This window comes from Sturnira hondurensis, unplaced genomic scaffold (assembly GCF_014824575.4).
Source record: "Sturnira hondurensis isolate 20B ecotype Veracruz unplaced genomic scaffold, ASM1482457v3 Scaffold0014302, whole genome shotgun sequence".
NCBI classification, from domain to species: Eukaryota; Metazoa; Chordata; class Mammalia; order Chiroptera; family Phyllostomidae; genus Sturnira; species Sturnira hondurensis.
This window is the reverse complement of record NW_028086933.1, coordinates 7,066,765-7,210,943: the sequence shown is the minus strand read 5'-3', so window position 1 is coordinate 7,210,943 and position 144,179 is coordinate 7,066,765. Positions and strand designations below refer to the sequence as shown.

Genomic DNA, 144,179 nt, shown 5'->3' with positions numbered 1-144,179 from the left:
TAAGGAAGGAGAACACGCAGGAGGAGGAGGAGGGAGGAGGTATCTGGAGCCACCACAAGGGTTTCCACATGAAGGCTGGCAATTATTTTGTGGATCTGAAGCTCCTTTCAGCACAACTCAGTAGTGTTTGCAAGAGAATGATTCATCATCACTTTGAAATCATTTTGGAAAAATGAAAATTGGTATCCCATGACAACAAACTATCTTTTTTTTCTAAATGGAGGGGGCATTATAAAACATTGCCAACCCTTTTTTCAGTGGAAATATGATGTTCAAAGTTGCACAGCTGGAACACATCAATGGACTGAGAAGGTCCCCGCTTCCCTGACAACTGTTAACAACAATGAGTCAGACAGAAAACAGATAGATCTGTCTCTCTCTCCAGCTGGAACACACTCATTAAATAATAGATGAGAAGAACAATAATAGACTTCCTTTAATATAAGCCTTAAAGTAAAATAATAAAAAAATTATTATTGCATATTGCAATCAGATTTATTGAGCAGTATTATTGAGCAGTGAGCAAATTGGTCTCTATTATAAAAATGCAAATGAATACATTACTTTCATTATTTGCAGCATTCTAAAGTTAATTCATTAGCTGAATTATTATGCTGCAGTTCAGATCAGCCCGGAAGGCTGGCCACGATTTGTACCCTGACCACATGCAATTCCTTAATGACAGGAGAGGAAGGAGCTATAGGGCTCACTGTAGGGCTGGATGAGCCTATGGCGTTACAGCTGGCTCTGAGGGGGCATCTGTGCCACGCCCTGGGGTATGCCCGGCTGTGGACTGTTGTGTTCCATCACCACACGTGCTACCTGATTGCAGCAAGCCCTTGAAATATTTACTTCTTAGTGTTGTTGCTAATAATGAACAGTATTTTCATGTTTCATTCTGACAGGGCCTTCCTCTGGGTTCTGTCTGTTGGTTCAGACTGCCACACCATTGCAAAAAGCACGAAAATCTCTTCTAAAAACAAAGCTGCCAGGGCCATCAGGTGAATTTGTGCAATGAGTTCACTGGCTTTCACACTTAAATAAAGAGGTCCTTTGGGTGCTGATGCTACCCATGTGGCATGATTTCTATATTTTCATCTCTTAGCTCTAACGAGTCGAATCTCACTCTTGGGATATGCCTGTGTAAGTAATGGCAGACGGCACTGCTGGTAATAGAACCCACACACCTGAGCGAGCCCCGGGTGAACTGCACATCATCCCCTGCCTTGTGTACCCAACCGCCTCTCGGGCAAGGTTTTCGACCTCTCTGGTGCCGTAAAATAAAGGGATTATACTAAATGTTCTCTGAGATCCTTTCTGACTCTAAAACTTTCTTCCTTTAATTCAACTAAAACTGGCCTCTATAGAGCTCAATTAATTCTGTTACTTATTAAGAGACAAAATTATTATTATATGAGAAATTAGCTCTTGGTTACCCACTGGAGGAAAATCATCAGAATTTGTAGCAAGTGGCATTTGATTTATCTTTTTGCATTCAGGATTTTGGCTTTAATTTGAGAATCATTTCCCGAAATGCAAAATGAAAGAATCTAAAAACAAGAAGGAGCCAGAAAGATTCCTAGCCAAGTGATTGCCTCAGCATGATCTTGATTTCTCAAGTCACTTTGTAGATTTTACCCTGCAATTGTGTTCTGGCAGCTCTGATCCAATCGATGTATTTTATAGCCAGACTATGTGCTCTGGCTTCATCTATCATCTCTTCTAGAAAAAAGAATTAAGTCAGTAAAAAGAAGTTGTGGGAGGTTTTACTGCAGAGAATGAGTCCTTTTCACTACAAACATTGACCCTACTGGAAAAGTTTGAATGAGCACTTTCAGAAATCGAAGTCATCTTATCCATCAGCATAATACGTTGTGGCCCTGGGCCATGAGAATTGGTCTAGGGAAGAGTCTACCAATAAAATCTCTTTCTCCCTGAGCCGCGCGTAACCTCAGACTACAATAGGAAATATCTCCTTTAGATCAGGAAGCATCTTACTTGAAAATGTACATTTTTGTTAGGATGTCAGGGAGGAAAATGAGAGCAGGTGGAAGTGCAGGACATTGCAGGGAATGGTGACGCTGTGGCAATGGGCAGCAGGGATGCTCCCCCAGGGTCACCAAAGATCAGGAAAGAAAGTAAGTCCTGAGACAAACCTCTCCCCTTTGGGTTTCATTTCTTTCTCAACAACCTTGACATGTGTTTTTATATCCGGCCATCTCCTATACTTCTGGGAAGCAGGCAGGCAACATATAAAACAGAACTCTGGACCAAGGATTGGTACTGGCTGAAGCACAAAGACAGCTGCTCTTTTTTAATGATGAAATGAGAAGCCTTCACATTTCCTTGTTCGATACGGCTCTGTAGCTACAAAGGCTTGTAAAGGCCAGAACTTTGAAGAGAATTTCTTCTCCACCCTTCCTAGCAGACGTGCCTCAAATCAAGCCGGGACAACAGTTCTTTTTTAAGTGAAGGTACCATCTGTCCACATTCCGCCTCGGGAAGACCTAGAAGGTAAGCAGTCACAGCAGGAGGCTCAGTCCTTCAAGTGTAGGCGCCGTGTGAGCACCATACAGCTTCAGGCCCTGTTCTGGGCACAGAAGCGCGCCCATTACCCTGGGGGTCCTGTGGGATGAGGAACCATCGCAGCACCATGGTTTTCTCCCCATTCAGATGTGCTTCTTTGGGGGAAGTCGTTGCTCGAGCCCTTTCAACAGGCAGACAGAAACCTTAGCTGTGCTGTAACCAGCCACTGTTACTCAGCCCTGTGCTCCACAGGGTCAGCGGTCACCTGCCTCCCACTCTCCTGCAGGAATAGCCGTGCCTCACTGAAGGGCACCTTTGGTTTGGAGGAGAGGTCAGAGTGTGAGATGACCGGTACGGATGGAGTCAACCACAGCACAGCCTCGTCTCCGAGCTTCCAAGCCTGAAGTCTCTGTGGATGCTCTGAGCTTTCGGTATCAGGCAGCATCTAGTACAGGACCCTGTGTGCGAAGCTTGCTTTATGTTCAGATCCACTCACCTCCTCCATGAAGCCCTCATCTGACCTCTGAAATATATATTAATTTTAACATGACCACCTTCCTTCAACTTCTTAGACTTGGGGTGTACATCCTACCTACGGGTTCCAGCTGTTTAGTGTGGCTCTTAGAGGGCGGAGTGGAAGAACATCCTGAGCCAGTGCTGGCCTTAGTAAGACAGAGTGGCATGGCTGAGTGGCGCACTGTGCACCCTGAGCCCAGGAAGTGAGAGTTATATTCCTACCACATTTCCAGACAATATGTTGCTTACATTCTTGTTTACCTCCCTTTCCGGTGGGACTATGAGGTCCTTCAGGCCAGACCATGTATTCCGCTTCTCCTGAATTACCACCCCCCAACTTCCAGCACAGTACTAGATACATTAAGTTACTCCACTGAAACTCGCATCACAAATTCCCAGCAGTTCTAGAAGCAGTGGGGCAGAGTCTGCAGGGCCATCATATAAATTCACTGCACAATCTCTACAATCTCAGAACCTCCAAATCCATGAACCCTCTGTCTCTTCCCCTCTTGCTCACTGTCTGTGTTAGTGCAGATAAAATGATCATTACCATACACATCACAGAACATTACCACACGGTGTATAATCAAGTACAAGATCACGTGGCACAAATTGCAGGAATTCAGAGACAACGAACATGAAACATGTAGACATAGCCGGTTTGTGAGTGGATTCTCTTACTCCACAAGTATGTATTTATGAGCCAGGTACAGTGGCAATCGCTGGAAAATGATGGTGAGACAAACTGGCACAGTCCCTGTCTTTGTGGCTTTCCCGGGTCCTTCCACTCCCAGCCAGATCACTGGGGGCAAACACAAGGCCCGTGGGCCGAATCTGGCCCTCCACCTTGTGTTATCCGGTGCAGCACCTTGCTCCTAAACAGCAGCAGCACCAAGCTCCTTGCCCCTAGTTACAAAGTAGTTTCTTTTTATACAGTCCTAAAATTACCTTCAAAGGTCGGCCCTTGGAAGGCAACCACGAGGCTGACGTGGCCCCTGGGGAAAATGAGTTTGACACCCCTGACCTGGATGGTTACCCAGTGTGCAAGCAGCAGGTCCTGGAACCATGACCGGCTCCCAGAACCACCAAGGTCAAGAACCTCGACATCCACTTCCAAACAGAGCACCCAGTGTTTTGGCCTTTTTTCCCACCAGACATTAGTTTTTCCCACTCTAGAATTTTATGTGTATGGAGCCATGTAGTACGTACTCTCCAGTGTGAAGCTTCTTTAACTCAGTTCAAGGCATTTGGGTTCCGAACACACCTCAGCATGTCGCAGCAGTGTGTTCCTTTGCATGGCTGCGTGGTGTTCCATTATGTGGCTGCACCAGGACCTGCTTCCCCACGCTGCCCTTTGTGGACATCTGGGCTGTTGCCCCTGCCTTCTGCCTGCCTAGATAGGCCTCTTCCCATGACTAAGAGATTGGTCACTGGAGTCACACTGGTGAGGGTTAGCTACTTGCTGAGTGACATTGGGTAAATCACTCAGCTTCCCTGACTCTCAGTTTGCTCCTGCAAGGGTAACAGTGATAATACCCTAGACAAGAAAACAGCTTTAAGAGCAGGACTTGAAACACAGCCAGTTCTTAATAACAGGAGCATTTTTATAACTATGCAGTGTTTTCTAAGGCTACTGCCTCAAAGTACCGCAAACATGGTGGCTTAAAACAGAAATGTATTTGCTCCCAGTTCTGGAGGATACAAGTTTGAAATCAAGGTGTCAAAATAGCTATGACCTCTGAAGGCTCCAGAGGCAGAATCTGTTCCATACCTTTGTCTCAGTTTCTGGTGTTGCAGGTAAACCCTGGGATTTCTTGGCTTGTAGACACATTACTCTAGTTTATGCCTCCATCTTCACACGACATTCTTCCCTTTTCTTATAAGGACACCAATCATATTGGATTCAAGATCCACTCTGCTCCAGTATGATCTCATCTTAACTGATCACATCTGCAACCATCACACTTCCAACTAAAGTCACATTCTGAGGTTCTAGGAGGAACCTGAATCTGGGGAGGGGATGCTATCCAACCCACTACAATTATATCCCCAACTTAATTTAAAATTTTTTTATTTAAAGATTCGTGTCTTACACAATATAGCTCTGTATCCCTCGATTACCCCCTCAGTGGTCAAGAACTGTTTGACAAAGCAAAAACTGATCATAATAATGCAGTTAGCCTATATTCTGAGGATAAGTTTTTTAAAAAGGATCCAACACCAGAATGTAGGATAGATTTTTAGCCTCACTTCCAATGGGTTTCACTGCATCTTTTTGAGGTCTTTGACCTCCGAAAACGAATACAGTTCCATAAGAAATTAGCATTTTATATAGCTAATCAGAAGTCCCCGTTGCTCCATCCAGATTTGATTGACAGTTAGAAAAAGATTACAAGTGATTTTCAGATTCTATTCCAGCTATAGTAACACATCTCTTTGATACTTGTTCTCAGATACACCAGTGCCATGACATTCTACGAGACCTGGCAGATTTTTTCTAGGAGGCAGAAACTGCTAAAAAATGCAAACACTTTACCACATAATCATTGCCTTCTCAGTTCTTTAGTTAACGAGGAAGAAACATTAAATTCAAATTCCTTGTTTACAGGACAGATATAAATAGAGACCACATCTATTTAATTTCCCTTGTATCTTCTCTGTTGTTTATGTAATTTTTCTTTCATGGCTTTAAAGTCCATGGGAATACAGTGTGTCAGGCATCAGAATCACAATTAGCTATGTTAGCTAATAAAGGCTCAGTGTTACTGCTTATGATATACACGGTAGGATATCATGAGGCCTGCCTGGTTACTTCTTAGGGTCCTTAATCACTTTTTAGGATGAATGGATTAAAAAAAAAAACCAATGGTGCTAAATCCCAAAGATGCTAAAATGTTAAGATTTGAGAGGATCAAAAAGTAACTATTTTCTCAAATCTTCTGTCACAGATAGCAGTGTGTAAACCGTGCTGCGAATACACAGAGGTGAAACCACTCTGCTAGTCCATGTTCACTCAGTGGAGTTCCCACTTGGGAAGTAGTTTTGATATCATCCCATCAAGCTCTCTTTCTCACCTCGGTTGGCTTGGTTCACCTTTGCACCCATGAAGGAAGGTCGCATCTTTTAACTACAGATTCCTCTAAGATGGTGAAAGCCTAGAGGTAGGAGTGCCTCTACATCCACTTTTATCAATTTTCAGTGAATGAAACTGCCAATATAATCTTTATAGGTTTATAATCTTTATAGGGTTCAACTTAAAACTTCCATTTTTTAAGAAAACTTCTGGAGACACTTAGGCTCTGCTATTTGGACTTCTTTCCATTTTCAATTTTTCTGCTTTATCTGTAACTTGAAAAAGCCAGTTAGTTCTAATGTGGGACTCAGGATTTGAGCATATATTTTCTAAATAAAGATAATTCTTTTCTCATACTTAAGCACTAGCTCAAATCTCTCTCAACATAAAAAAACACAAGACAGGGGACTTCCGCCAAGATGGAGACATAGATGGAAACAATGTGCCTTCTCCCACAACCAAGTTTGAATACAACAAAGGTTTAGTAAACAAAGACGCAGCCAAAGAACAGAAAATTGAACTATAGGGAAGTCCGACAACCACGAACCATTCAACCCAACCGGTAAGAGGGGCAGAGCCAGGAGCAGAGCAGGGTCGGGCAGGGTCGGAAGGATCCCCCGATCCCAGGCGCCCAGGCAGCTGTGGACGGATCCCAGGCATAGGGTAGCAACGGGCAAACCCAGTGAATGTGCAAGGCAGCAGGCTTACCGAGGTCACACATTTGTGTGCAGTGAGACAGACCGCACAGGCCCCAGCCACGGGAAGCAGCAGAGGAGACTGCCATTGCTCCCCTTTGACCCCGCCCCCACATATAGCGTCACAACCCAGCGACTGAGTTGCCCCACCCTGGTGAACACCTAGGGCTCTACTCTTCATACGTAACATGCATGAACAGACAAAAATATGGCTCAAGAACTCAGAGCCCCAAAGCCGATAACTCTTAAGCGAAAAAGAAATACCGAACCTCTAAGATGCACAGTTCAAAATACTGGTGATCAGGATGCTCATAGAACTGGTTGATTATAGTCACAAATTAGAGGAATATATGAAGGCTCAACTGATTGAAATGAAGGGAAATGCACAGGAAACCAATAGTGATGGAAAGGAGACTAGGCCTCAAATCAAGGGAGTGGAGCAGAAGGAAGGAAGAAATGACCAAACAGAAAAATGTGAAGTAGCAAGAATTCAAAAAAAATGAGGAGAGGCTTAGGAACTTCCAGGACATTTTTAAATGTTCCAACATCTGAATTATAGGGGTACCAGAAGGGGAAAAGAAACAGCCATGAGTGGAAAACTTATTTGAACAAATAATAAAGGAGAATTTCCCCAGTCTGGCAAAGGAAATAGACTTCCAGGAAATCCAGGAAGCTCAGAGAGTCCCAAAGAAGTTGAACCCAAGAAGGAACACACCAAGGCACATCATCATTACATTACCCGAGATTAAAATGAAGGAGAGAATCCTAGAAGCAGCAAGAGATAAGGGGATAGTCACCTACAAAGGAGTTCCCATCAGACTGTCAGTGGATCTCTCAAAAGAGACCTTACAGGCAAGAAGGGGCTAGAAAGAAGTATTCCAAGTCATGAAATCCAAAGACCTACATCCAAGATTGCTCTATCCAGCAAAGCTTTCATTTAGAATCGAAGGACGGATAAAGTGCTTCTCAGATAAGGTCAAATTTAAGGAGTTCATCATCACCAAGCCATTATTATATGAAATGTTAAAGGGACTTATATAAGAAAAAGAAGATGAAAAATATGAACAGTGAAAGGACAGCAAACTCACAGTTATTAACAACCACACCTAAAACAAAAGCAAACCAAGAGGACAGCTAGATCAGGAGCAGAACCATACAAATGAAGAACACATGGAGGGTTAGCAACAGGGGAGTGGGAGGAGGAGAAGGAGGGAGAAGGTACAGAAAATAAGTAGCATAGACAGTAGCTAGAAAACAGATAGGGGGGAGGGCAAGAAAAGAACTCGAGACACGTGGTCATAAACTAAATGGGGGAATGGTGGGGGAGGGGTGTTCAGGGTGGAGGGGAATGAAGGGGAGAATAGAACAACTGTAATGGTATAATCAATAAAATATATTTAAAAAATAAGTACATAAAAAGGGAAAAATAAAAAATAAAAACACAAGACAGCTATTTTTTTTAAAATGTGGTCGCTTGTAATTAGCTTTTTTTAAAAAGATTTTATTTATTTATTTATTTATCTCTAGAGGGGAAGGAGAGAGGGAGAGAAACATCAATGTATGGTTGCCTTTTATGCGTCCCCTGCTGGGAGTTGGCCTGCAGGGAACCCGCCTGCAACCCAGGCATGTGCCCTGACTGGGAATCAAACCGTGATTCTCTGGTTTGCAGGCCCGCACTCAATCCACTGAGCTACACCAGCCAGGGCTAGACAGCTATTTTTATATTAGAGGAAGTAACCAGTGTGTAAAGTAACAGCAACCTCTGTAAGGCATACAATTTGAAGAATGCATAGACAATATTGAATATCTACTCAGTCACAGCTCAATTTTACCTGGTCCTGAAAATGTTTAATAATGATATTTAACCAATAAAAACATAGGATCACACAAGAAAATTAGTGCAGCATGTGTTGTATATATTTACACATACAACAAAGAGTGAATTTATTTCCTGGCTCTGCCCACAGAGAGGGCCTACAAAATTGTCATTCTGAGAGCAATGTACCTACATCATGGTTTCCAAATATTATTACCTAAAAGAAAGAACCAGAAACAGTTGACTCCAGGGCTAGATCAGGACAATGTAAAAATGAGCCTGTGACACTTTGTGACACCAGCAAGTAAGAAAGTGTTCACAAAACTGGATGAGAATATAATGAAAAGCACAGGAGCCGCCACTTAGCAAAGCTTGTATAATTTGAACAAAATAAATAATAGTATTAGAACACAAATAATGAAAATTCATTGTTCATACTAATATCAATAACTAAAAACTAAATAAATAAATAAGTGAGGGAATGACTGTTCCTAGTAAAAATCCAATGAAAATATAGGAAATAGGAAAAAATGGGATATTACAATTACAATAGCACAGTCATAATTGCTGCAGGCGCAATCCACCAGCTGATATTTTAATCAGTGAGCAAAAGTTTAAAAATAAGCAGGGTATTTGCATAGTCTCTATGGATCTCCTTCAAAATAAACACTTATTAATTACAAAAGAAAATAGCAGCTCTACAGTGGAGAAATCTAGCAGGTGCCACCTGAGCCAGGAGTCAAGGTCACCATCACTGGCAACAAGATGTATTGACATCATGTGCCCTTTTGGGAGATGATGCACTGAGAAGAGCACATCACCTGTGTGGTATCCTTCCCAAGGCAAAAACCTCAACCTAATCAAGAGAAAACACACATAATTCCAAACTGAGAGACTTCCTACAAAACATCTGATCAGAATTCTACAAAACTGTTAAGGTCATGAAAGAATAGAAAAAATGGAAAAATAGTCCCAGATTTGAGAAGAGACAATTAAAACCAGTGTGGATGCTGAGTAAGATCCAGGACCACGAAAAAAAAAAAGGACACCAGTGAAAAAACGGATTAGATACAACAAAATTCTAAAATGTTTTCAATGGTGTTATATAAATGTATACTTCTTAGCTCTGATCATTGTTATAGGATTATAAAAGATGTTAACATTCAGAAAAGTTGCATGAAAGGCATATGAGAATTATGTACTATATTTTCAAATCTTCTACAAGTCTAAAATTATGTCAAATTTAAGACAAAACACAATTTAAAATAAAAGAAATGCATAATATTGTGGAACAAACTCTACAAAAGATGTCCCCAGACTTGCATTCAAGTCTGAGTAGTATCAGTATTTTGCTGTGAGCCTTTTGACAAGTGATTGCCCTTCTTTGGGTTTTGGTTTCCTCTCTTACAATGAAGGGAAGAGACTAGTTAGTCTTTAAGATTCTACAATCAGTTCTGAGTCTTGTTCATTGTTGTAGGGTATGAGAACATTGCCAGTGCTCTCTACCCACCAGGTAATAACTTTAATTGATTTTCTTTTTTAAAAATTATTTTTAATTATATTTTATTGATCATGCTATTACAGTTGATCTCATTTTTTCTCCCTTTGTCCCTTCAAACCAGCACCCACCATTCCCTCAGGCAACCCCACATCATTGTTCATGTCCATGAATCATGCATATAAGTTCTTTAGCTACTCCATTTTCTATACTGTACTTTACACCCCATGGCTATTCTGTAATTACCTATATGTACTTCTTAATCCCCTCAGTGGCAACCATCCAAACACTCCCCATATCCATGATTCTGTTGTTTTTGTTCACTTAGCTTGTTTTTTTAGATTCAACTGTTGATAGATACATATTTATTGCCACTTCATTGTTCATAGTTTCGAACTTCTTTTTCTTAAATAAGTCCCTTTAATATTTCATATAATAATGGTTTGGTGATGATGATCTCCTTTAGATATTTCTTGTCTGGGAAACTCTTTATCTACCCTCTGATTCTAAATGATAGCTTTGCTGGGCAGAGCAATCTTGATTGTAGGTCCCTGCTTTTTTATAACTTTGAATATTTCTTGCCAATCCCTTCTAGCCTACAAAGTTTCTTTTGAGAAATCAGCTGACAGTCTTATTGGAACTCCCTGTAGGTAACTAACTTCTTTTCTCTTGCTGCTTTTAAGTTTCTCTCTTTATATTTAATCTTTGGCATTTTAATTATAATGTGTCTTGGAGCAGATCTCTTTGCATACATCTTGTTTAGGACTCTCTATCCTTCCTGGACTTACATGTCTTTTTCCTTCACCAAAGTGGGGAAGTTTTCTTTTATTATTATTTCAAATAGATTTCCAATTTCTTGTTCTCTCTTCTACTTCTGGCACCCTCTGTGATGCAAATGTTGGAACTCCTGAAGTTATCCCAGAGGCTGCTTGCACTATCCTCATTTTTTTATTCATTTTTCTTCTTGTTCTCATTGATTGTTTTTGCTTCTTTATGTTCCAAATCAATAATTTAATTCTTGGCTTCATCTACTTTACTGCTGTTTCTGTGTAAATTGTTCTTTATTTCAATTGGTGTATCCTTTATTTTTGACTGAATTTTTATGCTGCTGAGATCCTCACTAAGTTCCTTGAGTATCGTTATAACCAGTAGTTTGAACTCTGCAACTCATAGACTGCTAATCTCCATTTTGTTTAGTTCTTTTTCTGGAGTTTTGATCTGTTCTTTCATTTGGACTATGTGTCTCTGTCTGCCCATTTTGGCAGCCTTCCTGTGTTTGTTTTTATGTATTTGGTAGAGCTGCAATGACTCCCTGTCTTGGTAGTGTTGCCTAATGTAGTAGGTGTCCTGTACGGCCTAGTGGCACAGCTTCTCCTATCACGCAAACTGCATACTCGAGGAGTGTCCTTTGTGTGGGCTGAGTACACCTTCCTCTTATAGTTGAGGCTGGTTGCTGTTGGCAGGTCAATGAGAGAGATTTACCCCTGTCAGTCAGCTTGCAAGGACTGACTGTGACCAATGACCATCAAACCCCACCCTTCCTGGAGGATCAGCTGTGCAGGGGCAGGGTAGTGGTGCTCCAACATGGTCTGTAGCTGTCCACTGGGTGCACAGGCTCTGGGGTTTCCTGAGTGGTGCAGGCCAAGGTCAGTCCCCACCTCTGTTCTGCTCAGGGCCATCCTGCCCGAACTGTAGAGCAATCTGAGATGGCTGCCACTTGTGCTGGGTGTGGAGATTCCCAGGCAAAGCCAAGCTGTGAATCTAGGATGGCTGCTGCTAGTGCCAGACCTGGGTCTCTTAGCAAGAGGTATGAGGGCTGGATACTCACTGTAGCTGGCTGCTACTTATTTGATAGGATTCAGGAAGTTGAGAAGCATGAGCCAAGACCAGCCATTCACATGGAAAAGTCACAGTGAACAGTTTGGGTGGGCCCCTAAGTTGGGTGGGATGGAGTCTCAGGGGATCTCTAGGTCAGGGGATCTCTAAGGCAAGGTAAATGGTGTTAGCCAGGTTGATGGAATCTCAGATGTGGCATCTGTCTGTCAGCTTTTTGGCTCTGTGAGGGGAAGATTCAGTAAAGGGAAAAGGGCCTATGCCCACCTTTTTGTCTGATAGAAAGCTGTCTCCCCACTCCCACCTTGATGCCAGACACATTAGTTCCCCTCTGAATGATTTTGCCATTGAAGACACAGCTTGGTACCTTTCAAGCTGATACCCCAGTGCTCGATTTCAGAGGGAGTGAGTCTGAGTAAGTCTATGTGTGGGTTCTTTAAGGAGAACTGTATAGGACTCCAGAAGTTTCTTCCACTCAGTCAAGCCCCACTGGATTTTGTAGTCAGAAATTATGGGGACTTATCATCCTGGCACTGAAATCCTGGGCTGGGACTCCTTGCTCCCAAGCTATCCCTCCTGAATTTTTATCTACCACATGTGGATGTGGGACCAGCCCATCCTGCATCTCACCCCTCCTACCAGTCTGGATGGATGTGATTTCTTTAATTCCACAGTTGTTAGACTTCCATTCTACTCAATTTGTGATGGTTCTGAATGATGGTTTTCTATATTTTAGTTGTAATTTTGATGTGGTTGTGTGAGAAGGCAAGCCATGTTTACCTATACTGCCATCTTGACCATAAGTCTTTAACTGATTTTTTATTACAAAGAAACATGTGGTTATTATAGAGAATCTGGAAAATTCAGACAATCAAATCACTACTACTATTTTGTAATATATTCTTTATGAATGCATGTGTGTGTGGTGTTATATTTATGAAAATGAGATAACAGAATACATATTTTTTCTTCTTCTAAAAGCTTTCCTGAGCTTTACTGAAATGTAAATGACATAAAACTGCATATTTATAGTGTACTATTTGATAAGTTTTGACATATTTTTACACCAATAAAACCATAACTACAATCAATCCAATGAACACATCCATCATCCCAAAGAGTTTCCTTGCATCTCCTTATAGTCCCTTCCTACTGGCCCTCAATGCCTTTCCTTTCACCCACCCCTCCATTCCTTTCTGAGGTAACCAGGGATCTGTATCTATTGCTATCAATTTCTTGGCATTTTCCAGTATTTTACATGAATGGAAACATAAACTATGTACTTCTTTAGCCTGGTTTCTTCACTTAGCTTACGTATTTTGACATTTGTTCATGTTGCTAAGTATATCAAGAGTTCATTCCTTGTCGCTGCTGAGCAGTATTCTATTATGTGACTGGAAGACATTTTGCTCATCCATTTCACCTGTTGAAGGACATTTGGGTGGTTTTCCGTTTGGGGCTGTTGTAATGAGAGCTGATATGAATATTCAAGTACAAGTCTTTGGACATATACTTTCCTTTCTCTTCGGTGGCATGGCCAAGTCATATCATAGGTGTATATTTAACTTGTAAACTGCTATACAAGTTTATAATCAATTTTGAGTTCATTCTTATATATTCATCAAAGTTCTCTTTTTGGCATATGAATATCTAATTATTTCTGTTCCATTTCTTGTATCATTCTTTTCTCAATTTCATTGTCATGGAACCATTAGAAAAAGTCAGTTTTTATATATAAATTATTTCTGTACTCTGTTTTATTCCATTGACCAATTTGTTTTTCTTAACACAATACCATACTGTGTTCATTATCGTAGTTATAGAGTAAGTCTTGAAATTAGGTAGTGTTAGCCATTCAATATTGTTCTTATTTGTAATTTGACTATTTGAGGACTTTTGCATCTCTACATAAGTTTTAAAATCAGTTTGTCCACATCTACAAAAATCCCTCTGAGATTTGAGTTTTAGTATTGAATCTACAGGTCATTTTGGAGAGAACTGACACATTAACAATTCTGAGTCTTTCAATATAAGACTATTCTTTCCTCCAACTAATGAGGTCTTCTGTAATTTCTCTCAGAAATGTTTTGCAGTTTTTATTGTGCAGGTCTTGCTCATCTTTTATCAAATTTATTCCTAATTATTTTTTGCTTTTGATATTTTTGCTTTTGATAGTATGTTTTAACTTTTACTTTTTTATTGCTAATATACAGGAATATGATTAACTTTTAAATATTAGCCTCAGAGTGAAAAAGATTGAACTAAATACTCTTTTTTTAAGATTTTATTTATTTATTTATCTTTAGAGGGGAAGGAGAGAGGGATAGAAACATCAATGTATGGTTGCCTTTTGTGAGTCCCCTGCTGGTAGTTAGCCTGCAAGGAACCGGCCTGCAACCCAGGTATGTGCCCTGACTGGGAATTGAACCACGATCGTCTGATTCACAGGCCCACACTCAATCCACTGAGCTACACCAGCCAGGNATTCTGAGTCTTTCAATATAAGACTATTCTTTCCTCCAACTAATGAGGTCTTCTGTAATTTCTCTCAGAAATGTTTTGCAGTTTTTATTGTGCAGGTCTTGCTCATCTTTTATCAAATTTATTCCTAATTATTTTTTGCTTTTGATATTTTTGCTTTTGATAGTATGTTTTAACTTTTACTTTTTTATTGCTAATATACAGGAATATGATTAACTTTTATATATTAGCCTCAGAGTGAAAAAGATTGAACTAAATACTCTTTGATCCTCATAGCTCCACTGTTTTTGCTTTTCCAAAGTGGCCAATTCCTGTTTTTATCTTGCTTCTAAATATTTGGGATTTATCTGAAAAAGAATAATTGATTTTTTCTTCAAATACCCCATGCCTGTGCATGGCTATTAACTTCTGTATATGCTGCTCCCTCGCCTAGAATGCATCTTTCTCACTTTCCACCTGAAAAAATACCTCCTCATCCTTTAAGATCAGCTTCTGCAACCTTGACAAACTAATTAATTATAGCAGCTTCTTGGTAGATTCCATAGACTTGTCTACATGACACATCACCTGCCAATATAAAGCAGTTTTACTTCTTCATTTCCATTGTGTTTGCTTTTACTTTCTGAGCATCTTTTCAAGCAACACAGCCAACCAGTTAAATAAGAGACTTGTCCTCTTTCTCCTTCCTCCCTGTTTCAAAGTGATGTAGGGTTTAAAGCTCAGAAGCAGAACAGGAGGCCAAATGAGTTCATTTTGTCCCCCAATATGAGTGATGCAGAATAAAAGGTCAAGGGATATCCCCATCTCCTTACATACACACATACATGGTACAGTTACTATGATATGGAACTATGAAGAGGGGGAATTTTGAATAAGATATATGACTGGAATTTCAAAGAAGTCATACTTCTAATAACCAGTGACCAGGAAATGATTTATTTTTCTAAGATGCCATTAAGGGATCTGCTATCCAGGATAGAAGGGAGATTTAATGTAAGGCAATGGGGAATGTAACAACAAAACCTTAAGACAGCTCTCAGTGAATCAGGTGTGTCTGGTTTAATGATGTATCTATTAAATTAGTTGAAGTATAAATAATAAATGTATCTAGATAAAACCTGTTAAAAGACCTTCCTATTTGATGTTAGAACATCAGAAGTGTTCTAGCAGATCCCATGATCTGGGGTGCTTTGAACTGAGTGGCTGGAAGCACCTACAAGCTCTCCAAGCAAGTGGTCCTACAGAATGAACAGATTAATTTAAAATGCACTTGTTGGGCTTCCATCTCCTTGATGGTAGAGTGAAAAAGACTGGACTAAATACTCTTTGATCCACATAGCTCTACTGTTTTTGCTCTTCCAAAATGGCCAATTCATATTTTCCTCTTGCTTCTAGATATTTGGGATTTATCTGAAAAAGAATGATTTATCTATTCCTCAAATACCCAATGCCTGTGTGTTACTATGAACTGTTACTTCTTCAGCCTAGAATGTGTCTTTCTCACTTTCCACCTGGAAGATGCCTCCTCATTCTTTAAGAGCAGCTTCTGTGAATATCTGTGTCTCACTCCCCAGATGGAAAGGGCCGCCCGGCCTTCTGTGACTTGCACTGCACTCAGTTTATGCTTCCATAGCAAAGATTTAGAAAAGACTGAGTTGTGTCTGCTATGTTCTCCCTAACCCATCTCTCCTTTAGAGAGAAAACACACCTTCCGGCCAATCTCCAATTAAGTCTTCTTCATATAAAACTTGGGTAACAAGAACAAGAGAAATAAAAACAATCAGAGAGGCTACGACAATCCATCTAATACAGAGATGAGCCTGAGGGACTGAACAGCAACAGGAAGACTGCATGGGATAAGTTCATGAGAGAGTTTAGGGGAGCTGGCAGTGAAAGAGGAGAGATCTCTCAACACACGATGCTACAATAATGCAAAAACGGTACCTCTGTGCCATTTTTAAAGCTACTGCAGGTGCGAGTTATATGAGGAGGGAAGGGGGCAGATGTTTTGTTATGGTGTATAAATGGGATTGCCTTTGGCATTCTTAAAGAACCTTCCAGAGAGTTTAAATTGCTCTTCAGTCATTCTACATTGACACTAATGTTTCTTGAACATGACCATGTAGTGAGACCAGGGCTTTAATGCTAATGACATCTGTCTTGAAAGTCTTAGCAATTTGTACTTATATTTTCATGTCTGTTTTTCCTGTCACTCATGCCCCTCACCCCACCTCCAAACTCTCCTTGAGAGCAAGAACTGTGCCTTATACATGTGTTTCCTCTGCTTCTATAAATGAATGATTCACTTAAACTAGGATTTTTTCTTGACACCCCTGCACAAAGTCCCCAGGTGGGTTCTGGAGCTATACAAATGGATACTTATGAAAGGGTAAAAAGATCTGGGGAACAGATCTGGATTTTAGCCCCAGCTCTGCCCCTCACTTGCTACGGAACCTTTCGCTCCTTAAATCAGAGCCCTCAACTGTGAAATGATGAACAACACTGTACCTGCTCCATAGATTGTTAGGAGGATTAAGTGAGATTATGGGTGTTAAATGACAAGTAGCACCCAATACAAACAGATATTATATGAGGAGACCCCAAAGATGGAATTTGTTTTAAAAAATTGTGTGTTTATTCTTACATGTTTAAACTTCAGTCCCTTTCAAAGTACTCTCCATTTGATGTGATACGCCCATTGAGATGTTTTTGCCATTCTGAAACCAGTTTTTTAATTCATCAATTTTGATGTCTTGCAGTGGCTTCTGCTGTTTTTTTGTTTCACCTCTTCCACATAGGCAAAATGTTTTCCTTTGAGGACTTTTTTCATCAGGGAAACAAAAAAGAAAACTCACTTAGGGCAAGATGGTGCAAAAAGGGAGGGTGGGGCACAGGGGTCATGCTGTTTGGGGTCAAAAACTGCTGAACACTCAGTGCAGTGTGGGCAGGTGCACTTAAAAATACCCATCATGAAATGGGCAAATGCGTTGAAAGTGTCTACAAAAAATATTCACTGAAGCCAAATGCAGCCTCTCACTACAACACCAACTGGTACAATGATACAGATGGGTTCCTAGAACACTCACTCAGAGGGGGAAGCCTGTACTAAGGGGTCAGCCCTCCAGAAGATAAGTCTGGTTTTGGGGGTCCCCCCTTGTGTATAGGTAAACATAGCATATCTAAACATGTCCAAACATACAACCATAGTATCCACCTTCCATCCTGAACCTTCCCTTAGAAATATCCTATGTCTTTGATATACTTATATTAAATCTGGCATATTCTAAAAAGGCAGAAACATATCAACAGTAACACTCTCACAATTATTAATGAGTATATTGAATTGACTGAAAGAGAGCACTGGGCTCATGAAAACTGAATGTATACATCACTTTAGACTATCAATTTAACTCATTTTGCATCATACATGTATCTGTCAAGCAAAGGTTAATAGAGAGTTTATGATATTCTGAATGCAATTAAGTCTCATAGGAATCACAGTTGGAGGCCATGCCAGTTTCTATGGCAACCAGAGGGCTCAGGCAAGCAGTAGGGGGAAGGGGATTTAATTTAAAGGCAAGATAAGCACATAAATATAGCTTTTGTCTACCTTTTCTTCTGAGCTCCAAAACAAGCAATCTGTGCTGCATTTAAATTAATATACAAAAGAAAGTATAAATCAGATTGGATTTTCACTTCCTAGAACTAAATACATTTTTGTAAAATGCTTAAAAGTGGTCCCAGTTTTTCAAAAATGTGTCACTTCTCTGGATATGTAATTCAAGAGGTATGGCAGGTATGAGTGTCAAATTCTTCAGGAAAAATAGAAGAGGAGATTACAGAAACAGACCAAGATGCCCAGGATGATTCGGGTAGCCTGTGAATAACCTTATCTTCACCAGCTAATTGGGTTTTATTTATGATCTCAGAAATTGCAGTCGGACCACAGGGAGAAAATGTGGTCACAAGCAGATTTGGTTTTCCCGTCACAAATTTCACATCATTGACCTAAATGACATTTTAGTGATCACCTTGTTGATAAAAACCTTAATTTTATCACCAGAAATACCTATCTTGAGAAATGAACGTAGCTCCCTAATTTAGGTGAGGAAGCTAAATGCCAGCACAGCCATGGCCTTAGCAGTAGATTCAGCCATAGCTGCCAAAATTCAAGAGCATTGTCTTCCTATCCATTTACAGAGAGAAAAAGCAAGTGGCAAAAAAACAAAACAAAACAAAAGAAATAAAGGTTTCAAATGGGAGATGGAAGAGCTGAATCCATGATTGTGGGAAAGCTGTTCACCACAAGAAGCCGTCTGCTTCTGAGGAGAAACATCCCAAGTCAATTTGAACTTCAGGTCTCCAGCTTGTGGGCAGTTCCAAATGTCTGGGTGAGCCCTTTCTCAGTGGGGGATGCATTCCCCAAGGTTCAAGTCCCTGAAGGCTGCTGTCTGAGTAGTGAGGAGGGCCTGGTATGGACCCTTCCAAGGAGGCGCAAGGGTCATCTTAGTCTTCATGATTCCGAATCAGAAGAGTGGGGGGAAAACTGGAAATGTTAGTTTGGAGAGCTGTAGCAAAATATTTGAAGAAATTAGAAGAATCCAGGATTGAGTTCAGTTTACAAATCTATGACGAAACATCAAAGACATTGAACAGGATAAGAATCCGATATCCACAGGGTTGTATTATAATTTTCCCCTGAAAAAAATTTTTCTTCTAAAATCACCCTGATTCCTATCAGACAATCACAGTAAGACTAATTTGTTTGCAAAATAAATCTAGTCTATTTAAACCTGGCCTGATTATTTATGTATGTGCAGCAAGGATAGGCATTGACCATACAGGCTTTTTAAAAATCTGCTTTGTTGGAACTTTTTGTAAGGAATCATAGGTTGGACTTTTAAAAGTCTCTCTAGGCTGGGAAACTAAGCCAAGAACTTGCCATCAGATTTCACCTAGAACATCTATAGATTTTAGTGAATTCCTTTCTTCTGGAGGTCCCCAAGATACCCTGGGGTTCCTGGGTCTGCCAGGAAGTGACCTTCCTCACTCACCTGGTAAAGCTGCCTAAAACCTGTACATGAGGCACCAGTTTTTTTCAGAGGGCTTTTGTTAGTTCCATGAAATCAATCTTAGTTCCTTTAAACTGTTTCATCCTATCGGCTGGTACCCATATTCTCAAATATGACATATCAGTCAAAGCCTTGGTAATATAACCAATGTTTCCAATTGTGTCCTTTTATAAGGAGAACAGATTCTTATTGAACTTATGCAAATAACTATATTGCCCTAAAAACAGGTTAGGTGGTAAAAGTGTTACGTGGACTCTGAACTCTGCCTAGAGCCACCTTTCTGTTCTAGTAAAGACTAAATTTGTAAGACAGTACTTTTGCTTATAATTCCTCAAAGAAGGGAATTGAAACCTGAATTTATCAAGAGGCTGTTCTGCAGAATCAACTACGTTATCTTCAACTTGTTTTTTGATATTAGGGAGAAAATCTTCAACTAAGATCAAAACCAAAAGATCCCTAGGTTCTCGATTCAGAGTCGTGTTTCTTCAGAATGCTTTGGTAAATCTTTCCACGATGGCTTCAGAATAATCTTCCCTTCCTCTGGGCACATAGTTTAATTTTGGCTTAGTGTTAAAGGCCTAAAAGGAAGTTCCTATCAGGCTCCGAATATCAGTTTCCAACTGGCCAACGTCTATCCATAGAGCTACTTTACAAAAAAAAAAAAAATCCTTACAAATATCTTGTCAGGTTCCGACTGCGATGAACAGTAAATATTCCTGGCAGTATTGAATATTGAACAGCCACATGGGCACAAGAGGCATCCACGAATAGGGCACAAAATGCACCACCCTCTCAAAGTCCAGAACCACTCCCAAAGACAACAGAAAAAAAGAACGATGCAGCCCATTCTCCTGAGAGCTGGCACCACTCAGTAGGACCCAAGCTGTGTACAGACTGCATCCCACATTTCTGGCCAGCCACACCTAGCTGCAAATAAGGCACCATCAATATTTCCATCTGGCCATATTTCAGGGGCCACCAACTTGCTGGTTGCCAAGCCAAGTCCTCAGGGCACAAAATGAGACGAAGAAGGCAGTAGCTATCTCTGGGAAAGAAAAGATAGACAACCAATGTTTTTCCCTGATAACCTGAATATAGAAAGGAAGGGTCAATGTTAAATTTACCTTCCTCCCTCAACCAGGCACCACAGCTAGAGAGATCTTGGAGAATTAACTTTGGTAGGAATTTTTACCATTTGCCAGCATCTGCCAGTTTTCCCAGGATGCCATCTGCAGTTCTCTGGAGAGATGAGGTGTCCCTGAGGTGTCTCATTCTAGTCACCGGAAACTGTAGGGGAGGGAAAATAAGATTCCCTCTACCCTTTATGGAGAGTGCCCAGCTGAAAGCCCTTTTTCTCTAGTGTACCTCATAAATGGATGAGCTCATCTACGATGCTTTCAAACTCTCCACTGAGGCCACTGTAATTCAAAATTATCTTTGGTGAGGTTACCTGCATCTTCAGCTTCAAAATATAACTTTATCCACCCAAGGCCTCACATTAGACCTAGTCTGACCCTGGACCCAGTCTGGTTTCTAAGTCAGAATCAGTCCAATCTAGACAGTTTGCTCACCCCAGTCCAGAAAAAAAAAATATGTCCAACTAGTCTGAAAGCTCATAATGCAAAAGCAGCTGACCCAGGACCCCAGATTCAGAAGGACTTGCCCACAGCCTCCAGAGGCAGTGAGAAAGCAGTCGGCTCAAGGGACCCCACAGGTACCTATGTCTGGTTAATCATTGCTCCTGGCCATCAGGGGCCTTCTTCAGTTCCCTCTTCTGACATCACAACTGATAAAAGATAACCTGAGGCATATCAACATTTCTAAGAGTTGCTCTGAGGAAAAATTGATTCAAATCAGGCAGGGCCAAACTAGAAGCAGTTCAGAACACTCCTCAACATAGAGTCTTAAACCTACTACTTTACATGAGTCAACTTGAGTGGGTCTCTGCAACCAAAGAGTCTTAGGAGTGCTTGTTGGTTAGCCTTCCCCCTTGACCTAGGAAAAAAAAGAGTACTCAAGTGTTGCAGTAACGTTTGATTTGACCGCCAAGACTTGTGTGAGTTCGTTCTCCCTTACAAGCAACACACACACACACACACACACACACACACACACACCCTATACTATTGTCTAGAGTTTTCAGTACTAATATGTCTTATGCTGAACAGGGCATTTTCCCCCATTTGAGAAGTTAACACACTGATTGGCTAATCCATTAGAAGGGATTTGCTCATGTGATCAGACCTTTTCCTGTCTATTTAAACAAAGGGTACACAGAATAGTAAGTATCTGTGGCTCACAGTGGAGGAATGGCTCAGAGAGGTGAAAGGAAGTTTCCAGAGCAGAGGGACAGCCGACAACCAATTGAAGGTCCTAATACAGCAAGAGTCTGGTTTTTATTTGTGGGTCAGCAAATCCTACAATTCACAAAAAAAGTCACAGAGAAGGCACTGTAGAATGTTCAAACCAGAAGAGACCTCTGAAGTCATCTGCTGCACCCCAGCCATGGTTCTGAAACCAGGCACCACCAGCAGGTCCCATGCCTTGTCTAAGACACGCTGTTGTAAGGAAAAGACTTATATGCAGAACTCAGGTCCATCTGCTTCCCTGGCTGAGCGCCTCCCCACCACACCAACATCCCTTCTCAAAACCCAGCTCCCTTTTGCTATCTCATTTGGCCATGGACAAAATTGTATCGAGATCCCAAAGACTGACACTTCAGAAATAAGGATGGCAGAAATAACTGGGAGGGTCTCTGTGGTATTTCAGAAGTAGAACCATGCTGCTTGAGACACGTATCAGGACTCACAGAGCTTCTATAATACCACGCTTCCCAGCCCGACCTTATACTGCCAGGGACGCCATCCAGGGTTACCTGCAGGGGCTGACTTCTGTTTACCTTGAGATAAAGGATAATGAACAAATTCAGTAATTTATTTGCTAGTGTCTCTACTTCTCTAGTGGCTTCTATTGTACCTTATTTTAATTTGAGAGAAAAGAAGATAATGACCATGAACTTCTTGATTGTCTGACTTGACTGTCCCTCTCAGTCTCTGCTGATACACTGATAGTTCTTGGCTGTTTCGTTTTCTCTCTCCTTCCCTTACTCACAGGATGGTGACTCTCTCCCACAGTTGCTTCCATTTTCCTGCATTCTCTGTCTCACTCCCACAACCTACAGAGAGACGCTCACTGTCACTTGGCTCTGCAGTCACACGTTTTCCAGCACTTGGGTCCCTAAAAAAGTTTTGAGTATTTCAGGATACTTCCCAGATGACTCTGTGTGACTCATACTGTTAAGTATTTAACATTTTTAATTGTTCCAAGCTTCACTACAGAAAGACTTTTGAGAATAATTTTCCGAACCCTGGGTAGTAACAGCAGCATGAAGCCAATATGATAAACTATGAGATTTCCAAAGTGAATTCCTTCAATGAGTCCTTAATATCATTTAATGATATTTTTCAAGTCTTCTGAAAAACTTCAGGTGACTTCGCACAGTTATGCAATAACTATGCAAAAGCATGGAAATATTAAAAGGTATTTTGGCTGACCACGTTGCATTGGATAAACTTGTGCTGGGTATGCTTCTTTGCAGTCTGTCTCTGCGGAAGCTGGTACTTGATGGAATGCAAAGTCTCAGTGAACTAAAGTGTTCAGTCTTTGTGAGGAGCACCAGACCAAGGGCATGGGAACTAGGCTGCTGGTGCCAGCTTTGGGAACCAAGTAGCTGTGTAACCAGGGGCAAGACACTTAATTGCTCTGGATCTCAATTTTGCCATCTTCCAAATCATGGGAAATTATAAGCATCTCTGAAGTTTCTTCGACCTCTATAAATCTATCATCATGGGATTCAGAGAGGATGTTAGGGTCATATAATGCAGAAGAATCATCATTATTCATTTAATAAATATTTACTAAGAAACTTCTAAGGCAGGATATTAGGGGAAAACCTATGAGAGAACAGAAAGCAAAAACAGGGCATAATCCCCACCCCCCAGTTTTCCTCACTCTAGTGGGAAGGAGGGTTATGTAGGAATCACCGGCCATAATGCTCTGTGTCTCCACTCAAAACAGCATCACAGGGAAGAGGCACTGGCCCATGTAAGTGTCAGGCTGATGCCTCGTCCACTGCACTTCAACCTGACCTCCAACTTCAATCAACTGTTCCAAGGTTGCTCTAGACTCTGGATCCTTTACATCTCCATTACTTTTAGGATGTGAGATTTTCCTGAGACTTTGAATAGACTTGTATTCACTCTATACAGCTCAGTTGTCTAATATGGTAGACATGAGCCCCGTGGGGTCACTGAGGTCTTGAGTCTTACTGATCCAGACTGAGATGTGTTGTAAGGATTACAAAGACTCAGTACAAAAAAAAGGTGGTATTTTTTATAGATTAGACTGTAAATAATATTTTATATGCTTTGGATTAAAACAAACTGCGGTAAAACTAAGACATAGAAAGATAGCATCATTACTACTCTTATGGCCCCTTTCTAGAAATTCAGTTGCGGGGAAAAAGAACATAAGAATTACTAGCCAAAATGTTCTGTGGTCAGTGGAATGGGCATTGCTTTTCCTATAGCCACTCTAGCAGTTCTCGATAGTCTCACTGGGTTCATAAACACCCTTTGTTGAACATTTGACATTTTTTTCCTGTAAAAAATTAGACCAAATCAATTCTGTTTCCATTTTTAATCCACATTCATTTGGCTCTTCCTTTCCATCGGTTATTGATTACATCAAGCAGTGGACACGTTTTTATGGGGGAGAGAGAGAGTGGGACTGCTCGTGAATTCTTTGGAACACTGTCCCTCCTCCAATTTTAACTCACGTGGTAAGGGTCAGACCCCTGGGTAGACCAGCACCTCCTTCATCACCAGGAAAGAGGAACTCACAACCTGGGATTCCTTATTGTGGAGCTACCGTTTAGAGATGAACAAAATAAATGAATGATATGGATTTTTTAAGACTAAAATATTTATGAGTTATTTGGGCTACTGCTAGGAGAGGGTCTACCTCAATATCTGAGAATCATGGCAAGAAGTGGAGAGGGAGGGAGGGAGCAAGGGAGGGAAAGAGAAATTGGTTTAATTTCGTCAGTTAAACCCCAGGACCTTCCTATGCCTTAAGCAAAATGTACCCTCACTTCCTAATTATGTCAGTTAGGTGAGCCAAAAACATTTTCTCCTTTGCTTAAATTAATTTGAATTTCCTTTCTGTCACTAACAAACAAAAGATTTCTGACTACTACACATCAGCTCAAAATAAGAAAACTGGCAAGAAAAGAGGAACATGATTTTTGTGGCACTACGATGATGTTTTTACACCTCATTCTCTTTAAGTTCAACAGAGAGTACGGTGAAAATGGAAGGAGATAATTCCCAAAAGGGCCTATGCAAAAACAAGGCAACTGTGACTCAGCATGGCTGCAAGTACACACTGGAGGTCCCTGTAACCACGGGAAAACACTCTTGTCTGGTACTCATTGCAGATGGTCGGTATTCATCACAATGTGGTGTCGAATGTAGATCACCCCAGAAATACCAAGGCCACTGAGGAGTGACAATCACAAAGGCCTCGCTGACAATGCATCGTCACAGTTCTCAGAATTCTCAGGGGAAACACATATTTCCTGCAGCAGCTGAGAGGGGAGATGTTAAAGGGAGGGAGGAGTGCTGAGACGGCAGCATAAAAAACCAAGGCTGGTTATCAAAAAGGCATCACATTTCCCACATAAAGAAAAAGAAGTGCTTGCACTGATCCGTTCCCAAATGTGAGGAGTAAACGATGCTACTGTTCTTCCCGCAGTGACCTGGGCCTTGGGTCAGTGCTGACCGTGCCCCCGCCAGGGCCTGGGGGTCCACAGCAAGTTCTGAGGGCACCGAAGACTTCTCCTGGATGCTGCTGACTTATCCACAGCCCTACCTCCCGGCCCTGTTCCTTGAAGCCAGACTAACTTGTTCAGCTCCACAGACCTCCCCCCCCCCCGCCTCGGATCCTGCAGTAATCACTCCAGTGATCCCTCGGGTGCCACTGTCACCCTAGGCCACCAGCTCCTCTGGCCTCTTAGTGACGAAGCCGCCTCCTACATCAGCTCTCCGCTGGCACTCCTTACACCCTGGCAGTCTATTCCCCAAGCCACAACTGGAGTGATTTCATCTGTAATTTTGATATAACATCACACTCAAAGTTGCAAGAACAATACAAAGAACTTACATATACCCTTTATCAGACACACCAATTATTTGCACTTTCCCCTTCTTGTTCAGCCTCATTTTCTCTCTCTCTCACACACACACATGCACACACACGTGTACATTGTTTTTCAAAACGATTGAAAGATAAATTGCATATCCTGTCCCATTACCTCTAAAGACTTCAGTGTGTGTTTTATAAGACATAGACCTTCTCTCACATAACCGCAGCACGATCATATAATGATCATTCAAAAAGGCAAATCTGCTCATGTCATTTTCGTTCTACCTTCTGCTCCTAAGATGAAGACCAACATCCTGAACCTGGCCTGCAAGATGGGCATGACCTGGACCAATTCTTTCTTTAGCTTGTGCCACTTGCCATTTGGTTTTTGCCGCAGCCACGCTGGCTGTCCTTTGGTGCCTGGATGGCCATGTTCCTTCCCCCGGCAGGATGGGCCTGTGTTTTTCTCTCTACACAGGCACACATCCACGCACTTGCACTTGGCCAGTCTCTTCTCACTGCTCAGGTTTTGGTTTTCTCTTCTGCTCACTAAAGTGTCCGATCACTTTCTAAATTGTCTTTGCCATCAAATCATGGGCTCCTTAGGACAGAGACTCCACCTTCTGTGTTTGTCCTTGTATCCCCAGATCCATGGCTTTCCTCAAATAATCTCCCTAGGTGAGACAGTGAGAACCTGCTTCTAGGTTAATGAGCACTGACTATTTATTTATTGTCAGTCCCCTGTGAAATGCAAGCTCCTTGTGACACAGAGGTGATTTTTTCATTCTATTTCTTATATCCAGTGCTTAACATATATTCTGTGACATGATGGACAGTCAATGAATATTTGTTGAGTGAGTGATTAATGAACATGTATTTATTAAATGCTTTGTATGTACCCAGGCCATACTAGGCATAATGACAGGTACTGTATTTATGACCCCTGGAAAATTTGAAATCTTGCATCTTTATATTTAATGTTTTTTGAGAATTCAGTAAGTTTATAAATAATATTTCCTTCTTGTTTCAATTTATAATTTTCTCATTGATGACTGGAACCAAAAGCTGTACCAGTCCAAGGACTTCGCAGATATATACAAATTTTATTTCCATAACTTAGTACCTATATGACTTGATTTTGATTAGAGTAATAAGGTATCTTGTTTGCAAATGAAAAAACTGTAACTACTTCAGGCAAAAGGAGAAATTATCAAACACCTTTGGTTATCTGACATAAAACTAACTGCAGAATTTTTCAGAGCTGAAGTGCATTGAGAATCCTTACTGAGAACATTAATTATAAACTTCCCCATCTTATTTGACCATGAAATTTGTATTTTGTGGTTGGTATTTTCCCTGAATACCTATTAACATCTTGTAAAATACTGGGATTTCAAAGAACACACTCTAGAAAAATGTTGGGTTGGAAAAAGACCTCTTTATCATCTCTCAGCATCCCCCCAGCTGAAGGCCATTGGTATGTGCTTGGACTGTCTCAACTACTAAAGCTCACACACCAGATGTGTGGGTAGATGCTGCTGCCCCAGCCTGCGTGAGGGCCACGAACCAAGAATCAGACTTGGAGAACATGGAGTCTGGTGCCACCCGACTGGACAGCAGGACAGAGTGAACCTTTTTGTTCACTTTGTTTTGTTTTACTATGCTTTGTTTTAGATCATAATAAAAGGGCCTCTATGCCCCACCTTTGAGCAATTTATGTATTAGTAACAAATCAATCTCCTTTGATAAAGAAGGGTTTTAGAACCCATGAACAAAATCTATTTTAGTTCGGTGCTGCAATGGTCCGAATTAGCAATTTCCAACCAATATGTACAAGAATTTTTTTAAGCAGGCAATACTTGATTATTTAGTCAGGGGCACTGACCTCTTTTCCCTTTGATTGTCAAATGAAAAAAAAAATAGCAACAGCCAATACAACAATGCTGTTTGGTGTGAATAACTCAAAATTGTATCTGTTTTTGTTAGAATAGCAAAAGACATATTTTTCGGTGTGCTGCAGAGTTTTATGAATTTTGGTGCGTGCCATGGGATGAAAAAGGCTCGGAGTCACTGAATGTTTGTCTGAATGATTTACAGCCCTCTAAATATTCAAACACTAAATAGTCTAAGAGTGTTCCCCCTCCTCCCCTGCAAATCCATGAACCCCAATCCCCCCACATGATGATATCAGAGTGGGGACCTTTGGGTGAGTAAGTCATGAGGGCAGAGCCCTCGTGAATGAGATCAGCCTCCTTGTGAAAGAAACCCCAGAGACTCCCTAACTCCTGCTGTCGTGTGAAGCTACAGCTAGAAGGCGCCATCTACGAACCAGAAGGAGGGCCCAAACCAGACACTGGATCTGCCAAGGCTGTGTTCTAGGAATTGCAGCCTCCAGAGCCATGAGAAATAAATTTCTGCTATTTATAAGCTACCCAGTCTGTGGTATTTTATTACAGCCACTATACTAGACTCACACACATATGCTGTAACTCTTCAAAGGGATCGGCCTTTCGAGGACTTAGGATACAACAGGGACAGAACTCACCTTCTTTTATGAAACAACTTTTAAAAATGTACAAAAGATAAGAAGGGATGGTTCTCAAGACATTCAAGATTAGGCAACAAAATACAGTGATACCAATTCTCCCAGTTTACTACCTCGGAAAAATTCTCAGGCCACAGAGCAGGGAGAAAAGACTCTGGTAGGGCCCAGCAATAACTATAGGTTGGGAAGACCAAGGCAGCTACGACTTGCAAGCCACGGTACCAGACAGAGCAGAGATACACACAGAGAGAACACGAAATAAGTTGAAGAATGTTCCCCTCAAGTATCCATTGAGTACTGATCAGCACATGCATGTAGAAAATTATCCGATTCAGGTAATTTAGTCCACGTGGGTTTACTTGACACTGCCAAGAAATAAACTGGAAGCATTCAAGAAATACTTAAGTTTAAACAGGCTTAAGCCTCCACAGAAATGTTTAGAGTTTAAGGAACAGACCTTCTTGGCCAGCTGCCTTATCTCTTCAAAGAAAATTTAACTCCCTGAACTAGTGATCTTCAAACCCTAAGGTGCACAAAAGTCACCTGAATAGTTTGTTTTTATTTATTTCAGGAATGTTCATAAATACTTACTGAAGCATTTTTAAGATGTTTCAGATAAAATATCAGATAATTCCAACATCCATGTCTTCTCCATATTGGCATCTGTTGATTTTCCTCTCTTGCTCAAGCTGAGATTTTCCTGGTTCTTGGCATGATGAGTGATCATTTTGTGTGTGTTCTGGACATGTTTTAAGGGTGTTTTAAGACTCTGGATCTCATTTAAATTTTTGTTTAGCTAGCCTATGCTAAAACTGGGCCAGGAGTGGAAAGAACACCCTAACGCTCTTCCTCTTTACCCCCACTGACACCACCAGGGTAGGGAGGAGGGAAGCCACTCATTACCCCCAGATGGAGGTGGAAATGAGGTGCGGGAAGGGGTACCTCACCACCACAGGATGGGGATGGAAAACCAGGCTCCCTATTGGCTTCCTCGAGCACAGCCTGATCATGGAGTAAGAAGAGCACGTCATTATCACCTCCAGTCTGAGGAGGAAGTGTAGGTCCCCACCTGGACTTACTGAGCTTTGGACAGTGTAGGGGGTGACATGGTTTCTTCTCTCTGGTGTTTTGCTCGGAGAGGTCATGTATTGTCAGAAATTTCCCATCTTGCCAGGTAGCACCTTTCCCAGTCTTTTGACAAGAAAGAACAGGCTTTTCTTAGGGCTTTGTTGGCTTCCATTGAAGTTTCTGGGTTGCGGGCTTCTCCCAGGTTATATAGGAAGCAAAAAGAAAACCCAGAGTATTCACTGTCATGTCATTCCTTGAATCCTGGGGTCCTTTGCCAGTCTACCTTCATCTCCCCATCTTTCGGAGATCTTTTATGTTTGTCCTACCTGTAATGATTGTAGCTGCACTAAGTGACAACTAGGGAGGAATGGATTTACCATATTTTGCCATGTAAAATGGGCACCCACATTTTTGTGCATATTACACATGGGATTATTATACCCGTGGTATGTAATCATTACACCCGTGTGTAATGTGCATCTTTATTTTTTCCCTCAAAAAACATAGGTGAAAAGTGCACACTATACACAGCAAAATACGGTATTCCATTTGCTCACAACTGGAAGCCCTATGGTTTATTTATAAAAACGCAGATTTCTGCCCTGCACCCATCAGCTTAAAGCTCCAAACACTGAAGTCATCAAAATTCATAAACAAGGAAGAAGACACTGTTTAAGCTCCATAAATACAATAAAACTGGGTGATACATTTATAAAAATGACCATAGTAATAAAAATCTGTGAAGCACAGTCTGCTTTCAAATGACTGTCACATCCTATGACCTTTGGCCCTTAGCACTATTTACAAAAGAAAATCCCAAGCTCATTACCTGTCCAAAGTCATATCAGTAATCAATCAAATGGAGGGAAGTAGAAACCAGTTTTTCTGATTTCTGGCTCATCTTTAGCCTGTTTTTAACTCTGGAAATCTTCTGAATGTACAGTAACTCCAGCACTCCATGTTTTCCTTTAGGTCAGTGGTTCTCGATCTAGGCACACACTGAAGTTACCTAAAGAGCTTTTAAAAAGGCTTATGCCCCAGTTTTTTTCTCCTCCCAGATTTCCATCTCTGTTCTAGGTTATGGCCTGGGTGATCTTCTCTGTCCATCTTAAAGTGCACACAGCTAAGGAAGACAATGAATGCTTTGTTTTGTTTCATTGTTTTCTTCTACTGCAAACATGTAATTTCGATCTACCTGCTCTAAAGGAAAACCCAGTGGGTTTTGCTAATAGCAACAAGGAGAAACAACAGGAGATAAAATGCTGCTTTCTAGGCCCTGTTTATGCTAAGCCTTTGTCACCCTTGTGTGATGCTAAGCTGTCACAGCATGTCCTGTCTCTAAAGCCTAAGGATAAAAAGATACAGAGGTGATATTAAAAGAAGATGCCAACACAAAGGAGTTAAAATCCTTGGCCACCAAGTTTGCTACAAAGTGGCTTTGCACCTGGCAGTCCAGGGGGTGGTCCTCTTTTGTTACTGTATGGATGCTTCCGCTGAGTACCAAATTAACATTTTTTAAGTTACAAAAGCTGGACCACAGCAGCAATCAGGAACACAATACTGACCCCAAGTGGAACGAAACCTAAATGGCACTTTAATGTCCCAGAAGCAAGAGAGCCTCAGGTGCCTCTGGAAAAGATGGACAGCATTCAGGACAAAGCTGCTCTGCTTTGAAGAGGATTGGAGGAGATAAGAGTGTTGAGTTATTTCTCTGTAATAAGTTTTGATACAAAAGATAGTGGTGATTCATGAGAGAATATTAACTTTCAGGCAAATGTCCCCCAAGGTCATCGTGCACATAAATTTCCAACTGGCAGTGTATATAGGTAAGGTTAATAATGCTAAGTTTAGGTTATGATCTGAATGTTTTTCTGAAAAACTGATAACAAATTCTGAGGAAATTTTCAATAATGTGCTCTAAATGAAAATAAACTAATTTCTACCTGAATATTTAAAAGACATTTTTGTCACATGGTTTCTCAAAATGTTGAAACTCAGCTCTGGGTTCATTGTTTAGGAGTAGAGGCCAAAGAGCAGAAAATACATGTGCTCTGAAGGGGAAGGTGAGTCTGGGTCCTCCTACGGCAAGTCCTGGATGACACCAGGCCACCTGGGTATGCTCCTCCCTCCCCTTCATCTATCACTCAGACATGTTCACTTGACCCACATGTCCTCAGGGGGGAATGCAAATCATGGGAAACTTAGAAAGGGATTGTATGAGCTTTTAAAATCACTCTGAGCAGCTGTCTTTCTGAATCAAAATTAGCCCAGCCTGGACTTCCGGCCAAAATGGAGGAGTAGGTGGAAATACTGTGCCTCCTTTCACAACTAAGTTTAAAGACAATGAAGTTTTAGTAACAAAAAGGCAGCCAAAACACAGAAAACTGAACTGTACAGAAGTCCGACAACAACGAACCATTCAGCCAGACCCGTAAGAGGGGCGGAGTCAGCAGCGGATCAGGGGTCGGGCAGGACAGATCTTTTGGTCCGACTGACCCAGGAGCGTAGGCGGCGGTGGTTGGCAGATCCCAGGAGGAGTAGCGATGGGCGGACCCAGTGAGAGCGCAGGGCGGCTGGCTGACCACGGTCACACATCCACACTCAGATAAACCAGGCCAAGGAGCAAGCAGTGAGAGACCGTGCAGGCTAGGGCCCCAGCGATGGGAATTAGAGCCTTAAAGCACCAACTGGAAAGACTTTCTCGGGGTTGAGGGGCCGGGAGAGGCTCCCAGGCTCACAGAGAGTTCGTTGGAGAGACCCACAGGGTCCTGGAGGGTACACAAGGCCACACACCCGGGAACCAGCCCCAGAAGGGCCTAATTTGCTTCTGGGAAGCCACAGAGGGGACAGAAATCTGAGAGAGAGCAGAGCAAGCGGAGCAAAGCGCCATTTTTTCCCTCTCTGACCCCGCCCCCACAAACAGCGTCACAATCCAGCGACTGGGTCGCCCAGCCCTGACAAACACCTAAGGCTCCACCCCTCAAACATAATAGGTTCAAATAGACTAAACATTATGACTCAAGAACAGCTCAAAGCCCCAGAGCCTATAATTCTAAGTGACCAAGAAATAGCCAGCCTTTCAGATGCACAGTTCAAAACACTGGTGATCAGGATGCTCACAGAATTGGTTGATTTTAGTCACAAATTAGAGGAATATATGAAGGCTCAACTAATTGAAATGAAGGGAAATGCACAGGAAACCAATAGTGATGGAAAGGAAACTGAGACTCAGATCAAGGGAGTGGACCAGAAGGAAGAAAAAAATGACCAAACAGAAAAGAAAGAAGAAACAAGAATTTGAAAAAGTGAGGAGAGGCTTAGGAACCTCCAGGACATCTTTAAACATTCCAACATCTGAATTATAGGGGTGCCAAAAGGGGAAGAGGAACAGCCACGAGTAGAAAATTTATTTGAACAAATAATAAAGGAGAACTTTCCCAGTCTGGCAAAGGAAATAAACTTCCAGGAAATACAGGAAGCTCAGAGAGTCCCAAAGAAGTTGGACCCAAGAAGGAACACACCAAGGCACATCATCATTACATTACCCGAGATTAAAATGAAGGAGAGAATTCTAGAAGCAGCAAGAGATAAGGGGACAGTCACCTGCAAAGGAGTTCCCATCAGACTGTGAGTGGATTTCTCAAAAGAGACCTTACAGGCAAGAAAAGGCTGGAAAGAAGTATTTCAAGTCATGAAATCCAAAGACCTACAGCCAAGATTACTCTGTCCAGCAAAGCTTTCATTTAGAATGGAAGGGCAGATAAAATGCTTCTCAGATAAGGTCAAATTCAAGGAGTTATCATCACCAAGCCCTTATTATATGAAATGTTAAAGGGACTCATCTAAGAAAAAGAAGGTAAAAAATATGAATAGTGAGAGGACAGCAAACTCACAGTTATTAACAACCACACCTAAAACAAAAGCAAACTAAGAGGACAGCTAGATTGAGAGCAGAACCATAGAAATGGAGATCACATGGAGGGTTAGCAACAGGGGAGTGGGAGGAGGAGAAGGGAGGAGAAGGTACAGAGAATAAGTAGCATAGGTGGTGGGTAGAAAATAGACAGAGGAGAGGGCAGGAATACTATGGGAAATACAGAATCTAAAGAACTTGTGACACATGGACATAAACTAAAGTGGGGGAGGGGTGTGGAGGGAAATGAAGGGGGGGAATAGGACAACTGTAATGGCATAATCAATAAAATATATTTCAAAAATGTAAAAAAAATTTCTATATTTTCTGCAATAAATATGTATTATAATCAAGAAAAAAATTAGCCCAGCCTATTTCTTTCTGTCCATTTCTTGGGGAATACTCTATGGTCAATAAACTCTCCCACAATATTTTTTATTAAAAGTCCTCCTTCATTTGTTATCCCAGGGCTCCCTGAGTGCACAACATGGGGCGAAGGGAGGAAGGGGCTGATCTCACCCGTAACAGACTCTGTGAATGGAGAGGACATACACCAGCATCATCGGCACAGATGGGGAAGGGGGTGCTAGGTAAAGCAGATGTGACCAAGGCTCTCAAGCAGAAAAGGTTCCTGCCATCAGCTCTCCTTCTTACCCAGACCACAGATAGTGCCACTAGTGTGCATCAAAAAAGCAACATATTTTTTTTTAATTAAAGTTTTTCTACAAAAGACATGGAACAAAACCAGAAACTGGACATGAAAAATACTGTCTCTTCTCACTCCCTACCAAGGCCTAGCTCCAAACCAATTGACCCTGTTAGGATGGGAGGGGTAGGACAAAATGGCGGCTGAACTACAACCCAGAAAAGATGGCCGACGTCAAACCAGAGAGCCAAAAGGGCGGGCTTTATCTGTATAGCAACCTGAGCCCAAGGAGAACCACCAATGATATATTGGCACTTTGTTCAAAGGGGACCAATCCCCAACTCCCACGAAGAAAACCAACCAAAATAAAACCCTGCCACATTCCTTGCTTGGGCACAACTTCCCCAGCCCCATTCTGTGGGCTGGAGAACCCCACCCAGGTGCACAAACCCCAGTAAAGCTCTATACTGCCTAACTTTGTGGCTGGTTGACATTTCTTCCTCAGCAGAGCCTAAGAAAACTTTTCAGACCCTGAGTCTCAGGCCAGGTTTTCCTGGTGATAAGAATCACCTGGGAGCTTGTGAGATCTAGGAATTCCCAGCCTTCTGCTCCCCACAGCACCTATCCAAGATCCACCAAATCAGAATCTCCAGGGTCTGGGAATCTATAGGTTTTGCATGGCCTAAGCTGGTCTGGGATGGGAGATAGACATTTAGTAGAAACTTATATAAATATCTAGTGTCACAACAAAAAGAGAACAAGGAATTGTGTGGGCATCTGACTTAATGTGAGGAGTCTGAGAAGGCTCCCCAGATGTGTCTTTTGAACATCTAAAGATAGGCTCAATTACGAATGGCAGGAGGTGGGGAGGGGAAGGTAGCATGTATATATTTTCAGGTATACAGAAAAAATGCACAAAAGCCCCAGGCAGGTTATGGTGTAATAGTAAATGCCAAATGCATACCCTTAAACATTGAAAACCAAGGAAATGTGTTTTCTCATAAAGCAAGAGGCCATCCAGAATGCAATAAGAATTCAGTCTGAGTAGGGTTTGGGAAAGCGTGAACGTGTGGGTGTTGAAGGACTCAAAGAACTTCCATCAGAGGTTTAGGCTTTCTGAGTAGAAGGGGAAGGGCAAGCAGAGGACAGTGACCCCCTGCACCCCCATGAGATGGAGGTAGGGAGGAAGAGGAGGAGAGGGGACAGAGAGGAAGAAGCAGCATATTGGGCTTCAAATATCAGGCGTAGGGATCTTTTCTTCCCCCGAGTATGGCATCCCCTTGAAACTCCATTTCCGGTCTAACCCTTGGAGTAGTTTTGCCTTTTATCAATATTTTTACTTAACATCTTCTCATATCTTTCAGTCTCTGGGACTTCCAATACATTTTAGAATCACCTGAAAAGATTCAGTTGTGACAGATCTCTCATCAGCTGGCCTCAGTTTCCCAAGAAGTAAGAAACTGTAGACAGGCGGGTACAGGTGTACGTGTACACATGTAAAAGCTGAGGTATGGACGGCATTTGCTGGTTATTTGCCATTGTTCCCTGTATGTATTTCACTCAGCTTAAATTAGCTATGATTTTATTTTCAAATTAGTGTACTCAAAGGAAAATATATTAGATCGAGGCTTTTCATTTCGAAAACCATAATATTCTCATTACCATTTCAATGTCCACTGGGTTATTAAAAGTAATAACTCAGGCGCCTGGGCTGCAGCCCTGAATCAGAAGCAGTGATGAGCGAGCAAAGCATTCGTTGTTTAGTCTTCCAGGCCTCCAGTGCTGGCCTCACCCAACCTGGCCACAGTGAGGGTCTAGTTTCTCATAGCACCCAAGCCAGTCAAGCAGACGCTATTCAAGTCATCTGTGGTACGATGCTGCTTACAATAGATTTTATGATTTAAGTGGATCTCTTACTGTAGATTAGTTTAAATGGAATGAATGACTATTGGCTGAAACCATACTGATTTGTCTGGCTCTTTTATTTCAAGAGCAGATTCATTTAGAAATAAGGGGTTTGGTTTAGGCATCTGTAGGGAGCCTGATAAAACTAGAAAACATTCAACTACGAAAGTGGATCTGAGGCCCCTCTGCCCCTCTGCGGGGCCATCTGCTCTTGATCATGGTGTCATTGCTTCTTATATGCTCTGACGCCCCCCTGTGCCCCAGCCTGTGCCACTGGCTGGGTTTCAGCTTCCTCACATCTCAGGCTTGCACGGAGCCCACCTTGGTCATAACTTCCTTCACAGTCTGCTTGAAGTTCCAATTCCCAGGTAAAGGTCTCACTATCTTGTCTTCTGGGTACAAGTTCTTGAGGAAGAAGGTATGATTGGTTCAGCTCATCCTATCGCACCAAAAAAAGTAAATGCCAAGCTGGGGGTGACATTCAAATTACTGGATTTAGCCATTAGCTCTGCACTTGCACTGAACAATCTGAAGCCTGGAGCAGGGTCCTCTAAGCCCCTTAGCCTTCCAGGGGCTAACTCTTCAGTTCCTGGATTGTGGGAAGATGAAGGCAGAGAGGGGTTCAGACAGCCAGGTCAATAGGAAAGCTCTAGGCAGACTCGGGGAAACCATGACTTCCAATGGATACAGAAATATTTCAATTGTAATAGATACTATAGTCATACTGATGCATACTGATGAAAACCCTAAATCCCTGGGGTCAAGGATGGACAGACATGGTACACACAATATAGCCACCTGAGAGGGTGGTCTGGATTTCATGGGCATTTGAGGCTCAGCCTGCCCAATGCCTATGAATATATTTGGAAGAGGTATAACCTTGAGGGAGGTGAGGACTTAAGTGTTTAATTCTCATTCAACTGTGCATGCCTGCCTACACAGAGAGGAGCCAATCTATTGTTCAGTGCTGGCAGCGGAGTGTGAGTGCGGGCTCCCCGGGGCAGTCCTGGCTTTGCAAATGTCTACACTAAGACCCTGGGGCTTGGACAAAGGGTCTTAGTTTCCTTGACTTTAAAATGAAGAACAAAACATCCAACCAGAAAAGAATGAAGAAACAAGAATTCAAAAAATGAGGAGAGGCTTAGGAACCTCCAGGACATCTTTAAATGTTCCAACATTCGAATTATAGGGATACAAGAAGGGGAAGAGGAAAAGCCACAAGTGGAAAACCTATTTGAGCAAATAATAAAGGAGAACTTCCCCAGTCTGGCAAAGGAAATAGACTTCCAGGAAATACAGGAAGCTCAGAGAGTCCCAAAGAAGTTGGACCCAAGAAGGAACACACCAAGGCACATCATCATTACATTAGCCAAGGTTAAATTGAATCTTACCATTTGTGACATTTATTGGGTTGGCCAAAAAGTCTGTTACGTTTTTTCCCTAAGATGGCTTTAGTAGTGCTTAGTTGTCTTTAACTTCACTCGAAACTGTTTTATTAGATTGTATTGTGACAGCTGTCATATCAGTATGCATTAAAAAAATCATCATTGGTGAATTTTTATGTAGCCATTTTAACACTTAAGAAGATAACATTTTCAGTCTTTTATGCTTTATTATTTCAAGAAATGTAAAAACACAACTGAAATGCACAAAAAGATTTATGCAATGTATGGAAAAGGTGTTGGGACTGATGGAATGTGTCAGAAGTAGTTTGCAAAGTTTCTTGGTACTATTGAAATTTTGGACAAAAAATTCCTTGCTCTTGGGCTGTCTTATACATTGGAAGATGTTTAGCAGCACCCCTGGCCTCTACCCACTAGAAGCCAATAGTGGGAGATAGCTGATATACTCAAAATATCCGAATCAATAAAGTTATTGGTGAAAATGAAAAATGTGTCTTTTATTTTATGGAAAAAAAGTGTAAGAGACTTTTTGGCCAACTCAATACAATAGCCAAGATATGGAAGCAACTAAGTGTCCATCAATAGACAAGTGTACAAAAAAGTGGTGATACATATATACAATGGAATATTACTGTGCTGTAAAAAAGAATGAACTCTTACCATTTGTGACAGTATGGGTGGAGCTAGAGGGTATTATGCTAAGTGAAGTAAGTCAGTCAGAGAAGGACAAATATTTGATTTCATGATATGTGGAATCTGAAGAGAAAAATAAATGAACAAACAAAACTGACAAAAGACTCACAGACTGATGGTTGCCAGAGAGGAAGGAGGTTGGGGGGCTGCGTGGAAAGGCGAAGGGATTGGGAAGTACGAAATGGTGGTTACAAAGCAGTCACAGGGATGGGAAGTGCTGCCTAGGGAATATAGTCACTACGGTAATGACGGGGCACGGGACCAGATACACACTGCAGATGTTGGGGGGGACCAGATACACACTGCAACTGTCGGGGGGACCACTTTGTAAAGTCTGTGATTATCTAACCCCTTTGCTGTGCCCCTGAATCTGATATAAAAAAAATTGACTGTAACCTGTAATTGAAAAATACAATTTAAAAACATTTAATATCATTGGATAAAGGCTGGAGTGCCATCATAAAACTTAAAAAAATCGGTGCTTGTTGGGCCCACAGAGAAGTGTCTGCACTTTTCTGGACTACAAAGTTGCTCTCATGGAGAGCCAATGGGAGCCCCGGCTTTCCCCCAGCGGGCAGTGCTCCTCCTTGGTGTCTCCGAGGCCACCTGCACGAAGGGGTCTCTAACAGCAGTGGGAGCCTACCCTTGGCTTGTGCCCAGCAGCTGGAGGTGGGAAAGACAGACCCACTGAGCAACCACTTCCTGGATAAGTGACACCTGGGAACAGCCTGGGGACCCTGCTTGTGAGTCTCCCCATTCCCTTCCTACCTACCCTACTCACACAAAGGCACAGCTCCACAAACACTTTGTCAAAAGGCCCCTTTTTTCCAGGAGTGCTTCTAGGGATTAAATGGAGAGGGCACTGGTCTATAGTTGGAATATATCGATAATGTTAGCAGCTACAACTTATTGGAGGTATACCACGTGTCCGGCTATTTGCTAAGCACTTTTTCTACACAACTTTGTTAAATATCACCACATTCTCAGGAGGTTCTTGCTACTCAATCTTTGATCCAAGAACTAGCAGCATGGGTCTCACCTTGGAGCTCCTCAGAGATGCAGGTCTCACCCAGACTTGCACTTACAATGAGCTATCTGGGCAACTTCTGTGCACACTGTACTTGGAGAAACACTGATGTAGTTCACAAACTAATAGCTCAGCCATCTATTTTCCTTAATATTGGTTTTCTTACCTGAAAAAGTGAGGAAGTTACTATTAATTGCGTCTACTTTTTGAGCACATTAACATGAACACACTGCCTCTAGCCCCTACAACAGCCCTAGAAGGCTATACTCTGATTCCCCTGGTACAAGTCAGGAAACAGACCAGAGCAGTAAAAACCGCTTCCCTGTTTGCAAAGTTAGTAAGCAGTCCAACGGGGATGCAGACCCTCCCCGCATGACAAAAAACAATAATAATACTTTGCCCTCTCCACCTTGTTGCTTCTCTCAGATGACCTGGGGGATCACACAGCTTACCCAAAACTGGCTTGACCCAATTGCTCATTCCATGGACGTATTAACCAGCTGTGGGTGTTCCGTGACCTCCCCCCAGTCTGCTCCGAAGAACTCCTGTCCTTGCCCAGCTACTCACCTGCCTTGGTATGTTCCATCTGCCCACCCCTGTGAAGAGGCCCCAGGCCTTTCAGACCTCAGATCAGCTGTCTTCTGATTGTCTGACTGGTCACGTGCTCTCTGAAAGGCTTCACCACCACCAGCTCACCACCGATTGATTACTCGTTACACCTGCTCCTCCAGAGGTCAAGACCCAACCTCACCTGAAAACTTGCTAGGAGAGGGCCTACCCTTTCCCATCCCTTTTTAGATCCAAGGACATTCATAAAGCAGTGCCTCATTAAGATAGACAGAGCCGGTTCAGTACATTTTATCCCTGCATCTGACCCATTCCTGGTGAGGGGGAGATACTGACACATTTGAAGCCCTGTCACAGGTCATGTAGCTGAACCCTTTATCTTACAGTGGGGCAGTTTCAGGTCCAGAAAAGGGACGTCTGTTTTCTTTCTTCTTGGGGCCAGAAGATCTGTGTAATGGTTGCCCTGAGTCTTTCAAATTGAAACTTTAGATCATTCTGTTATATCCTGCAACATTATTACTATTCATTTATTTATTATTTACATTCAACTATCACAAAAACAAACAGACAAACCATAAACCCTGCCACATGTCCTATTTCTCTAGGAAGACCAGTAGAATTATAAAGGCTTAAAGAGAAGATGAAGTGGAAGAGAAGAACAGAAAGATGAAAAGAAGGAAGAAATACAGAATTTCGAATGTTTTCGCCAACTCAGAATAAAGTTAATTAAAATTTTTAACAGTAATAGTAAAAATAGCTACTATGTATTATGAATATATTATGCTTTAGGCACTCTTACCCATTCTCCAGCTCTTCATTTAATTCTGACAACTTGAATGGGATGCTATTATCCGCCCCAAAAGGAGAAAAGTGAGCCTTAGTGATTTGACAACTTACCAAAGTCAGTAAGCGACAGGACTGAGATTCCAACGCTGTCCTAAAGCCCGCCTTCTTCATCCTGAAGCAACAGGAAGCAGGACCTTTCTCTCCACCATCACAAACGTCCGTGGGTGCCTGGGAATGTCAGCTTTAGCATGACCACACTGAGCCCCACGCCCAGAAACAGCAGTGGGACTGTATGCAGGAGACGTGCAATTGGAAGAGCATAACTAAAAAGGCAGTATTTCTTTATCTCTTGGGTTCTTGTGCTACTGTGGGTGCTTTGGAAGTGTTGAACATTGCTCAACTCTCCCCTCCTCCTTGGAGAACCAGAAGGTTCTCTAGTTCCACATTAGCTGACTTCTCATTATTTAAGCTGTCTGAGCCATCTTCATTCAATTTATTGCTACATTAGTCCCAAACCTGGCTAGGGAAGCACATTACCTTTTAATGACATGACTTGCAGAAATCAGTCCCTGCCACCTGCCATCTTGCATTTTTCCTTGTGAGTCAGGGACCAATAAAGGAAAGTGGCAAATTAAGCCCAGTGTCCTTCTGCTGCTGAGGGAAGGGATCTGGAATTCCTGGGGAAACTTTAAAAACGTGTATCTAATCCTTAGTCATCTGCTGGTAGCACATGGTAGTAAACAGTCACTTCTCAGCAGGTTCCTTGTACTGCCCACGCCTTTCCTCAAAATTCTGGCCTCGGTCCGAACTAGCATAGGGAAAGGGAGAAACCTGGAATTTCTTTGGGAGTTACTCTTCCTGATGACAGCTCTGCTCTCTGAAGTACGGAGAAATTTAGGTTTTATTCATTGATGTAATGGACCTAAAAGTCATTAAGAATCTAATTATAAGGAGAGCCTGGAGAATCACCCAATTTTCAGTCAACACCATAACCGTCAGCATCAACAAAGTCTGTTGAGCATATAGGACACTAGCTGCCCGGAACACAAGAAGGCCTGAGTGCTTCTCCTGCCCTGAAGGAGCTGCAATAGAGAGAAAAACAATACATAGCAGCATTCGCTGAAGACCAAAGGGGTTGCCAACTACCCAGTTGGTACAGAAGGGTTAAGGACTGGGAGAGAGCTGGAAATTAGTGAAACATTTGCTATGCGTGCTTGATGTATGGAACTCTAACGGTTTTTGCCTGAGATGTTTTCCTTCAGGACCAGAAGGTAAAGATAAGGGAACTGCTAGAAACTGTCCTCGACCTGTTGGAACTGACCAAAGGAAACTTCAGTGGCCTTGGAATGATTTTTTCTCACTATACTCTCATATAATGCCAAAATCCCCACCCAGGGCAGGATTTACTAACCATTTTCTGTACATGTAATGTACATATAGCTGTCCCCTTACTCTGTATGCTCACCCCAAACATATCTCAGTGTGTTTTGTCGTAAGCAACAAGCACCAGGATACCACATGGCCTTTTGTACTCAGGGAGGCGGTGTTCTGGAACGATCCCCAGTGCACTCCTTGCTTGCTGGCTTGCAATAATGTTCCTACTAACAAAATCAATTCAGAGTGTTGTTTTGGCTGACACCTACCCAAGCGGCCAGATCCCAGCTCAGGTCAGTCACAGTGTAACAGGAGATAAGCTGGGACAGCAAAGAAACGCCAGAAAGAGGAGGTAACATGGGCCAGAGCTCAGAGGTCAGAATTCAGAGAGGATGCCTTCAAGGTAAAACTCGGAAGTGGGCATGGGATTTAGACAGAGTGCATTCAGGAAGATTTCCAGTGGGCTTCTTAGCATGAGATGGTCCCCAATTAAGTAAGGCAGACACAAACTCTAGGGGTGGCTGGTGGGAATATAAAATAAAGGACTGATATAGATGCCACCAAAAAAGAAATAAGAAACCCATAATGCCCCTCTATGTGCTTCTAGAATTATCTGCAACTTCCCACTGATCTTTCTACCCATGACAGTAAAATAATAGAGAAACTATGTAGAACCACTTCATTTTCTCTCTCTTTGATCTTCCATTCTCAAATAAATTTTCTTTGGTTTTGCTTCCCCTGGGTGTATTGTTTTATCTTTCACGTCAAGGAAAGAACGTGAATCTCTGAAAATATGAGCAAGATTTTTACCTGGGCCTATCTGAGGACTATAGAGCGAAGAGCGAAGCTTCAAGAAACCTCGAAACAGTGCTCCCCAGCTTTGGAAAAGTGAGCACGTACATAGGCAGAGGCATAAGCAAAATGCACATCTGCTGTGTGACAAGTCTCAGTGAGGGTACAAACAGTTTAATGATGTAACAGTTTTACATGAAATCGAAGGAATACATGGGGAGGATAAAGCTGGGTCGTTGTGCCCCCTGGGGTCAGGGAGTCTGGGGATACCAGCTGGAAATAATTTACTTTGAAATTCTTTAAGGTGATTTTTATCAGGCTATAGAAAGAACCGGTGCTGTTTTCTACGATCACTGATCTTTAATGTTGAAACTACAGAAGGATAGATGTGACTACCGTTATGGTTTGTCTCAGAAAGGAATTTTAGAACGGTTTGTTGTTTTCTCGCAGTTAGTGATGAAGTAAGCACCCTCTTCTTTTCTCAGTCCTAAGCCCAACCCCAAGAAATTTGGGCTGAGGAAGCCTGGGAGGATCTTTGCTACGCTCTCCTCTGCAGCTGGCATTGACCACTCGCTCCATGAGTCTACTCGCGGGAGGACTGGGACTGGGAACGGGCAGGGAAGGTCAGCCTGAGAGCACAGCTGCTCTGCAGTCGAGGGGAGAGGCAGAGGAGAGGGGTAAGATATCAAGAACAAGCTGCTTCAGGGTGGAATAACCAGGTAGGCTCTTTCCACGGGGTAAGGGCACCACTATTTGCATAGAGAAATATGACGGAAAGCCATAGAGAATTAGTCAGGCTACAGTCGCATCATGGACCTTAAAGCAAAAGTCAGCCACATATGTCTCCAGAAAAATAGGATTATTCCAGAAGCACAAAGAACTGCAATTGGGGACTTGCTATCATGGCAAACCACACGTAAGTCCGCCAAAACAAAGGCGAGAACGCTGCCCTCACAGAGGGGAAGCAGAAGTTAGGAGGGCTTTGACAAAGAGTTCTCCCTGTTGTGGGATCAATGTGGGGCACGAGAGCACTATCTTCCGGCCTACCTCCTTCGTTTTAAATGAGGTTTCTATTCCCTAATGTTTTTTACAGCGTCGTGGAGAATCATTCATTTTTAACAGATGCCACTTGACATTACAACAAAACTCATGCCATACGCTAATTAAATATGCAATGTTCAGATCAAATTTCAAAACATTTATTTATCTATTTTTATAATATTTTCTCGAGTAATCAAAATGATGGTATGTTTTGCCCTGGCTGGTTTGGCTCAATGGATGGAGTGCCAGCCTGCAAAGCGAAGGGTCGTCAATTCAATTCCCAGTCACGGTACATGCCTGGGTTGTGGGCCAGGTCCCCAGTGGGGGGCGCTCATGAGGCAACCACACGTTGATGTTCCTCTCCCTCTCTTTCTCCTTCCCTTCCCCTCTCCCTAAAAATAAATAAACAAAAGCTTTTTAAGACATCAAAGTAATGCTATGTTGAACCACGTCCCATTTTTCAGAGTTAACACCCCTTAGGAAATACCCAGAAGGAGGAAGAAGAGATAGGACTTGGTTAGCCATCAGTGATTCTCCACCGCTACCTGCTGCACACATGCAGGTATCACTCCATGAGTACTCCATGCACAGACCGCACACTACTGCACTGTGGTTACTATACTAACACTATCCTTACTCCACTGAGACAAAGCTCCCCTCAAGAGGCCCCGCATCTGTGCAGTTCACCACTGTGTTGCCAGTGCCCAGCACGGCAGCTGGCCCATAAATAGTAGCCACCCAATGACTATTTCTACAAAATACCAGAGGATGTGATTGAATGCTCAATGCCATTGCATAGTTTCAAATGGTGTCCAAAGACCAAGAAATAGAAAGATAAATATAGGTTAAAGAATGAGGGAAGTTTTAAAAAGGAGGTGAGACTGAACCTAAGTTTTGTTTTGCTTTTTTTTTTTAAGGACTTTACGCCCATGGACAGCTTCTCTCCCTTCTCCTCTTCTGCTAGCTCCCTGTTTCCCTCCTTCGCCTACAGTCACTCTTCAGTAAGTTCATCCCATCCTGTGACCTCAAATACCACCCATAGTACAACAATTCTCAACTTTGTATCTCCAGGCCTCAATTCTCTCCAGAAATCCAGACTAAGATATTCAGGTGTGACTCAGTTCAGAACTGACTGTTATTAGCCTCCAGCGCCTAACAGCCACGTCAATCCTGCCCCGTCCCAGTCTTCTCCATCTTGGTGAATACATTCCTCGAGTATTGCTTAGGCTGAAACCCTGGAGTCGTCCTTGGTTCCTCTCCTTCTCAGTTCCTATGTCCAAAAGAAAGTCTTGTCTGTATATTTGTAACATATCGATAATCTGATCAGTTCTCCCCAACACAACCATCTCCTGCCAGGATTTCTTCTAAAACTTCCCGATGGCCACCTGTTCCCACTGCTGGCTTCCTCCAATCCTCTCTCCACACAGCAACCAGAAGAACTCATTAAATATCCATAGCATCATGGAAGTCTTTTGTTCAAAGGTCCCCACTGGTGTCTCATCAACCTAAGTCTTCACGTGATGCCACCTGATGTCACTGACCTGTTTCTCTCTAGTCCCCATCCCTGGCTGAGCTCCGGCCATGCCGGCCCCCGTGTTACTCCTTGGATCCTCCAAGCACCCTCTAGTCTCAGGTTCTTGGACCTTGCTGTTCCCTCTGCCAGGGAAATTTCTCCAGATATCCCCATAGGTCCCTCTTTTACCTCTTTCAGGTCTTTGCTTAAATCTCCCTGACCACACTATTTAAAAATAATGACTCACCCAGTGTAGGGTAAGTGGAGACAGTCTGGCTTTCTCACCCAGGTGTCTGGGTAGCTAAGGGAAGCAGTGTTCCCATAGCCTTAGAGGGGCCTGATAACTAGTGTGCTCATGGCCTTGAGACTAGGTCTGATAAACTGCTCCCATAACATGAAGTGGGCTCACATGCGCAGAATGATGCTATGTTATATAATGTTCTGACAGTTTTTCCAGCTTTGTTCCCCTCTAGTTCTTGAACAGGTAGGGACTCCCTGCTGGGGGGGTGATGCCTGGAGACATGCAAGGGGACACGTGCCATGATGGGTGCCACACTAGAAAGCAAGGGCCATGACATGTGCTACCCAGAGACATGCAGATAGACACACAGGTTGCTGTGTGTGTGGCTTGCCCACCTGTGAATAAAGGCATGCCAGACATCCCAATGGCTCCATGAATATTTTTTCATCTGCATGAATACCATGAACCTGCCCGGCCTTGAATGGTTACAACACACTCACCAACATGATTCTCTGCCCATGAGGCCAGCTTTCACCACTGAACATCTTATGTATCAATCCATAGACTACAATCCATGAGAGTAGGGACTTTGTTACACTCTCTGCTGTGTCCCTAGCACAAAAAACAGTCCCTGGAACATATTAGGTACTCAGTAAATATCTGTATAAATAGCCCTGGCCGGTGTGGCATGTGGCTCAGTGGATTGAGCACCACCCTGTGAAACACAGGGTCGCTGGTTTGATTCTCACTCAGGGCACATGCCTGGGTTGCTTGCCAGGCCAGGTCCCCAGTAGAAGGTGCATGAGAGGCAACCACACATGGATGTTTCTTTCCCTCTCTTTCTCCCTTCCTTCCTCTCTGTCTCAAATAAATAAATAAAGTCTTAAAAATATATATTTGTATAAATAAATTAATAGAGAGTGAAAATGAGTTAGGTTGATGGAAAAGGGGATGAAGATTTGCAGGGATGGTCCCAGGCTAAGCAAAAGTCACAGGATGGGACTCTGTGTGATATGGGAAACGGAAGGGAAAAAATATATCTAGATTGTGGCAGAAAGTTTATATTACTTCACAGCCAAAAGTGACTGGGTTTAAAACAGATGCTAATGCTATATCCTAAGATAAATACCACCTAGATTATCATGGAAGATTATCACAAGACAGGCACCCCAAATAGAAAGAATAGTGTATGATATATATGATTGCACACAAAAAAAGAGAAAAACTAGCAAATAATTAACATAAGTTTAAAGGTGATTTTGGGCTAGACCTGCATGACAATATGAGCCACCCAAAGAAGGCAGAAGAATTTCTAAGCAGAAGGAACAACAAATGCAAAAGCTCCAAGGTGGAATGAGCTTACAGTGGTTTATGGTCACTGAGCTTATGCAAGCTGATTTGCATTCTTTGTCTGCTGTGTGAAAAATGAAAGGGGCAGCTTGGGGGCACGTGATAAAGGGAAGCAAAACTAGATCAAGGGATACAATTAAAACAGTTTGTACATAAAACTAAAGAGATGCCTAGTCTGGCTTAATACCATAGAGTGGAAAGAAGTAGAAAGAGTTGAGACCCATGTTAAAGACAGAGCTAACCATACTTGCTAATGGATCAGTTGTGGGAGGTAAAGAAAAGAGAGAAATGAAAGGAATGACTGCGAAGTCATATGGGATCTATGCTAAGCCACCGGCACCTTCTGAAGCCATGTGGATTGGTGTTACACCTAGAGCATGACTGGGAAACCCCTACATGATTTCTCCAAAGAGATCCACGCCCAAAGGGAGAAGTGTCGATTATGCACAGTCATCAAGGACCCTCTGGGCGCTGAAGCCCTGCTGGGGCACTGTGAGACACGGTGTAAAAGCAGTGGAAGGGATGAGTCTTTTTGCCTTGAAGTTNAAAGAGATGCCTAGTCTGGCTTAATACCATAGAGTGGAAAGAAGTAGAAAGAGTTGAGACCCATGTTAAAGACAGAGCTAACCATACTTGCTAATGGATCAGTTGTGGGAGGTAAAGAAAAGAGAGAAATGAAAGGAATGACTGCGAAGTCATATGGAATCTATGCTAAGCCACCGGCACCTTCTGAAGCCATGTGGATTGGTGTTACACCTAGAGCATGACTGGGAAACCCCTACATGATTTCTCCAAAGAGATTCACGCCCAAAGGGAGAAGTGTCGATTATGCACAGTCATCAAGGACCCTCTGGGCGCTGAAGCCCTGCTGGGGCACTGTGAGACACCGTGTAAAACCAGTGGAAGGGATGAGTCTTTTTGCCTTGAAGTTTACAAATTTATACATGAGACAGGACAAGAACAAAGATACACATGACTTTTTCACATGCTTAGCAATGACATGAACAAACTCTGATTAATCAAAGAGGCCAGTGTGCTTGTTGCAATTTCATCAAAACTTCTAGTTCTAGTAAATTACATCCAACTCCTTGAATCCTAATTATAAGATTAAAATAGGATCCCTGTTAAAAATATTAATGCATAAACGGGAGTCACTGTCACATGCCTATCTTAGCCTTGGCCTTCACACAATGGCATGTCACTCTGAACGACAGGATCGTCAGTTTACTTTATTCTACAGCTGGCTTTACCCAGCACCAAACGAGAAAAGGCCCTGGGAATGGCAGGCTAAATTTTCACATGTCACACATGTGTTTTGAATTCCATAATATAGAATAAAAACAAAGAACAGAGGAAATATTAAAAACTTGCCTCTAGAGAAGCTACCAAAGACAAATTTGCCATCAGAATAAACCAAAAATAGAATTGGAAGAATTTCTGAAAATTGGGTGTTACCTGCAAATGTAATATGTAAACATGAGCTCTGAGAATAGAACAAATGAAAAAACTTAGGCATTTATGGCATTGTTTCTAAATTAAGAAACATTCCATTCTGATAATTCACTAGATGCTGGAAAATTATACTTATCCTTGTAGTAAAACTAGAAAATGAAAATAATGATCAAATTTAGAGGTTTTTTTATTCTACATAATTTAAACTTACTGAATTTCAACAAGCTTCAGCAAATGATTAATCAATTAATAACTTTTCTTTCTCTCCCTCCTGGTTAAATTCTAACTGCTCATTTCATTTTTCACATTTACATTCATTACCAGGAAGAATAAGAATTTACCCATTTGTTCAGTTGCCCTAAACCTACAAGGCCAATCTGTTAATGACATGAGGAAGATTTCCTTCCTTCCTGAGAAATAAGTTGTAAACAGGCTTTAACAGCTGGATGAGCTAGATAGTCCATTCTTTTTTCAATCTGGGCGCTGATGGAATCAACACAAGGTAATGGTCAAGAACACAGGTATTGGAGTCAGACATTGAATTTTAAACCCAGCTCGTCTGTGTATTTAGAGTGGAACCATTGCATGTTAAACCCATAGAGATTAAGTGAAATAATGTATGTCAAGTTATGGGCACAGTGCCAAATATAATAGCAAGAGTGTTTAATTGGCTATAAGGATTATTCAAGAAACTCTCAAACTCTCTATGTAGCTTACCATTACTACTGTCTTCTCTAGGCTGCCACATCTCTTAAAATGTGCTCTTTCCCTGTTCTTTGGTTTATGCCTTCGCTTACTCAATTCACATATTCAACCATTGTTTATTGAAACATGCTTATTGAACCAATTATTCACCAGCCAAATGTCAGTACACATGCTAAAGACACAGCCACAGATAATATAAATGAATTCTCTACCCTTATGATTGTATAGCCTACTTATATTTATAGTATAAATATAAGACTTATATTTATATAATAAATACTTATTATACTATATAATAATATTTATACTATAAATACTTGTATTTATGGTATAAATATAAGATACTATAATATTATATTTGTAATGGTGAGAGAAATTTAGGCTATAATTGGATCCCCTAGCACTCATTAGGTTGAAACCCAGACTTGAGAGTCAGGGAAAGGTTTCTTGTGGACAGGGTGTTCAAGTTGCAAATAACAGAGGAAGCAGGAGTAACCAGAAGAGAAGAAGAATGCTATTTGGGGAGGGAAAAAATCAATATAAGCAAAAGCCCATGGATGAAAGATGCTGGTGCAGCATTCACAGTGGTACAAGTGCAAGAACATGGGGAAAATAGCAAAGCCCAGGCATACAGACACCTGTTGCTTTTTCTCCCCAGTGACCACCCACCTGCCTCCCACTCTACCCAAATCACTTTCATAGGAACAGCGATGATATGTTCACCAGACCCCATTCCCTCCGTGCCTTTGATTGGTCCGAAAGTGGGCACCTGACCTGAGCAGGGCCAATGACCATCTTCCCGAAGAGTGTTGCATATCAAGGTGATGAACGTAGGCCTGTTCCTAATCTGATGAATGAAGCAGGAAGATAGAAACTGAGGGCCCACCAGCTCACATTTCTACCGCGTGGAGAACACCAGTCCACGGTAAGAGAAAAGGGTGAGAACTTGGAGAAAATCAGAGAGGAGAGGCAGAAGCCAGATTTCGACTGTGTTCTTATCCTTGTTCTCAGCTGTTATTGCTTGAGGCCCAGGGGCACGGCTATCCTTTGCATGGCTTGTTTTTCCACAAGTACTTTAGCATCCTTCCAATGTTTCCCTCCTTTTACTTAACCTATTCTGAATTGGGTTTCTATCAGTAAACAATAATTGTTCCAAAACTAAACGATTTTAGTAATTTAATCTAATTTTCCACTTAGTTCTCTAAAGATCATTTTGTGTTCAGTACATGGATACTTCTTGTTCAATAATGAAAGTAAAACAATAAATAATTGAAAAAATGCTCCCTCCAGCCTGGCTTAACAGAATAACGGAGATGACAACTAATCTGTACTCACCACCATCTGAGAACATTTCATAGGACAAAGCATGTCAGTTTGTGTAGTCCTGGCCATTAGAATTATTCTTTAATCATATGAGTCTTTGATGTATGGATTGGTTATAAGAGTGCATATTGGTTAAAATGCTCTCTGACTAATTGTACGGTATTATCATCAGTTGTTGTAAATTATAAACTTTGGAAAAATTAATCTTGTTAGGAAAAAATTGTGAAATGCGTCTTGAGAGTTTGGAGGCCTGATATGTTTTTGCTTAAGTATTCAGTACCCTGATTAGTGAATTTGCCTTAACTTTATAAAAATCTGTAAAAATTAGCTTTCCATAATGCTTCAAAATTGATTGCTTTGAATAAATTGTGATGGCACAATTCATTCAAAGGAGAGGGAAAATGAAACTTTAAAAATGTCCTGTCATCTGTCTGTCACCCTCTTCAGGCTTTCACACATTATTCCATTTAATCCTAACAGCTCATTTACTGAGGAGGAAACTACCTATATTTTGCTGTGTATACTGTGCACTTTTGCCCACATCTTTGAGGGAAAAATAAAGATGCAAATTATACACGGGTACAATTATCACTTACCATGGGTGTAATAATGGACATGATAATCTCCTGTATAATGTGTACATTATAATGTGCATCTTACACATGGCAAAATACAGTGAAGTTCAAAGACATTGATCCGCTTGCTGAAGGTCATTTAAGTGTTTGGATGGATAAGATACAGTGTTTGGATTGTGAGGCTCACAGCTGAAATTACAAAGCTCTAATCCTTTACAATTTCAATTCACCAATCATTATTCAAAAGAAATGGGTCAGTGGCAGGACTTGAAAATATTTAAAAATAAAGATGGTATATATAGTACTCTTCAGTAAAAAGGGAAAATATAAAAATGTTCAATTTAAGGGTTGCTTATTAAGAGCTATAACAATTAAATCAGAAGATGGGACCCCAAATAAAGTGAATATTTAAATTAGCTAATGATGACTTTTTTCTTTGAGGTATTGGGTTTGGTGGGGGAGACAATGCTCATGACTGTGTTTTTGCTTTTATTGTTATTTTTTTTGTTGCTTGCTTGCTTTTTGGTTTTGAGGTATACTGTATTACATCTCTAGAGGCAAAGATTTAATACTAATATAACACAAGAACAAATGTGTTCACTCAGCTGCTATTTTACTTTTGTCTGCTCTAAAAGCATTGTTGTCACACTGGGAGAGGTGAAACTAATATTGTTGAGAGGGAATTGAAGCCCCCGATGGACAAGGAGGGTGTAAATTGGGGCCCAGTTGTTCTAAGTGAATTTCAAGCCAGACAAAGAACGAGGGCAGGGACCACCGAGAAACCGCTGCTGCTAATCTTCGAGGAATCAGAGGGAAGGAAAGCCTAATTATAATCTCCAGTCTCATAAAATAAAAGAGGAAATTGGATTCTACAAACTCCAAGTGATTTAAATATCCAAAGAAAAATAGAAAACCTAATACAGTCTACCACTGGGGCTGGCTGGGAGGTGAGAGAAGTCACACACTTCCTCTTCTTCCAAGTAACTCCGGCTGTGTGCATCACGGGGATAAAGAGGAAGAAGACCATTCACTCACTGTCTGAACAAAAGGAAAAGATTTGGAGGAAAAATACACAAAATGGTCTGGGTTGAGCACATGAAGCTCTCTGGGAGTTTAATGACTATGAGTATTTAGTCCCCAGCTTTCATCTGTAAATTCAGTAATGCACCCTTACCGGCAGGGGGTGCACTCCAAGACCCCCAGGGCTTGCCTGAAACTGCAGACAATACCAAACTCTGTATGTACTATGTCTTTCTTACACATCCACAGTGATGATAAAGTTTTATTTATAAACGGGTGCAGTAAGAGATTAACGGCAATCGTAAAATAGAACAATTATAACAATACACTATAGGAGAAGTTATGTAAACGTGGTATCTCTCGCTCAAAATGCGTTATTGTCTGCACTAGCCCTTCTTGTGATGACGAGAGAGGAGCCCGAGGCCTGTGTGGAGAGAGGAGGGAGGCGCATGACTCAGGCTTTGCGCTGTGGAGTGAGGCTCCTGCTGACATTCTGAAAATAGGTCAGAAGGGCCATCGAGCTGTGACGATGTCATGCCTGCCGCCCAAAGCATAGACTGCCTTTTTTATCCTAACTAAGCCCTCAGACTGTACCCACAGCTGTAACTTTTACAGTTTGAGGTGCGGCTGCAAGTCGAGCAAAAATTTCTTTTTCCTTCTTCACAATTTCACAGACAGAGGATCCGTCCTGGCCGTCAATGTTTAGCAACCCCGGCATACATTTTTCCCCTTTCCTTATTAAATAACGAACTTCCCCTTTTCACTAAAAGGAAGCACTTTACAGTTTCTCTTTAATATGTCCGAATCGCCAGTATCACTACTCTTGTGCTTTGGGGCCAACACTAAACAAAATCAGGCTCACCCCCCCCCCCCCCCCCGGGGAGCAGGGCGGCTCGTTGGGCTGGGCATCGCAGCGCAGAGCGAAAGGTCCGAGTTCCATTCCCAGGCGGGGCACATACCTGGGTGGGCGGCCAGGCCCGGGCCACGGCGGGCACGGGTGAGAGGATGATTCTTACAGCAAATGTTTGCCCCTCTCTTCCTCCGTCCCTCCCTCTCTCTCTAAAAAAAATGAGTGTTTTTAAATTTTTTCATTGTTTTTTTTTTAATTAGACTTACTCAAACACAAGCACTGCAAGCGCTGCAGGCGCTGTGATACCGCCGCCGGGCCGATCTGCTAACCGAGCCGGCTCCAGGAGAAGGAAGGACAGGGCGCGGCTCCCGCGTGAGGACGCCGGACCACGGCGTGATGGGCGCCCCCTTCTGAACCGTGAGAAAGTTCATCCCGCAGCTCAGAATGGCGCAACATATAAAACGTACGNCACCCCCCCCCCCCCCCCCCCCCCCGGGGAGCAGGGCGGCTCGTTGGGCTGGGCGTTGCAGCGCAGAGCGAAAGGTCCGAGTTCCATTCCCAGGCGGGGCACATACCTGGGTGGGCGGCCAGGCCCGGGCCACAGCGAGTGCGGGTGAGAGGATGATTCTTACAGCAAATGTTTGCCCCTCTCTTCCTCCGTCCCTCCCTCTCTCTCTAAAAAAAATGAGTGTTTTTTAATTTTTTTATTGTTTTTTTTTTTAATTAGACTTACTCAAACACAAGCACTGCAAGCGCTGCAGGCGCTGTGATACCGCCTCCGGCGCCGATCTGCTAACCGAGCCGGCTCCAGGAGAAGGAAGGACAGGGCGCGGCTCCCACGTGAGGACGCCGGACCACGGCGTGATGGGCGCCCCCTTCTGAACCGTGAGAAAGTTCATCCCGCAGCTCAGAATGGCGCAACATATAAAACGTACGGATTATTTTGGGACTCTACCTTTTAATATTTTTGGAGCATGGCGGACTCCAGGTAACTGAAACGGCGAAGAGCGCACCCATGGATAAGGGGGAACTACTGTAAAGTACAGAGTAAATAAAGCATCTGAAAAATCCATTTTTATGTACACATGTATCTCTTCCTGATATGTGTACCTATTTGGCACCTTTTGCTAAAACTACTTTGGATACTGAAAATAAAAGTTTGACATTTCTATTACACAAATCTTCCAGCATTCTATGTGGGAGTGTAATTATGTTACAGATTATCTAATGTAAAATACTCCTGAAAGGAAAGTTTCAGTAAGAACGAATTGTATATGAACAAAATTAACAGGGAGATGTTTCTGTCAAGCTACATGGCTTTTGGGTTCGCCCCTCCAACGCAAGGTCCCGAGCTGTGCGCCGTTGCTGATGGGTGAGACGTTTATAACATTTATAACGTGTAAGATGAGTTCTGTTGTGCTTCTCTTTAACCCTGGAGAACCGTCAGCCCCATTGCAAGGCAGCAGGGAGCCTGCCTCCCGCTGAGAGTTGAAAATTATAACCTTTCAGTAGCACATCAGTCTCCATTTCCCAATGTATTTGTAGCGTTTTCAGACTGCGAGGCGCTTTTCTAGCATACATATATTACCGCGGTTACATAAAAGTCACATTTCATTCTAAAGCGAAGTGGGTGATAGATAGGCTGTCATTCTCCATCCCCAGAGAAAGCAGGCTGTGGAGGATGAGCTTACCAATATAATTTGAGATGCCAAATGAAGTGAGATAAAGAGTAGTTTAGCGAGTATAAGAATACTAATACTACTCAGAATCGAGAGGTCCAGCTGTGCTTCTAAAATCCATGATATCACCTTGGCATGTTGATTTTTTTATTATCATCCTTCTTTTTGATAAAGTTATAGTGATACTCAAATATTACCTATCTTGTGGGGATGGCTCTGATGCCGGTATGCCACGAGACGTTTTAAAACACGCAGTATCTATTTAGTCAGACTCACTGATCTTTTTTCCCCTAGATTGTCAAATAAAACAAAATGACAACAGAAACCCACAGGTTCACTGATAGCAGTAGGTGATACCAAATTTTTCTAGATGAGTGAGTTTGTCAACAATGTGGTTGGGGCACCACACCCAGGGATCCGTCTCTGTTCACCATTCCAGGCATGTCTGCCCAAATCCCCACAGCCATCGCCACTGCCCTTTGCCTAGGGGCATTTTCTGACCACTGGAACCTTCTCTAACACCCTGGACAGACCAGAAATGCCTGAGAATTAATACTCCCGGGCCAGCCTTCAACCAGCACCTCAAAGGAACTGATGAATACCCCAACTGAGGCCTCATTTCTGGACCAGAATCAGCTCTCCGATCCAGGGCCAATTCACTGAAGCCACTGAAAACATTTTACCTGCAAAACCAGAGCAAGTATGTATAAAAGAGTTCCCCACATCCCACTGCAAGAGAACCTAGAGCCATCCACCCCTTACCCCTTTCTTTGCACGCAGAATGGCCAGATCACTTAAGGACTGGTAGACATCTGAGCAAATTGCTACACGGCCCCCTGTTAGAGTGGAGGGAGTGAAGCAGAGCCCAGATGGTGAATGGAGAACTGGCCCACGTCTGTCTCTCAGTGGGTCATTTTCTCAGCTCTCAGATACATAACAGAGATGATATCCTTACCCCAGGTAAAAGTCCCACATTGCTTTCACCTGGGTAACAAGACCGTGGGTGGGCCTCTGGTGAGGGGAACATTTCAACTAGAGAAAACAGTAAGGGTTCCACCAAAATTTCTCATCATGGGCAGGTAAAGAACGGAGTTCTGCCTTACTAGAGATCATTGTCTCTGATAATTGCAGTAGATAGGGTTGTTGCTATAGAATAGGGAAGGGGGTGTGGGTCTGGAACTCAGAGAATGCCTTAGAGCCCCTCCCAATGTTTCCATGCCCCCCAGGGGTCCCAAAACATCCAGGACTTTCAGACGACCATGTTCTTCTTAAAAACCTGGATAAGAGAGTGGGGGCAGCTATGGAACTCTGAAATTCTTCACGTTGGGTGGAAATAATGCGAGGGTGAATGCATACAGAAAGGAGAGAATAAGACCTTAGTAAGTGATCTTTGTTTAGCACACCTGTATACCAGACCCGCTGGACAGGATTTTGTGTGCATTATCTCCTATTCTCCCGGCAACTTTATGAAGTAGTCAGGACTGCTATCCCCACTTTCCTGGTGAGAAAATGGAAGCATGCTGAGTTCAGACGGCTTGGAAAATTCAAGTTTGGGCATGGCTGCCTTGTAATTTCATACATGCCCTTTCCGCTATGCTATAGAGACTCACTGAGATAAAATAAAACAGACTTCGTATATCTTCTAAGCTCATAGCTTAAAACACATACCAACTTGTGAAATTCCCAAAACCAGAATCACTAAAAGTCTGAGAAAGAACATAAATTGTGAGAACAAGAAGGAAAGTGTCTTAATAAATGCAGTTTGTACTCACCAGGACTCCAGATATCCCCTGTGCTGCTCAGCCACCTATAGAGCAAACACTCCAAGTTCACTCAGCAAGAGTAGGTAGGTATCTGAAGGTCTGAAGACGTAGGAAACTTGCAACAGACCTCTACTCAGACTTTCCTTTCAGCTATAAATACGCATTCCTCAAAACACAGATAGGGGAAAAAAATACAGCAAGACACCAAAAACGTGATTCATAAGAGGAAAAACCTGGGAAGAATGTGGAGAAACTGGATCGCTCATACATTACTAGTGGGAATGTAAAGTGGTACGACTCTGGAAAGGAGTGTGGCAGTTTCTTACAAAAATAAATATGCTTTTCCCATGTGATCCAGTAATTACTCTTGAGCATTTATCCCAGAGTAATGAAAAAGTATGTTTATATAAAAACTGGAAGCAATCCAATGGGTTAAACAAGCCCTGGTACATCCATATGGTGGAATAATACTCAGCAAGAAGAAGGAAGAAGCTATTGATACATGTAACGATATGAATGGATCTCAAGGGAATCGTACTGAGTGAAAAAAATCTCAAAAGTTTGTACGCTGTAGGAGTCCATTTAGATAGCGTGCTTGAAGTGACTAAATCTCAGAGATGGGGAACAGCTGAGCGGTTGCCATGAGCCGGGAAGCAGGGCTGGAAGGGAAGTGGCGGTGACCACAGAAAGGTGGCCCGGGGGTTCCTTGTGGTGGAACTGTTCTGTACCTTAACTGGGGTCGCAGTGCCACCATTCCACACACATTGGGAAAAATGCATTGAACTAAATACACACGCAGCACATACACACAAGCACACATAAAACTGTCGAAGTCTGAGTAAGGTCAATGGGTTGTATCAATGTTGATTTCCTGGTTGTGACATTGTACTGCAATGATATGAATGTTACCAGTGGGAGAAGCAGGGTAAAAAGTATATAAATCTCTCTGTAATCAGTTTTACAAGCAGAAGTCAATCTACAGTTACATCGTGTTTTTTCCCCTCATTCAAGGACATTTTTTTGTTACCTTTAGAAAGAGAGGAAGGAAGAGAGAGAATCATAGAAGCAAAAGATTGATTGCTTGCCTCCCATATGCACCTGGACTGGGGACCAAACATCTAGGTGTGTGCCTAGACCAGGGATCAAACCCACAACCCTTCGTCTCCAAGACAATGCTCCAACCAACTGAGCCACACTGGCCAGGCTATATCAAAATAAATTTTGAAATCTTTTTACACATGGTAGAATTGGACCATGAAATATATAGTAATTTTTATTTTTGCTTATATTGATTGAAGTACAGTTTTACCTTCACAAAAATAATAAATGGGGAGGTTACTTACAGTTTTTTGCCAAGGTTGGTTACTATTATTAAATAAATAGAACAATGAGATCCAGCAGTAAAATTAAAGCATATTTGATCTCCAGCTACAAGTCTGGTTTTCATGCCTTATATGTCAACAGAGCAAAGTAGAATGATCTCGTCATGGTAATTAGGAGCCCCACGTTCGAAGTCCAGTTTTGCCTCTTAAAATAGGAAAGAACAATTTTTCTCATATTTCTTTTCCTGAACTCATATACCACGATCCAACATTTATTTTAAAAAATAGATGGAACACCTCAATTATATTTAAAAAATTTTTAGACATCTGTTCAAATAACAAAATGTCCCTAAGCCCAAACCTTTCAAATCTCCTAGCAGACTTCCTCCCCCTCCCCTTACGTGTGTACATGGTTGATATTCCAGTAGAGCAGACTTCCCCCAATAACTCGCCCCCTCTTCAGCCAAAATAAAACCCATTTATTCTGAAAGACTACAGCGTTAGAGGAGCGTTTGCTAGCTGGGGGCAGGGATCTCACCCCACCTGTCCACAAGAGGGCAGTCATGGTTTAAAAAGCGGAGGAGCTGCATATTGACCTGCTGTCAGAGCTTTTCTCTGCCTTTGGTTTATATTTGGACAGAAGGTTATGAACTTTCAAAATGCCAAACTGTGACTTGATCTTACAAATATGTTGCTGTGTTCCCATTCTAATACATATCTAAATGAAACTATATTTTTTCTCTCTTGAACATTGAGTCACAATATTAGTATGTGGTGGTTGGGGGATTTATGATCCCAATACATCTTATTTATGCTTTTAAATCAGGGAAGCTTTAAAGAAACTTTGAAAAAAGAGATGGCCATTTCAAGGAAATATATGCAACAAAGAAGAATCTGGTAGAAATCTTTTTGGATTGTAGTTCTAAGAGAAGGTTTTGATTGAAATAATTTGTAGCAAATGTTTTTTAAGGTAAGAAAAGCTTTAAATTTGGGCAAATACCATTTGAAACCTATAAGAGGTGGTAGATACAAAGTGTCATTTGAAATAAATTTTAAAGATCAAATTAGAACAAAGTAAGACTGTACAGAGCTGTATAAGTAGGCAACATTTAAAGCTACCGTAATAAAGTGAATCCGATCTTTAAGTCACCATGTTGAGTCTAGAAGGTCTACATGTTTTTTTCTCCTTTTTTCTTTGGTGTGTGTGTGCATTCTCTGGGAATAGTCTAAAATTATGAAGCAGCCAAGAAAAAGAAAACAAACTTACTTCAGAGACTAATGGATTCTTGTCAAACAGTAAGTAGGAAATAGTTAACACTTTTTTATTTGCCTCTAAAAGTACAAGTAAGTAAGTAAGTAAGTAAATAAATAAATAATATTGGATTGGCCAAGAAGTGCATTTGATTTTAAAGTGAACCGACACTTTTTATTTTGACCAATAACTTTATTAAAGTCTTTGCCATTTTGTTCCACTACCTTCTGCCATCTTTCAGGCAACTTCATAATTCCATCTTCCCAAACTTTTTATCTTTTTGAGCAAAGAACTGTTCCAGGTGTCTTTTACAGTCTTCCAGGGAATTGAAATTTTTCCCATTCAGAGAACTTTGTAGAGACCTAAATAAATGGAAATCCAAAGGCGTGGTGTCTGGTGAACATGGCAGATGGAGCGGAACTTCCCAGCCAGGCTGCGGCAGTTTTTGCCTGATCGTCCAAGAAACATGGGGTCCTGCGTTACCCTGATGGGAGATTATGTGCTTCTGTTGGCTGATTCTGGACACTTTTCATCAAGTGCTGCTTTCAGTTGGTCTAACTGGGAGCAGTACTTGTTCGAATTAATTGTTTGGCTTTCCTGAAGGAGCTCATAATAGAGGACTCCCCTCCAATCCCGCTGTATATGTAACATCAGCTTCTTTGGAGGAAGACCGGCTTTGGTTTGGTAGCGGGAGTTCATTTCACTTGCCCCACGATCTCTCCAGTTCAACAGTGTCGTAGAGAATTGACATTCATCACCCATCACAATGTGTCCTAGAAACCGGAACATGGCTGCAGGGGATGGGAGGTATAGAGGATTAAATGAGAATGGAAAAAATACAATTTAAAAATTTTTGGAAAAAAGCAAAGGTTTTCATTATGTTTTAGTAGAGAATCGCATGTGGAAATATGGTCAAGTTTTTCTTTCAGTTAACTTATGGGGAACCCAAACATCAAAACGATTAACATAACCAAGGTTATGGAAACAAATAAAAGCAGGGGAGGAACTGGGTGACAATGCAAAGAAAATAGTTTCCTGGGTTTCTCTCTTTTTTTCTGGAGCCCCCCCCCCATTCGAACTGTGCAGAAATAAATACAAGCAGCTAACCACCCATCAGGCGAGCCGCTGGGACCAGATTCACGGTGCCCTGTTGTCATCCACCTGCCTTTGGCAAAGTCTCTTCCGACTCCCAGGTGTGCCTCACAGGGATTATGAGAAAAGGGGGAGGGTCAAGGGTCCACAGTGGGCTGGAGCTCCAGAAAAAAAATTGAGGACATGGAGATGGTGGAGGGGATAGAATACATCCCAACAGGAAAGCAAGCCTTTGGAGAGAGCTGTGCGCCTACCACCTCACCCCACTGCTAGCACGTCCTCTGCAAGGGCAGTTTTGGAGGCTCTGAGCTATGCCTCCGCCAGTTACTTTGGTGGTGAGGTTTCCCACCCTCCCCCACTTCTGATACCACTTCTGAGCCCACGGGCAGACTCCCGCCTCACTCCATACACCAAAACTACCGACGCCAATTCGTCCAAAATAATATGACCAGCTAGACAGAGAACAGGCCTTACATGTATCCATCAGGCCTAGGCAAACCTCTCTGGTCCACCACCTGTTTATTTATTTGTTTGTTTTATCCTCCTTCAAGTAGGGAGAGAGAAAGAAATATCAATGTGAGAGATAGACATTGATCCTCCACTCCTGTACATGCTTTGACCAGGGACTGAAATGGTAACCTTTGGGTACACAGGCTGAGGCTCCAGACAACTGAGCCACCCGGCCGGTGCCCCACCCCCTGTTTTTACCCATAAACGTTACTGGAGTACTGCCATGTCCGTTTGTTCTGTCTGTGACTGGTTTCACACTACAAAGTTGAGTACTTGTAAAAAAGACCACATGACCCTCAAAGCCCAAAAAAATTTACTACCGCGTCTTTATGGAAAAATTTTGCTGAAAACTGGTATAGATAGTAAAAAATTAAAAAATGCATATTTTGTACTGAACTCTTAAAACCTCCTTTCACATGTATACTATTCCCACAATAACCTTGAATAAGGAAAAAATAGTGCGTGTGGATATATATATATATATATACGTATATATACGTATATATATATATGGCACAAGGCTTTAGTACAATATGTGATAATAATCTATTTGCTAAAATTTTTACATATTTTACTTGCTTGGAAGGGAAAATACCAATCATGTTGTTAATACCGGACCTTCTCAGGTCTGGAGTAAAACTAACAACTACAGGTAATTTCACTGGCAATTCTGCCCCTGACTTGAGGACGTGGCAGGGACAGCAGGAGGACAGAGGGAACGGTGACCATCTCACAGAGTCGGGGCTGCAGGCCACCCTGTGGGCCCCGACCTTGGAGACACGGCACAGGCACCAGCTCCTTCAGATGGAAAGTGCCCGTGGAAGAGATGCGGGTCCCTCTCAGGCACCTCCAACGTCATGTGACGGAGACTTCTGTGTTTGACATGGCTTTGGTTTCTTCTTTGAGCTTTTTTGTGTTTTTAAACATTCTCTAAGACAATATATATTACCTTTGTAATTAGGAAAATGCTATTTAAAAATAAGTTGTACTGTTTTCATATGTGCTATTTAGATCACGTAATCTGACAAAGCTAATCTTATAAAGAAATAGCCTCCCGAAGTGACAGAGTTGTGATACACCACGTTTCACGGCCACCTAAGTGTTCAGGGTCTCTAACAGATCGGCTGTCCTCAAGGCTCACCCCTGAGGTTCAATACAAGATCTGCCCCAAACTCCTTGGCAAAGAACACGTGTTTTAAAATACAGTTTGGTTTCTTAGAATAGTTTTAAGTGTCTTTTAAAAATTGAGACGGTAATACAGAGAGTTCCCATATACCCACCCCACACACGGGTTCCTTTATTAACACCTGACATCAGGACAACTGTATTTGCTACAGTTAGTAAACCAATACTGATCCTTTATCACCGGTTACTGAAGACACTGAAGTGCTTAGACTTAGTTTTCACTCAATGTCCTTCCTCTGTTCCAGGATCTCATCCAGAACCCCCCATTACATTTAGTCCTCGTATCTCTTTAGGCCCCTCTTGGCTCTGACAGTTTCTGAGCTTCCTTGTCGAATGCCGTGACCGTTTGAAGGGCATTGGTCAGGTATACCGCAGGAGGTCTCACCGTTGGGATTTGTCTGATGTTCTCCTTANATATGTGATAATAATCTATTTGCTAAAATTTTTACATATTTTACTTGCTTGGAAGGGAAAATACCAATCATGTTGTTAATACCGGACCTTCTCAGGTCTGGAGTAAAACTAACAACTACAGGTAATTTCACTGGCAATTCTGCCCCTGACTTGAGGACGTGGCAGGGACAGCAGGAGGACAGAGGGAACGGTGACCATCTCACAGAGTCGGGGCTGCAGGCCACCCTGTGGGCCCCGACCTTGGAGACACGGCACAGGCACCAGCTCCTTCAGATGGAAAGTGCCCGTGGAAGAGATGCGGGTCCCTCTCAGGCACCTCCAACGTCATGTGACGGAGACTTCTGTGTTTGACATGGCTTTGGTTTCTTCTTTGAGCTTTTTTGTGTTTTTAAACATTCTCTAAGACAATATATATTACCTTTGTAATTAGGAAAATGCTATTTAAAAATAAGTTGTACTGTTTTCATATGTGCTATTTAGATCATGTAATCTGACAAAGCTAATCTGATAAAGAAATAGCCTCCCCAAGTGACAGAGTTGTGATACACCACGTTTCACAGCCACCTAAGTGTTCAGGGTCTCTAACAGATCGGCTGTCCTCAAGGCTCACCCCTGAGGTTCAATACAAGATCTGCCCCAAACTCCTTGGCAAAGAACGCGTGTTTTAAAATACAGTTTGGTTTCTTAGAATAGTTTTAAGTGTCTTTTAAAAATTGAGACGGTAATACAGAGAGTTCCCATATACCCACCCCACACACGGGTTCCTTTATTAACACCTGACATCAGGACAACTGTATTTGCTACAGTTAGTAAACCAATACTGATCCTTTATCACCGGTTACTGAAGACACTGAAGTGCTTAGACTTAGTTTTCACTCAATGTCCTTCCTCTGTTCCAGGATCTCATCCAGAACCCCCCATTACATTTAGTCCTCGTATCTCTTTAGGCCCCTCTTGGCTCTGACAGTTTCTGAGCTTCCTTGTCGAATGCCGTGACCGTTTGAAGGGCATTGGTCAGGTATACCGCAGGAGGTCTCACCGTTGGAATTTGTCTGATGTTCTCCTTATGATTTGACTAGGGCTGTCTGTAGGTTTTGGAGGGGAGGAAGATCTCAGGGGCAGCTATTGATGTTGACCTTGATCAACCGGCTCGAACAGTAGTGCTTGCCAAATTCTCCACCGTGCAGTCCTCTTTCTGCCCTCTCCCTGTCCACACTGTACTGCTAGGGAGGCAGTCACTCCGTGCAGCCCACGGCTAAGAAATAGGGTGTCAAGCTTCACTTCATCGAGGGTGGAATATCTACATAAATTATTTGGAATCCTTCTGCATAGGGGATTTGCCTCTTCTCCCCACTTATTAATTTATCCAGTCATTTACTCTTATTAATATGGGCTCGTGGATATTTGTCGTATATTTTGGGCAACACAGAACACACTTTTACAGTGCTTTAGACTACAGAGTTCCAGAGGACAGCAGGAACAAGGATTCAGGCCTTGCCTGCGCTGCTGAAACAATCAATACTGTTTATTGGAACAATTTCTTTCTGTGTCCTGGCACTGTCCCTCAGGGAAGGGGGTGGGAGGGATGTGAGTCTCCTGCCTTGAAAGATAGGAAGGATTAAAAGGTAAATGCTATGCCCAGCCTTTCTTATTTCAGCCGCATCTGAATTGTGGCTTCTGCCGGCAATTCTCATGTAAGAAGCACTAGCCAAATGATTAATCCACAGAAGAGTGAGTCCCTGAATCCCTTAAGTGGGCTATTTGCATGTCAAAGGATGTGGTGAAGAACACGTTCCCCAGGATGCACTGTGGTTTACACAGAAGCCCTTATTTTGCATAGAAGTTTCTCTTTTATTTTCCCACATGTAACCATTGGATTATGGACTTTCCCAGTAAGGAGGTATACTTTGCTCCTGTGATTTTCCCAGAAGGTACACTTTGCTCCTGTAATTGAACATTAATGTTGAACTAAGAATCTCTCATCTATCATGTGAAAATTTGTATAAGCACAGTTGGATATTTAGTTTATTACCAAAAGGACAAGGGTCTTTTGAACCGAGGGGAAGGCATTCCTGGGAAACAGTGCATCCCTCCGAGAGAGAGGGTCAGGGTCACGGGCAGGGACAGTGCCTGCGTCACCTCCTTCCCTCGGTGCCCACCTGGAATAGATGATCAATAAGTACATGATGAGCAAATTAATTTATTGGAAGAAAGAAAATCAGGAAACCTGTGTTCCTGTCCTCTAGCTGGCTCTGCCCTTGACCGGTCACTTCCTGACTCAGGGTCTCAGATTTTCAGGGGCAGGGCTGGGGAGAGGCTGTTCATTCGAACAATTAAAAAGCCACAGCATTTGTTATACCTGTACTGGAAATTCTTAGGCTTTCAAATATGTTCCAGGAGCCCTGCTGAGAAAATGCCTTTGCTGAGTGGAAGTGGCCAGATGGATTACAGCTGCGTGACAGACAGGACGTATTGGAGGCGACCTCTTCCAGCCGCTTTAACAATTATTCCTGAGATGAAATGGAGAGTGAAGACAAACAATACAGCTATCATCACGGGTATTTTCTCCAGATCAAGCCAGGTTTCAGCAAAATGCAGAATTAAACACTTGTGCTGTCCATCCTTTCCCTTGTTTGCAGGATTGGTTGAATAACTTATAAAACAACCTTTTAAAAATAAGCTATTATTACAGAAACAGGGCATAGGTATGGTAAAAATAAAACAAAACACAAACGAGGGAAAATCTCACCGTGCAGAAATCACCACTGTTAACACCTTAGTGCGTGTCATTCTCTGTCATTTGTGCACATATACGTGTGTGCTTAACATCCAGTTTTTTCAGTCCGTGATCTCTATGACATTATGTTTCAACTAATATCCAGATAATATCCATATTTTCCCAACTGACTTCAAAATATCTCTAGCTGGTTTGCTGAAACCGATACTCAGTCCAGGACAATGATGGCATTGCTTCTGTTAATTCTTTTCCTTCCGCCTCTTTTACCCTCATTCAGTGCCTCCCTCCCCGACCCGTGAACTACGTGGCTGCAAATATCCAGGAGAACTCCCCACCATCTGGCTTTGTCTTTGTTGCTCTCCGGCAATGCCGATCCACTGTTCGTGTACAATAGCAGTTCAATCGAAAGGTGTGGTGGATTCAAGCTGCACCTCATCAGAAGCACCATTGCAGCACCATTGATCTGTGAAACCTGAGCCCTGGATCAGCGTGCTGGTGATCTGCTAGCACTCTGTGCCACACAGTGTTCGCCTTGCACTTGAGTTTGTGTCCACGTGGTATTATTTGGGTGCTCTAGGAATGTTCCATTGTCCTTCAACCACCCATCTAGTAGTTTTAACACAACTTAGTCATGCCTGCCTAGAGTAATACTTCCATTATGGTGTCCAAAAACGATATTTTCCTACTTTTTCTTTGTTTGAATATGAATTGCCCATCCCCTGTTGAACATCACAACTATCCTGGCCTCACGTGGATTCTCAGGGTGCCTCATCCACGGTCTCTGTAACCTTCCTGCCAGGATGGCCGTGTCCGAATGTCCAGGCAATCCACATACGCCTCATCTGCTCAGCAAGGGGGCTGTCAACCAGGTCCCATTGGCCGGACTGGTGTCTGCTGCCTCTGTTTTACGACAACACTGTTTGACTGGCACTGATGGAAATGCGGCTGGGATAGGGTCCTCAGCTTCCTAAGTGGGATGGGGAGATAGGTCTTAAGAACAGGCACACTCTGACGTGCTTTGCTCATATCAGTAGGAAGCATTCTAAACCATCTTTCCTCCTTGTGGAACTTACCCCCTCCTGCTCCTTCTTCCTTATCACTACCCTATCATGCTCTTCTCTAAGGTCTATTCAGAAGGGGTCACCTCTACCAAAGTCAAATTCACTTACCCCCATCATTTGTCTTCATGACCCAAATCCACATGACTATTGGAATAATAGGCTCCTGAAGTTCTTGAGCAATGGATACTGAAGGTGGAAGAACAGCCTCACTGAGCACATCTAGTATATCAGGCATTCTGCTAGGACCACGTCTTAGCTCAGGCTGCTGTCAGAGGATACCATAGAGTATCCTCTATGAGGATAGAGTATCCATAGGATACACCAGAGAGTGTATTTCTCACAGTGCCGGAGGTGGGAAAGTTCAAGAGCAAGGTGTCTAGTGAGGTTCACTTTGTGGTTCACGGGTGGCCATCATTTCATTGTGTCCTCACATGGCAGAAGGGGCAAAGGAGCTCTCTGGAGCCTCTTTATAGGATAACTAATTGCATTCATGAAGGTGGAGCAGTGGCCCAAAGACACCACCTTCTCATCCCATCACACTGGATATTCAGTTGCAACGAATGAATTGGGGGTGGGGGAGGAACGCAAACATTCAGTCTACAGCAGACCGTGATTCTGAAACACCCATTTATGGATGAAGACACTGAGGACAGAGAAATTCATGTTCTCGCCCTGAGTTTCAGACGCTTGGCCCCTGATCTGACCACATTATCCTCCGCTGGCAGAGTTCACATCTCACCCTAGAGGCTAAAAATGTGGCGGCTAGGGTAGGGGCTTGCAAATCACCCCAGGCAGTGGTTCTCAGAGAGAAGTCTCAAGGGGCTTCCGAGATTTCCCTTCCTTAGAAAAAGGTGTGCATTAGAAGAAACTGCCTCTCTCCACTTTTTTTTGTCTTTAGCTGTGATTGTATGGGAATGGGACGCCTGAAATTATGACACCCAACTTCCATCATAAGATAATATGACAATATTTTCGAGGACACAGCCACGTACTGATGATGGCAGAACAAAAAGATAAAGAGAACTAAATACCAGATGGAATTAATGGAATTACTTTACCAGCCTTGGAACTGCCCGGGATCTCAACCTCCTGTTATATGAGGGAGTAAATACTATCCAAACATCCCAATTCACACACTTAGGAAAGCAAAGAACAGGAGTTTGAACCCCACTCTTCCTGTCTCCTGTGAGGACAAGAGTTTCAATCCCCTGGTTCCTCTCGTTTGTTTCTAGACCCTGGAATTCAGAGACACTCAGAGAGTGTTCCCTGACCAAGTCCCGCCCAGCTCCCCGAGGACCAGTGGCTCCACAATGCTCAGCTCTGCGCCTGCCTTGGGTCTTGCCTTCCGATGGTTGGGCCTGTGACTTACTGGCCCATGTTGGCTCTAAGTCTTCCCCCCACATCGAAGTTTGGTAGTGCCCTTAGGGTCCCGCTCTGGGAATAGCATTTCAACATTAAACATTCCCTTTGTGCCTGCCAGGGCCGGCAGAAGAGCCTGGTGCCTGCCCAGTCATCCAAGCCAAGTAGATGCTGGCCAAATTCGCTCAGTCTTCAGGGTATGAGGCTTGTGCTTCTCGCTTCTAGACTCTTCATCTCTTCTGTACCTATGTTATAGATATGCATTCTCTGTATATGTATATATGTATATCTGTCATATAAACATGACGAGGGTGGTGTAAGCATGAGGAGTGTTCCTTCCCTCTGCAGTGTTGCATTTTGACATTTTCCTTCCTGGTGTATATTACTTACCTGCGTCAAAACTCACCTTCCAGAAAACTCATGTAATGTGTACTTTTATCCTAAGGTCAAAGTGGCAGATAAGAACTTTAATCACTCCCTTAGCAGAACTGTACTTTTAAGGACTTCCATTGCCTTAACCCAAAGGAAAGATTCACACAGGAAGTAGAGATGCCAAGACCCCCTGGCAGGAATGTTTAGTTCTGAGGCTTTTCCTGTGCCACTTAAGCCCCTTTCACAGACACAGAAGTGGCTAGTATAGTAGCCCACGAGCCTTAGCAAACATTTGAACAGTGAGGCTGAGAGCTGGTAGGACCTCATCGTGTGGCCTCCAATCCAGGAGCCTTCAAAGTCAGTTGCTGTGTCTGTTTTTACTTAGAATTTGGAATTCCACGTGCCTTATGACCCCGCTGAAGGGGGAGAAACAACAACACAGGCCACGATTAATTTGGGGGGTTGGGTGGAGAGGGCTTAAACTGCTTTACCCAGCTAGTTAATCATGGTCCCTGGCCCTTGTTAGAATATGTAGTTAGAATCCTGTCAGCAGATGTGCATTTTCTGACATGGAAGGATCTCTGCTCATTGTCAGGCTGCCCCCAGTTCACTCGTGTCAGACATAAAGGGTCAGCAAAGCTATGCTTTGCCAAAAGCCATGAGTCAGGAAAGCCCGTGTCCAGGGCCCTGCAGTCTACAGGTTTCTTGCTCCCTCTCTCTCCTCTCCATTCCAAGCCTGTCTGTCTCTTGCACTGGGTTTTTCTCCAGGAGTCCCCGTTAAAACTTCCTCTCGGGTAAACCTCCCTCTCTGCTCTCTGACGTGAAAGTATACAAGAAGACAACCATTCACAGACCAGGTGGTCCTCACTGGAACCAACCATTTCAGCATCCTGATCTCAGACTTCCAGCCTCCAGCAGCATGAGAAAAAAAAAATTCTACTGTTTATAAGGCACCCAGTCTATGGTACTTTGTTTACACAGCCCAAACTAAGGCAAATGCCATGTAAGTGTTACTTTCATCATTGTCATGGCCATCAGGGCCAGGGCTAGTCTGAGGCCGGGGAGGTGCTCCCATTCAGGGTCACTGGCACCCTCACTTAGTCCCAGCCCTGATTGTCACCATCAGTGAGTCCTGAACAAGTCCCAGATCCTGTTTAAAACCTTTATATGTATTAATTCATTGAATCAAAACAGGAAACTAAGGGACAGAAATATCACCAATAGACATTATGCCCAAGCTACACATCTAATGAAGGGTAGAACTTGGATTGAAATGTGTGACAATAGTTAAACAGGTCCCCTCAGGTCCTTTCTCCCCAGCTTTATCGAAATATAGCTGACAAATAGAAATTGTGATTATTGAAGACCTGAAACGTCATGATTTGACATGTGTAAGCACTGTCATGTGATTACCACAATCTAGCTAAGGCGCTGAGGTCAAGCGACTGGGAGGCTCAGGATGTGGACGCCCCTCCTCACTCTCAGCACAAGCAAAATCTCTGCCAAATTCTGACTCGTTTTGAATAGGACATCTGCGATGAAGCAGTCAATCGTTTCGAATGACAAGTTGGCCATAAGGTTCCACCAGTGACTACGAGCCCATCAATCAGCCTCTCTGGACCAGTAAGGAAAGTGCAAACGTACACACCGTCCCAGCAGAGGTAAATGGTGACAGGATTAAGGAGCATGGGTGTGTGATGACAGGAAGCATATGAGGTGGTGGGTATCAGGGCAGGCTCTGGCCCGACCCACTCATTTTTCTGATGCCATTTATTGTCGACCTACGCTGGCCAGACCAACATGTCTGTCGGTGAAACTCAGCTGCAGATTGTGGGGCAGACCCATGCAGTGAGCACAGTTTCCAGGGTGTGTCATTGATGGCTGGGAGCTAATTCCTGGCTTGGAGCGACTGAAAACATTAGCTCAACATTTTACAGTAACAGCAGATGTACATGCCAGGCTCGCTGGCTGAGCCAAGTCATCTGTGAAACGTGGACACAATTCAACTTAAACAATACAACAGCAGCCGCCTGGGTCTGTTTCTGCACGACTCTCTGCTTGGTTCAAAGTGGACCCACTATACCGCCTGATCTCTCCGTAGGCAGCTGAACCTGTAGGAGACATTTCATAGTCAGTAACAAATCTCTTTTCCTCTCAGACTGAAGGAGACAGCAAAAGCCGGATGGCCTTTCAAGGCCGTTAATTATGCTCCGTGATTCCAAGATGGATGCGGCCTACTTCGGGACTTTCCCCGCTAATCCACATGGTGGTGCTAACGCCCCGAAAATGCTCCCCAAGCCAGCAGCGGTCACCTGCTGTGAGGAGGCAAAGAAGGGAAGGCAGAGATCCACGATTTCAAGTGACTGAAGAGAGAACAGTGGGGTGACAGAGTGTGGACGGAATGGCTTTGCATCCCATCTGAATGCAAAGAGCTTCACGAGATTTCCCAGACTTCCAGGTGCTTCTACGAGGAAAGAGCTTCTTCTCAGAGGCATGGTCCCTACGAGTCAGGGGGAAAAAAAACTGATCTGCAGCCTACTGTGCTGTGACACCGTACTAAACACAGCTTCGTCATAAAGCAGACACCGTCCCTACCAATTCTCAGCAAGGCCCTGTCAGGAAAACCATACGTGCTGACTCCCCCCTTCCCTTAACCTCTCACTGACGATGCATTAAGAGCCTATCGGGTTAACCCCCCAAATTTCTCTATCATCGTCTCCTCTGCCACAACTCAAGTATCTAATACCTTCACTGGACTTCGAAGGGGCCCTTAGTAGCCTCTGGGCCTCCGTTCACACCCTGCCTCCTACATTTCCCTGATATTACCACCAGAGGGATATTTCTAAAATGCAAATTCCACCGCATCACTCCTCAGCTCAGAACTCTTCCACGGAGTGTAAAATGAAAGACTTAGAGTTTGTTCCAACAAAAAAATTCATTTCTACCTCTCAGCCCAGCGATTCTGCTTCTAGGTGTATGTCCCAAAACAAATAAAAATTTATACTCACAAAAAGACTTTTATGGAATTTTCATGGCAGCTTCATTCATAACCAAAACAACCTAAATATCCATTAATGGGAGAAAAAATATCAAACTGCGGTACATTCATGCTGTAAAGTGCCACTTAGCATTTTTTAATGAACTACTAAAAACACAACAATATAGATTAAATGGCTCACCAGACTCATCAAGTAAAAATACAAATATTTCATGGAACATACTTTCACCAGTAATTATTATTTGTTTATCCGAAATTCAAATTTAAGTGGGCATGATATATTTCATCTGGCAAACATGGCTTAATCTCAAAAACTATGTTAAACATAGGAAGTCAGACACAAAAGAGTAGATTCTAAATTATTTCATTTATATGAAGTTCATGAGCAGGCACAATGAATACTTAGTGACATAAATTAAAAGATTTTTTACTCTTGGGGGTTATGGATTGAGTGGAGGGAAACCTAAGGACAATTTCTAGGGTGGTAAAAATGCTGGTTGAGATGGTAATTACATGTTACATATATTTACCGAAAGTCCTCAACTCCACACTTAATTTTACTGCAATCGTAACACCAAAAGCTTTCTTGCACGGATTCTCAGTATTCTACTCAAACTCCTGAGCACAGCAGAGAAAGTCCTTCCATCTCTTGCCAGTACTGATCCATTATCCTCCCTCTACCCATTGTGAGTCCTACTGGTCAAGTAAGATGAAACTCCTACTCACTATTTCGGCCTCAGCTTTGGCTCTCTCCTGTAAGCTGAAGGCTTGTGAAGAGAGATTTAGACCCACTTTCTTCTCTAGTCTCTGTGGCTTACAGTCCACCTCCGTTTACAGCACTGTCCCCAGTGCATTCCGGTCACCACCTACCCCACACTGAACTGTACAGTCCTGGAGAGGAGGGATCTTTCCTCTGTTTCCAGCTAACTGGACACTAAACTACTGTCTCCTCTATTACAAAGTCCATGCCCTTCTCAAAGATTCCCCAGAGGATGATGGGATAGGCAATGTCCCCTAAGGCAAAGCTAATAACCCTCAGAGAAAGTCTACCTTGAACTTCCTGAAGAAGCCCAGCTGAATGGAGGCTTCCTCTTGCCTAAAACAGCCCTGAGATTGATAATTTTCAGGTCTTTCTGGAAAGACTGGGATGCCTCAGGTCCTGAAACAAGGTCTTGACCATTGGTAACACCTTGACAATTGTTAACCAAAGGTTTGAGTCTATCACTTGGAAAAAACTGATTCCACTTTAAAATATATATACACACATATTTTTAAATCTTTGCAAGGAGAGAGGATAAAAGCAAAGGACCCTTTAGGATAAGGAATACATGTAGGAAAAAGGAACTAACGTCATGGAGACCTGCTAGGAATAGAATCCCAGAAGACCTGGCGAAGAATTACATTCCCTGGAGAGTAAACCTCAAAGGCATGCTGGGAAGGCAGTGAGGTAAGGCCCCTGAGCTGACACTAATTAGTGATCAGTAAACAAATGGGGCATTTTGTTTTCTGCCCAACTTCAGGTCTGCCTTCCTCAAAGCTCAGGGGGAAAAAAAAACACGTTCAAATTCCCATAGCAATTCACTTTACAAAGAAGATTCTATTTGATGTGTGGAAGAACAGCCTGTGTTTTGTTTTGTGTCACAGCTTCTGAATGGCAATTCCAGAAAAGAAAAGTGCTGAGTTGTGGATGCTTAGGGATAAAAGATTCTGACATGAATGTGATTGGGAGAAGGCAAGAGCTGTGGCAGTTATACTGGGTAGGGACACTAAAAGGCTCCTTATTCCTCTTCTAAATGAGGCCCTTCAGGGTAAACATTTGCCCCACACCCGTGCCCAGGAATGTCTTCCTCGGGTATTGGGGAGACAAACACTAAAGAAGAAGAGCAAAGATAATAACAGCCAATATTTACTCAGCATGTGCCAGGCATTTATATAGGTTAGTTTATTTAATTCCCACAATGGCCCTGTGACATGCTTGAGAAGTGAAGACACTGAGGCTTTGACAGACTAAATAATTTGCTCACAGTCACCCAAGTGGGCTACAACTGAACGCAGAAATCACACCCTGAACAAGTATGCATACTGCATCTCCGAATAGTAGCTCCACATTCATAGATTTCTGATCATTTTACCCACTTGTGGTTTGACTTATTAATTAAGGAGTCATCTGATTAACTGGCATCCTTCAAACACAACTGACTGCAGAGCAACATGCCCCGACTGCTATTATGAAGGAGAAATCATCTGGCACTGCTAATGTGTATTGTGTATTTTACACGTTCAATATAATACTCGTTCTAAGTAAAAGAAAAAAATGAGACACTCTTTCCTTAAAATTAGAGTTCTCCTTTATTTCCTGGGGTGTCCTGAGTTAAGATAATCCTACATTCAGAGCTGAAGGCCCTCTGAGGTCATGGGACTTTCCAGCCAGGAAAAGGACCGACATGCCACTCGGTCACGACCTCCCAGGGCTGGAACTCCTGCGTCTTGGGTATTGTTCCTCCTGAGGCCTTTAAAAGTTGGCGTCTGAGCCTTACCCCCTGATGGCACGGTCACCCTACAGAAAATTAGATCACCAACTGACTCCTAGGGGAAGCCAGAGAGAGAGGCTGAAAAGAGAAGGGAGACAGCATTAAAGTCGGGGAGGCCGTCCCTGGTAAACTGTCTGAGTTTACACCTTCCCCCAGCTCAGCCCAAAACACTTGCAGTGTCCAGAAATATCTTTTGAGTCACAAAAGATTGTATTCTAATCAATATAATTCCATTACTAAGCGTGTTTTTAAAAGACTAATTTTTAAGAAATGGGCAAGTTATAAAATAACCATTTAAGTAAACATGACATCTCTATACAACCCTCCCAGCTAGGTCCCATGTCCTAGCCATGTTAGAAAGCAAACCTTTCTAATTCCTTTTGGAATTGACTTATGTATGTTGTCCAAACCATGACAATTATGTTTTGAAACATACAATGACCACTATACTCCCCACCTCACAGGGCTATGAGTAGGGATAAACAATATTGTATTACTGACTGACGAGATCATCATTAAGAATCTTGAAATCTGTCCCCTCTTTTTCAAAAGAATTCTCCAGGACTGATATAATAGATTTTCAGAAGACAACAGTTAAAAAAACTTAGCAAATTGACTTTTGCATATAATAATGTCCAACCATCAAATTCTGGAGACCAAAGTAGACATAACCAGGTAAGTTATGTTTTACATTCAAGCGAAGTGTCACATTATTTAACTTGGGGGTGGGGAGGGAGACTGGCTAAGAAGAGAATAAACAACCAAACTGATGCAAAACAAACAAAAATATTTTATTGTTCCTTAAAATTCATCCCCCAGACAATGGATAATGCACACATCGGATGACCTTAATACACACAAATACATCTGGACATTTATCAACATGGATGGACATGGGGAATTCATAAAAGTTAAACTTTATCAGGTTATTGGACTTTCTGAATGTAATATTGGCAAGAGGAACTTTCAACACAAGAAACACGTAGTTCTATTGGTTTAATGTCACTAATTTTATCTACCACCTTTGACAGTGACTGAAAAATGAGGTACGGAAAACTTTCCCGAAGTCTGAGCAGAGAGCAGAAGTCCGAGGCACTTCGGAGCTCTGTTGTTTCCTTACCGAGTAGGATGGACTCTGTTCCGAAACTGCCCTTACTCCAGGTTTACTGCATAGGAAAGCACTGTTTGCCCGCCTCAACGAGGAGTTGTGGGGATTCGCTTTCATGAAGTGCCTCAGGTGCCTTAGAAGAAAGGCAACATAGACATATGAGCTATTCTTACATATTTCAAAAGTGAAAAAATAATTTTGGCACAATGGAAAGAGTGCCTCTTATTTTAAAAACCACACTTGCCTACCTATAAAAACCTGTCGCCTCAGTGGCTTCTTGTTTGTTTTTTAATTATGGGAATAAATGTTGTGCCAGTTTTATAACAGTCCCAACCCAGACTGTATTATCAGAATCTCTTTAAGAATCCGTCAAAAATACAGATCTTTGGCCAACAGCCTAGAACTACAAAATTAGAGTTTCCAAGAGTGGTATGTTTTTAAAAGGATCTATAGAGGATTCTGATGCATACAAAAGTTTTTAAAACATTGCTTTAGAAAAATGTTAATTTATTAAACATTGAGTTTCTTCCTGGAACATTTTTCTTAAGAATGAATGAAGTTGGATCAGGGTATCAACTTCTTATTGCCCTTTCCCCTTCCTATGTCCCACACAGGCTCAGAACATCTCTCTCTCTCTCTCTCTCACACACACACACACACACACACACACACACTTTGTGGTTCTGCCCTTGAATTAAAATGTGGTAGTGGTAAAATGTGATGGTAGCAGATAGATGGAGAAGAAAGGCAGGACTTGCCATTCATCCCCACTGTGCCCGAAGCAAATGGATGTTGCCCATTTGCCAGAACGGAATGGTTTAAATATGCATTTCCAATTTGGAAACAGGTACAATCAGCACTTCCTGGGAAACGTCAGCTTGAATAGGTGCTGACAGACAAAAGTACGGGAGGTTAGGGTGGCCAACCATGAAGAAAGGCAGCGGCGACTCCCCCTCTGTTTGGAGATCACCTGCGTCTCAGCAAATGCATGATGCTCCACGGGCAACAAACCTGTGGTTGCTTCACCAAAGTCAATGAAATCGAATGATGGAACCAGTGACTGTAACTTAAAATAGCTTTTTCTTTTTTAACGGTCAGTTTGCTCCATGGCAATTCTTAGGGCTGTTCCAGGAAGTACTTTCATTTTTTGACTGGCTCAACATCTTCTATTTCCTCGCTGGTCTGACTTAGAGAAGAGAGAGCTCGTCCCTAATGGCCTAGACACCTAACTCATCATGCCGCCTGCAGTTTTGAAACAGGAGTCCCCTTGCGGTGCCTTGCAATGCAACTAATGAAGCCTTCAGAGAAATTATTTCTTTACACAGAGGAGGTTCTCTGAGGCTGGCCAAAATCTCTACCATGTCAAGAACTCACGAATAATAGCAAAACAAAATAGTCCCATTTGGGGGGGGGAAAGAAAAAAGAAAAAAATGCAGGAGATAGAGGCTACATAGAGAATAGGATATGTTTTTGCTTTAAAAAAAATTCATTCAGAACCAGCCACAGTGAAATTTCACTGTGAAAAACAGTCTTGCACTGCTTTCCAATGTTCCTCTAGACATGCGAGGCAACTTTGTACAGAAAGGTTGCTGGAGCTGGCTTGGGGAGTTGCCTGTTGCATGTTTCCCAGGGGGGCAAGGACGCCAGCAGCAGAATGAACCCTCCCAGCAGGACGCAGAAGCCACTAAAATAAAATGCAATGTCATAGGTCTGGGTCCAGTCATAAAACCAACCTGGAAAGAGAATAAGAAAACAGTGAGTTTCATAAAATAGTATGAATATAAAGCCCTTACTCTAATCTCATCAATTTTATATGCACTCAGTATTAGAATATATATTCTATCTACTCGCATAGTGACCTACTGGGAATTGGAAAAGGAGAAATTCTCAAAAATTTGCACAAGAAGCAGGAGTTTTGGGTTTCTCCCAATCAAAGAATAAACACAAATCCCTGAGCAAGAATACTGGCTTTTAAACTACAGCCAAGTGATTCTGAATAAACCATTACTGTGCAGATTTATTTTGTGCAAATCTGTGCTATTATTACAACCCGAACTGCTATATCTGGTGAAGTCACAAGGAAGAACAGTAAGATGGATGGTTGGCTAGGATAAATATCTTACCAACAATTGGTGGTCCAAGGCTATTTCCAAGTCCAGCAAAGAACATTAGTATCCCATAGGCATGGGCTAATTTTTCAATTCCCACAGTCTTCGTGGTCACATAGGGGAAAATGGACCAATTACCAGTAAGAAACCCTAGGATCCCAGAAAGTATTGCCAAGGTGATGTAAGTTTTGGCGAACGGAATAGCACACAAGGCCAGGCCCATGACTATCAAGGTGGCTATGTAAAGATGCAAGGTGTTAATCCACTTGAAGTCAGCCAGTATCCCCAGAAGGAGTTTACCGACAGCTGTCATGATGCCAATGATGGAAATCAGAGGCACGATCAACTCTTCTTCTTTCACATTGGAACTTCTTGCGACATCTTCCATAAGTAACGAAGGTGGAAACCCTCCGATGTCAAAAAGAAAGATAGCGATGAAGAGGGCGGAGAATACTTTGTTTTTAAAAAGAGCCACCGTTTCTCCACAGTAGTTTTTATATAATTGCCACTTCCTCTTGGCAAGCTGTTTGCAAAAATATGTCTGTTCTGCAACCTTCTTTTTGTACGTCTCAGTCTCTCTCGTGCCGTGTGCCGTTGTCATCAGGGTTTTGTGAAGCCGGCTTTCCCCTTTCCAGTGACCGTTGGCTAAAGGGCTCTTGCCTGTCTCACTGCTGCAGCTCTTTTCAAGAACGCTTATGCTCTCTTCTAGGTTCTTTTCTTTTTCACTGTAAGTGGAGCATCTATCTGGTACATTTTCTAGAGCATTTTCAGGCAAAGGGCAATCAGAGGACTGGAGGGGTCTCATCAGACTGCCACAGGCTAATATATTTAAAGCTAAAGCACCCACAATCAGCAGGCATCCATCCAGTCCATAGGACTCAATCAGCAGCCTCTGTAGAGCAGCGTATATAAAAAGTCCAACGCTGGACCCTGCAAAGAAAATGGACACTGTTCATTCTTCACCTCTCACAACCTAGGACATTCAGGACAAGGATTTCCAGTATCAGGGCTCCATTTCTTTTTGACACTGGCATTCACCTGTGCCTTCATGCAGAAGTATGGAGATATTAAAAGGATAGTAAAGGTGGTGACAATAGCAACAATTACAGTAATACTGATAGACTATTTAAGAATTAGCATTTGTAGTTCAGACAGTATTAAGCACTTTGCATTGCACAATCTTGTTTAATCCCTATAATTATCATATTGTGTAAGTCCTATAATTATCCCCAACCTACACATGAAGTGACCTGAGGCTAGAAAGGTTGAAAAATTTACCAGAGGACACAAAGCTGTAAATGGCCTTAAGTAGGAGTCACACTCAATCCTGGAGCCCATATTCTTAACAAACACCTTACGCAACTAACTTTTTTGCACTTATGTGCAGGCTCCATGCACAGAATATGTTTATTCCCTTTGAAAAAGCAAATATATTTTAGTTTTGAGATAAAGAATATATTTTAATTTTTAGGGGATATTTGTCATGGTGTGATAGTTCAAATCCATGGCTGAATCACCAGAATAAATAATTTGCATTACTAAACTATGAACAGAGTAAGAGTAAAGTGGAATTTGATGGGGTATTTAAATCACAGAATATGCCTGGTCTGCACATCCTCGAAACACTGTAAATTCTTCAGGGTTTTTTTTTTCATGTTTCATAATAACCCTAAACACACAGGAATGGTGTGTCACATCAGTCTAATCAATCTCAAGTATTTTCATATAATTCTAATTTCAACTTTTAAAAAATTGAGCATTTTAAATTCTAAATATCATTGAAAAAGTCACATGAAAAAGCAGGAGAAAGTAATTCCATCTGTTAAAAACAGATAAATAGGTTGATCATACTTGTAAAATGATCAGTGCCAAATTACTTCAGAACTCCAACAGGACGCTGTCCCTGCAGCAAAAACCCTTCTGATCAAAAATTCCTACAAACAACCAAATGACTTTGCCTTGGACTTGGAGGAACACATTTTTCTTTGGGACCACAGTTGTCTCTTTCTAGCCTTTAAAAAAAATAACTGTTTAATAATCCCCCCCAAATTATTTGCATGAAATGTCAATAGCTCGTGTTAATGTAATGGCGGCTAAAAGAATATCTTTTTGTGGCTAGTAAGATAGTAAGTATCGTAAGTAGACAAATTTAATCCTCCCCTTATGTTTTTTAAAGTGGCACATACTTCACAAGTTCAAAGCACTTCGTAAAATAAACTGAGAGAATGGAAAATAGCACTGTCACGTACTTCTGCACTGCACTGACATTTCTAACACAATTCCTTTGTACAGAGTCTACAAAAGTGACATATGATTAGATACTTAGAAATACTAGTAGCATTTTGCAAGTTCTATATTTTGACCTCAACTTGAGAAAAACAGGCAACTTCTCCATTGTCCACCAACTACTAAGTGTAGCTCTCAACATCATGAAATATCAGGAAGACATATTAAATCAATCAACTAAAGTTTATTGAATATCTATGACGTGTTAAGTACGTGACAGCACGTTTCCTCAGCCTCCCACCAAAACGCAGCCGAAGCTTAGAAAGGTGCAGAAAGTCTTTCAGGGCAATAAAAAGTAACTCAGAGCTTTCTCGCGGAATGGTGTAAACTGAAAAGCATACTTTTTAATTTTCAAAAAGAAACCTCTAATTTAAAAATCATCAGTGTAAAGGGTAAAGTGAAATAAAGGATGAATTATGCTTCCATGCACATCTAAATTATATATTCTCAAAGTGGGAAAATGTTAATAGATGTTCAAGGAAGCTGAGATAGTAAAAGACACACTCATGCTTTGATTAACTATTCATACCAGAGATCAATAATCCTTGTCTATAAAGGCCCAGAGAGTGAATATTTAAGCCACAGTGGGCCATACAACCTCTGTTGCAAATGCTCAACTCTGCCCCTGAAACACGAAGGCAGTCAGAGAAGGTTTGTAAAGGAGTGAGCACGGTTATGTTCCAATGCCACTTTATTTATGAGCACTGAAATCGGAATTTCATACAATTTTCCTGTGCCATAAAATAATCTTCTTTTGATTTAAAAAAAAAACTATACAGAAATGCAAAAAATTGTGCTTAGCTTGTGAGCTGTTCCCAAACAGGCAGCAGACCAGATGTGGCCATGGACATTAGTCTACTGACCCCTGTTCACCATGGAGCAAGACCGAGTCCCCAGACCCTTCATGTCACACCCATGTTGCTTTCTTTCAAAAAGGTCACAATATTTCAAGTATTTTCACTGTTGGTTTCTTTTCAATTTAAAAAAATTCTACTGTAATTTTATTTTGCTTGTCATCTCTTTCACTGCAGTGGGATGCTATAGACTGGATGCTTGCGTTCCCCCTAATTTACATGCTGAAACTGAGCCCCCAAGGAGATGGCGTTAGGAGGTGTGGCCTTCCGGAGGTGATGAGGTCATTAATCCCTCGTGAATGGGATTAATACCCTTGTAAAACGGACCCCAGAGAGCTCCTCTCCCCTCCTGAAGCCTTGTGAGGACACAGTGAAATGACAGCCATCTAGGAACCAGAAAGTGGGCCGTCATCGAACTTGCAGGTGCCTTGTTCTTGCCAGCCTCCAGAACTATGAAATACATTTCTATTGTTCACAAGCCACCTGCCCAGTCTCGGTGCTGTGTTATAGCGACCTGAATGGACTAACACAGAGGATTCCTGCCTCTCCCCAATTTTGCCTCGCCTAGATCCCTGTGAGTTGAAACTGAAAACTCCTTAATTCCGCCAAATCTCGACTGTCCACAGTAGCTCCAGTTTAGATTCAGCGTGCCATGGCCCAAGCCCACAGGCTCTCTCCCCTAGACGGAGTGAGAAGCAGGAGCAGCACACAATCTTCAAAGTCTTTAGCACAAATAAACCTGGACATGCAGGGAAATCTAGGTCATAACCAAAATGGCTGATACTTTCAGAACCCTTGACATGTGCCTTACACAATAACTCCTTCAATATTCCCAATAACCCAGTGTAATAAGGACTACTTTATTCCCACTTTACAGTTCAGAAAACTGAGGCTCAACAATTAACAGAAAAGTTAACTAATTTGCAATCACCAGACAGCCAGTGGATGACACAGGCAGGATTGAAACCAGGCCTGGCTCCAGGGTCTGTGTTTATTACTACATTACAGTGCCTGTGCAGAAAATGTATAGTATAGGTAAGACCTACTGGCCTTTAAGTTGCCATACCTATTCTCATATTCCACATACTTGAAACTACATTCCAACTAACTGCTCTGGGTTCTCTATCTTGTTTTTTCTACTTCTCCCATTTCTGCCTTAGCCATGTCTCCAGATGCTGACCTGATCTCTTCCTAGACCATGACCTACACTTTTTAACTGGCAACACTTCTCCAAATCACACTGGGTAAATACCCAGCTAGATGCAAATAGATCTGGAACCACAGTGTAGCCACTGGTTGGCATCAGAAGCAAAGCATTGATTTGGATCCTGTTGTCAGACATACTACTAAAGTCATTTGGCTTATCTGAAAGCCTGGCTTCCCAGGCACACTCACCCATAAACAGGTAAACATACAGCTTTTTGTAAATTTGGCAGCTTTATCTCCCAAGCAAATTCATAAAATACTGGCTACAAAATTTTTGATGAGTTCCCTAAACTGCTTAGAAAAAAAACATCTGAAAAGTAAAATACCACTTTAAAATATCAGAGAGAGTCCAGAAATTTTATATTTACATTCCTCCCAGCCAGTGATTGCCTTTTGATGATGAAAGAATAGCAAGAGTAAACAACCCATCTTTTGGATGTGCACATAGGTCAGTGACATGTATTCATAAATCAGTCCTCTCCACTTTTTTGTGGAAATTGTAAATTTCACAATAAATGGAGGCTGGGAGCGATCAGCCTCCATCTTTCTGACAGGGGCCTCAGGGGACCCCACTTCCCTTCCATGTCTCCCTCTTCCTCAGGGATAAAGGCCTTTAAGTATGTGCTCTCCACTTCTTTCAGCATGATTCTCACCAGCACGTAACTCTCAATTTACTGGGCCCATAAGCTTTCTTTTCCTATATTATATTTGTGGATGAAGAAAAAGGGTTCTATGGAGAGTAACCTCGCCAGGTGATCTAATCATAAATTTCTAACTGGGCAGGTTATGGTGGCCAGTCACACCCCAGGAATATTTCTTTTAAGTAAAAGGCTCATTTTTGCCTCAAGCAAGCCCTGCCCATTGCTTTTGTGCACCCAGGTTGACACCTTTGAAATAATCACCCTCCAAAAGGTACATAATCTTGATGAACTATCCTGCAATCCAATCTCCACACTGCTTTTTCCCTCACCTCCTTGTAATCTTCCTTACATTCCCTCCTTAATTTAAATGCATAAAACAGGCTGCAAAAAAAGGAACTTCCCAGCATATGTCATCAGTTCAGTTTACATAAAGTCTTATAAAAATTCTCTACAGGTTTGGACATTTCTTACTTCAACATACGGGAAATCTAATGCCCCAGATTTTTCGTATGTGTATTTTAGGCTTTTCTGAAAGCTACACCATATTTACAGTGGAAACTGAAATTTCTATATAGGGCTAGAGTAAAAACATTTTACCATCTGTTTGGTAGCTGGGGAGTGGTTGTTTAAACATATTTGTGTTTGGTAACTTTTAACATTGATTAGAAGGCTGTATAGTAACAATGCTGTACTTATTTTGAAAGTGTACCTGTTGAAATGAGGCCAAGTGCAAGGCCTCGGCGGCTGTCAAAATACTGGCACGTGATGGTCACTGTTGCGGTGTACAATAAACCACATCCGAGACCTAAACATAAGAAGACATTGCATGAATTAAGACAGGCTATATCACTTCAATGCAAAAAGAAAAGTGAAAAAGAGAAATGATGCCAATAGGACATTCTATTACTAACTAGCTAACGCTCTTCAGAGCATGGGTTCCTAGCTCCCTTCAACAGTAGTGAGCAGCACCAAACTGGTGCAGGCCCAGTTTTCACTCTACACACACCCAGAGGTCAGGGTCAAGTTGAAAAAATAATCCAATTTATAAAGTATAAGTGGAGAATGCAAATTTAAGTTAAAACATTATGGAGAGAGAAAACAGTTAAACCACATACCGAATAGCAAACTTTAATCAAAAGTACCCATTTGATATTTCTGTCTCTCTTCCAAGCTCTCATCCTGAGCTCTGTTTTTCCTTCTCCAAGTCCTCTAAACAATGTTTAAAATCCCTTTCACCATCCCAACCTATTTTACTAGAGCTCGTCACTTGCACATCTCAGTTGGCCAAACAGAGACCCCAGGGCAGGTCCTCAGTTGTCCTCAGATTAACATGCCACAGTGAAATATATGCTTGTAATCTTTATCTTGTAAAAATAAAAAAGATAAAAGATAAAAACTTTATCTTGTAAAGTTCACAGCAAACTACTATGAACAAAAAAAGGGGGGGCTATGTAATAAATCTGACCTGCTCAGTGACCAGAAGTGACCTCACCCGGTAATCTGATCATAAATTTCTCTCTGGGCAGGTCATGGAAAGTAGTCAAACCCCAGACCTGTAACTCTCTCAGTAAAAGGTTTATCTTTTAAGGTCACCTTGTCCATTGTCCCCGTGCATCTCCATGAACATGTCTGAGACGCCAGCGTGATCCTCGTTTTCAGGCCCCTCAGAGGCACGTAGCCCCTTCAAGGGAGCGCAGGATTGTTTCCTGTGTACCATCCCCATCTACTGTAACTGTTAAATGTTAACTATCCTGCACCCTCCAACGTAAAAGAAGTATTTCTCTCTCCATTTTTTCCAGTCTTAGAAATTTCCCTGACTTCTTTCTCCCACTTCCTCAATCTACCAGAAATGGACTTCATGTAATGTTCCCTATGTCCCCTCCTTTGATTCTAAATGCATTTAAAAACAAACAAAGAAAGAAAAACAACCTGAAATTGCCATTCTCAGGAGCATTTTCTCCATCTATTGTGACCCTACTTGTAGGCATGGCCTCCGTGTGGCTCACGTAAGCTCTTCTAACAGAGTGGCCATTCTTCCAATGACATTACCTTATTTCTAAGTATGAGAAAATGTCATGATGTTTTTAAAGTGTCTTCCAAAAAAAGGGGAAACAAATACAACAGAGTTGTTTGCTATACTATTTTCTTCTGTAAATTTAAAGTTTCCTTCCTTGAGTCCCAAGGGCCTCACCCAAGGACATGCTTATGGGTTTTGGAGAGAAGAGAAAGGAGGGAGACAGAAAGGGAGAGAAATATCCATTGGTTGCCTCTCTATGTGTCCCAACTGGCGTGTGTCTGGACCAAGAATCGAACCTGCAACCTTTTGTTACACAGGATGACACTCCAACCAACTGAGCCTTAAGGGCCAGGGCTCCAAGGCTCTTGATTTGTTAGCCTAATTTTTTCATGCCTATTAAGCACCTGATAACCTCAGTTTGTTTGCCATCAAATTTTCCTCTGGCTTCTAACTCATAATTTTCGCTTTTCTTCTGCAATATTACCTGTTCTTTGGAATCACTCTATAAACAACACAAGCTACATCTTAAAAACTGAATTTTAACCATGGCCCATTAGATGAGTTATTAAGATCATTTTCATTACCTTTAATTGCTACCTGGACTATAATTAGACAGAATACATGGGCTCACCAAATACACTGCATAAATACTCTAGGAAATTAGATCTTAAAATAACCCAGGACACAGATGATCATCTTTGATTGCATAAAAAATTCTTAAAGAAATGAGATGGATTAAAACAATTACACTTAAATAAATCTTTTAAAATGAAGCACCTATTTGTATGAGCTAAAGCAGGAAATATGCCATTAACTAAAACAGGAGTTGGATTGATTTATACAGTTATCATTACTACACATAGAACGCTTTCAGACACGAAATAAGGCTTGTTTCTGAAAAATCAATTTTGTGAAGTCAGAAAAGAGTCACTCTTTACTAAGACTTTACTTCAGAAATCCTTTGGAGGAGGTAGGAATTTACTTTCCTGTGATTCAGTTGTCAGAGTTCTTACAAATTTTAGGCATTTTGAGACACACACACACACACACACACACACACACACACAAGACATATCCACTTACTAAATGCCAGTGCAGAAAAGTTGAAACAGCAACGTTTAATTTTAGACTAAAAAGAAAGTAGATTTAAAAAATTATTTCAAGGCCATGGGCTTCAGATAAGATGATCTCGCTTTTTTTAATGTAGCATGATTTTTTTAATGTCATGAAATGCCTTTTCTTTAAGCTTTTCAAAAGGCAGAAGGGGGCCTGAGAAGGACCTGAAATCAGCACTTACTAAGCAGAGGTCTCCAGAGTCCCCAGGGTCTGTTCTGCAGCCTTCAAAATCAAAACTGTTTTCATAATAATACGAAGATGTTCTCTGTTGTTTTTTTTTCCATTGTGTTCACACTCATGTTGATGGTGCATAAGAGACAGTGAGTAAAACCCAGAAGGGCCTTAGCACAAATCATGGGATCGGCACCAAACTTTACACCCTGTATGCTTCACCCCTACACGCTCATAGTAAACACAAACAAAACTAAAAAAAAATGCTTCATCTGCATTACCACAATTGTTGCAAGGGAAAGCACTTGTGCAATCGTGTTAGTTGTCAGCTAAAACAGCCCCTTTTGTTCATGGAACCCTGTTTGTATTTGAAAGAATATCTGACAAACCGGGGTTACTCAGACTGGGGTACTTGGCAGATGTTTCCTTAAAAACAAATTAACAAGGGAGTCAACTGACAGCTTTCCAGCAAATCTAAGAATTTCGGACCTGTGCACCCGTCACCATGAATGTGACAGCTTTCCAACCCGTAAAAATTTTCTGACGAGCCCACTGATGATGCTAACCAAAATGATTTGTTTTATGTTGGATAATGAAATGTGTCAAAATTTTAAAAGTCTTGCATAACTCAGTGAACCAATAATTTTCAAATAACCAATTCATGAGGTGACAAAATCAGGTTTGAATGCAGATCTATTCAAAGTACAGAATAAACAAGTGGGTCTAATAGAACAGAACACAAAAGGCTATTGATGCAGTATCAGGTTCAAAACTGCAATAGACCTTTGGAAAACTGCTATTTATTGGGTGACAAAGAAGAACATCTACAATTACCTAAAAAGGCTGTTAAAAACTCCACCATTTTCCAACTACATCTTTGTGTGAGAACAAATTTTCTTCATATGCTCCAGTCAGAAAAATATTGCAACAGATTGCGTATAGAACAGAGAGAAGAATGTAGGTGTTTTCTATGAAGCCAGACATGAAAGATATTTGCAAAAATGAGCAACAATGTTGCTCATCTCACTTAATTTTGTTTTGCTATGGAAAATGGAGTTTTTCTCATAATAAGTATGTTAGTTATGTTAACATGTACTGGGCGTGTTATTATCTTTAAATTAATTATTAAACAAATATTTTTACTCTCCTCAGCTTTTAAGACAATAAATCTTAACAGGATAAATGTCAATAAGTACAATCTACATCATCAAAAGCCCCTTGGGGTCCTATATAAAAGAGTATACAGGAACCCAAAATTAAAAAATTTGAAAACCACTTCCTTAAAGCATTCCCTGGTCCCCGGTCATTTTTTATCACTCCTACCAGGGAAAAATTTCTGAGCACCAACCTCCAGTATGAGCATAACAGCTTTAAAACTAAATATCTGAACTGCTAACATTTCAAAGCCCAATCTTAGTAAAATATAATTGCTTACCTTTACTTAAATAGGTAAAAACTAAATATATTTGCATCTTTTAACATTCCCTTTCCACACCTCATGTTCCATTTCACACACCTGGGGTGAGACCACAACTTCAAAGGCCCCTTTGCCCCTCATCTCCCATCACATCAACCCAGACATCAAGCTGTTTATGACACCCACTGCTCAAATTATCACCACGCCCCTGCCTTTCTGCATGCCACTGCCTCAGTTCACCTCCCCATCTTCTCTGGTCTGAACTACAGCCCCCCGGTCTCTGTCGCAGCCTGTGGTACCTTTCCCACCACCCTACCTCCTAGACTACTGTCAGACAATTCTTGTCTCATCTCACTCCCACAGTAGAGTCCATGCAAAACCCTTTATCACCAGCCTCTGTTACAACCATGCTTTGACACGTGTGCAGTTTCTCGTATGACTTGTGCATCCCTTAAACAAATATCCATGAAGAGACGGCATTCTAATTCATGGCTGTGAGCATTTCAACCCCTGGGATATCCTTGTCCCACCACTCTCATTCCCCTTTCTCCTGTGTTCACCTGACCACATCCTGCCACCCTTCCAAGACTCAACTCAAGCATAAATTCTTGCCCGAAGCCCTTCCAGTCTCCTCTCTCCCCCACACATACATACTACACCAGCACTGAACCTGGGTTTCATTTTATTATTGCATTTTTTCACTGTGTCCCAAGTTATGCATTTACAAGTCTATCCTCCTTACTAGACAAAGAGCTACCAGAGGACAGACTGTCTTATTCACCTGAGTGTCCTGGTTCCAGGGCTGAGCCTGGCACAGAGTGGAGGTTTTTTAAAAATGTCTATTGCAGTTGCCAAAACAATTATGTTATAGAAGTATATTCACTGAATAGAAGGATGCCCATGACAAGTTTTTAAAATTTATAAGCAGAATACTCAGAACAACATAAAGTATATTCTGGTTTTTGTATATTCTGTATTTACATGGTTATATACAGAAAAATAGACATATATTTTTTAAAAATTGGAAAAAAGTCTGTTGAGGATGGCAAAGTAGGAAAACACTGTACTCACCTCCTCCCAGGACAACTTCCAGATTACAACTACAAGACAGCCATCAGCGAGAACCACCTGAGGTCTAGCTGAATCGAAGTCCTATCACTAAGAGCATAGAGAAGGAGCCATGTGAAGACTGGTATAGGGGGTGGAGATGAGGAGCAGGCTATCCCACATTCATGGGTGGTGGTTAAAAACCGGGAGGTATACCTTGGATACAGAGGTCCCCCCTGACAAGTGGGGAGTCCCAGCCCGCTACCTGGCTCTCCAGCCCAGGGTTCTAGTGCCAAGAAGAGGTGCCCCCATAACATCTAGCTGTGAAAACCAACAGGGATTTTGGCTGAGTGAGATGAAGGGCTTCTGGAGTCCCAGGCATTTCTCTTAAAGGGCTCACACAGGGATTTGCATGCTAATGGACCCACTTGCTCAGAGGTCCAGTGCTGGAACAACATCTAGAAAGGAGCCAGGGAAATATAAGGAGGAACTAAATGGTCTGTCTTCAAGGCAAGGGCTGGAGAGGAAGCTTTCTCCCAGACAGGAATGCTGGCAGAAGACACTGTTCTTCGGCTGAGCCTTCCAAGTGCAGGAGCCATATCTGAGTCTCCATCAACATGGCTAACACTCTTTGCTCCATCCTAATGTTCCGTAGCACCATGTCCCACCCTACTTTGGGGCACATAAGCTATTTCCAATGGCCTTTCCATACAAATGGCCAGTCTCAGTGCATGCTGTGGACTATCCTAAAATTTCTTGCAGGTTCACAATCCCTGAGCAAGCAGCATCTGGCCTCTGTGTGGTGCATATCTATCAATAAGTGGCCCTAAGCTCAGATCTAACAGCAGCTGTCCTCAGTTTGCAGCTTAGCTTCTCCCAGGCACTTCCAAGCCCAGCACAAGTGGCAACCATTTGCAAATCACTTTGTAGCTCATACCAAGTGGCCCCAGACAAGGCATAGGTAGTGGCTGAATTTGACCTGCACCTCCCATGAGGCTCTACAACCAACACATCTAGTGGCCAACTTCAGACCACACCAGAGTACCACTCAGCCCCCTCCACAAATGACGCACTTAAATGGCAGACTCATTAGACACCAGAGCCCCACTAAAACAAATCCTGCTCCACAGGCTCAGCCCCTACACAACTGCTCCTCCATTGTATTTGCAGTCAGTCCTCACAACCAATCAGCTTGAGGGTCAATCCATCCCATCAACATGCCAACAGCAATCAAGGCTCAACTATAACAGGAGAACACACACGGCCCACACAAGGGACATTCCTGGAGTACCCAGCTCAGGTGGCCAGGGAGACTGTACCCCCAAGCCCCACAGGCCTCCTACTATACAAGGCAACTCTAGCAAAGCCAAAGATAGCAGCACCACCTAATTCATAGAAACAGACACAGGGAGGCAGCCAAAACGAGGAGACAAAGAAACATGGCCTAGATGAAGGATGAGGTCAAATCATCAGAAAAACAACTAAACAAAGTGGAGACAATCAATATACCAGATGCAGAGTTCAGAATACTGGTGACAAGGATGCTCAGTGATCTTAGTGAGAACATCAACACAGGGATAGGAAACATTAGCACAGAAACAATAAAATGGAAAACACAAAAAGAACCAGTCAAAAATGAAAAGTACAATAATTAAAATGACGAATACATTAGAAGGAATCAACAGTAGAATCGAATCAGTAATTTGGATAAGGTAGCAGGTAACACCCAATCAGAACAACAACAAAAAAACAGAATCCAAAACAATAAGGATAATCTAAGGGGCCTACTGGGACAACATCAAGCCAACACCAACGTTCTCATCATAGGGGCACCAGAAGGAAGAGAGAAAGACCAAGGAACCAGAAGTCTATGTGAAGACAACATGATGGAAAAGCTCCCTACCTAACCTGACCAAGGAAATGACATGACATGTCTGGGAAGCCCAAGAGTCCCAAATGAAATGGACCCTAACAGGCCCCCACAAAGACACATCATAATGAAAATGCCAAAGATTAAAGACAAATAGAAAATCTTAAAAGCTACAAGAGAAAAGCAGTTGGTCACCAACAAGAGAGCTCTCATAATACTGCCAGTAGATTTCTCAACAGCAACTTTACAGGTCAGAAGGGTTGGCACAAAATACAGTCACACCTTGGTACTCGTTGGCTTCAGAACTTGTCAAGCCCTATATTCATTGCATTTTGATGAGAAAACAAGGTTTCAGCACTCAGCGCTTGCTGGGGACTCGTTGCATTTGCTAGAACTTGTGAGTCACAACGCCACCCCACAAGAAACAATGCTTCATCATTTGGTACTCTTCGGTTTGGCTCTCATCATGAGTTCCAGAACACATTAACGATGAGTATCAAGGTACCACTGTATTCAAAGTGATGAAAAGCAAGGAAATACAAGCAAGGGTACTCTATCCAATAAGGCTAAAAATGGAGGAGAAATAAAGAGTTTGCCAGAAAAAGTTCAAGGAGTTCATTACCAAAGCAGTATTACAAGAAATGTTACAGGGACTTCTTTAAGAAAAAGAAAGGAACATAACAATAAAGAATGAAAAAGCAAGAAGTATGTGCCTAGAAATAATTACTTTAATTGTAATTGTAATTACAATCCAATTGTAAATGGATTAAATGCTCCAATCAAAAGACATAGGGTAGATGCTCCAATCAAAAGATAAAATGCCCCAAATATATGCTCTATACAAGAGACTAACCTCAGCACAAAAGATACACACCAACTGAGAGTGAAGGAATAAAAAAAGATGTCATGCAAATGAAAACAAAAACAAAAGCATGGGGTAGCAATACTATTATCCAACAAAGAGACTTTCAAACAAAAGCTGTTTGTAACAAGAAAGCAAAGGACTCAGCAATTCAACTTCTGGAGATTTATCTGAAGAGAACAAAAAAATAATTAAAAAAGATATACGCATTCCTGTGTTCATTGCAGTATTATTTACAATAGCGAAGATATGGAACCCATGTAAGTATCCATCAATAGATGAATGGATAAAAAAGGGATGGTACTCATATACAATGGACTATTATTCAGCCATAAAAAAGAATAAAATCTTGCCATTTGCAACAACATGGGTGGACCTAAAGGATATTATATTGAAAGAAATAAATCAGAGAAAGACAAATGCCATATGATTTTACTTATATGTGAAATCTAAAAACCACAAAATAAATGAACAAACAATACAGAATAAACATAGATACAGAGAATATTTTGATGGTGGCCAGATGGCAGGAGAGTTGGGGGGGATGGTCGAAAAGGGGAAGTAATTGGGAAGTACAAATGGGTGATTACAGAACAGTCCTGAGGATGTAAAGCACAGCACAGGGAATATACTTAACAATATTGTAATAACTATGTGTGGTGTCAGATGGGTAATGGATTTACTGGGGTAATCTCTCCATAAGTTACATGAATATCTAATCATGTTGTATACCTGAAACAAATATAATAGTGTATGTCAACTCTAGTTGAAAATTATTTTTTTAAATGTCTATTCAATGAACCTCCCCACAAAAATGACTATACCACCTTTGCTCATAAATCTCATTTGGGTCCCCCGTATCAAGTCACACTGGCTAATTTCAGTCATTTCTATCTATTTTTACTCTGTCACTCTTCCTTTCATTTTCCTCTTCATTTCTACCTGTCACATTTTTTTCTAACATATAACAAATGCACATACTACATATATTCATGTATGTGTGTATATATTTTATATTTTGTCTGCTTTCCAATTAAACTATGCTGCTTTTTTTTACTTAGACCAAAAATTAAATCTTAGCTTAAAATATTAAATATATTTTTATTTCACAGTAATTCATATAACAGGATAGCATCATTAGAAACACAGTAATAGAAATATATGGTTTAAAATAATATATAACTCATTTAAAACTGCTATGCATTGTAAGATGGTGCTTTGAGCAAATCACACTAAACTGCCTCATTTACTCCTTTTTCTCAATTCTTATCTACAAACTCAAAATCACCTGAATCAACTCAACTAATAAGAGAATTATAAGAAGATATAACTGAAATAAAGTTCTATAATATTGTAAAATGCTTCTTAGTCAGAATATATAAAGCAAGCACCTCTAAGGAACTAGCATATAAATAAAATCATGCAAATGAAATTGTTGGGGGGGGGAGGAACAAAACATTTGAAATTATGTACACATTTTGAAAAGTGTCATGAGTTATTTTTAAGTATCCTGTCATTACACACATTTTGCATATAACTGAACAGACATCTATCAAGCCCTTACATTTATTATACAAAAATTTCTCCCTGCAATATCATTTTTATGAAAATAAAACATTTTCATAACAGTGCATTCTAATATGGTGGTGATTTTCAATATTTTTCATCTCATGGCACACATAAACTAATCATTAAAATTCTGCAGTATAGCAAATATATTTATATTTCTTGGTGAGCTGACAAAAAAAAAAAAGGTATAATTTTGATTCATTTATACCTCGCAGCTGTTATTGTGTTGGTTGTTGTTTTTTTTTACAATCTAAGAGAAGAGAGGTCAGTACCCCAGACTAAATAATCAGGTATTGCATGTTTTAAAAATTCTTGTGGCACATTGGTTGGAAAATCATTGTAATATGGCAACTTTGTGAAGTGATGAGGGTGGACTACAGCATACAGACGCTACATGGGGGGAGGGGAACCACTTATTCAGATGTGCCCAGGAATTTCCTAGTTTGACAACGAGAGGCCTCACATCCAGGAAAGCCCTTAGTCCTGGGTAAACTGGGACAGTTGGTCACTACAGCATGGGGACCTATCTTTCAAGCATTTGGAAGAATTTTCTGTATATTCTAAAACAAGCATTTCAAAAACCTCTTTGAGTATCTGAGATAGGTTTATATTCCTGGTAAAAGGTTAGGATAAGTGACTGCAAATAGTATTCCAGAACTATCTACTGGAAATAAAATTGTAAGAATGCAAATTAAAATGCTGAAAAAGATAGATAAATAAGGTTACAGTAGCCAAATGTAGGGTAGCTAAGTGTGGGTACTGGATGCTACTGGCCTAAAACATGCATGAAAAGGTAAAAAGTCTAAGGCTATTTTTTGGTTATTTTTTTAATAGACATGGCTATAAACTCCATATACTTAGCTTCAGTACCCTGAACATGACATTGACCGGTTAAGAGCACAGGCATAGATTCGAGTCCTAAATCTATCACTTATTGTGCGACTTTGGGAATTTTAGTTTACTTAAATTCTCTAATTCTTAGTTTCCTTATCTTTAAGATAATTGTAAAAAACATGAGATAAAAGTATAAAAAATTTAATATCTGTACCTGGAATATAATAAAGTGCTAACATACAGCCATTATAGTTGCATATCTTTTACTTTTATCCAAGCATGATGGCATTATACAGATATAGCTTGAGACTAATAAAATCATAGTTCCTTATCGTAAGTGAACATCCATGAGAGACAAAAGACTATCTTTAATGATATAACCATTAAAACCCAGGGGAGAAAAGCTTATAAAACTTTAATTGCTTAAGTAAATACGTAGGAAATAACCCTTATCTCATTCCTCTACTGGAGTAGGAGAAACATCACAATCGTGGCTTTACCCTCCCCAAGGTCAACAGCCTATGCTGCTGCTACCAAGAAAAGGGAGGAAAAGAAAACTAAATGTTTCCAAAAATCAAGAAGAGAGTATTAAGGAAACAGTACTATGTTAGGAAGGAAGAGAATGAAAGAAATTGATTTTGAGTCGTGCTTTTCAGAAAAGCAAAGAGAAATTATTGGGAAGGAGCTTGAGCAATTCATTAAGGGCACATTTTCTGTACCCTCTCTTCCCACCCCACCCCCAGTCTCCCTCCACACTTTCTTTCTCTGATTAGAAAAGTTATTGAGATAACAGGAACCTGAATTACCAAGTCTGGAACCATGGTTTATAGTCACTTAAAAGACTGGCAAGCTGCCATTTATTTTAGCTACAAAAACTGAACAAGATAACATCACATGTTCAAGATGTTATTTCTTAAAATAGCGATTAAATGGCAAAACTAAAGTATGCCAATTAACACACTTCAGTATTCTTTTGATTTTTATATCATAATTGAATATAATATACAACTTTATTTTCCTATATATTTTAATCTGTTAGATAAATATTTCTGATTCAGTAGAGCTTCTTTGGTAGGAAAAAACTGCTGCTGTGATCTTGAACTAAGAGGTCAGAAAAAATGTAGGGAGATGAGAATAAATATGCATTCAATACCTCTGCATGTTTCCCTACATCCATTATCTCGGGAATAGTCACAACATCTCTGAACTTACATCAGCTCTATTTTTAAAAAAAATAAAAATAGAAGCCAGAGAAATTAAACACATTTCCAAAGTCACAGAACTCATAAAAATGGTTAGGTTAGCTAATATTTATTGCATTACCTCATCAATCCATAAAACCGTATAGGTTGGATGCTATTTATTCACTCAGTTTTAAAAATGAGAAAACAAGGTAAGTAACTGGTCTGGAGTCACAGACCTGGCAAGTGGATCTAATAACGTCAACCCACACAGTCTGCCCTCGAGTGCTTGCTCCTTCCCAACGCCATTCTGTCTGTCTTACAAGCCCCATTGAATTCATTCCTGACAAAGGGAAATGCTTAGAATGCAATTCTACACAGAGGTGGTGCTCAATGAATGTTATCATCAGACTGAATCTTTCTTGTTTTTTTTCCCCCCTAAAGAACTCATAATATAGGAAGGAGAATGAGTTTAGACTGTGTAATAATTTCCTGTCACTTCCTTTTCAGTTGGGTACTGTACTTCAAATGGTGACAGAATGGAAGTGTCATTATTCATTATTATTCCATTGATTCATCCCACAAATATTCTATGAGCCCTGGATTACAAGCCTACTGTTGAAATAAAACCACAAAGATGTCAACCATGGAATGAGGATTAATAATCTGCTAGCAAGGAATACTTCACCAGGCCCCAATAATTACAAGAGTAATTATTACTCTTGTAAATACAGCTCAAATACAGCTGTATTTTTTTATTACTTGAAATACAGCTCAAATCTTTTCTTTACTTTATGTTTATCTATATTTTGCTTGACTTCATGTAGTCCCCATAGGACCTATATGGGATAGGATGCTAAGTCTGCCTTCACAGGTGAGAGACAGTCATTTGGGGAAATCAGGGTGCTTGCTCAAGCTCACAGAACCTACACATCCTGACCCAAAGTCCATTGGTCTCTCCAAGGGCTGACAATTTCCTTGTAGTTGCATGAATTCAAAATTATTGCCAAATCAGAGAAATATATATTCTCCAGATCTGAGCCTGTTTCGCGACCCAGAATCCATTGACTGTAGGGAAGGCTGGGATTCAGGAGGAAGGACATTGCAACAAACACTACGACAAGCAGATACTTACACCCTGAATCTTTACCCAAAGGGAGCCACTGCGGTATTTAGGTAATAGTATACTGGGGTAAGCGGGATATGTTTTAAGCATCACTGGACACTGGATACAAGCTGACATTGTTATCTAGGAACCTAAAACATTTGCATCGTCTTCCCTTACACTGGGGTCATATAGAAGGTGCTCACATCATTAATGGGGGATCATGGCCCAGGTCTGGCTCACAGTGGATCTGCTGAGTCCACAGACTACCCAACAGTCATTTCCCCTAGTTGCTGATACTTAATTGGGGCACACATACATGTTAGTTAGCATAACCCCCTACATATTATTCTTTGGACAGCAGAGTAAGAGTTACCATGCTGGGGAAAGCCAAGTGGAAGCTCCGTAAGGCCATCATCATCACTACCACTAGCAGCCAAAACAGTAAATCAAGACCTGTATCTAGTTAACGGAAGACCATGAACTCATAGGAGAGGGAGAACAGGGTTAGCTATTGAAAGTTTCCAATACAATGAGCCAAATGAAAATCTATTCCACAAGTTTGTAAAGCTCTCTCCATTAGTACAGAAATTTTAAAATTTAATTTTGGGAGCTAGTTAATTTTGCATTTAATTTTCTTTCTACATATCCTTAGATATTCTCCCAATACAATCAAATGTATATAAACCTTAGACAATATCAGCTAATAGTTTTCTTTTAAAAAATTAATTTTTATCTCTAGGTAATGCAAATGTGATGCTATCACTCACTGTTTGTTAGTTTTTAGGTCAGTGAGAACTTGGGATAGGCACTCACAAAGGCTTTCTCTAGAAAACATGAGTAGGAGTAAATCCCTGCGAAATTTTAAATGGTAGGTCCAGAGTTTGGTGAAAATACCCAGATCATACCAATGGCATAATGATTTGATTTTTGCATATAAAAAGAATAATCCTAAAAGGAATTTTGTCCTAAAAGGAATAATTTGTCCTTTTGTCCTATTTTCTGAAAGGATTAATATCATTCATGCATAAATGCAAATATCTACATTTTAATTTTTATTATTTTAGATAAAAATACAAAATGATTATTCAGTATATTTATAGCTATATGTTCAAAACTGTATTAAGCTCTATAGGGAATATAAAATATTAAATATACACTATATGCTCTCAAAGAACTAACAAGTGACCTACTCATTTAGATTACTATCTGAATAGTACTGGGGCATGTAGTTAAATTTAAAATAAACTTTGAGTTCTAAAAGCACTGAAAACAACTTCAGAAAGGTAAAACAATCAGAATGTGGGTCAGACTGAGTGGCTCCAACCCCGCATGTCTTCCCTAAGTGGCTTTAGTTGGTCATTTCATGTCACCGAGCCGCACCCTCCCTCTCTGTAAAATAGGTTTTGTGAAGTTTAAATGAGATCAGGTAAAGCACTTAGTACAGACTCTGGCACACAGTAAGTACTCAGTGAATATTAGCTACTATATATTTCCTATTATTTATTATTGGGGAAATAGTCGCAAGTGAAAGAGAGGAATATTTTAGTAGTCAACAAACTAGGTTCTTTCAGACATTAAGAAAAAACTTCAAAGCTGGATGGAGTCCTTTTCAAACACCCCTCCCTCCCCCCCGCCCCGCCGCTCCTGCAAACACTGAGACTGGAGACACTGAACACCAGATACAATTAGTACAGTGCAATGAGAAAGCATATCCCCAGCGCCCAGCCCCCCCAAAACTCATAAGCCCTAAGCCCTCTACTTTTCCTAGCAAGATTGTCACCATATCCCACCACTCGGTTTTCTTCAATCTTGCCTTATCTTTAAAAAATGACCTGCTTTACAATCTGCTTCTTACTTCCACTGGGACTTTGTGACCCGGGTCCTGGCAACAGAGGGTGTAAAGCAGCAGGCTGTTTAGAACACAAAAAGCTCTGCAGGCCCTGCCTAACCGACCCATGAGAGGGACCACTTCCTAAGTCAGTGCAAAGTGACAGGTGTCAGTCACGCAAGTCAAATACTCTCCCCGTCCCTTTGCCTTTTTGGGTACTTTAGAGACAGTCACCGAAATGAAAAATCACCTGTGCCTGGAAAGAAAAACATCATGTGTGCTGTTAAAACACGTTTCTCCTTTCAAACATTTTGATGCCCTGGCAGACAGTTTGCTGAAGCAACAATTTTTGGTCAAGTGGCCGCTGGAAGCAAACTGTGACTGAACATCTTCACTCAACTTCTGTTAACTAAGTAATGAAGCTCACATTGCTAAAAGTAGGATTAGCTCCTGAAGCTGAGAAAGGTTACAGTGATCAGGTTTCTTACCTACAATGATGCCATAGGAAAAAAACAGAAAGTAGATATTAGGGGCAAAGCCGCTCAACATGAGGCCTCCGGCCACCATAAAGCCACTGAAGATCGTCACGGCTCTGGCTCCGAAAGACGAGACACAGAGGCTGCAGATGGGACCTAAAAAAAATAAAGGAAATCTTCACTTACTTAACAGCAATCTCCTTTTCACAATCATGTTACCCATCTCATCACAAACTTAAAATGATTCTCTCCATCTTAGAGTAACAACACTAACATAATAATGAACATCTGTGTATTTACCATGTGCTGGACACTGTGTGAATACTTCGAATAAACAGCCTCATCTCATTTTAACCTTACTGCCACCCTGAGAGGTCGACACTACTGTTATCCTCATTTTTTTTGTTGTTGTTAAGGAAATTAAGATTTGGGGATGGTAAGATCACATAGGTAAGAAATGAGGGTTCTGGAGTCAGACTTTCTTCAAACTTGAGCTCTACTCCTTTCTGGCTCTTTGATCTCAGGCAACTTATTTGATCTACGTGCTTCGATCTCTTCCTCTGAAAACTGAATGGATAACAGCAACCCCTCCCCATGTTACTGTGAAGACAAGTGAGAGCACAGATGTGAAGCTGGTCACGAGGCCTGGCACAAGTCAGTGCCCAATCAGCGCTCATTCTTCTGTGACGTGAGTGGCGGCAGCAGCAGCTGCAGAACAATCGCAGAGTAAAATCCCAGTTAGTCTGACTCCTGAGCCCACGGTCTGAACCCTCATATTCTGAGGACTTTTGTCTCCTGCCCGTCCCATGCACACTTCCTACCCAGAGTTCCTTCTCAGCACAACGCCAGTTATACTGTTGGTGATGAAAACAGACACGTTGATTGCCTGAATATGAACAACAGCGACCCTGTAGAGGGAAGAGGTGAGGGTGAGGTAGTTATTCTCCTCCTAGAGAACATTCTGGCAAGTGGGGCTAAATGGAAAAGCTCCCTATTCATCTGGGTAGAGGTCTGTCTGTACCACTGCCCTACATTCCCTATATAACCTGGAATCGGGGGAAGGAAGCCCACTACTGACTGCCAGGCAGAAGTGACCACTGCCAGGACTTGTTCTCTGCACAGGTGGGCAACTTCTCATGTAACAGCATTTAAGGGCTAGTGAAATTCTTTCCCACTAGCACTGTACCTAGAAAGCACCTATGACTGCAGAGTTTCGTATATTAGAAGCAAAAGGATATTTAGGGTTATTCAGTCTAACAGTCTCATTGACATGAAAGGAAACTAAAGCTTAGAGAAGTTGTCCAAGTCTAGTGTAGAAGAAAGAGCTCAGGATTTGGAAACAAAGAAAAGTATAGTGTAATTGAGTTGACCAAAAAACTTCCAATAATAAGGTACAAATTATTATCTCTAATTTTTAAAAAGCACAATCACCACACCCACCAGATGGCTAACAACAGACAATAGTGTTAGCAAGGATGTGGAACAAGGAGAATTCTTATAAACTGCTGGCATTTGTCTCCTAAAGCTTCTGAACACGGCACACTGTATAACCAAGAAGTTCCACTTCTATGTATACACCAAATAGAAACCAATAGATGCACCCAGTAAAAACACCTACCTCAAAAGTTACATACAGAAATGCTCACAGCACAACTATTCACAGTCACCAAAACCGAGAAACCCAGGTGATCAGCAGCAGTGGAATGTGTAAGTAAATTGGGTATCGATTATTGTGCAGCAACGACAGTGAATGTCAACCTACAACCACACAGAGCAACACAGACGTTCCTCACAAACACTGTGGAGTGAAGGACACCAAACACCAAAAAGTACACATCATATAATTACCATTATAAAAAGTACCCCCCAAAAGACAGTACCAATCTACGACTGAAGGGCAGGATAGTGGCTGTGTTTGGTAGGAGCCGAGGCGTTATAACTGGAAGAGAGGAGAGCCCAACTTCCAGGGCCCTGAGAACTTTCTGCTTCTTCATGTAGATGTGCTCACTTCGTGGGTGTATTCAGTGTGTGAACATCTCACTGGGCTATACACTCTCATGATATATACTCTTCTATGTACATATTTTTTCTTTTTACTTCGATTTTAAAATGTTTTAAGAAACCTCAAATGCAGAAACGATGTGGTGTGCGCGCAGTCTCACTGTAAGAGGCAGAGCCAGCACACAGAGACCCCAAGCCCAGCGCTCTTGCCAATCACAGCAGTCACCCTACTCCACGGTTTCCCCTCCCACAGTTTCGGCCACCCTCAGTCAACCGTGGCCTGAAAACATTACAAGGAAATTTCCAGAAACAAACAATGTATACACTTTCAATTGTATGCCACTCTGAGTAACATAATGAAATCTCTCGCCACCCCGCTTTGTCCCACTGAGGGTCTGGACCGACCCTTTGTCCAGGGCTTCCACGGTGCATGCTCTCCATGAGCACACACATTAGGCACTTAGAGCCATCTCGGTTATCAGATGGCTGACTCAGTGCCGTAGCTCCCGTGTTCAAGTAACCCTATTTTTGTAATAATGACCCCAAAGCTATCCATATAGCTATTCTTACAGTATATTGTTATAATTGCTCTATTTTATCATTAGTTGCTGCTATCTTTCAATGTGCCTAATTTGTAAACAAAACTTTATTATAGCTATGCATGTATAGAAAAAACATAGTATAAATAGGGTTTGATGCTGTCTGCAGTTCCAGGTATCCAGTGGGTGTCTTAGAACATGTCCACTGCAAATGGGGGGGGGGGTCTTCTGTACCAGGGAATCCCTTAAGAGCACATTTAAGAGCAGGTTATGATCACTGAGACAGCATATAGCTCTCAGNGCTCCCGTGTTCAAGTAACCCTATTATTGTAATAATGACCCCAAAGCTATCCATATAGCTATTCTTACAGTATATTGTTATAATTGCTCTATTTTATCATTAGTTGCTGCTATCTTTCAATGTGCCTAATTTGTAAACAAAACTTTATTATAGCTATGCATGTATAGAAAAAACATAGTATAAATAGGGTTTGATGCTGTCTGCAGTTCCAGGCATCCAGTGGGAGTCTTAGAACATGTCTACTGCAAATGGGGGGGGTCTACTGTACCAGGGAATCCCTTAAGAGCACATTTAAGAGCAGGTTATGATCACTGAGACAGCATATAGCTCTCGGGGCCTGTGGCTCTCTCACATTCCTCCCTGGTCATGAACTGGCCCCCGCATTTCAGGTCCTCTCTAGTGTGAGTCAGTACAGAAGAGTACACAGATATATTTATATGACAAATGGGAATATTCTGTGCCAGTGTTTTAAAGGGAAAATATATCTGAAATACCAAACTTTTCCAACACTTTAGCTGTCTGTATACCCAGTGGAACATAATTTAGATACTTCAAAGATAGAAATGATTTTAAGATTCAAATCTCCTAACTGGTTGTCTGACAGCATAAAGGCAAGCCCCTTCTCTGTTGTTTACCAAATTGCACTGGCGTGGAGAGTCAGTGTTTACAAATGTAACCAGCACAATGGAATTAAAACACAGAGATTATTCCTGGAACACTTGAAAAGTCTCCAGCTTCATCCTAAAAGTAAGACTTCAAATCTATGCTCCTTCATGCATATTATTAACTCCACAAGGAAATCTAAAGTTTGGGAAGTTAGGGTGGGGATGAAGGGTAATAATTTCCATAGCATACACAACCAAGCCCACTGTTTTATAAATACATAATTTATTATCAATTATCTAATAAAAATTCTTAAAGCATTTTTCCTGTTACATGAATCTTTGGAAAAAGTTAAGCTTAAGAAAAAAGTGAGTAGAAATTCTCTGACAGATGAAAACAGCAAATTGAAAACTGCTTTTAAGAAATTCTCTATTTTCACACTGCCACCTGCTGCTTACTTAGAGAAAAACTAACATTTTTTAAATTTATTTTTATTTAGGTGTAGTTGGTACACAATCTTATATTGGTTATATTAGTTTCAAGTGTATAGTACAGTGATTCAGCATTTTGAAACCTTAAAATATTATTACCTCACTAACCCTGGTAATCATCTGCCACTGTGTAAACTTATCACAACAGTCTTGACTCTATTCCCCTTTCCCTCTTCACCCGTTCCCCCACGCACTCCCTTCTGGAAACCATTCCTTTGGGATTTGTTTCTACAAGACTCTTCCTATTTTGTTTATTTATTTTGTTTTGTTTTTAGATTCCACATGCAAGTGAAACCATATGGTATTCATCTTTGACTTATTTCTCTCATCACATATGTTCTAGGTCCATCCATGTTGTCACAAATGGCAACATTTTCCTTCTTCTTCATTGCTGCATAATATTCCATTGCATATATCTATCATATCTTCTTTATCCATTCATCTATCAGTAGACATCTGGGTTGCTTCCATAACTTGGCTTTTATAAATAATGTTGCAACATAGGGGTGCATATATCTTTTCAAATTACTGTTCTCATTTTCTTTGAATAAATACTGTGGAATTTCTGGGTAGTATGATATATAACTTTTAGTTTTTGAGGAATCTGCATACTGTTTTCCACAGAGTCTGCACCAGTTTTCAGTCTGAGCAGCAGTGCACAAGAGTTCCCTTTTCTCTTCATCCTCTCTAACACACGTTATTTGTTGACTTTTTGATACTAGCCATTGTGATGGGTGTGAGGTGGAATTCCATTGTGGTTTTGTTTAGCATATCTCTGATGACTAGTGATTTTGAGCATCTTTTCATATGTCTCTTGGCCGCCTGTATGTCCTCTTTGGAGAAATTTCTTTTCAGGTCCTCTACCCATTTTTTGATCAGATTGTTCACTTTTTGTTATTGGGTTGTATGAGTTTATTATATATTTTGCATACCAATGCCATATCAGATATATATCATTTATGAATAAAATCTCCCAATCAGTATGGTTTCCTTCACTGTATATAGGCTTTTTAGTTTGATGTAGTCCCATCTGTTTATTTTTTTCTTTTGTTTCCCTTGCTTAAGGGGACATTTCCAAAAAGATATTACTCAGACAGTTAGGTAGTTTACTTCCTATTTTCTTCTATCAGTTTTATCCTTTCAAGTCTTACATTTAAGTCTTTAACCCATTTTGAATTTATTTTTGTATATGGTATAAGAGAATGGTGCTGTTTTTTAGTGTTCCTGTTGTTGTTGTTATTTTGCGTGTACCTATCCAAGTTTCCCAACAGCACTTGTTGAAGAAATTGTCATTACTCTAGTTTATATTTTTACCACCTTTGTCATAGGTTAGTTGACCATATAAGCAAGGGTTTATTTCTTGGCTCTCTATTCTGTTCCATTGATCACTGTGTCTGTTTTTATGCCAGTATCATACTATTTTGACTGCTACAACTTTGTAGTATAGTTTAAGATCAGGGAGCATAATAGCTCCAACTTTGTTCTTTGTCAAGATTGCTTTGGCTATTTTGCATCTTTCATGGTTCCATATACATTTTAGGAGTATTTGTTCTAGTTTTGAGAAGAATGACATTGGTAGTTTGATAGTAAGTGCATTAAATCTTTAAATTGCTTTGGGTTGTACATTCTTTTTAACAATACTAATTCTTTCTATCCATGAGCATGATATATTCTTTCATTTATTTGTTTCGTTTTCAATTTCTTTCTTCAATGTCTTATAGTTTTCAGAGTAGAGGTCTTTTCTATCCTTGGTTAAGTTTATTTGTAGGCATTTTATTCTCTTTGACACAACTGTGAATGGAATTGGTTTCTTTATTTATCCTTCTGATTGTCTGTTATTAATATACTGGAACGCAACAGGAAAACCTGGCATCCTTTGTCTAATCCAGGAAGCAAACCAGAAGGCAAAACGAACATATATCAAAACCTAATGACACGAGCACTAAACACCAAAAGAAAGGTCCAAATTGTGTGTTTTTGGATTTCAGAAAAGGGAGATCACCATGCACCAAGGAACTGAGCCTTGAACTGGGCCATGAAATGGGATTATGACCACAAAGGGGGTGAAAATATGTTCTAACGGTGGGAACAGGAACCTAATGTGGTTTTCCAATCTGTAATTGTCATTAGACAGCTCTGGGAAAGTAATAATTCCCTTTGTGGAGTCAATGAACTTCTATGCCCTTCTGTCTTCCAAAAAGCTGCCGAGTCCCAAAAGTGGTAGGATGACCAGGCCTGCGGCACTGAAGCCGTAAGTGAGCTGACAGTAGGGTGAAAAATAAAACACAGCAGTAACCAGGCTGTGTGACTCCAACAGAACAAGGATTTCCCAGCAGAGCAGAGTGGGCCCATGAGAGTCCTACCCCTTCACCTACAGTGCAGGGAGCCAAACAAAAGAGCAGGTTCCTCAGTCCTGCCTCCCTGAGACCAGGAATTTTAAGTCCATCATCTTCCTGAGGAAGAGAAAGGCACTAACGAGCCTCGTCCACTCAAATCCTTGATTCCATGTGTAGTATTGTCTGCCTTGCTTGTTGGTTGATTTGGCAGAATTCTATAGAGATGGAGAAAAGCTTAACCAAAACCTGCCATACTTCTCACCAATCCCGGAACTGCCTAACACACTGTGAACTGGCCACTGGAACAGAATCCTTGTAGGAGGGAGAATTTCAGTCCTGCTCCAAAGAGGTAACAGTGCTTGGGCGTAAAATCATAAAGATATAATCATACCCAGCTCTGCCAGCACTCACAGCTCATTCAGCAAGCCTGCTGGCTATACTGACTCACTAGATTAACCTGGGGATAGATTTACTGACTCAGTAATTTGAAGGCCTTTGGAGAAACAAAAGATCTCCCTGAAGTTTCAGTAACTCTGTTGTCTGAAAAACGGCCCCACCCTTCTTGAACTAGTTCAATCAGCTTTCATTCCTTCTGTATCATTCAGGTTTCAGCCAGAGAAACAGAACCAGAAGAAGACATACAGCTATTAAGAGATTTACTACAAGGAACTGACTTATGTGACTGTGGGATCTGGCTAGGCAAGTACAACATCCACAGTGCAAGATGCAAACAAAGGCAGATCAAAACTCATTGGCACAGGCTGAATTACAGCCCACAGGCAGAAGTTCTTCTTCTGGAAAAGTTCATCTCTTCTTTTTTTGTCCTTTCTACAGATTGAACTGGGCCCACCCAGATTACGTAGGATAACTGGCCTTTCTTAAAGTCAACTGATTATGGAGTTTGAGCACACCTACAAAATACCTTCACAGTGACACCTACATTAGTGTTCCAATAACTGGGAACGTTGCCTAGCCACGTTGACACTGACCATCACACCTCCCAACAGTCACAATCTCTGCTTCCCCAGACAAATTGCCTCCACCAGAATGCGCCACCTGCAGTGCAGAGTCCAAGCCTTTGCAGACAAGGACTCTGCCTGGCCAGCCTTCTCCACAACCACCAACCTCACACAGCCCATCCTCCCACATGTCCCACCTAGCTCTACAAAACTCCAAAACTGCCTTGTCCTTGAAATGCTCCTTGGTATTTGTGATGTCTCAAATTACCAGTATTTTTTCTATCTCTTCTATGAGACTACAAATCCCCTAAAAAGCAGATGATGCCTTCTATGGTTGCATCCCTAACACAGGGGAGAGGAGACTGTGTGGGCAGATATAATGACAGTGAGCTTGTTCTCAATGTAAAACCCAGGAAGGCAGGCTGCTTGATACTCAGCTTTATGCATCCCAAGGATCATCTGCACCAACAATTTAGGCCAGAGGAAGAAGTGTATTCTCCTTAACTACTCAAGTTTCAAAGAGAAGGGATTAAGATTATGAAGAACGTAAAGTTTAAAACTGCATGTCTTTTTAGAGTTTTAAGATGCTACTCAGAGCTGCAGTCCAAATCTAGGTTTGTCAGAGACAAGTGTTGGGCCTTTAAATTCCATATATTTAGACACAATCTTGACAAAGTTCCAGCTCTCCCTCCTGTCCACTCCCCTAGAAATGCCTTTGACTTTCACCCTGAAGGGATCCTTTCATTTGTAGATTCTTTAGCACTGCTTAGGAAAGTAATTTTATTTGTGAGTGATTCTGGTCTTCTAATAACCAATGTTTGTTGAGCACTTACCATGTGCCAAGTAGCATCTCAGCTGTTCTATGCAACAATCATATCAGGTAAGTACTTTTATGATCTCCAATTTAAAGATGAAGAACAGGCTGAACAGGTTAGAAAGACCTGGACTTGGGTGCCATGTCCTCTTAGAGAATGGGCTTCCGATTGGGTAGGTCACTAACCCTTGAGGACAATAATGCCCATCTCAGCGCACTGTTTTCAGGGCCAACTAAGATCAAGAAAGTGAAAGTGGCTGGAAGGAGCCAGGCACACAAAGGGCACTTAGTGAACATAAGGGGCACATGCAGGAAAAACAGAATTTGGATGTTGCTTGTCAATTGTAATTATTCTGCTGTGCCTTGATCAACTATAAAGTTCCATAGGTCACATCAAAGATGGCAGCTATCATGCCTTCCCAGGACAAAACTGAGTTAAGAAAATAACTCATTTTTCTCAGACATGACTCAGCCTGCCTGCATTAGAATCACCTGGGGAACTAGTTAAACGAAGACTCCTGGGTCCACCCGCATTGCCACAGCACTCATGGATGGGTGGCAAATTGGCTTTTTAGACAAGCTTGAGTAATGCATACATACATGTGAATTTAAGAGCAACTGTATATATTTTCACATATATGTAAGGCTCATATTCTATCAAAAAGATGTATACATATGGACACATATGTATACACACATGCATACATTATATTTTATCAAAAAAGGACACAAAGATGTCCATTTATATGCATTTTTCAGCAGAGCCCCAGCAGGAAAAGGACTGCGGGGCACCATTTATTTTCTATGATTTACATGGTATAAACAGTGCCACACACAAGCAGAAACATACAGTAATTCTCTCTATAAAGAAGTCTAAGCAAATCATGCAACAAGGGATTATCAAAAAGCAAATATTAAAATCTAAATAGAGGGAGCTGAAACCAGTTATATTTCCCAACGGAAATCACTTTTGGGGATTTAAAAAAATTCCCATATCTGGGCACTGTTGTAGACTGACTGACACGCAATGCCTAAGGGTCAAATCCAGGTGATTACACGCTGAAATTTCTCTATAGATGATTCTAATGATCCCTCTGGTTAAGAACCACTGATAACCATCTGAGTCACCAATACAAGATAGACTTTTCCCATTTCCAAGGTATTGATCTGTTTGTTTCTCTGTGGAACAGTTTTCAACAAAGTAAAGGGTTAATGTGATTCACACTCTTGTAGACACCTCTTGCTCATACTACATGACCATCATTTTCAGGATTTTTGCTTTAATTCATGCTATGAAGAACCAAGGGAAGCCAACACCACATGTGTTGGGTGGACACCAACCAAGGGCACACACATATAAGTGGTAGCTCTTCATTTCTCACCATTTCCTCATTCTTGAACCCCTGGTCTCCTTATTCTATGCTTATCTTCAAAAGCTTTCATTAGCTGGTCCACCTCATGTAGCTGATGACATGAAAGTTAAGTGATTTGCACAAGTTCCCTCAGCTAAATAGTAGTACAGCCAGGACGTGACTTTGTCTTTGACTTAAGACCAATGCTCCCCACCTCCCAGTACTTGTTGTCTCCCCTGAAGTTCAGTGGGATGCTCTCTCCATCTAACCTCAGGCAGGGCTCACTTCACAAGGCTGTGGTCTATGCAATTGCATAGGGCTGAGCCCTCAGTAACAGGGCCACACACTCGATGAACTACCTGTTCTGTTGCTGTCTTGAATTCCTAATTTTTTTTTTAACAAGGGGCCCTGCTTCTCTTTTCCTTTTTTGCACTGGGGCCGATCTTATGCAGCCAATCTTACCTACAAGAAAGGGGACTGTTCCTGGCCCTTGAGACAGAATGAACTTAAAGTATAGAACTGCAATTCAGTGTTCAGAGTTTTGGTCTCAGCTCTGACCATCAGTGCATTTACATTTCTGTTTAACTTATTTGCTGATAGAAATGATGACCAACTGGAGAACATAAAAAACATTTCTCCCTTTCACATTAGATCATTTTCTCAAAAAAAGATACTTTCAACCTCCTGTATTAACATATCAATGATCATCCATTTGTACCGTGCAGTTTTACAAACAATTCACATTTTGAAAAACCCTTTCAGAGGAGATCATGCACATTCATGATGGTAAAGCATCAACCGGAAGTCACTGTTTTTGTTTTGTTCTGTTTTGTTTTTGTTTTTTGTTTTGTTTTAAGAAGTCCCCCTAAGTATTCAGGGAAAATAACATTTTAAAAAAGGAATGGCTTATTCATTTTTTTTCATGAAATTATTTTAGAGCTGAAAAGCACCTTACAAATCTCCACATTCAATGTCCTTACTTTCTCCCTAAGAATAGAGATTGTGCGCAACAAATCACGTCAAGTTCAGAGCACAGAGGGAAAGAGAGACTCCCAGGCCAATGACTGAACCTACATCAATGCTTTAACACACCTGTAAATTGTGCCAACAAAGTTACAGTGATAATCACTAAATATTACCGCAGAGTTGAAACAATTACTCCAGAAATTGAAGTGTCATATGATTTTACATCTTAAAATGAAAATGAAAACCCCTCTGCTGTTCTCTGTAAAGATGATAGACATCACCATTATATAAGATGGAAACACTCGTCAAACGTATTACTTTTAGAGACATTATATGAAGGTCACACAGAACACATCACATATATCTTATAAATAACATTATATCAAAATCCTTAATAGCACCATCATTGTGAGAAGGGATTATTACCCTTTGCCGTGTAAACTTTTTTGTAGAGGTGACACAAATGTAGGATATGTGATTTGATCTGAAGTGGAGAGACATAATTATGAACCATGTAAGAATTTCTTACAGGACTTCTGCTTATCATTTGGTCCTTGGGTCACAGCATTCAGTGGACATAGCCAAGTCACCACTCTCTTTTTTCTGGATTGTTCTCACTCATGCAAGTATGTCTCTCACTAGACTGTGAGCCTCTTAAGGCCAGGAATGATGTGTTTGCCATCCATCTTTTCATATTCAGCATCTAGCACACTGCCTTGCACACAGTAGCAAATAAATATATAAAGACATGAATGAATGAATGAACATCCTATGCAATTTCTGTATTTTCAATTTATTACAGTGAGAGAGTGGTTCTATAATCTCAACCAAGGCAAGAGAATGTGTTATGCTTTAAAGACAAATAGCCTACTATGTTTTGCACAGTGTGAGGATGCAACAAATATAATCAAATGACTAATGAGTGACTAAAATAAATTTATCCACTTACTTGCCAGCAAGCCAACTCCACTCGCAAGGGATCCGACCCAGGCTGTTTTTCCTTTTCCTTCACCAAAGGCATCCAGCCATTCTACGTACAAGACCCCAACTGCTACCGGGGATCCATAACACAGAAACTGAGTGAAGAAGGAGACAACCACGATCACCCAGCCCCATCCGCCGTCAGGCGACTTCTTAATTTCCATTGCGAGGGATCAAGGTGCTTCTCTGAGGGTCTTGAACAAAAACAAACAGAAAAGAAAAGCATGTTTAGAGTGCGGCAGGGCACAGTATTTTGGATTAAAAAGATCTTCGAAATTAAAACATAAAAGACATTTTTGAAAAATACATGTGGAAAGGCATAAAATATCATTGGCATATTAAGTTAAATGTAATTTTTTATTTATAAATTAAATACAGAATATATCTACATGGCTCAAAAACTTTTTTCATTAGAAAAAGGCATAGAGTGCAAAGTCTTCTTTCCAAGTTTGTCCCCATTCACCACATTCCCAGCCTTATCCAGCCACTCAAATCACTGATTTTGGTTTCTTGTTACACTTTGGGTTTCCCAGGAAGGAGACTCTCAGCAAGATAGTTTATTAGGAGTGTTCTCTTCCTATAGAAGGGAATGGACAGCAGAGGGAGAAGGTAAACTGCCATGTGACATGAAGGAAGGGAATTTCTGAGGACGACCATTCAGAGGACGACCATTCAGAGTTGCCCAGCTTGGGGGTTGGTCCATGTGGATCATTCCCACAGCAAGGACCATCCAGGAAAGGGGCATGCATGGCCTTCGATGAGGTGGCCCTCCTCAAAAGAGGCCATCAGTCTCCACGGGGGTTGTCCGCTGAAGGCCATCGGCCAGAAGCCCTCTCAGCAGCTAAGACAAGGAATCTTTCATTTATTGAAGGGCGTCTGGAGGGGAACTGGAGGCACATCACAATGTTCACCAACTTGAGTATCCTTCCTGAGTTTCTTTATGCATACACAAGCAAAATCAAGAAAATCACCTTAGATTTCCTTCTTTATTGACAAAAAAGCACAATGTTGTATATTGCATTCCATACCTTGTTTCAGTCACTTAACATCCTTAGAGATTTTTCTCTATCAAAACTAGAGAGTATCCTTATTCTTTGTGTGTGCATATAGCATATACTCTTTATATATATAAATACACACACAGTATATATCACCATATGACTATACACTTGTTTATTTATTTACTTATTCAATAGGGGGAAATATCACATGGCTCAGAATAAAAAAACAACAGAGGTATAGAGTTTTCATCTATTTCCTGCCTAATTCCTATATCTTCCATGCCTCTTGTTTCTTTTATATCCATCCAGCAATTATGCATACACAAGTAACTCAAATATGGATTTCCTCTATTATTTTACACAAAGTAGCATGTTATATATACCTGTATGCCTTGCTTATTTTTACTTCAAAAATGTTTTTTTCAAGTTTTTCACTTGACAAATATCTTGAAGACCCTTCACATCAATGCATAGTGACCTTCCTTATTTTTTTCTTTCTCCTACATTGTGTTCCATTATAGGCTTTCTCTGAACCCTTTAACCAGTCCCCTATGGCTAACAATAAAAAACAATGCTGCAGTAAATAACCTTATATATACCTGCCACTCTTTGCATGTATGCATATCTGTTAGGGGAAACCCCCAAAAAGGAATCTCAGAGTCAAAGGGTATGTACTTGTGTAACTGTAATTAGCATTAGCAAATTGGCTTCACGTGATTGAATCAATTAATATTATCCCCAGCAATTTTGGGTGTGTTGTGAAAATTTTGGATTTTTGTCAATTTGCTGGCTTTGAAAGTGGATTTCATTACAGTCTTAATGTGCATTTCTTAGCATTCTTGGAAATGCCATTTGTAATTCCTACCTAGTTTTGGGGTATATGTGGGTGCATTTCTGGATTTTCTATTTTGTTTCATTTAGCTATCTATTCACTCACTATTACCACATTAGTTTAATCACAAAGTCTTTTTTAAAATCTTTTAAATATATTGAAAGTTCTAGTGGGATAAGTTTCCTTCTCTCTCTCTCCATCATTGCAATGCTTTTCAGTATTTTCTGAGCTCTTCTTGTTTATTTACTTCCTTATATAAATTTCAAACTTGGTTTGGCTCTAAAAAATCTGATGGTATTTTCATAAGGACTGAATTAAATTACATGTTAATTCAAAGAAAATGAATACTTTTATGATGTTGAGTCTATCTAGGAACATGGTGCTCCTTTCCATTTGTTCAAGTCTACTTTTGTGTTCTTAGTTTTTAAAGTTTTCCCCAACAGATCTTTTATCTTTAGATATTTTATCCTTTTGGCTAACATTATAATTATAATTATAATTATAATTAAGGTTATCTCTTTGATTTGTCTGTTGATGTCTGTATGTTAATTTTGTATCCTATTAACTTAGTAAATTCTCTTATTTGCAGTGGATCTTTGGATAATTCTGTTAGATACACACAACATACAGTAAAATATAATTATATAATTCACCTACAAACTGATAGTTTTACCTCATTTTGAACTTCTACACTTCTAATGTCCTTCTTTTGTCTTTGAATTGAATAGGACACTCAGACTAAAGTTAAATAGTAAGTGTACATCTTTGTTTATTTCCTAGCTTCAGTGGGAACACCCTCAGATGTCTTGGTGCTGTCTCTGAGGCTTAGATAAATGTATTTCACAAAGTTAAGAGACCATTCATATTTTTCTATTTTTTGATTGATATAAAGAATGCTTATGACATTTTATCAAATGCATTTCCAGTACTCAGAGAGATGATTATGATTTTCTTTTTATAACTTTTAATCTAATAAAATATGTATTTTCTACAATTAAACTACCCTTGAATTACTGGACTAAGTCTTTCTTGGTTAATGTACTATCTTGATTATATCAATCTACTTGGGGGGATTTTTAAATTCATAAGTGACACTTGTTTATTTTTAGTTTTAGTTTTTACTAGGTTTTGGTATCAAAATAATATTTTTTTTATTTAAAGATGTTTTTTATTTTTCCCTAAGCTCTGCAACAGCACATGTGCCAGTGTATTTGGAGACCCAAGGCCTGACCTCCCTGCTCCCAACAGGGTCTCCCACTTGGTCTACATACCCTTGTCTCTTCACACTAACCTGGTTTAGAAGTACATCCAGCAGAGTCATCCTTGCTAGAGATTTTGGCAAGCTATTGATTGCCTTGGCTGTGGTCTCATCAGACAATAGGTAAAGACATTAGGACTATCATTCATGCACATCCTTAATTAGATGGTAAGACATTTGGCCACCTGAAAATAGTCCTAGTTACACCCACCAATTTACCTAAATGTCAGTAAATACCCTCACTTTGACTTTCAGAGCACTGGGCAAAAGTCATGTCCCCGCTTGCCACAGGCCTTTATTGAAATAACTTGAATATTTACTAACTGGATATTAAATCTTTTAATTTTTAAGATTTCAATATCAAATAACTGAAAACTGAAAGATGTTACCATTTGTGCACAGCACTTCGGGAGTGTAAATGCCGTCTCTCAGACCACACCATGGTGTTCGCAGACAGGATGCTCCAAACTTCCAAATACTAAAATCCTTGGAAGTAATCAAATATGTCTCTTCTCTAGCGTACCCCCTGGAGTACTTACTCTATCATAAAACAAACAATATAATTCTGGTCCCTCTCATGACAATTTAGTACTTTGCAATTTTTGTTCAGAATCTTGTTTAAAGAAAACAAGAGTCTTGATTTCTTAAACTAGATAATATGTGATAGCAATAGCCAAGCATCTAAAGATTGCGTTAAAATATAAATATATATATTAAATATATATATATGCATATGAGCCCTGGGTGGGTGTTCATTTGGTTGGAGTGTCGTCCTGTACACCAAAAGGCTGCAGGTTTGACCCCCAGTCCAGGAGGGCAAATATGGGAGGCAGCTGATCGATGTTTCTCTCTCACAGGGATGTTTCTCTCTCCTCCCCCTCTTCCCCTCTCTCTGAAATCAATAAACATATTCTCAGGTGAGAATGTTTTTTAAATGCATATAAGATTCTCCTTTATTTAAATCTTCAAGTTATAGTATATTAGCAACTGTATTGATTTAGAGAGGCCAAAAAGCAGAATCATGAAAATGCCAGTATTTTCTGGAGGGGGTAGAGTGAAAGGGTGAAGAGGGGAACCTTCCTTCCCAGTTTTCAGACCTAAATAGACAGAAATGCCTTTACACACTAAATAGTCCATCCTTGCCTTGCCTTAGATGACATTTCAACACATAGGATGGGAGCCAGAGAAATTCTTATCACAGTAAGTAGTTGGGAAAACAAACCTTTGAAATACAAAGCTCTCGTGTGTATCAACTCTGACTAGAAAGACAAGTTTTTATAAAGTGTTGGCTAATAGCTCTGACATTTAGTTGTTTCACACTTTGAGATAAATGTAGCATTGATAGAACATGATGGAAAAATACCATTTTGTGCTTTATCGTGTTCTGTCAGGGTAAGACCTTTCTCCTGTAGTTTTATCTCTTCCTTAGACATCTCTCATTTGCTATTTCTCTGATATTCTATATTCTGTAAGGTGATTTCACAAACAGACTAGTTTTCATTTCCTCCCTTTTGTAGTGGTACCCAGTTTTGTTTGGGGGGGGTCTTCGTTATGGGTAAACAGCTGGTGGGACTATTAATCAAGTTCTATTGATCTTGACCTGTAGAGTGAGTGGTACCTGACCCAGGCAAGGCCAGTAGGAACTCTCTCCTAGGACCCTGAATCTTGAGTGAAATGCTGTATACAATGAAAGGAAAATATCTGGAGTTTATTGATCCCAATAATCTTGCACTGAAGAGACCTTCTGTCAGTCCTACCCCAAGTCCCCAGGGACACCCAAACCTAGTTTCTCCAACCTTACATTTCATTCTATCAACAAACTCAGTAAATTATTTCATTAATTTAGCTGGTACTCATTGTTTTTATGTGCAATAAAATAAACAAATGGTGAGTATGCAATCATTTCAAGTTGGTAATTTTTACCTAGCTGTACCCCACTTGGTCCCAAAAAGTTAACTTGGGCCAAAAATGAAGGTTCTGAGTACAGTCTATGACCACAAAATACGGGAAATGTAGATATATCATATACTTTTTTCCTAAAAATTTCATCTTATTAGCTTTCCTTCTTCATCTTATGATCCAATATAAAATACCTTTGCTGGCATTCTTTTAAATAAAAACTCTAAGTTAACTAAAATTTCTACTAACTCACTTATCCTAATATTTACAGAAATAGAACATTATGAAAGTAAAGTTCATGGGAAAAGTTTTTCAATCACTTACAATTTTCCTGGCTGGTGTGGCTCTGTGGATTGAGTGCCGACCTGCGAACCAAAGGGTTGCGGGTTTGACTCCCAGTCTAGGGCACATGTCCCCAGTGCTGGGGTCAGGGGCGTAAAAGGCAAACCACACAGTGATGTTTCTCTTCCTCTCTTTCTCCCTCCCTTCCCTTCTCAAAAAATAAATAAATAAAATCTAAAAGAAAAAGTTTAAAAGGGTATTGATCAATTACAATTTAAATTATAGTGCACTAGATACCAGGGGAAATCAGAATTTGCCCTGGAGGGAAATAGGGCAATCACCCAGTTAGGAAGGTACAATATGTGCATAAGAGGGTATGTGGTTGAGCACCAAAGAGGAGGATTAATATTAAAGGGTTAGGAATCAGAAGGAAATGAAAGTAATCAAGTCAGGAGCAGGAGGCCTCATGAAGCAGGTCAGTGCAGAACAATGGAGAGACTCAGGGCAGGGCGGCATACAACATGAACAAGGGTGTGGAGTGAGGACAGGGCTGAGGGATTTGGCGGAAATTGGAGAGGGCTGGTTCTACGGGGCTCAGACAGGGAAACAGGAAGAGAAGGACGGCACTCTCAGTTGAAACTTAAGGAAAAGAAAGTGTCTCACGAAGCCTCTATTCTATAACATTGATAAACCTTGAAAACATATGTGAAGTGAAAGAAGTGAATCACAAATGACTACCTACTACATGATTCTATGTATGTGAAATGTCCAGAATATGCAAATCCATAGAAGTTATGAATCAGTAGTTGCCTGGGGTTAGGTGGGGAGATTGGAAGAAAATGGTGAGTGACTGTTAGTAGTTATGAGATTTTTCTTTATGATGATGAAAACATTCCAAAGTGGACTATGGTGATACATGGACAATTTTATGAATATACTAAAGACCATTGCATTGTACACATGAAATGGGTGACTTTTGTGGTATGTAAATTTTATCTCAAGAAATCTGGTATAAAAACTTAGTAAGGAAGTAAGAATATGCATAACTTTATTATAACATGATTTATTTCTATAAATATGGCATCATGAATAAGCTTTAAACTGTGCTGATTCATGCTTCTCAGATTTTATTGTGTGTGCTCTATAGCCCATAAAAAACAAAAAGGACATCAGTCAGATTTATGCACAACTCAAAACCAAAAAATTACTTTTACATTTTAACTAGCTGAAAAAATAATGAAAGAATATTTCATGTCAGGTAAAAATTATATGAAATTCAAATTTGTGTTCATAAATAAAGTTTCATTGGAATTCAGAAAAAAAGAAGCCTCTATTTTTAACCTCCAAATAGAATTTACAGTTATGCAATAAATCCAGCATTAGCCCTGGCTGGTGTAGCTCAGTGGATTGAGTATGGGCCTGCGAACCAAAGGATCGAAGTTCAGTTCCCAGTCAGGGCACATTCCTGGGTTGCAGGCCAGTTCCCGGCAGGGGACACACGAGAGGCAACCATACATTGATATTTCTCTCCCTCTCTCCTTCCCTTCCCCTCTAAAGATAAATAAAATGTTTAAAAAAATAAATCCAGCATTAATAATCCACTTATATTATCTAAGTGCCAGATTTTTTTCCTAAAAAACAAACAAAAAAAAACCAGAAAAACAAAAAACACAAAGCAACAAGTTATGTAAGTTCCAAAGGTATTGTTTTATTTGGACTAGTGGGCCATTTTGAATACACTAGTGGACCAGTGTATTCAACATTTGGGGCTCTTACTCATTCGCTTCTAGGAAACACGTACATTGTAGTATGTTCTAGGACGCTCTTTGAGAATTTGGAATCTTTTATCCAGAGTATTAACAAACCTGGACTCTGTATGACAAGCTATCTTGTAAAACTCAAAACCAGAAACTATTTCAAGAGACCATTGTGATTTAGGGGCAATCTTGTAGCACACACTACAGGGTCTGATGGGATATCACAAAATCTTAACTTATGAATTAAGCGCCCTTCTTATCTTCAACTTACAAATTAAATATATTCTACATATTATATAAACCTCCCTTAAAGAAAAGAGGGCATAAAATAAAAATAACCATAATAACATAGTATTACTCAACAAAATTTGATCATCATTACTATAAAAGATTGCGTAAGTCCTAAAGCTACAATGTGCTGGGGAAGGACAAGGAGAATTAAGCATTTTCTAAGATATTTCCTTAAGAAAATGGAAAGGGCTGCTGATGAAAAAAGCTCTTCCATTGTGGTGCAAAGCTTTTAAGCTACAAGGTCTTACACTGCATTTAGTTCTGTTCAAATAATGCCAATCCTTTGTTACTTCCTCAACTCCACACTGGCTGCAAATTTCTATTCTCCCAGATACGGGATGTCAGAATTGCATAGTTGACATTTATGAACATTCAGTATTGACGCAGAAGCTTTCTGTCGCTGAAAGGCATCCATACGCATGATGCTGTTTGGGCACATTCAGATGGTTTACAATTGTTTGATCCTATTTTTAGTGGACAATTCTGTCTTGCCTTTGTTCCACCAACAATAAGCACTCTTTTGAATGGTCTCTACAAAGGTCTCATAAAAGTTACATCTTTCATTTGAATTAGGGAAGGAGTTAAAAACAGCAAATTTGTATTTGAATTTCAATCACTACCGAATTGGCTGGTGCTGAGGCACTTTATTTTAATCAGCAGCCCAGGGTCCTGTGACTACACACTGGGGGGAAAAATGGTTAATTCCAGGTGGATGTTGTCTCAATCTGGTCACGGAGGAGGTGTGTCACAGGTGAGGTGTGTCACAGGTCTACATCCCTGGGAGTCCTGACCTGCCTTCGGTTACACTAATGCCACCCTTACTGGGCGTGAGGCTCTAATTCCTGGGCCAGGGACGGTGGAAACCCTCGCGCATGTGCGCAGCTGTGGGAGGAACAGGCTGCCTGAAAGGTCGGAATGGGGAATGACTGCTAAAGGGGCCAGAGTTTCTTCTGGGGGTAATGAACATGTTTTTAAATTATTTTAAATGCTTTAAAGTAGACTGTGGTGCAGTTTACACAACTATTGAATCAAATCCACTTAAGTGTAGTGTAATACATTAAATGGGTGAACGTTGTCATATGTGAATTTTTATCGCTCCAATGAAGCTCTTAAAATAAAATACATTCGAAAGCTACAGAAAATCACGTTTTGGTTCTGACTCCAAAACGGGTAACAAGTTTCATAAACTAAAGGGCACACCTGTTCTGCCGGAAGCAGTTTCCATCTGCACGGCTTCTGATCTTTCCCCGATGTGACCTTTGCCCCTCCAAACACCCAGCATTTGTTTCCCGCCACTGCGGTCTGGGTGAAGGGATTCTTGGAATTAAGGAAAAATTCTCTGGGAATTCTCACAAACATCTCATAGAAACAAAGATAAGTATTTCTTTGGGAATTCTAATAAAATATAGGTAACAAATATACTTAATATATACTGAAGGTTGGACTTTAAATATAAATTAATTATTCTGTATTTCATTTAATGGGAGACAAGCAGAAGGGAGGTAGTTAATATGTTAAGGTGCATATAATAAAAGGAGAATCTCGGAAATGAAAACAGAACATAATTTTGGGGTTTCTAATGTAAACATCAGTGACCTCTGGCTGCCTTATGTACATATAGAAGGAAAATGATAGAGAGCAAGTTAACAATATTGTCAGCTGCTTGATAGCTTTCCTTTACTCCTCTTAGTCTGACCGTAAAGATGGAGTAGAGAGGAGGAGGGGACGTTTTTCTAGTACTGGTCCTTGAATGGTAGCCACGGAGTAATGGTTAAGGTCATGAGCTTTGTCACTAGATTCGTATGTGAGTTCGGATCCAGCCGGTGGTACCCACCATGTGTTTTTTGAGACAATTACTTAATGTCCATGAGCCTCAGAAGTCTCATCTATAAAATGAAACAGTGAATTTAAACTGTAAAGATCAATGACTACTATGACAGTTAAAAATGTCAATAAAGGTTAGCAAGTACTTTAATAACCATATGGGATTTCTAGTAACTTGAAAGCTACTTTCTAAGGAGAAGTTACTAGTTAGTCACACCAGAGGTCTACAGTAACCAGTTACTGAAACATTTATAAATCCTTTTAATTTTTAGTTATTTCTTAATACTTAGAACATTTAAACCAAGATCTGAATATGGGCAGATTGCAATTTGGAATAATTCAAAAGAGATGTTTATTAGTAGGATTGGTCTTCAAGTTTCAGACTCAAGGCCTACCAGGGTTCTAACCTCTTGGCATCTCTGGGCCACACTGGAAGAAGAGTTGTCTTGGGCCCCACATTAAATACACTGTGACATGTAATCACAAAAAAATCTTTTAACGGTGTACGTCAACACAATTTTGTGTTGAGCTGCATTCACAGCCACCCTGGGCCACAGGTTGGACACCCCTGGACTGTGTTAGGATACTCAGAATTTGCATTTTTAGAAAGTCACCTTGTGATTCTGACCTGCACCGTCTACAGATGCACTGTGAAACACACTGCCCAGCCATGGTGGTTCTCAACCTTGACTGCACGGAATCATCCGGGAGTTTTTAAACATTCCTGCTTCCAGGTCCCATCCCCAAACTTCTCTGGGCTGGAGGCCGACTCTTCCTGTCATTCTAACGTGCAGCCAGGGCTGAGAATCACTGCCCTAGGGGATAGAAGAACAACTCCTGACCAAAAGTCAAATCTCCTGTCCCTGTGGGGGAAGGACATAGGGAGGGAGGGAAGACGATAAGAGACAGCTGGGAGTAAAGCGGGGGGCAAGGGGTGGGGGTCTGCTCTCAGCCCACCCACCCCCAATGCAGTAGCCAGCACCTGACTGGGTTTTTTTTAGCTCTAATCTGTCATCTGTGTTGTCAAGAACAAAGGTTATCCACCCCCGAAAATCTAGGTTTCAAATAGAAACAAAAGCAAAAATTCTTCTAGGAGCGATGACCCTGACAAAAGTTATTTTCTTGATGTTCTATAAAATGTTTGGGAAAACACAGAAAGGGATCATAGTGTATGATACAAAATTTTAAATTGATTGCATCCACTTGCTTGTGGATTTTTAAGTTGTTGTTTTTTAAAATGGAAATAGAAGAAAAAGGCATAAGAAAGTATCAAACGACTAAAGAAGAAAAAAACTTCTAACATGCTAACGCACCTGAGTGAATTGGAAGGTGATAAAAATAAGTATCTCTCTCCAAAACATCAAGCTCTTACAAAACAAGGGAGCAGAAGCACTGGGCCTTCTCAGGAGGGCATGGGTTGTGTTTCCAAGCACAAGGAGCGCAGAGGGAGGACAAAGGAAGGCGTAGTTGTCGCTCCCCCTTCGCTTGTAACACTTGGCTCTGTTCCCAGCAGTAGTCGCGAGGCTATTAACCCCACCCGTACTTTGATGTGGCAAATCCCCCAAATTTCTAGCTGATGTGGCTAGAGAATGAGCTCCGTTTCTTCCTTGTGGACCCAGAACAAGGACACACCATTGCCAGCCAGAAGAGAGAAAAGTCTTTCCTGTTCTCTTTTCCATTTTCCCAATGGCCAAGCCTGGGCACAATGCCTATAAAGAGCCACTCAGCCAACCACAGTGCCACCCTCTGCTGTACAGCAATCCAGGTAAAGACATGGGGAGAAGCAGCTCCCAGAATCTCCAGGCAGCCAGTGGCAAACTAGTCCCCCAGGGTCCCAGCCCTATGCCCAACCAGCCACTGCAGTCCCCAGGAGAGCAGGCGTGGAAGAGGCAGGTAAAACTCTGAGAAGATTCTAATGATGATGAGGATGTTGATGATGGTGATAATTATAATAAAGCTTTCAACATGATGATGGACTCACCTATTAATTTGTTCAAATTAGCAAAACAACCTCAGTTTGTGGGAAATCAGTAGGGCAGAAGCTGGGATCTTTTGGTACTAGCATTATGTAGTTCCAAAGAATAGTTAGAAAATTTCTACATTTTTTTGTTGTGTCAATAGCTTCAGTTTCATCAGGTACCCACATACACATTTATTTCTATAAATATGGAAAGACATATATGCTAGAAAATTTAGCATAAGGAACAGGAGCATGGGCTTGGGTCCTAGGTAACCTGAGGACCCACTCCAGCTCTAACAGTAGCCAAGAATGTGACCTTCGTCAAGTCACTTAAATATCACTGTGCCTCACTTTCTTCATCTATGAACTGGGGAAAATGATAGCACTTCCCTCATCAGGCTGTTGTGATGAGTAAGTAGGTTAGTTTATGTAAAGCACTTAGCACAGTGCCTGGCATACAGTAATCTCAAGATAACTCATCATTATTTTTATCCTTTTAAATGTAATTGATTGTTAAAAATTTCCTTTTAATCTTTGTGTAGAAAGTACTATCCCTATAAAAACATGTGACCAAAACGTCCATGCGTCCCGTGCTTCCTGCCACAGGCGCATGCGCACACTCCATTTTTACCCAATTCCTCCCTCGGAAAGAAAGAGGGATATGGAAATGGCGTTTATATCCCTGGAAAACTTCCTGACAGTAAGACAAAGCCGGTGAATGGAAAGAGGGAAGTCTCAGTGAGCAACAACCACAGTGACAAAGATAGACTGCTCTTGGGTCACCTGGGGCCTCAGGTCACCAAGAGCCGAGAGAAGACAAAACAAAGAGGCACTGAGCTCCAAACAAGGCTGTCCTTCATTTCCTTTCTTTCAATTTCTTTCTCCCTTTTATTTCCTTACTTCCTTTCGGGTCAACTCCGGAAGCCACCGGGTGTACTAGCGCCCCTTCCTGACACGTCGCCATGCAGTTATTCAGGTATTTGTTGGTAGAATGGAGGTGAGAATTAATCATCACAGCTGACAAGGGCTATGAGTGACTTTTTAAAATCAGCTACTTTGTCTCTTATACAGGGCATGAAGTCAAAGTTTGTCTTTATGGTTTTCACACCCCCATTTTCTACTCTTTCCTCAGTTCAAGGAGACCTCTTCCTTATTCAGAAAACCCCTACGCTCTTCCTTTCTAAACTAGTTCTCAGGGAAAGGTTGTAACTGTGTACACTGAAAAAGCAAACAGAGGATCCCATTTTAGGGCTACGTCTCCACACCAGCGTGTTTCTAGTCATCAGAGCACACACTGAGACCTGCAAGGAAGGGATCTCTCACCTGGCTGCACTGCACGATTTCCTTTGGAGGTTAAAAGGATCTCTGCCCGGGCCCACCCTCGACACTGAAAACAGGATCGCTGGGGTTGAGGCCAGTGGTTAAAGGGCTCACAGTGACTTCAGTGAATGGTTATTGAGCAAAAGCGCTGGGGGAGAGCACTACAGACCATCTTAAACCATTGCACATGCAAGTGTAGAAGCATAAAATGAAAGATTTGACTGCTTTTACTTATTGAAAATGAGCTTTTCACCCACTTCAATCACAGCTATGGCAAATATTTCAAACGGCCTTAAATCCCATTAATGGTTCCATGCTTTCTGAGGAATTCCCTAAATGGTGAGATTAAGAATAGTCCCTTTCAAATAGTATCTTTTTAAAATACATCAAACTCTATCAGAAAACATTAATATGCCTCAGTCTACCCCAGTGTCTACAGGCTTTTTGCTAGATTCTATTTAAGGCTCTCTCCATTTAATCCTAGGAGTTATCACCTAACGCAGGCTCATAAATGTCCCTATGCTCTCATTCTTTTACTCTGGAAAGTCGACTGTAAATTTCTTTTAATGAATACTCCTTGATTAACTTGAAAACTTTTTAAATGGATATTCTTTAATATGACTGAACTTGCTCACATCATTCAGGGGCCTGTAACCGAACAAAATGATATCAAAATGACAATAATATTACTTTGCATTCCATTGGAAATAACACACAGAGTATTATGGTCTTTAAATCTTCTTTAACCTCTATTCTTTGAAGTTTTTTCCCAAGACATTTCTATTGATTTCGTAAGTCTTTTCATGTTCTTGCAGCACAAAAAACACTAAACATTCCTCATCAACATACATTTACAGTCAGCATTAATTACTGTTTCCTCTATATGCTACTTATACCCTCTCTTTTAATTTCATTTTGGCATACATTCTAATTAGTCACTTATTTGTCTTATTTTTTTCTTCACCACACTGAAAATCCTCTGGGCTTAGGGTACATGGTTTAATTCACTAAAACACTGAAAAAAAAAACCAGTTTTATGGTAAAAACTATACTACTGAGAGCTATCTCCAAAGGTAGGTTCCCAAGTATAGTAAAAATGCCAAACCTGCACAACCTGGAAAAACCCATACCTCAGTGAGGCATTTCCCCTGCCTCTAGAGCCCTTTGAGGTCTCGAAAATGGCGTTCATTTACTTATCTCCTCAAGGACACACACCTGTATTAGTAGTGATTTGCTGGGGTTTTTTCCCAATGGGTGGAAACATTCCCATGCCCAGAGCCCAGGCATTGGCAGTGAGTAAAATACTCTAAGAGAAGAATTTCCCTACTGGGGGATTCATCTCAGAGCTCCATAGTGACCAAGGAACTCATTTCACAGGACAAACTATACAATCTGTAAAACCTGGCTGATTTGATAAATTGTGCTATCATCCCCCGTCCTCTGGTCTTACAGAATGGACTAACAGGGCAATCTAACTCTACCAACAAAACTTATAGTTTTTCAGTCTGCCTTGGCCTAAGGCTCTTCCTTGGGTACTGCTCAACCTAAGAGCTAGCCCCCTTGGCAAACACAGACTGTCTCCTTGGCAAACACAGACTGTCGCCTCTACAAATTATTGCTGGCAGACCCATGAGATTTGACCAAGAAATTGCAGTGCTGAAAGGAGGACTCCCAATTTACCATAAAGAACTCACCAGGGCCCTTAAAACTAACTCGCAGCTTGTAAGGCAATCTTTTCATAGTGTGCTCCTTGGGGACAAAGATCCCCAACATCGTGATCCCCGGTCAGGAGATTATGTCTACCGAAAACACTTTCCTCTTCAGCCACAAAGGAAAGGGCCATTTCATATCTTACTCTGAACCTTAGTGCTGCTAAACTGAAGAGTATTGACTTACAGATTAACGTTTGTAATTAAAAAGGATACCTACACTTGAGTGGTCATCTCAGCCTACTGGAGATTTTAGGCTGAAACTCTCTAAACAACACAAGACCACCACTAGAATTCTCATTCCAGGATTGAGGCAGGCAGCACCTGATGCGAGCAGTTCTCCCAAAACCCTGGACCGGGTTAGTCATACATGATACCAACCAGCAACCCCCATATTTGATCTTTCTTCTGACCACATTGGTTTTACTTGGTGATTATATTGCTATTATAACTTAATTTTTACATGAACAAAACTCTTAAGAAAACATTCTTCATTTTCCTACATCTTCAGTCTAATTCAAGATGATCATACTCAGATTCTTATGTCTGCTTATTACAATGACTACCCTATTAGCTCTTTAACAGTCATCCAACAGGGCCAACGTAACTGACTCTTGGGTACACATACCTGAGCTAATCATACTTACGATGAATTAGAGTTAGTGGCTGGCCCTCAAACCTTGAAACCTTATACAACCTATCTTGACATAACACTAGATTTAAAGTCATTTTTTATTCTCAAATCGCAAAAATAATGTTGATGAAACACATGACCTTTTATCCATAAGGTCCCCCCAAACCACAAGGGATTACCCATAAATATAACCTGGACTCCGATAACTTGTCTATCTGCTTTGAAGATATAAATGGCTCAGGCAGAATCTTGGGTTTTGTCCCTTTAAGCCTGTGTAACTACACTCTTCTATATTATTCAGATAACTGTGAGTTCACACCTCGATGGGCCTTAAGTGACTACAGTGTTACCTCTTGCAGCCTCTCCCTGATGTGAGGAAATTCCAGAAGAAATGCCACCGAATCCTGGAAAGTGGACATCCTTCCACTCTGGAAAACTACCTGGGGACTAGATCAAAAGTCTGGTGCTTGGTGGAAAAACAAATGAAATCTATCACTTAGGGAATCTCAGCCTGAAAACTAGAAACGATCAAATGCTAATCTTTCAATCCTGACCCAAGCATATAGAGTCCTTTTAATCTTTAATCACTCTCATGATAAATCACATGACGACTTCAATGTCTTCTGCATGGGTTTGATCATCCAACACATGACAATGGTGAAGTCTCTGCCTCGGAAATAGGACTTAATACTTCCCTCAGGTGTGGGTTGAAAGACCTAATTACACATCCTCACTTGAAAGCAGCAGCTGTTTCCTCTTATAGGGGACCCAAACACATGTTGCCTTAGCAACCCAACGGTGAGGCAGATGTGGTGTTTTTATGCTAGTACCGGATGCTGTCACCAGAAAGCCTTGCTCGTCCTCTACCATTATCCCTAATCCATGCTCTTTGGTCTATAAATTTCAATTAACATGAATCAAATACAACTGGGATTTGGGGTATGGTCTTTTGGGTCCTCTCTCCACCCAAGACCTCGTAATAGACTGAGCCTTTATGCCCTTGCTAGAGCTTTCTTCCCCTGGTCTTATTAAATTCAGCAGCTGAATTTAGTAAGTCGACCAGAAATCTTTTTATGTGTGCGGCACAGCATTGAACACTACTCCAAATGATCCTGAAGAACAACAAAGAGCAACTGCCAATCTGGGTGCGGTAGCACAGCAGAACTATGGGGCTCTGGTTGTGCCGGACAACCAACGAGGTGGTACTTGTGCCCTACTGGGAGATACATCTTGTTCCTATGTCAACAAATCAATAGCTTGAGGTTCTAAAACAAAATGCTAAAATTCTTAAACAGAAAAAACATTATGCTATAAACTGGGATTGGACAGACTTATTTAGCAGGCTGCCCACAAAAACAGGTGCTGGGAACCACCCTTCCTGGTTTCAGGAATTGTAACTGCCCCCCCGTGGCTAAGTGAGCGACCTCTGGAATGTGGGCCACAGGAGACAAAGTTTGTCTCTGGCAGCAAGCCTGCTTCTGCTTCTTCCCCTGCCCCCAAAGCATGGTTGATGTCTGTGGTGGGTACAGCCCTTCAGAGAGGGGCAACCTAGGCCAGACATGATCACTTGGGAAGCCATCATGGAAGGACTCGGGGGGGGGGGGGCTGCAACAAGGAGGGAACGATGGACCCTCATCCCCCTGGCTATTCCGACATAGCCCGAGACCCCATTTTCGTCTGGGAGAAGCACTGCCTGATTCTAATCCACTTAAGCCTAAAAACCTGTGATAACTAGACGATCGCAGTTCGATTCCCAGTCAGGGCACATTCCTGGGTTGCAGGCCAGTTCCCGGCAGGGGCCAGTTCCCAGCAGGGGATGCACAAGAAGCAACCATACATTGATGTTTCTCTTCCTCTCTCTTTCCCTTCCCCTCTAAAGATAAATAAATTAAATTTAAAAAAAAAAAAAACTTGTGATAGGGAAGGTGGTACAACCCTGTGCTGGAAAGGGCGGGTATCCGAGGTAAATCAGGCATATGAAAGAATATGTAAAAATCCCGTGAAATCTGCTTTGTTTAGAATACTCTCATTTAAATGATAAGGGTCCAAGCAAGAAATTTGTTCCTCAAAGTTCTATCTGACCCTGACTGAGAACAAGCCCACATAGTTCCTTGAATGCTATTTATTGTTTGATCCTTACCTGTATTCTTGTGCAAACGAACCCAATAATAGCCCCTTGAGGAAAAGGCTTTTGTCCCTTCCCCTTTGAGGGATCAGCCACCTTTCCTCCCCAAGCAGATCATGTCTTGGTAGTGTTTACTTTCATCCGTGGCAGACTAGGGGACCTTGCAAGGATAGTTGCCCCCACAAATAGGGACCTGACCTTTTCTATTTTACAGGTTTTAATCATATTGGGTTTTGTGATTACACTATTTAGGTGTCTTGTCAGGTGCATCAAATAACAACAGCCACTAACAGAATGAGGTAAACTAATACCTAGAGATGTTACAACAAATAAATCCAACTGAGACCACCTCTACAAAGAACTTTTGATTTGAGGAACATGAGACTTAGCCGTGCTCTAACAAGCCTCCTTGATGCCCAAACATGACCACTGTACACTCAGGAAACTGCCCTCCCTCCTATGTGGGGCATGACACACCAGCAATGAACCTTCCTTGAAGAGGACCAATGTTGCTTTTCAATTGTGGACCAATAATATTTCCTCATGGCTCATCATGAATGCTTTTTCAGAAAAAAAATCTAGATCAAAAGAGGAAAATGTGAAAGAAAAACAGCAAAATGAGGTTTATATTGTCAAGAGAGCAATCTACGTGGATCTGAGGAGAAATCCAAGATGGAGGTGAAATAGGTGGAAGCTACACTAACCTCCTCCCAGGAGCAAACTGGAATTATAACTAAATTGTAGAAAAATCACCCTGAATAACCAACTGAACACAAGCTGGAGAAAAGCCTTATAAGCAAGGACTCACAGAAGAAACCACACCACCACAATGAGACTGTTAGGAAGTGCGGAGATGCGAGAGGGTCAGCTATGCTCCCATGGGAGACAGCTGAAGTTCTGGCGAGATGTCTTAGTGGTTCCCCATGAGAAGTGTGGGGTCTATCCCCCAAGCTGGGCTCTACAGCCTAGAGCACCAGAACCAGGAAAAGAACTCAAATAACATACAGCAGTGAAAAGCAGTAGGGTTTCTGTCCACCAGTGAAAGACATCTAGAGATGCAGAGAGCCTCTCAAAGGTCCAATGCACAAAGTTTCATTTATAGAAACTTGCCCTGGGCTCCAGTAAAGAAACGGCAGAGCAGACTAGAGACAGGTGAGGAGAGTCCGGGGTTGGTAGCTCTGGGGAGAGAGCTGAAAGATCAGCCACCTGGATACCTGTGCTGAGTCACTCCCCATCCTCCAGAAGTCATCTTTCTTGAGCACGGCACTCCCCCCCAGGAAGCATTAGGCTGGGGAGAAGCAATAGCCTCACCCACAGGAATCTCCCTCGCCCCACCCTGTGGAGCTTAAACCAGGCCGCTGAGGAGCACAGCTGGAGGTTATTCAGTGATTAAGCCTAACACCAAGCTTGCAGGCAAAGGCAGATCTCTGGGAGCTCTCACACTTTAGCTGACTCTCCTCCAGGCCCAGTGCTGGTAAAAGCCAGCCTACATGCTCAGCTTGGTTCTTTCCGTACACAAACAGGCCGAGCAGAGGAAACCACAAGCTGTGGGTCGCTAATACTAACAAACACATTGCCCAGGATCAGTCACAGGAGAGTCTTATATAGGCCTGTAACAGAGTCTAATACATAGAAACAGACACAAAGAGGCAGCCAAAATGGGAAGACAAAGAAACAGGCCCCAAATGAAGGAACAAGAGAACTGTCCAGAAAAAGAACTAAAGGAAATAGAGGCAAGCAGTTTATCTGATAGAAAATTTAGAGCAATGATTATAAGAATACTCAACAGCATAAAAAAACACATAGAAACCATAAAAAAAGATCAGTCAGAAATAAAGAATGCAATATCTGAAATAATTAATCCCCTGGAAGGAATAAACAGTAGGTTAAATGAAGCAAGGATCAAATCAGCAATTTGGAGGACAAGATAGAAAATAACACCCAAGCAGAGCTGCAAAAAGAAAAAAGAGTTTTAAAAAGTGAGGAGAGTATAAGAAAACTTTGGGACAACATAAAGTGTAACAACATCCATATCATAGGAATACAAGTAAAAGAAGAGAGGGAGCAAGGGATAGAGAACCTATTTGAAAAAATAATGAGCGCAAACTTTCCTAACATGGTGAAGGAAAAAAACTCAAGTCCAGGAAGCACAGAGAGTTCCAAATAAGATAGACCCAAAGAGGCCCACACCAAGATACATCATAATTTAAATGCCAAAACTTAAAGACAAGGAGAGAATCTTAAAAGCCACAAGAGAAAAGCAGTTAGTTGCCTACAAAGGAACTCCCATTAGACTGTCATTTGATTTCTCAACAGAAATATTTCAGGCCAGAAGGCATTGGCATGAATATCCAACAAGATAAAAAATAAGGTGGTAACGTACCGCCAAGGCTACTTTACCCAGAAAGGCTATTATTTAAAATTGAAGGAGAAATAAAGAGCTTCCCAGACAAGAACATGCTAAAAGATTTTGTTACCACCAAACCAGTATTGCAACAAAAGCTAAAGTGCTGGCTTGAAGAAGAATGAGAAGAAAGAGAAGGAGAAGGAGAAGAAGGAGGAGAAGGAAGAGGAGGAGGAGGAGGAGGAGAGAAAGAAAGAAAGGAAGAAAGAAAAAAAAGGAGAGGGAGGGGTAGGGAGAAGGAGAGGAAGAAAAAACAGAGGAAAATAGTTACAAAATAAAATAGCAATAACTAGGTATCTATCAATAATCACATTAAGTGTAAATGGCTTAAATGCTCCAATCGAAAAATAAAAAAACAAAGGGTAGCTGAATGAATAAGAAAGTAAGACCAATATATATGCTGCTTCCAAGAGATCCACCTCAGAACAAAAGATAAACACAGACTAAAACTAAAGGGATGGAAAAATATATTTCATGCAAATGGAAAGGAAAAATAAGCTGGGGTAGCAATACGTACATCTGACAAAATAGACTTTAAAACAAGACTATAGTAAGACACAAAGAAGGATCCCACATAATGATAAAGGGATCAACAAGAGTAAACATTAGTAAACATTTATGTACCCAACATAGGAGCACCTACACATGTAAAGCAAATACTGGTAGACATAAAAGAAGAGATCGACAAAAATACAGTCATAATAGGGTATTTTAACACCCCGCTGCCTTCAATGGGTAGATCTTTCAGACAGAAAATTGACAAGGAGACAGCAACCTTAAATGACACACTAGATCAAGTGGATTTAATAGATATCTTCGGAGCATTTTGCCACAAAGCAGAAGAATACACATTCTTTTTAAAAAAATAGATTTTATCTATTTTAAGTATATTTTTTACTGATCATGATATTACAGTTGTCCCATTTTTCTCCCCTTTATCCCCCTCTGCCCTGCACCCCCTCCTTCCAGTATCCCCCACTTAGTTCGTGTCCATGGGTCATACATATAAGTTCTTTGGCATCTCCATTTCCTATACTATTCTTAATCTTCCCCTGTTTTGTGCATATCAATTATGCTTCTTATTCCCTTTACCATTTTCCTGCATTCTTCCTCCTTCCCCTACCCACTAATAATCCTCCACGTGGTCTCCATTTCTGTGATTCTGTTCCTGTTCTAGTTTTCTGCTTAGGTTTTTTGGTTTGTTTGTTTTTGTTTTTTAGGTTCAGTATTTTTGAAGAGGGAAAGAAACATTGATGTGCTAGAGAAACATAGATTGGTTGCCTCTTGAATGCCCCCAAGCCTCCTGGAGTTGCAACCCAAGTATGTGCCCTGACCAGGAATCAAACTGGTGATCTTTTAGTCTGTGGATGATATCCAACACACTGAGCTACACCAGTGGGGGCCAGAACACACATATTTTTCAAGTGCACATCGAATACTTTCTAGGACAGACCACAGGTTAGGACACAAAATAAGTCTCAATAAATTTAAGAGGACTGAAATCATATCAAGCATCTTCTCTAACCACAATGCTATGAAACTAGAAATCAATCACAATAAGTAAACTGAAAAACACACAAAGACATGGATGCTAAATAACATGTTATTAAACAATGAATATTGTTTAATATTCATTGTTTAATATTCATCTCATCTGAACAATGGGATTTAGGAAGAAATAAAAAATAACTTGAAACAAATGAAAGTGAAAATGTAAAAACCCCAAATCTGTGGGAGGCTGGAAAAGCAGTCCTAAGGGGGAAATTCATAGTATTACAGGCCAATCTCAAGAAATAAGAAAAAGTTCAAATAAACAATCTGACCTTAAACTTAAGGCAACTTGAAAAATAATGACAAACAAAGCCCAAAGTTAGCAAAAGAAAGGAAATAATAAAGATCAGAGCATAAATAAATAAAACAGAATATAAAAAAATGATACACACAATCAATGAATCCAAGAGCTGGTTGTTTGAAAAGATAAAGAAGAATGACAAACCCTTAACCACACTCTTCAAGAAAAAAATGGAGAGGACTCAAATAAATAAAATCAAAATGAAAGAGGAGATAAAGAAACTGACACCAAAGAAATACAAAGGATTGTAAGAAAATATTACAAACAACTATGTGCCTACAAACCGGACAGCCTGGGTGACATGGATAAATCCCTAGAATTAAACAATGTTCCAAAACTCAATCCAGAAGAATCAAAGAATCTGAATGACAATTACACCTAGTGAAATTGAAACAGGCATTTAAAAAACTCCCAACAAACAAAAGCACTAGACCAGATGGCTTCATAGGTGAATTTTATCAAAGATTCTGAGAAGAACTAACACCTCTCCTTCTCAAACTGTTTCAAAAAATTCCATGACCTGGCTGGTGTAGCTCAGTGGATTGAGCACGGGCCTGCGAACCACAGGATCGCGGTTCGATTCCCAGTCAGGGCACATGCCTGGGTTGCAGGGCAGTTCCCAGCAGGGGACACACAAGAGGCAACCATACATTGATATTTCTCTCCTTCTCTCCTTCCCCTCCCCTCCCCTCTAAAGATAAATAAATAAAAATTTAAAAAAAATTCCAGAAGAGGGAAGGCTGCCAGGTTCATTTTACAAGGCCAGCATCACCCCATTTGCAAAACCACATAAAGACACCACACACAAAAAAGAAAATTATAGGCCAATCTCCCTGATGAACATAGATACTAAAATCTTTAAGAAAATATTAGCAAACCAAATAAAGCCATACATCAAAAGTTCATACACCATGATAAAATGGGATTTATTCTGGGAATGCAAGATTGGCACAAATATTCACAAGTCAATAAATGTGCTACACGACATTAAAAAAATGAAGGATAAAACCATATGATCATATCAACAGATGCATTTTATAAAGTCCAGCACCCATTTATTAAAGCTCTCAGGAAAGTGGGAACAGAGGGAACATGCCCAAACATCATAAAGACTATGTATGATAACCCCCTGCCAGCATCATAGTCAACAGGCAAAAACTGCACATGTTCCCCTTAAGATAGGGAAAAAGAAAGAGATGTCCGCTTTCATCCCTCTTATTCAACATAGTACTGGAAGTCCTGGCCACAGTAATCATACAAGAAATAAAAAGCATCCAAATTGGACAGGAAGAAGTGAACTCTCTTTATTTGTATATGACACGATACAGCACATAGAGAACCCTAGAGATTGCACCAAGTAACTACTAGAACTGATCAATGAATTCAGTATAGTAGCAAGATACAAAATTAATATCCAGAAATCAGTTGCATTTTTATATGCCAATAACAAACTACCAGAAAGAAAAATTAAGAAAACAATTCCATTCACAATTGCTTCAAAAAAAAAACACCTAAGAATAAACCTAGCAAAGGATGTAAAAGAACTATACTTGGAAAACTATAAGACACTGAAGAAAGAAATTGAAGAAGATTCAAATAAGTGGACACATATACTGTATTCATGGACAGAAAAATTAATACTATTAAAAAAGTCTATAGTACCCAAAGCAATCTATAAAGTCAATGCAATTGCTATCAAGGTACTAATGACATATTTCACAGAACTAGAACAAATATATCAAAAATGTTTATGGAACCACAAAAGTCCTAGAATAGCAACAGTGATCTTGAGAAAGAAGAACAAAGTTGAAGCCATAATGCTACCTAATATCAAATTATACTATAAGGCCACAGTCATCAAAACAGAAGGGTGTTGGCATAAAAACAGACACATAAATCAATACAACAAAATACAGAGCCGAAAAATAACCCCATGCCATTATAGTCAATATTTGATAGAGGAAGCAAGCACATACAACAGGCTAAAGACAATCTATTCAATAAATGGTATTAGGAAAATTGGACAGATACGTGCAGAAAAATGAAACTAGACCACCTTCTTAAGCTACACACAAGAATAAATTCAAAATGAACTAAAGACTTAAATGTTAGATACAAAACCATAAAAATTGTAGAAGAAAACATAAGCAATAAAATCTCGGACATTGCTCATAGCAATAGTTTTTTCTGATATATCTCCTTAGGCAAGGGAAACAAAACAAAACATAAACAAATGGGACTACATCAAACTAAAAATTTTTTTGCACAGAAAAGGCAACCATCAACAAAATAAGAAGACAGCCCACAAAATGGGAGAACATATTCGCTGATACATCTGATAAGGGGTTAATATACAAAATTTATAAAGAACTTATAAAAGTCAACATCAAAATACACAATGAACAGACCCTTCTCCAAAGAGGCCAACAGACATGTGAAAATATGTTCAATGCCACTAATCATCAGAGAAACACAAATTAAAACCACAGTGAGATATCACCTCCCACTATTCAGAATGGCCATCATCAATAGTGGTGACGATTTAGCAAGTTGGTGGGAATGCAGATTTGTGGAGCCACTGTGGAAAGCAATATGGAGATACCTCAAAAATTTAAAATGGAAACTGCCTTATGACCCAGCAATGTCACTTCTGAGAATTCATCTGAAGAAACTTGAAATACCAATTCAAAGGACCGTAAGCACCCCTGTGTTAACTGCAGTGTTATTTGCCATCACCAAGATTTGGAAGCAGCACAAATGTCCATTAGTAGATGAGTGGATAAAACGACTATGGGAGATTTACACGATGGAATACTACTTGGCTGTAAAAAAGGAGAAAATTTTACCATTTTCAACAGTATGGACAGACCTAGAGAACATTATGCTAAAGAAATAAGCCAGTCAGAGAAAGACAAATACCACATGATTTCACTCACTCATGGAATCTAATGAACAAACTGAACTAACAACCAAAATAGAGACAAACTCATAGAGAGAGAGAGTAGGCTGACAACTAGGCGGGGTGGGGTGGGCGGTGTTAGGGGGTGGAGGGATTGAGCAAAAAAGAAAAAGGACTCATGGACATGGACAATGTGTGGTAAAAAAGAAAAAGGACTCATGAACCTGTGGTAATTGCAGGTGGGAGAGGAGTATAAAAGATAAATGGTAATTGACTAAAATACAATTAAAAAATTAAAAATAAAATGGATCTGGGAAGCCTTCAGGAAGATGACCTAATACACTCCTTCCATGTGAAACTGAACTTTTGAACTGGGAAAAAACAAATAGCTACATCCCAATACAGTTCCCGGAACTGGCTCTGTATCACTGAACTCTCTATCTAAATGTATATTTTTTCACCTAGCCATAGACACAAGGAATTAATCATATATATATATATATATAATCATATACTGTAAGACAGCTTGCCAGCACCAATCACAGCTCTTTCAAAGCCACTTGTGTGATCCCTTGGGAAAGCCCCGCCCCCCCCCACACACACACACTTTTTGCCTTTAGAAACGCTGTCCCTTTCTTTCCCCCTCAGAACACAACTGGGTTTCTACCCAAATCTGTGTTTACAGAATTGCAACTCCAAGAAAGGCCTCCAAATAAAGCTTTTGTTTGCCTTGCAGTGTTTACTTAAATCGATCGCCATCCCTGATTCCTTGGAACTGATCGCCTGCATCCATCATTCAGTCTGAAGGGCTCGCAAAATGCATGGATGATGTTTTGAATCTCACTTTTTTACCACGATAACATCCGATAGTATGTCAGATGATTTGGTCAAACAATTGCCGGATTCTTTCCAAAATGGATTTAAATGTTAAATATCCAGTGATCGTTAACACACTCTCTGAAGGGCAAGGGAAGGTTGATTCGTCACTGGAGCCAGGACAAGAACAACTGTGGCTCAGAACGGCCATTCAGAAGCTTCTGCGTATCTACTCACAGCCCATCAGTCCCAGTTGGGTGTGTGGTTTCTCTGGACATCACTCTTGTTTTATTAACTCAATGCTTTTCTCCTATTGGAACTGTCTGCCCTGAGCTTTTCAGAGAGAGTCAGGCCCACTTGTCTGTAAAATAGCTCATGGATGTAAAGAAAAGAACATATTTTAGGCAGTCAAATCCAAAACTTCCAGCTTAAAAAAAAATTATTAAAGAGTTTGACTGCACAGTTCTCTTAGGAGCTAGAGTTATTTAAAATAATTGGAGATTGGAATCATATGAAAATTCATTACTTTTGTTTTCCTTATTATTTTTGGAAGCACATAAATATGCTTTAAAAAACTAAACTGCTGTACTAGCATGACTCATAAAAAACAATCCTTATTTTTTTTTTAATTCACCTCGTTGCAATCCAAGGACATCCTGAGATAGCTCTATGTTTAACAAGAGAGACAGACTAGGTAGTGGAATCTTGCCAGGGTTAAGATGATGAAGATTACTTTGTCTTAGCACCATGACTCAAGCCTATAAACATACCTTGTCCAAGTGGAAACCAGGATCAATTCCCTAACTCAGTTATTGTCACACAGTGGGGTGAGAAGGAAGAGCAGGAAAGAGAATGTTTAGAGAAACAACTCTGGAATCAAATCATAGTAATTGTCCCTAAAAGGAATAATTAACACAAGCAATTAACTGCGTGGGGCTCTGAATTATGTCAACAATACAGCCACCAAAAAAGGCATCCTTTGATCTTCAAGGCCTTATAGATTTATCGTACATTGTCCAGCATATGGCAAAAAGCTCCTCCGAAGTTATGATAAGGTGGATCTGGTGAGCACTGAAATATGTCTTAGTAAAGGGGAAGAAATGGGCTAGAGATAAAATGGGTCAAGTGTAAGACCATGAAAGTCTGAAACCCAAAGGAAACTTGGAAATCATCTAGAAGATTGGCAGTACTCAGGCCAAGTCTGATTTCTAGACCTCTAGAGGTGTTTTGCTTGGCCTGCCCAATTTTTATTTTATTTTAATTTAATTTAATTGTTAGCAATTTTGAATGAATTTCCAATAGTTTAAAACTGGGAGATTTTACACAAACATATCAATTTCTAGATTCTCTTGAAAAATGAGAAGATCTGGCAATGTAGGACCCTCAGTCTTCGGTAAAATCGTCTAGAACTGAGTAGCCCTGGCCCTCACTGAATGGGCATGTTCTCTCCAGCTCCTTCGGTTCCCTGATGGCTCCCTGACGCGGGACCAAGATCTACTTGCATTTAGAGTCTCCCCTGTGCTCTCCTGACACCCTCCCACTCCAGTCTGCTTTGCTGGTTTATGATGCCTGTCCCCACTCGGTAAACTTGTGAACTTGCTGCCCGTGATCTTATCAACCCCTCAAGTTCCTGTCTGCATGAGGAAACTGAGGTTTAGAGACATCATGCCAGGGGGGACCAGTACCAAGATCCCTTCCTAATGAATCCAGTGAATAGTCACTTATTCCCACGCCCTGCTCTCTGATTCAGAGAGAAGATGGCAGAATTTGTAAATCCCTCAGAATCTGAAAATAGATGAAAACATCCAGAGATTTAACAGAGCGAAGGATGGGCAAAACGAGGGCCAGTCATTTAGATACTGGTTGACTGGAACAGCAAAAGCCCCCCTATATCCCAAGCTCTTACCCACGCTCCCTGCACTGCCAGGCTCTGCTGCATCTTGTCTCCGCTCTGCACAACTCACCCCCCGCAAAGCCAGGCCCAAATCGTAGTAGTGTGTGTTCTGGCGAAGAAATCTATGATAATGCTCTCTAAACCAGTGTGGTCTTTTGCGCTATATGATTGTCATTGTTTGTACATGATAATGTGGAGTCCAACCAGGGTGAGAATACTCACTTTAGTCCATGATGTACAAACTAGTGTATTTGCTATATCACTTTCAGAATAAAAATCAGGACACATGGCAACATACATGGGATGCAAAATACAAAAATATCTAGTGCAATTTGTGGGTTTATTAAATAATGAGAAGAATATGTAAAATTGATATTCTTCCAGAGAATCTGGCAGGTCTGGTTTTGGATTTAACGCTGTCGCATTCGTTAGTGGGGTTTTTTTTATCCCGCATCCCATCTTTGCTCATCATTGAAGAGTTTCTTTCCAGTGGGTTATAAACATACAAGATAATATAGTAGTTCAAAGATGTGTTAGCACATTTAGATGTGAAATTATGGAAAGTAAAAATAATCAGAATGTTGTGTAAAGTATAGTATGATGACGGTAGTTAATATACTATATCATATACATGAAAGTTGCTAAGAGAACAGGTCTCAAAAGTTCTCACAAAAAATAATTTGTGACTGTGTGCAGTGGTGGATGTTAACTAAACTTACTGTAGTAGGCATTTTGTAATATATACACACATTATTGTGTTGTACAACTGAAAGTAATACAATATTATATGGCAAGTAGATCTCAATTTAAAAAAATAAAATAGTCAGAATGACAGGAATGAGGATGCAAAGAAAAACATAGAGAAACGCTCCTCCTGCAGGTAGCAGGCCCAATTTCTAGCTTTTGTTAACAATAGTTGTCCTAACCCTTGTTTTGTGGTGGCCCCGTCGTCCGAAGGACAGGCTCTCAAGACTGGCTTCTTGCATTCAAATCCTGGTCCCATCATTTACTCACCTGAGTAACTTTATTAAAACTCTCAGTCTAAGATAAAATTTATGCCTCCATAGATAAAATAAGGTGTGTTGGCTCACTTGACAAATCATGTTTAATAAACATTAATTATAATTATTATTATCATTATTATCAACAATTGAAACAGAAAACAGAAGGTGGCTTTACTCTGCATATTGGCCCGGGAAAGTAGAGGTATTTGCCTATCCAAAGTTTTAATCAAACTAAGAGTTATTCTGCCACAAAATTGCAGATTTTTGGGGGGGGAGCTGGATTTAAATAAAAATTAGATTTAAATAAGTTATTTTTTCTGGAAAACTGACATCACCACACTATTGGCTCTACAAATAAGATCTGGCCTGAGCACGTCCAAAAAATTGAAGGCTATTCGGAACATACTTCAGTAACATTCATAGGAACCAAATATTGCTGACATTTTATTCATTTACTTCTTTTAGAGGGAAGCTCACAAAAGTAAACTCCAAGGTCTGAACTATAGTTAAGAAGGCTAACATTATGGATGTAAAGAGAGTAGCAATGTTCAATGACATTTTATTTTCATTTTAATTTAAATAAATCAATTTATTTTATTATTATTTTATTTTAATTTAATTTATTATCCATTTTAATTTCTTAGCATGGCTTGTCATGTTCTCCATAATCTTGCTCCATCCTACTTCTCAGCCTACCCACCTTAAATTCCAGGCTCCAGCCATTCCAACCTGCTCTCCTACCTGGGAACACACCAGACTGCCACACCTCTGTACCATCCCCCTGTTCCAGCCGGCCATTCCACTGAGAAAAGCCTTTCGTCCCTCGAGTCCCAGCTCAAATGCGACACCCACCACAAAGCTTCTCTCAGCTCTTAACCTTCAGTGAACTTCTCCTTTCCGCTGCCATTTAAGATCACTCTGTTGATACCTCTGCCACATGACGCCAATCACACTGTCTGGTATTGAAGGTATCTGCAAACACGCCTCTCTTTCCCCACAGGCTAAACTTCTTGAAGGCAGGGACCACGTAATCTTCCCAGGAATTTAGTTTTAAGTTATAGTTCAGACTCATAATTGACAGGGAATCCTTTGATGTTTACAAAGAACCTCCCAAAGAGAAGGCCAACTAAATCAAAAGATATACAGTCTTCTAATTTTTTATTAAAGTGACCAGGTGATTCTTGTAAAGCTATAGTTATATAAGCAAGACACTTTCTTTTGCACTTTCCCACTGTCATGCTGTGAATTAAGTTCAAGAAATGTCTCACTGAAAAAAAAAAAGACTACAAAAGCTGGGGGTTTAAAAGACTGAGGAGTTAGGAAATAATGCTTGCAAATCTGACCACATCTGTCTAGTTGTCATTCTGCAGCTCGGGATTCATGATCAGGTCCACCCCCAAAGCGCCATGATCTGCTGCCATACCATTCCAGACCCCAGATAGTGCACACCATTGACACCAGCTTCCCAGAGTCGTAGCCAGGAGTCAGAAGTCGGAAGGGATTTCCTAGGGTCCTGATCTTCTTTTGTCCTTCCCTATGTTCATCTTACCCATATGAAGGGTCCTCTTCCCGACACTTGCCTGCTCACAAGAGGGAGATGTTGCTGGCAGTCAGTGGTGCTAAAAGTCTGAGTTGTCACAAAATTGTAGGTTAAACTATTTTGTTATATAATTTCCACCTCTTGGGGCCTTAAAAAAACCAGACATTTTGGCAAAGACATGGGGACTTAACCCTGTTACTTGCACTCATGTACTATTTAAAAGGAGATGTAACCATATAATGAATAATTGGTGGTTCCACTTTAGAATCTTGTCTAGCTTCCTCAGTCCTTTGCCTGAACTATCTAGAACAATTTCCCGCAGCTGAAGCCAACCCAAATATAAGAAATTGCTAAGACATACACCAAATGTATAATTGCTAAGACATACACCGAATTTGGTGGGACATCTGACTACTCTGGTGTGGGGGACATAAATCTACCTACAATTGGAGTTGCTGTCCAGGTTAATTCAAGATTTAAAAAACAAAATACACCCAAACTAACTGTGACACAGGAAAGTGGTCAAAGAATGTTATATTACATAACTTACTATGTAAATAATATATTTAGTGTGAGTCGTGCCTAAGTTTCTGAGATGGATCAGCCTCTGCTGGGTTAGACCTGGCATCCCAGGAAATGTTGATTTGTTTTTTGACCAACTTTTAAATGATTCTCCGTTGTTCCCAAAGTTCTGAGCACTGCTGAAGCCAGAGTAGGTTGGTACCAAGGGCGAACCACAGATGGACCGGATCAGCACCAAGTCCTCCCAGGTTCCCACTCAGTATCCGGCCGGCCCAGGTGCTAGTGTCTTCCCTGGCATCACGGAGGCTAGGGCTCCTGCTCTCGCCAGGGCCGACCTGGTGGTGCTGAACTTGGCTCGGCGGTGCAATACGCGCCCGCCCCTCGCACTGCTTTCCTCACAGCCCCTGCGAATCCCGGGCGTCCCAACCCCGACCCTTCCTGCGACACCTGTGAGCACCAACTCCCAACCGAGGCACCCCGATGCCCTCGGGGAAATAGGGGCCTACCTGAGTCATACCCGCCCCCACCCCCGCTCCGCAGCACCAGCAGCTGCCCCAGATACTACCTTGGGAGTCCTGGGACGGATCTCCACTGTGAACCCAATCCGAGGACACCGTCCTCCTCCAGGACCCCATTTCTCTCTCGCTCTCTCTTCCAACTCCGTTTAAAATGCCGTCCTCAGATTGCTGGGGAAACCTGCCCACCGCGGAAACGCGCCCCACCAAAAAAAAAAGAGCGCTGTCAAGGGTGGGAGCGAGTGCATTGAACACAACACACTCTCAAGCCCCCGGCACACACCCGAACTAGAAACGGGTTCCAAGCTCTTTGGCCACGGGTGACAGGGTCGCTGCCGCCTCCCCCTCCTACTCAGAGTCGGAGGAAATACTTCTAGCCTTGGGGAGGCTGGACGCCACGGGCGGCTGCCGACCCTTGGGACCCTCCCCGCGCGCTCCAGCTCCTTACCTGTGAACCAGACTCCGGGGCGCAGCACAGGACACGTTGCCCGGGTGGGCCGGGCAGGTACTTCAGTGGAGACCTTGGCCGCCGCTGTCCCCCGTAGACCGGGCCTGCGGGGCGGCTATTTATCCCGGCCCCAGCTCCCGCCCGGGCCCCGGCCCCGGCCCCTAGGGGAGTATTGAGCAATTGGTCCCGCTACACTGTGCCCCGGCAGCCACCACCCTCTGGCCACGCCGAAGTCCTCCGAAGTGTCGGCCACATGGAGGGAGGGAGCCAGCCCCCTCCTCCGGGCTCCACCTTCTCTTTCTCCTCCTCCCCGGGAAGTTATTCCCTGTGTTCCCCCCTCCCCACCCCACCCCACCTTCACACACTCCTCTCTTCTTTGCGGGGCACCCTGGCCAGTCTGAACCGGTTATGAATGCGCGGGTTGCTGAGCGAAGGAAGGAGGAGGTGGAGGAGATGGAGGCGGAAAAGCGGGCGGTAGGGGCGCTGCTCCAGCTCCCGAGGCCCGGAGCCGTGCCCGGCCAAGCCGGCCAGGCGGAGGAAGGGCACCGCCAGGGCGCTGGCGCGGGCCGGGAGCCACTAAGGCGGCGGCACTTGGAACCACGGGTCGGGCGCCCCCTCCGTGCGTACACGAGCGTGCCCTGGCGTCGCTGTGCCCCTGCTGCACACCGCGTGCCCGCGCTGTCCCTCCAAGGAGCGATGCCCATTTGGGGGGAGGCAGGGTCTAGAGATGAATGCGAGTCTCCCCTGGTCTCCCAGACTCCTGGGGCCGCTGGGCGTCTTTCTGGCCAGAGCTGTATACCCCTGCTGGCAGTGATCCCAGAGAAACAGGCACCAGAACTCTTTGGAGTTGGTGCCCCTGGCCAGTGAGGAATGAGGATGCCAAGTGCTGTCCTTTGTGACAGCTCCGCGGAAAGGAGGGCGCCCCCGAAGTGCACACAGCGTGCCGAGAGGGAGAGGTTGCATCTGAGGACGTTCTGTCTTTCCTGCAGGTGGACGGCGCTGACAATGCGCTCATATCTTTGGCTGAAAGGTATTGGGCATGGGCGCTGTGGTGGAAGTGTGCTGTATCCCCACAGAGAGTCCCTGAAGCAGCCCGAGCACAGGGGCTCACCCGGTGTGGGAAACCTTTAACAGAATATGCACCTTTTGTTCCCTGTGTGTGTAGGGATGTCCGGGAAGAGGCACCATACCTTCTGCCAGCTTATCAAAGGGGGCTGGGGCCATCCATCACCGGGAGGAGAATTCCTTTATACACTGAAGGCTCTGGTTTTGATTTGGACAAAGATCCTGCAGCTTGCAGAGGGTTGGTTTCTGAAGTCCAGAGTAGGCTGCCTGACCTTCCTGAGCCTCCGTTTTCTCTTCTTGCCTGGGAGATGAGAATTCAAAAAACAGACAGACAAACAAACAAAAAACCTGTGCCCCCCTCCCCCAACCACACATGTCCAATTTTCCTGCGGATATGAAAACAGCCATCTGTCACTTTGTCCAACACCATTTATTTCCACCCAGTTTGCTGACTTTCAGATTATGAGGAACAGAATGGCCAGTGTTAGCTGATATCATTTTGTTTTGTCCTAGGAAGGAGAAAGATTAGGGGAAAAGATTAAGTAACAGTAATAGTAAGAGGGAGGTGGTTCCAGGAATAGTTTCTGGAAAGAAAAATGGAAAAGGGCTGCTGTCAACACCAAAACTTTCCTTCTTAGGAGCAGGTATACCATAGGGGCTTCTCATCATGTTCTATTTTTTAACATAATGGTTACTCAAGTGGTGTGGTTACTCCACCAAGTGTGTCCGCTGTAATAATGCATTGACCTGTGCGTTGGTCATTTTTTCCTTTTCTCTATGTGTTTCAGTAAAAGATATTTTAGAAAGCTTTTCTTTGATCTAAATATCCCCTAACCACCAGAGCAATCAACATATATGAAGTTATATTGGGGGGGCGGGTGAGGTAACCCTGCTTGAAAATATTTGCGTTCACCAATTGGTTCCTGCAGTTGCCACGTGCCTGTGCTCGTCCCCACCAAGTGTTCCCAGATTTCTTTTAAAGAGAATATATGACCAGCCCTCTACGCCTGCTCAGGCCAGTCCATGCCTATCAACTAAGGACTAAACAGGAGTTTATCCGTCCACAGCATGGACCAACTTTAGTGTAAGACTGGATCTCAGGGGTCAAAAACTCAAATGTCTGGAAGTCCGGATTCAATGTAACTCATGAAGTGGGCAGGGGGAAGCTCTGGGCCGTTGGCTTAGGGAACTGCTGCTGGGCTGGAATGTGAATATGGCCCCCACCCCCTTGTGAAGGTTCATTGTTCAGTCACACCCCAGCAGAGCATTTAGACATGCAAGAGAGCTCAGGAAACTAATCCCCGATGCTTTACCTATGAATGGAATTTGAACCAGACATGCTAGGGATGTGCTCTTGGTCACCCCTCAGGGTGGAGTGGGGGTGAGAGCAGGCTGGCAGAAACAGGCTGGAAACCATCTCCCTCCCCCTCCCCCCAGATTTTTTACCCCACCCCCACCCCAGTGACATGAGGATGCAAGATCTGCTTGCAAGGTGAGGGCTTTTCAGCTCTGAGTGGCCCCTGCCCTTCGTGTCTCTCTTGAGCCCAGAACTCCACGTACTTTCAATAAGATGAAGTGAGAGGGAAAGGCAGGTCATTTAAATGGCCCTGATTTACATGAACCTCCCTTGGGAAGAAATGAACCTGAGGGAAAACATTTAAAGAGAAAACAAAGGAGTTCCTTCTTTACCTTATGTTATTACGAAGCATTTATTAAGAAGTTTGTGACTTGTGGAGGAGGCGAAGGTCTCCCCTTCTTAGACAACCTGTTGCCTCAATCTCCTAGCCAATTGGATGGAAAGATAAGCCTGAAACCGTTCTGTTGTCATCCCAACAGAAACAGAGGGCAGAGGAGGCCTGAGTTGGTCAGCAGGGGGCGGGGCATTTGCACAGCACCTGAGTCGCTGGTCTAGCACCTGCCTGGCTGACCAGGCTTTCCTTCCTGACTTACTATACCAGGGTATATTTCTTTTCTTCGTGCACATTTTCCTTCCCCTGTTTATGAATGATAGCATAGCTGTATACACACTGCACTTTGAAATAAAAATAAGCAAGGAAAGTAGAATTTAGAGTTTTTATAGTAGTTAGATTAGCAATCCAAAATCATTCTATTAATTTCATTCATTCACACTCTAGCAGATAAGAGATCAGGAAATAATAGAAGTGGCTAAATCTTTCCCTCTGATGTTTGTAGACCTTTTATTGAAAAGACAAATTTTCAAATATTAAAAGTAACTTTTGGCGTTATGACATGCCATGTCATATTTTTACCTGAAGTTCTCCAGAATATTGTTTCATCTTTTCTTACTTTTACTTTCATCATAATATTTGGCTCAAATGATTTTAATTTGAAGAGAAGGGGGGGGAGAGAGGTAAATGCTATTTTTTGAGCACCTGGTAATTTCCAAGAACTATGCTATTTCATTTACTCCTCAAAACCACCTTACGTGGTTTAGTATTGCTCCATTTCACACATGAGGAAACTGGAGTTCAAAGACATTAGACTACTTACTGGGTCAATCATTAAGTGACAGAGTAGGTTTCAGTCCTTGGTCCGGGTGTGCCCTTCCCAATTTACCTTAGAAAAATCATTCTAGACTGGTAAGAGCTAACACTGAGGGCTGACATTTCACATGTATTAACTCATGTAAGGCTCACAGTAAACCTAAGAATTGGGTGCGATTTTTATTGGCGTTTTGCCAGTGGTGAAAATGCACTAGAGAGAAGTCAAATAATTTGCCCCCAATCACAAAGTTAATGAGTAGGCTGAAATTCAAATTCAGACATCCAGGCTCCAGAGAACCATGCTCTGAACTGCCATGAACCATGCTCTGAACTACCATGAACCATGCTCATGAAAGTGGAAATCGGAAATGTAGAATTGAAAAAATATGCCTGTCCTGTATGTGTGCATACACATACCTAAACTTTCCAGTTCACATCTTTCTAACTTGCATTACACAGTTTCAAGGCCACAGCCCCAAACAACCTTCACCTATACCAGTTTCCGGAGCACCCAGTATGTTTCCTTGTACAAGACTCATGACACCTGTAATGTGTCCGTGTATGTTTGCACAGAGAAACTGTAAACTCCTGAGAGAAGGTGCCAGGTCCGTCCTGTCCATCACTGTTCCCTAGAGCACAATGAATGACCGACTGAGCAAATGAATGAATGCATGTTCAAACTGGCAGTGGTTTATTTTTGCGGCAACATACCATTCAATTCTTCAGTTGCCTTACATGATGAAGGAGAAATATGTGACCTGGACTCTGTGCACAGAGTCTGTAGAGTCCGAAATTTGTGGACAGTTCAGATACTTGGTCCCATAGTTCAGCAAGTAAATGTTTTTTTGTATGTGATCGTTAATCAGATTCGATCTCTTCAACATGCTGCAGCCGTGTTTTGCTGTGTGTGATTTAGAAAATGGTTGCTAACTTATGAAACTAAAAGTTAGAAAGGAAAAAATGCACCCTTGAGGGGAAAATGTAAAGTCAAGCATGTTCCGTAAGAATTTGAACACAGACTGAAATTGGTGTAGGCAGAATCAAATAACAGGATGATTTTATTCAAGAGTCGAAGTCCCAGAAGGAAGAGTGTGACTGGCCTGACTTGGGCAACATAACCATCTCTCAATTAGAGAAAGACGGGGGGGCACCTGGAGAGCACTCACTGGGAAAGAGGTCCTTCTCCCAAAGCAACCCGGGATGCAGACTGGACAAAACACAATAAATGTCCTCCACAATGGGTTAGACCATGAGAGTTCTCGTCTCCATGTGAAGGCTTTAGCCAGGAAGCCAAGAGGAATCACTGAAGGATTCTAACCGTGGGGGACACAGTTGAATTTTGTTTCAAAATGCTCGCTCTTACAATCCACGTTGGAGAATGGACTGGGAGGGATAGAGTCAGAAGGTTGATTGGATTGCCAAAGCAAAAAAAATTGTAAAACTGTAAAACCTATAAACTATTAAAAGGTAGGCGACCAATCTGAGAGCTTACGAAGTGCCCTGAAACTGATAGGTATGGGCTTAGTAAAAAGAAAGCTTTGGTATAACTTCCAGTGTTCCATAAGAGCTTATAAAGAATTGCTGGAAATTAGGGAACTGCAGGATCCTCTAGGGTAGCCCTAATTTCAAATATTATATCTCATCGTTCCAATAAAACATAAAAATATTTAAAACACCCCAAATCTAAAATGGTGTCTCCAAGATAGTTTTGCAGGTAGAAATGGTACCAAATTATTTTGTCAACCTCAAGTTTTCAGATCTGTGATTTGGATATGATCATACATGGTTGAACACATGCAACAGGAAGAAAAAGTGGGAAACCTATTCATGACCAGGATCGTAAGCAGTGATGCCTATAAAGTAGATGTTGAAGCCTCACTGGAAATAGGCCTGACCTAAGCAGGAGGAGCCTTGGTTGATTGTTGCTAGGTAGATCTGAGAAGGAAGAGGCCATGTCCTTTTGCAGCAACAACCAAATACCAATCAGACGCCAGTTGTACAGCT

The 144,179-nt window shown here is 41.4% G+C and overlaps 1 protein-coding gene across 1 annotated transcript; it reads right to left on the bottom strand.

Moving 5' to 3' along the window:
• Nucleotides 1–75,368: 75,368 nt before the first annotated feature.
• Nucleotides 75,369–138,891, bottom strand: SLC16A9 (solute carrier family 16 member 9). The gene is made up of 6 exons (XM_037062739.1): nt 138,607–138,891; nt 107,789–108,014; nt 96,490–96,633; nt 81,691–81,786; nt 76,010–76,924; nt 75,369–75,619 (listed from the first exon to the last, which is right to left on the bottom strand). Exons 2-6 carry the CDS (start codon nt 107,982–107,984, stop codon nt 75,441–75,443), a joined length of 1,530 nt encoding a protein of 509 aa, XP_036918634.1. The 5' UTR covers nt 107,985–108,014; nt 138,607–138,891; the 3' UTR covers nt 75,369–75,440.
• Nucleotides 138,892–144,179: the final 5,288 nt, after the last annotated feature.

Coding starts and splice junctions, on each gene's coding strand:
- SLC16A9 (XM_037062739.1), bottom strand. CDS start 107,984: ATGGAAATTAAGAAGTCGCCTGACGGCGGATGGGGCTGGGTGATCGTG. Junction 81,787..96,489: donor TTCCTATGGCATCATTGTAG/GTAAGAAACCTG, acceptor TCTTATGTTTAG/GTCTCGGATGTGGTTTATTG. Junction 75,620..76,009: donor CCTTGGACCACCAATTGTTG/GTAAGATATTTA, acceptor TTCTCTTTCCAG/GTTGGTTTTATGACTGGACC.